The sequence below is a fragment of the Monodelphis domestica genome, chromosome 6, assembly GCF_027887165.1.
Source record: "Monodelphis domestica isolate mMonDom1 chromosome 6, mMonDom1.pri, whole genome shotgun sequence".
In the NCBI taxonomy this organism is placed as follows: Eukaryota; Metazoa; Chordata; class Mammalia; order Didelphimorphia; family Didelphidae; genus Monodelphis; species Monodelphis domestica.
In genome coordinates this window covers 20,588,656-20,732,834 of record NC_077232.1, presented here as the reverse complement: position 1 = coordinate 20,732,834, position 144,179 = coordinate 20,588,656, and the positions used below count along the sequence as shown (strand labels likewise).

Genomic DNA, 144,179 nt, shown 5'->3' with positions numbered 1-144,179 from the left:
AAGGCTGCTCGCCTCAGGAGTTGTAATTGACAACTGAAAGCTCATGGCAGTTGGTGACAGTAACTAAAGGTTATTATTTTTAAATAAATAGGGTCCTTATTAAATCTGGAGTGCCAACTGTTTTAAAATAAAAAATAAGAAGGGATGTACCCCCAAGGAAGGAGGCTTGGGACATAAGGTATGGAGAGAGAGAGAAAGAGAGGAGAACCCCCCTTTCCACAAAGTGGGGTTAAAGGGAGATAGCAGATGTAATGGGTTGGCTCAGAGAGAGGAGAAAGGGTTTGAAGATCTTCCCCCTTCTGCCTTCCCTCCTTAGCTAAAGCTGCTCTCCCCAATTTGCTCTTGTCCCTCTTGTCCCCCCTACACTACTTGAGACCAAAAAGGTCTCCCCTTGATCTGTTCACTCACACTCAGCTTGGGGAACAGATAAATGTTTAATGTTAACTCAATCAGATAATACAAAAGGAATAATGGGCAGGGAAGAATGGGAAAAGGAAAGTGGGAAAAGGGGGTCCCTGTCACTATCTAAACCACTTTCCTCCCTCCTCAAGTTTGGGGGGAACTCAGGCCTTGGCAGCCTGAGCCCCCCAAGAGAAAGTCAGGTGGACTCACCCCTGGGCAATAGGAGCTGAGGTAAAGTCTGCTCAGGTTTCTCTTCAGAAAGTCCCTTCAATTGGGAAGTGTTGGGGGAAAGATTTCCAGTCACCAGCAGGAAATATGGGTAACCCTCAGGAGAAAGTCTTTATCCACCTTTTCTCTTTGATGTCTCAAGACAGAGAGACCTTCACTGCTCTCCAACCAGAGTCTTCTCTCCTCAGGAAATTCCCCTCCTGGGGCCCCTCCCACATAGAGGTGATCAATTTCATATACTCTTCAATATGGCCCTTTTTCTCTAGTACCAGCCTCTGTCACAAGGGGGAACTGATGGGGGGGGGGGAATCTAGAAGATAGGAAAGCAAGATATCATTCAAATTTCCTTTTTATTTTTTTTCTCTAAATATGCAATTCCTAAAATTTTAGACTCATAAGCCTGAACTCAACTTTGTCAGTACTAATTCCATGGCCCAGAACAGAACTTTGATCTCCCTGAAGATAGAATTCCTGATTTGCCTTGTCTGAAGTGATGTAGAGAAATGATTCTCCATATGTTAAGTTGCTATCTTTCTATTTCCTGAATCATAGAATTTATTTAAATTTTTAGACCTAATTTAATCTTTACAACTGAATTCTCTCATGAAGACCTTAACTGAGCATGACCTTCTCTAGTTCATTTTACAGATGAGGAAACCCAGACTTAATTTACAATGTTAAATTACTTTCCCAGGGTCACACAGCAAATAAATGTCAGAAGTTAGATTTGAAAGCAAGAAAATGAGTCTACCTTACTCTGGGCCCCACACTTTATTGACTGTGCCAACTAGCTGTCCCATAGATTCAAATATATGCATATCTTTATGTATTATTAAACATTTATATATATATATATACATATATATATAATGTGCCTAACACACTTGAAACCTAAAATGTTTTGTAATAAAACTTTACTTCCATGTATGATAGTTTGGATGAGTGCCTTCAATTCTCTGAGCCTCAGATTCCTCATCTATAAAATGGAGATGGCATCTAGCATGTAGATGGAACTTCAAAGAAGCAATGAATTTTATAACCATAAGATCATTTCAGTCTTGCCACAAGTGATGAGGAGGTAGTTCCTGAAGGTGACATTATCCTCATTTCACAGATGGAGAAACCAAGGCTGAAATAGATGAGCTGTCCACCTGTTGGGATGGAAGGAGGTAGATAGTTTGATGGATTACCTTTTAATTGGCTGTTTACCAATTAGAAAAGTCTTGAGACATTCAATGGAGGGACTAAATAATGAGCTCCTCAAATTCTATTTATTGAGCTGTCTGACCAATGTCTCTGGTCATTCAAGGGGGCCATTGAAATATGTGTCACTTTATTGATTATGATTCTGGTCTAACCAATAACCTGATATAATCAATGAAATTATATTCATACCCCCAAATCAATCCTCCTAAGATAATTTTATTCATAATAACTGTTACAAAGAAAGTATCCCATAAAACCTGAAAGCACTAAAAATCTAGTAGTTTTCATTGTTATCATTTTGATCATCCAAAATAAGTCAACAAGGAGGATGAAAGAATGTAAAATATTCTACTCCCTTCATCAGTTTCCATCTCCCTAAAATGTCTATAATAAATATCAAGGGCAGCTAGGTGGTACAGTGGATGGGATACTGGACAGGAGTCAGGATCCTGAGTTTAAATCTAGCTTCAGACACTTACTACCTGTGTGACCCTGAGCAAGTCATTTTGTCCTCTTTGGCTCAGCTTCATCATCTTAAAAATGATCTGGACAATGAAATGGTAAACCATACTAGTATCTCTGCCAAGAAAACCCTAAAAGAGGTCACAAAGAGTCAGAAACAATTAAAAATGATGAAACAAAATCTTGAAAGCAGTTGCCTCATAATACTGTTGCAAGAATCAAATTAATAAACATTAACTACTTATGCTATTACTCAGCTGTGTCTGATTTTATGATCCCATTGTGATTTTCTTGGCAAACGTATAAGAATAATCAAAATATCCCATTTCCTTATCCATCTCATCTTACAGTTGAGGAAACTGAAGTAAACGAGGTTGGTTAAGTGACTTGCCCAGGGTCACACAGCTAGTAAGTGTCTGAAGCTATATTTAAACTCAAGAATTAAATATTCCTGAATCCAGACCCAGCATTCTATGCACTATTCCACCTAACAACTCCATTAAGTACTTCACAAAATTTTTAAAAGTATGAAGTCTTTTGTTATTTTATTATCATATATTATATTCATTTCATTTTTTTCCATCTTTCCATCTGTTGGGGTTAATTTAGAAATAGTCTAAGAGTGAACTGTTATCTGCCATTATCCTTTAACATTTAATTTTCACAGACGGATAAAAACAACTGTTGTTTTATAATTGATCAACTGCTAGGATATAAGTTCAACTTCTCTAGAACTCCTGAAAATCTCTTTGGATAAACATAATGGCAAGCAAATCACTATCATGATGCATTTCACCCTCTTCCACCTGCTTTTAATTTTTTTATGAAATATTTGAAAGCTTTCTAAGAGTTCCAATAAAAATGGAGTCTCGATGTCCAATATGGTGCTATTCAAGATACTGTTATTCAACTTTTATGGATTAAGAAATTCTAAGGGTCATAAACAATAGTGCTGAGGGCAGTTAGGTGGCTCAGTGAATTGAGAGCCAGGTCCAGAGACAGGAAGTGCTGAGTTCAGATCTGGCCTCAGATACTTCCTAGTTCTATGACCTTGGGCAAGTCACTTAACCCCCATTGCCTAGCCCTTACCACTCTTCTGTCTTGGAACCAATACACAGTATTGATTCTAAGACAGACAGTAGAAGGTTTTTTTTTTTAACTTCAATAAATAAATAAATATTTGTAATGATCAATCAATTAATTGCTTAGTACTTATTAAAAACCTATCATGATCCAGGCAGTGTACTAGCTTCAAAGATACAAATATGAAGAATGAAATCTATTCTGGTTCCAGTACAGCTTCTTTGCTAAATTCTCAAGAAAATGTGTAGTACACAGTTTTGCCACCTGTTTGTTTATAAAGGAGAGTGATTTTTCTGGTCTCTAATGCTAAGAGATTTAATTATGTGTAGCGAGGTATCCAGCTTAGCCTATTTTTTTATAACCTGCAGGGATGTGCTTCTTCCTCTTTCTTAGGTAATCAGCACTGATCAGTGTCAGGAGTCCTTCTGGACAATTTTCCCGTCATGTCTAACTTAATCCTGCATTGTCATGGGCTCTTCTATTTTTGTAGTCAAATATGCATGACTAGACTCTGTTTCTAAGGCTTCTTTGCAACAGACTATTTGTTAGGTTCCTGGGGAGACTGGATGTCATTCAGGGATGTCCTTTAGTTTGCACTTTGGGATCTTAACTCTTTCATGTGTTTCATGCAACAACAAAAGATATCAAATTGCATTAGGCCAATCCAGTGGCATATGGCCATTATCAGCCCTACTATTGCATCATGAAGGAGTCTGTTCATTCCAAAGCTATTTCTTTCAATCCGACAGTTTTATATTGCGTGTGCTGATAACATCTACCAAGTTTACAGGGGCCAGATATCTTGTAGATAGGTGAAAATTATAGCTGCAACCAAATCTTCAGCAAGTAGACTCTTGTCAGTTGGAACCACAATCCCCTTGGAATGCTGATCCAGGCTCTCATGTGATTCTGCATCACGTGTCTCTGTCAAACAAAATTCAGTCTTTCTTTGCTTACTACACTTTCATGTTTTCAACAAGGACATCTTCATCTTTCTAAGACACTTATAGAATGCGAGCCTCGTATTTCATTATGTCTTTTGGCTTGGAGACTTTCCAAATTCATTTTTAATGCATTTTCTCATGCCAAAGGTATACACTGAATCAGCAAGCACTTTTAAGGAGCCATTCTATGCTATACAGTGCGTAAATGACTTTATTATTGTTGCACAGTGCACAGGAGTTGATTGTTCTCATTGTGTTCTTCCCGTAAGTACTGGGTTCACCATATCAGTTGGTCTCTTATCATATACAGCCTCAACTTTCTCCTTAATGATCTCGTATTCTACATGCCTTGTCTGGAGAACACTAAGATATTTATAAATACTGGTTTCTTTCTTTTTCTTTTTTTTTTTGGCTCAATGTGTGTTCTGGATTCAAGTTGAAAGCCTTTAGTTCCTATTCTACTTTGTTAAATGTTGAGAATTATACATGTTTCAAGTTCAAATGGTGGGCTTTGTTCATTATAAAGTTGCAGAAATTTCTAGAAGATAAAGTCAATTAATCAATCAATAGATAAATCTAAAGAAGAGCCATAATGGAGTTGATCATTAGATCTGTGTTGGCTGATGAGATTACCAAGTGAAGTAACATAGATGAAGAAGATCAGAGGGTCTAGAATAGAATCATAAGGAACACCAGTTATTATTTTTTGGTATTTTTTATTATTTTTTAAAATTTAATTATTTTTTTATTGATTAAGAAAATTTTTTCCATGGTTACATGATTCGTGTCCTTTTCCTCTCCTCCTCCCACTCCATCCCATAGACAATGCACAATTCCACTGGGTCTTACATGTGTCATTGATCAAGATCTATTTCCATATTATTGATAATTGCACTACAGCGATTGTTTAGAGTCTATATCCCCAATCATATCCCCATTGAACCATGTGATCAAGCAGTTGTTTTTCTTCTGTGTTTCTGCTCCCACAGTTCTTCCTCTGGATGTGGAGAGCAAGGAACACCACTTATTAAAGGGTCTGATCTGGAGGAGGACCCAGTAAAAAGGAGACAGAAGCAGATGTTAAATGTACTTTTCTGTGAAACTGCCTATCTTAATGTCATCTACATTTATTAAAGGATTAATAGCATATTGTAACACAATTCTCTTTGACCTGAAAGTCATTTTATTACTCAATCATTTTTTCAGTCATGCCAAACTCTTCATGACCCCATTTGAGGTTTTCTTGGCAAAAATACTGGAGTGATTTGCTACTTCCTTCTTCAGCTTACTTTACAGATGAGGAAACTGAGGCAAACAGGTTTAAGTAACTTGCCCAAGTCACACAATTACGAAGTAGCTGAAGCCATATTTCAACATAAAATTAGTTTTCCTTACTGCATCTGGCACTCTATTCACTGTGCCATCTAGCTGCCCCCTCAAAATAAAGATATAGTTAGTAGTTTTGTTTAATTCAGTTCAACTCAACAAGTATTTATTAAGCATCTTATTATTGTTGTAGTTCACTCCTTTCCAACTTTTCTTGGACGTGTGTACCATATTGTCCATTAGATTTTCTTGGCAAAGATACTGGAGTGGTTTGCCAGTTCCCTCTCTAGTGGATTAAGGTAAATAGAGGTTGAGTGATTTGACCAGTCACACAAGTAGAAAGTATTTGAGGCTGGATTTGAACTCATATCTTTCTGTGTCCAGGTTTAGCACTCTGTTCACTGAACTACCTAACTACCTTTCAAGCCATACTCAGTTCTGTTTATAAGTGGTGATAACTGATTTGATTCTAAGAATGTAGGAGTGCATAGAGTATAGGCCAAGGATATCAGAATACCCACGGTTTGATTACTATTGGCCTCTCCCTTGTGTGTCATTATTTAGCTCTCTTCAGCATTTCTCTCTTCAGTTCAGTATTTGAGCACTTATGTTTTACTTGTTGGAATGATGGGCACAATCTGCACCAAAGCATTTCAGGCAGGTAAGGCACTAGTATTTCTGATTTGTTGTGATTTATCTTCTGGTTTGGTGACATCAGACCATAAAGAAGTGCCATCATCTCTGTTTTCTCCTAGCTGATAATTACGATGGTTCTCAGTAAGTCTACCCAGGACTCCTCCACTGTAAATCTTAGATTCATATAAGCAGTTATATCACAGTGATCAGGATACTAACCCAATCAATGGCATTGTTATTATTCATCCTTCGTACTCAAAGAGGACCAAAATGGCATTACTGAGTGATGTCTTTTGACTCATGCATAAATTGGATTTAAGTCATCAGCCTCACTCTCTTTTCCAGAGTCAACAAAGTCTAGTGGCAAGACAAGAGTAAAGATGACTATCGATGACTCAGGATGTAGTGGATGACATTGATTCTTTAATGTCTAACCAAGCTCTAAGATCTCCACAGCACCTGCTACAACAGCCTTCATGGCCCTTAAAATGAATTATTCTCATCCACCCATTCTTTGGGGGGGATGGGGGGGGGAGTCTCCACATCCCTTGGAGTAGATGTCCCTCTAAAATGTCCATGGTTCTGAGGTCTGTTGGTTACCCTCAATCTTGATAAGTCCATGTGCAGATAGTTTTACTGGGTTGTGGCTGCTGACCATGCTACAGCTTCTTGGAGCCACAGGTGAGAGTTGGGTGAGAGGTGGACACCAAAGGTGGATGAGCAGTTCTGAAAAGAAACTGCAGTATAATCAGTGGTATAACCAGAGCCTAGTTGGTCAAAATTTATTGCTGAGCTTTCATAGATACTGCACTGACCTCAAGGAACATAGAATTCCCACTTAATATCTACCCTGGCATTCCCTTACTATTGTGTTGCATGCTCTTCTCATGGCATGGATGATAGGTTTGTCTTTAAGGGGGCTCTAGGACACTGCTAAGAAACCAAGAAAAAGTTCAAAATCTTTAGACCTTTCAAAGATTATCAAGTTCTATTATGGTGATGGTTATTATCGGAAAACAAAATGTGTTCTTTCTCCTCTCCATCCTGAAGCGACTCTTTCTCAAGGTTTTGTGTGAAGCTGCTTTCACACCTGGACTGGATGGATGATGGAATTTAAGACTTTGAAATTAATTGCAATTTTATGCAAGAAATACTGGGGATGCTTAGGTCTCCTTAATAAATCTGAAAATCTTTTCTATGCAATACTATTACTTATAATGATGAGGAAAACATCCATATAGCACTTTCACTTTTACACAAACCAAGCCTTCAAGGTAAATGCTATTATTATCCACATTATCCTCGTAAAAGGAAATTGAATCACTGAGATATTGTGTCCTCACAAGGATTTGGAGCTCTTAAATGTGTAAGACAGGAGTCACGTTCAAGTTTTCCTTGCTACAATTCTAACATTTTTCCCAAGGTGATTAACTAGGCCACCCACCCTTAATTTAATGTCTTTGATTTTTTTGACAGAAATAGTTTCACTTGATAGAAGTATGAGAATAAAGCACACATTTCTCATGAGCTCCCATCCTTGTGCTGCCTTGTTAACTAGTGTAAGTGGTCAGAGATCCATTTATTGATTGATTTGATCAACTCCCACCTTATATTCTGTCCCCATTTTAATACTTGCTACTTTTGTCAAATCTAATGGAGAATATTTGGCAAACGCCAATCCCAAATCCTAAATAGTTCTCCAGTAACTTCTGGTATTTCAACATTGTCCTTTTATTAGTGCTTTTTCCAGTGTCTTGTACTTGGGGGAAAGTCTATGTTATATAGTTCAGAATCAAAGCTGGTAATTAACTTTTTTCTATATTTCCAAATAAATGTTGTCATAACTTCAACAAATGTCATTTTAATAATTATAATAGGCTCCTGTTTGTCTTAGTTTTTGCAAAAGGTTATCCCCAACCCAAAAAGGGAAAGCAGAGAAAACAAAAGAGAAGAAAAGAGAACAGAAGAGAAGCAAAAGAAGGTAAAAGAAGGGAAAGGAGAGGAGAGGAGAGGACAGGACAGGACAGGACAGGACAGGACAGGAGAGGACAGGACAGGACAGGACAGGACAGGACAGGACAGGACAGGAGACGACAGGAGAGGACAGGACAGGAGAGGACAGGACAGGACAGGACAGGAGAGGACAGGACAGGACAGGACAGGAGAGGAGAGGACAGGACAGGACAGGAGAGGACAGGACAGGACAGGACAGGACAGGAGAGGACAGAAGAGGACAGGAGAGGAGAGGACAGGACAGGACAGGAGAGGACAGGACAGGACAGGACAGGACAGGAGAGGACAGGACAGGACAGGAGAGGACAGGACAGGACAGGACAGGACAGGACAGGACAGGACAGGACAGGAGAGGACAGGACAGGACAGGAGAGGAGAGGACAGAAGAGGACAGGAGAGGACAGGAGAGGACAGGAGAGGCTAGAACTCCTTTGGGGTTCCCTAATGGGATTTTGGGACAGTTTGGTGGACCAATGAATAGAATGCCAATCCTGGAGTCAGGAAGAACTCATCCACCAAATTTCCATGTATCTACCCCAGCAAAAACCCGAAGTTCACACCAGATTTAATAATGTTGAAGAAATCTATTGTAAAACTACCTTAAGTGAATTCTTTCATCCCATAACTGTGAATGACAGATGAATAAGAAAAAATCCTAAAGGCAATAAGAAAGAGGCCCTTCCAACAAAGCCAATGGAAGTGCCGGGAGGCTATGCCACCAGAGAAAGAACACCATGAAGCCTGTAAGACTCTGGATCTGCAGGCAGTAAGAGCAAAGGGTTCCCCTGATAAAATCCAAGGTAGTCAAAATGCCCCAAGAGTGGGGTCCTAGGAAACTCAAGGGAACAGTAAAAGAAACCAGCATGGAAAGGCCAAGCAGGACTATGGATTCTTTCCCTAACACTCTGTCTGAGATAGCAAAGAGGGCCTTGAAGATTCAGTCTTCTGAATCTCAAAGGTCTTGATCAAAGGTCTTGAATCTAACTTTTAAAGGTAGAGATTAGTACAGCAATTCAGGGACCAAGGATAAAACCTAGAAAGGCAAACTGCCCCATCCAAAAGTGAAACAGGGCAGATCCCCAGGTCACACTTCAGAGATTATAAGCTGGAGACATAAATAAAACAAAGAAAATATTGGTGGATATATAAAATTACTACAAATCTCAAGAATTTCCAAATAAAGGAAAATTGTAACATTTTAAGTAGTGACTTAAAAGAGAGAAATGGGACTATATGAATGTCATAAAAAATAAAACTAAAGATTAAGATTTTTTTAAGTTTTAGAAAAAAGAAAAGCAATTAAAATGAGAAGCCTAAAAGAGAAAGTTATAAAACTTACCCAAGGAATAGGGTACATGAAAATTAGAATAGATCAAATAGAAATCAATGACCATTGAGATAGCTAGAATCATTTAAGTTAAAGTCAAAGAACTTAAAAAGTGAAAGAGAACATAAGACCTGATATTAAAAATAATAATAATAACAAACCCAACTAATAAACAGTTCAAAGAGAATTAAAATAAGGAATACTAGACTCTTTGAAAAACATAATTAAAAAACCTGGACATTATATTTTATGGGATCATAAATATAAGGATGATATTGGAAATTAAGTCTTATATTGGTTTAGAGATAAGAAGTAAAGAAGCTGGTTTGAGAAAGAATTGGAATTTGAAACCAATTTAAGACAGAGTGTCAGTTTCAAATGTTGATAGTGTATAGAGGTTAGGTAGCATTTTTTCTGTGACAGTTGATCTCAGAGTGACAGTTACACTCTTTCTCGGAGTGCTGGGAGGAAGTGATATTTTCTCTGTCTCCTCACTGTCTGAGGTAGAAGGAAAAGAGGGAAAACCTGAAGGAGCTAAGTGATTTTCGTTTTCTAACTTGGGAAACACTAGTGACTGTCTATTGCTGTTACATAAATTGTTTTTATATCTGATAAGACCAAAAAAGACCTGAAAGTTTCTCAATAAATTGTTTATTTTTTGCCTATTATTTTTATACAAATGAAAAGTGCCCAGAAATAGTAGAAGCAAAGAACAAAATAGAGATAGAATCCACTGATTATCTCCCTTTTATGTGAAAGGAATCTCCAAAGGAAAAGACCCAGGAGTGTCAAAACCAAAATCCAGAATTCACCTACCATGAAAAAAAATGGATAGGTAGAAAAATAAAAAGATGGAAAGACAGACAAACAGACAGATGGATAGATAGATAGATAGATAGATAGATAGATAGATAGATAGATAGATAGATAGATAGATAGATAGACAGATAGATAGATGGATAGATGGATAGAAAGATAGATAGATAGATAGATAGATAGATAGATAGATAGATAGATAGATAGATAGATAGATAGATAGATAGATAGATAGTGCACAGACAGAAATTGTTTATGTACTAAAAAAAATACATTCAATATCACAAGACCTGTCAGGAAAATTCTACTACAAAACAGAGGTTTTGAATACAATATTTCAAAGTGTAAAAAGGACTGTCCTTCAACCAAGAATAATTTATCCTGTGAAAATGAGAATAATCCTGCAGATAGAAAAAAAATGAACCTTTAAAAAAACAGAGAACTTTCAAGCATTTCTGATACGTGAGTTGAGTAGGAATTTTGAAATATAAATGTAAAGTTCTAGAGGGATGTGGGATAAGGCTGGACACTTCTCTTCAGCCTGACTGCCCAGAGTAACACTCAGGACTGTGGTTCTAGTGACCCTCCCACTAAGTCAGAAGAATTGGCAGAAGCAGCCCTGAGACACAGAATCCTTTGACTGCCAAAGGAAGTTCAAGATTTAAATGGAAGATACCAAAAAGCTTTGGTTGATTCTGAACATAGTTGGAGTCACGTACAGAAATTTGGAGTTAGGAAACCAAAAGCCAGCCCTTCCAATGACTCTTCCTCCTCCAGGCTAAGCTGCAGAACATGTTTGCTAAGCATGACTTGTAGAAAAGGACTCTCTACCTCCTTAGTGACAAATGATTCATATGACTGTGAAATCATTTGTTAAATTCCAGCTGAAGGAGTGCAGACAGATAAAATTACAGTTATTACCCAAGAGGACTCCAAACATCATGGTTGAAAAAAAAAAAAACCTGCCCAAATGGGTATGGCTTTTGAGACACAGGAATGATTGGGCCCTGGGACCCAGATAAACTAACATTCTTTCTTCTTGTAGAACTCATGGATTTTCTTTATTATACTAGATTTGTATTATAATTGGAATGTTTTACCTGATATATCTTGAGTTTAATCTATGTAGCTGAAAGAACATATTCTTAATTTAGATTCAGTCAAAAGGTATGCATTGTTTCATTTCAGTTCTGACATTTAGAGCTCTGTGACAATAGCAAATTATATTACTTCGGAGCTATAAAATGAGGGGTTTGCACAAAACAATTTCTAAGGTACTTTGCAGCTCTAGTTCTATAATTGTATGAATAAAAATTCAAGATTATTACAATTAGTTACCTTAATAAAACTTTTCAACAAATTGTGCTATCTGATGTGATGGAATACTATTGTGCTGAAAGGAATGATGAACTGGAGGAATTCCATGGGAACTGGAAAGACCTCCGTGAACTGATATTGAGTGAAGTGAGCAGAACCAGGAGAACATTATACACAGAGACTGATACACTGTGGTACAATCAAATGTAATGGACTTTTCTACTAGCAGCAATGCAATGATCCAGGACAATTCTGAGGGACTTGGGAGGAAGAACTCTATCCACATCCAGAGGAAGAACAGTGGGAGTAGAAACACAGAAGAAAAACATTTCCTTGATCACATAGTTCAATGGGGATATGATTGAGGAAGTAGACTCTAAATGATCACTTTATTGCAAATATTAATAATGTGGAAATAGGTTTTGAACAATAATACATTTAAAACCCAGTGGAATTGCTTGTTGACTCTGGGACAGGGGAGGGAGGAGAGGAGGGAAAGAACATGAATCTTGTAACCATGGGAAAATATTCTAAATTAATTAATTAAATACATTTTTTATAAATAAAGCTTTGCCTTTGACTTAATCAGAAAGTCTGTCACTGGCCTTTAAAATAGATATTGGATGGAGTTATTTATTGATAACAGTACTCTGATGTCTTTTAGGTGGATTAGCAGCAAAAAAAAAATTATTTACTTCCATTGCATTAGAAAAAAAAATTGTTACTTCCATTGCATCCAAACAGAGATTTATATCAAGATTCCAGAGGAAATTTCTAAACCACAAAGAGGGAAAGTGACTGTTTCTTCATTCTTTAAGATCCTCCCCTTGTCTTATTGAACTTAATGAACTCCACCAATACTGGATTTGTTAGAAAGTAGCCTGCAAACTTCTGATTATGATAGAGGTAATAAAGGTAGCAGTGCACTCCAGCTCTCCCACATACACTGGAGCAATGATTTTCTAAAGGCATAACATTTAGGGAAACTGAGTCACAAATATCACCTGAAGTATTTTTTAGAGAATTCCTTGACTATAGCTCAGGAGGGTAATGAACCAAAGAGAAAATGTGGCCATTTGGAGGCAGCCCTCAGGATTAAAAATTGCAACCATTCTTGACTATCATATCCCATCCCCCATCTGAATATATTTGAATGCTTTGTCTCTCAAAGTCAAAATATTTTCCCTCCTTCTATCTGTCTCTCAGCACTTATCTTCCTTCAGTACTAAGCACCATATCCTCCAATATATCTTACCTAATCCCCTTCTTCCACAATTTTAATTAATGTTCTCTCCATCCTCAGATTCCATGAAGCCTGGGGGTACCTTCATCATTTCACTCCTGGACTGTTTCAGTAGCCTGCTGGTAAGTCTCCATCACCTTCTCCTCAATCCAGTCCATTGTCCTTAAAGCTTCCTCAGAGGGGAGAGAAGCTTTAAGGTAGGAAGATAGAGACAGGATAGAAGTTTTGGATCAAGGGGGATGATGGAGTCAAATTAGAGATATGAGGTGGCAGGAATGAGTTTTTATTAATTTTCCATGAGCCACAGCTAAGCTCTGATCAAAGGACCCTTCCATAGGCTGTTACCAGTCCAGAGATCCACATTTAATACCACACAGGTCGGAGAGATGAAAGAGAGATAGAGAAGATTTAAAGATGGAGCTTGGCCTCTGCCAGGACAGCCATCAGCTCCTGAAAGAGAGAGAGAGAGAGAGAGAGAGCTAGAGGTGGAGCTTGCTGGGCTACATATACCCTTTGATATGCAAATATACACAGTACATAGGGATGATCTTCATTGGTTAATGACAAGGCATAGGTGTGGTTTCTCTTAACCAGGCGAGCACAAAGAAACCTGTGTTCCCGCCTAACCTGGGGGAAGCTGGGGTCAAGGGTCAGAGGCCTTCCCAGCCATGTGCAATACTGAGCATGCTCAAGACTGAGCATGCTCTCTTTTAAGGCAATCTGCACATACCAACTGTTCCCCTTGCCCATAGCTAGGGGTGGACTGCTACATCTCCCTCTTTTTGTTTGATATAACAATAAATAGTGCAATATCAAAATGTAGCAGCATTACAGCATTAACAAATACAAACACTCTGGTGCATAATCATATTCTGATACAGAGATGAAAAACCCACCCTGATTGTATAACTTAGATATAACAATCAAGAGTGAACCTCAGCATAAACTGATTCAGTGATCAATCTTAAACATCCCAAACTGATCTTTCTATCTGCCTGTCTGCATTTCAGGATCAATGCAACAGTCTTAGTAGATATAAAAATGTTAAGAAAATAATTTCCACGCTACTGATCCTGGTCTAATGAGGTAGAAATCTATGGCTCACATGACAGGTGCAATAATCAAACACGCCACCTTTCACAGTCTGGACTATCAGAAGTTGTCAGCCTTTTCAACAGTTAGCAAAATACTATCTCTGGAGATGAAGGATAAGTCCTTCCTTTCTCTCGTACTGATACTGCATCTTGGGGATCTCTCCGTGCTCACTGCCAGATGCCTGCCACATAGGAAACTGGTTGGTAGCTTGATGCCAGGACATCCAGCGACTGAGGGTGTCAGCACGCCATGTCTCTGCATTTCCCAACCTCAAACATCCATTTCATATGGAAAGTGTATAATCGTGGCTGAGGCTGTCTGGTCCATAATGAAAGATTCATTATGATTCCCCTTACATGCAATCAGACATCACTCTCCAGAATGGTCATCTGAAAATTAACAATTGCTGTCATGTTCTCATGTTTACCGACTGTTAGGTGACTGTAATTATAGAAATCTTTGCACCTTCATAATTCTGGATCAGAGCATTAACAGTCCTTTCTTTGTACTCAAAGTTCTGGCAATAATTGTGCAACAGAAAAATCAAAGTTGAATACTTGAAAATGAATCAAAAGTGTCCTCTAAAATGAACATACTGATATCTGTAAGATTCCTCTCCCTTTTCTTTTTGTTTGTGTGTTGGGAGAGATCCCTTCAAAGAAAGACATCCTCTCTGAACAATTCTGGAGGACCATGGTATCACATGTCAAATGATCTTAGAAAATTGATCCTGGGAACCTGATCCCAAAATTAATACAAAATTCTTTTGGCTCACTGTCTATGTGGTATCTTTGAAACTGAGCCAATATGAAATATCAGAACTTATATTCCAAATGATTCCTAATTCCTGATCTAAATAGATCAAAATTCGCCTTGTATATGAACATAATTTTGCACCATTACAGGCTTTGCAAAAACATTAATACAACAATCACAGTGCAATTTTTAACAAATACCAATATTCCCATACACTTTACATTCTGATTGGTAGCTTAAATAACCATGATGGTGATAACGAAGTAATATTTCAAGTTCTGACTGCATATTCCTTATGTCATCCTTATTTAAATCTCTGCTTGCATAAATAAACCCATCAATATGATAACCAAGCCTATAACATTACCAATATTAGCAAAATTCATTCCACCAAACCAATGTTTGGGTAAATAGAAGCTTAAGTTGTTTTCCATGTAGAAACAATTTCTACTGTGTCTTGTACCAATAGAATTTGACATAGCCTTTTCATTCCTAGTTGTCAATGCATAATGTTCAATGTGCTTTTTCTACAAGTTTATCTGTGCCTATTGTGTCATGTTTTCAATCCATACTCCAAAAAGTGAAACTTAGATTATACTTTGCCCTTGCTCCATGCATTTGTGTAATAATCTGTTCCACCTAGGAGAGACAATGACTGCGCGTCCACAGAAATTGTCAAACCTAGAGTCCTCGGTTTGCTCCTGAGGTCTTACTTCCATATACCAGAACGTCTCCCAGTATATGAAAGGGAAGCCAATAGATCCCGAAACCAGTGGCCATCTGAATTCTGGAACTGTTGGGAGAGAGCAAGACATTTTTCCTATCAAGATATTACCCACAAAGACAGAGTATCAGGAGTAATGGTTAACAATGGTATTAACACTTAACTACACCTATGGTAGGCAGTATGTAATGTCCATCCTGGTATTGTCAGGAACATAACCTTTGTCTGGATGTCAATGATCTCTTACAATAACTCAGGTTCCTGATTAAAGATTTCCTAGTGTCTTTTCCCTGATCTCTCATCCTTTCTTGAGAGTAACATCAGTGTCATCTGTCCATTAAACTGTCTGTGCATCATTTTCTGCTTAGCACCTCATTTTTGTTGTCAGAGGCATCAGATCTATGCTATGAGTGAAAGTTTTCTATCTCCTACTCTTTGGAGAGTCATACCAAGGTCTATACCCTTGTTGATAACAGCATTTCTTACAATATAAGTGGTAGATTTACAATGCATACAATATACATTCCTTTTGACAGTATCATATACAAAATACAGGGTATACATTAGTAGCTAAACAATTGTAGCTATTTCATCTCAATCCCATAGCAAAGCCTTTGGAGTGTGGGACATATCTGGTGTCTTGTACAGACACAAGTGTGATTTAGTCCTTCTGAGTTAACATACTTGATGTTGCTCTGGGTACCCCATCTCAATGGATGTCAGCATGACAAGTGTCCATCAGTGGCCTAATAGCCAATGTCTCTAATAGTGTAATGTCATTGTTCTGGAGTGATATCAGTCACCAAAGAAGTGTCCTTCCAGTGTGCCTGGATTGTGGCTGGCATGTAGTTAGCTGATGTCATCAACGTCCATCTGCTTCTCTTCCTGGTCTGTGTCAGCTGGCATGAAGCATGACGTGGGTGACCAGATGTTTTCATTATCTGTGAACATACAAACAAGACCTCGACCCAACGTTATCATCCCCTTGGGTACCTCACAGTCTTAATATCTCGATGATATTCAACCCAATTCAGGTATCTCACGCAATGTGATCTTTATCATTACATTCAATACTGATTATTGCATAGCTTTAACTTATATTCCTTCTGGGGTGTAGAAGAGATAGATGATTAGTGATACCATATCCACCCCTTTCCTTATGAAAGTGGAAATGTCATAGCTTAACAGAATTGACTTCTAGATAAGTCTGATTCTAATAAAGACATGTTGTTTGCAAATATGATGTACCCTTTAAGACAATAATCATAATTACATTTTGGATAGTAATACCCTTTTGTGCTGCAAGTGGACAGCATTCCTTATACTGTCATAACATTCTCAATTGTACCCTTTAATATTTGATCAAATTCGGCTGACATGGAACAATTCCAATAAAATGATTGTCAGGTACACATTGTATCAATATCATTCAAAATTTTCAGGCATGTAATAAAGTTAGATCTTTTACCAAATACCCATATATTCATAGAACAGAATATCTGTCCGTGACTCAATGATACTCTTCTGCATGTACATTGTTTTTCATTTAAGTACATTTGTGGGGATAGTGTGTTAAACCTGCCTATAGGGCAGTGTCAGTGCCTTTACAGTTCATGTGCTGCATTTCAGGTCTCCTGTGCCAGACACCTCTGCCATCTGTCCTTCTTCTGGGCAGATTTTCTTGCCATCCGAAGCTCTTAGTCATCTTCCATGGACTTCATGTATCTGAGAAAGTAAACAGAAAACCTCGACCCCAAATGAAAGCCTCATTGGGTCTCAGAGAGTTAGAAAGTGACAGAACAGATATACCTTCAGTTTTTGAACCTTGGGGCTCATGAATTCCTTTGAGCTCCTTTTACCATAGCTTGCATGTAAGCCATGAGCTATGCAATTCAGCCCTTGCATTGCTGTTAAAAGCCCTGCTATTCCAAGCCGTTTGGAATAGACAGTAGTGCACAATTATTTATGAAATCTGTAATCACTTTGCTCACTTCTTCATTTGAGCTTGAACCCATAAACCAGGAGAATAACTATCTCCCATCACTTTTCACAGTTCAACCTTTGTACCAGGAGCATGTTGAAATGCATCCTTTGCTCCAAAATATACAGTGGATATCTATCAGGGGTGAAATTAATCCACAACAGTTAGCATTGATAAGCAATATCACATGCTTGTTCAGGATATAGATGTACAATAGATCTCTGCTAGAGTGGAGAATGCTAGCAGCTGTTTGCTCAAAACAGCAGTTTCACCTTTGACTTTGCAAAGCAGCATGTATAGATGCTGAAATATTTCCTTTTTCAAACTGATAATCATAAAAACATCATTCCATAAATCACTTATGATTTGACCCATGTGTCCTGGGATCTTAGACCTTTGTCTGCCTGCACACAATTTTTGCTCTTTGAAAAATTTCACATTGTGCAGTTATTAAAATTACGGCATTGTCTTAGGCTGTAAAAGTATGCCTGAATTATCAAACAGTTGCACAGTAGTTGTTATTTCTGAACTACTGCAATTAACTTCATAACCGAAAAGATCTTGATACTGTGACTAAAATCATTACTTTCATCTGCTAATTCTGCAAATCTTCACTGCAGAAATAAATCAAATTGTGCCAGTAATCTTTGAATTTGCATTATTATCATAGGTCTCTTTTCAATATCATGATTAGCTTCAATATCTGTAATTTGAATAAATGATAGTATTGCCTCTTTCAAATCATTAATAAATCACTGTACTGAGTAACAGATTCCTTGATAACTTTAATAATTAACCACTAGTAAACAAATTGAATCCTTCTAACCATGCTTTACTCTGCTGAGCATGTGTCTTATTTTTCCATAGTAAAAGCTATTCTAGTTATAAATCATTTGCTTTCTGGATAGAGGTATATTAATATGCCCACTAAAAAGTTTCTGAACTGTATATAGGCTGTTTGAATAAGCTCTGCTCAATATTCCTCTTGTTGCTTTATGTCCTGCTTAGAAAAGTGTTAATAATTCCCCCATAGTTAAAATTAGAAAGCCTTGTAAATTCCTTTAAATCATATTCCAATTCATGCTTATTATATCTTAGTATTAAACTTTCCTTCTAGCCAATTACAGCGTTAGTGATAAAAACTTGGAACCTCAGTTGCTCTGATGCTATCTTCCACTTGGCTCAAGCCACGTGGCCGGTAGAGAAAAAATATTTCAAGCTGCTTCAGATTTAAGCCCAAACCTTAAAAATTTTCTGTTTGCACTTTAATTCCCTCGTGATATATACCAAAATTTCTCTACAGATAAAACATTTCTAGTCCTGATATTCTGTGGCATATAACAAAAGTCAGAGAAAGATTTCTAATTCTCTTTTTTAACTTCCTTTATCAAAAAATATAAGCAGACATTCCTTTATAATTTTGTCTGTATCCAACCCAAATTAAAATGATTCAAATTCCCAGATCTCATCTCACTGTGCTTCTTATCATTTGCAATCACCCAAGTAAAGCCTGCCTTTACCTGGCCGGACCTCAAACAAAAGAGTTCCCAGGACCTTTTTCAAATGCTAAATGAGTGTAGAGGCTTGCTTTAAAAAAAAAATCTTCTGCCCTTGGTTACAGAATGGCAATATCTTTTTACAACCTAGGCTGTTCCGAATGTAACCTAATTCAGGATTATTACCTTGATTCATTAATTTTGCTGAGACCTACGGTTTTATTAGAAAAAGTTTTTTTGTTTTTTATCCCTTTAGCCAAGTGATCCTTATCCTTTAAATGCCCTGCTTTAAGTCAAAGCAACCACTTTCTGATAAGCCTTTCAAATGCATCAGAGTCAGACCTCTCCTGAAAAGACTCAGGAATCTCCCTGTGAAGATTAGCTTGCTCCTTGCTTCTTTTCTGCTAGCCTTTCCCACTTTTGCTAAACTGACTGTTTTGCCTATGAATAGCAGCCTGGCTCTCCCAGCTTTTGTCTTAGGAGCCCGTAAATTTGACTTTGCACTTTCCTGATGAAATCTTAACTCCTGCTTTTTCTTTTCCCAGTTGCTCCTTTCGAAATTCACTATGCTCTAGCAACTGTCTGTTTCAGACTGAGATTTCTCAAGTTCTCAATCGCCCCTAGTGAGGGTTTTGCTAGGTCAAATTTTCTTTTTTCTTCCCCTCCCCCTCAGACCACTCCTCAGGTGTTTCTTAACCTCCAGAGATCCAGGTCGGGGAGAGGCGGCCACGGCAAAGCATTGTACTAGCAGGCCCAGGTGGGGGAGGGAAACGGCACCCCCCCACAGAGATAGTTTGAGAATCGTGCTCTGACAGACCATGTGCTTTCCTCATCCTGATCCAATCTTAGTCTCAGGCAGTTAAGCTCTTGAGACTTCCATTTCTCCCCTGTCAAGCAACGACATTAAGAGTCGAGCAGGGTTCAGAGGAGTGACCCACCTCGAGCAGAGGAAGACTTACCGTTCTTGGCCAAGAGAACCGGCAAACTCCCTCAGACTGTCGTCATCACCAGCCCACTCACCCTTGCGTGAAGGGACTCATCCTCCCACCAGCTGTGCGAAATAAAAAGGGTTGAATGCCACTAGAAAGTGCCAGGTGCAGGTCCTGACATGTTGGGCGCCATATAAAGCTTCCTCAGAGGGGAGAGAAGCTTTAAGGTAGGAAGATAGAGACAGGATAGAAGTTTTGGATGCCACGAGGGGGATGATGGAGTCAAATTAGAGATATGAGGTGGCAGGAATGAGTCTTTATTAATTTTCCATGAGCCACAGCTAAGCTCTGATCAAAGGACCCTTCCGTAGGCTTTTACCAGTCCAGAGATCCACATTTAATACCACACAGGTCGGAGAGATGAAAGAGAGATAGAGAAGGTTTAAATGGCTGCCAGGACAGCCATCAGCTCCTGAAAGAGAGAGAGAGAGAGAGAGAGAGAGAGAGAGAGAGAGAGGCGGAGCTTGCTGGGCTACATATACCCTTTGATATGCAAATATACACAGTACATAGGGATGATCCTCATTGGTTAATGACAAGGCATAAGTGTGGTTTCTCTTAACCAGGCAAGCACAAAGAAACCTGTGTTCCCGCCTAACCTGGGGGAAGCTGGGGTCAAGGGTCAGAGGCCTTCCCAGCCATGTGCAATACTGAGCATGCTCAAGACTGAGCATGCTCTCTTTTAAGGCAATCTGCACATACCAACTGTTCCCCTTGCCCATAGCTAGGGGTGGACTGCTACAGTCCTTTCAACCATCAAAGTTATTTTCTAAATTTCAGGTTTGATCACATCTTTACATCAAATAAACTATATCAAATCCCTATCACCTCTGGAATGAGCAAATGAGGTGCCAGGATCAACAGAAAGGTCAGTAGAATGACAATCCTCTCCAGGGCTATTCTGGGCAACTAGTCTTAAAGAAAGTGTCTATCCTTTCCCCATTTTATGTTTAGCATTTGGTGTTGTTATGATAGAAATAAAGGTAAACTGAGAAAAAAGGTTCTGAGGGCAATTGGTTAACAAATAGGGTCTCGACATCCTCAGAAAAGCCAGTGTCCAGAATACTAGGCAACGTCATAGATGGGGAACACAGCATGACTGATTACAATGGAGAAAACAATACAATTGATTAGAAATTGGGAATGGAAATGGGGCAGACAACCCCTCCTTCCATTCTGTCATTAAGAAATGAACTACAAGGACACTTTCCAACATTGGGTGGACCTACTTACTTTGGATCACTGGCATCCACTTGCCATGGGTACCAGATTTCCTTTAAGCAAGAAATGAACAGTGATTAAAAGAAGAGTGGAATTTCTAAACTTAACTCAGAGACAATAAGTAATTTACAGGAAACTAGAGTGTCTAAAGTTGAATCTGAGATCAATGAAACATGACTTATGTAGATATAAAAATGTCTGCAGTGATACAAAATTAAATCAGTAATAAAATACAATCAATTTCGTTTTTCCCAATATTTTCACCATTCAAAGCCTTTCATAACCTAAAATCCACAATCCACAATCTTCTTATATCTTACATACCCCCTCTCCCATCCCAGAAAAACATGGCCTCACTGATGGTCCTCCAACAAGACACTACGTCTTCCAACTACTGACATTAGAATTATTTATCCCCAATGCCTGGAATTCTCTCCTTCCTCATATGAAACAAAATGGCTTCCCCAGCTTCTTTCAAGACCCAAATATAATGACACCTTCTACAGGAAGCCTTTCCCATTCCCTCTTAATTCTAGTGCCTTCTATTTTATTTCTTATTTGTTCTATAGCTTATTTGCATCAATCTAGTGTGTGGATTATCTTTTGCCTTTCTTTCATCCTTGATATTTAGCAGATGCCTAAAAATGTTTGATTGAATAAGTAAAATATAACCTCTTTGATTGTGGGGACTTCATTTCTGATTTGTATACACAGATGGTCTTAACACAGAGGTGTTAAGTGGTTTCTGAATTTGTTGAACTTGAAGATAGCTTATAATTTTACTTTGGTTATCACATGTAGAGAAGAAAATGACAATAAAAGCAATAAAGACAAAGAAATATCTATAACTACATAGAGAATATTATCTGGAAATACAAAAAGACTGAAAACAAATTTTCAAGATACGGTAAATGGCTGAATCCACTAAAGTAAAGTATATTGAAACTATTAAAAATAAGAAATATCCAGAATATAAAGCCAAGGAAGTATACAGAAGTAGGGAGGGCTTCATAGGCATAGAGGACAACCAGTCAAAATGCATAGAAATGAAAATATTGGTACAATAACCCCAATATTATAAAGAAAAATAATGAAAGATATCAGAACTTTGATTCATTTCAATGACAAATCCTGACTTCAGAAAACAGAGAAACATGCCTCTTTTTTTTTGAAGTGGAGAAATGGAAGGTAGGAATGAAAGAAACATTAAGTACCTACTATGTGACACCTGGGCAGATAGGTGGCACAGTGAATGAAGCAATAGTCAGAATTAGGAAGACTCAGCTACTGAGTTCAAATCTGTCTTCAGGCACTTACTAGATGTGTGGCCCTTGGCAAATCACTTCACTCTGCCTCAGTTCCTCATCTGAAAAATGAGTTAGAAAAGGAAATGGCAAACTACTCCACTATTACCAGGAAAATCCCAAATAGGGTCCTGAAGAGATAGACACAATTGAGGCAACTCAGCAACAACAAATGTGGTAAGCCCTTATCTAAACACTTTGCAAATATTATGTCTTTTGATCCTGTCAACATCACATCTAAAAATCCCAAACTTGTAGATCTGATGAACCATAAATTTCAGGACTAGGTTTTAAGTTGGAGACCCCAAAGTTTATACTGGTTCCCTGTTCCCATAAGAATCCACCCTGAAGGGGATCTCAGGCTACCAGTTTCAGACTGAATAATGGACCCTAAGGTGAATGACAATTCTAGTTGGATGGGACTAAGCATATGCTAAGGACCCTCTTTGTTTTTGGTAGTCTCCCCTATTGTATCAGAGACTTTTTTCCCAAGAAGACCCACATCTGGGAAATGACCACCCATTTCGTATTCATTGTAAGTAGCCCCTTCCCTTACACTCTAGAATCTGGCTATGTTCCCTTTCCTAAGCTTGATTGTAGGACTTCCTGGTAAGCATAACAGTAGTCTAGACACGGGACACTTCCTCTCCCCAGCACATACCAACAAAGACTATCTCAAAAGATCTTAAAAATCATTTTCAGAGGAACAGAGGAATTGTACAGTAGGTCGAAGCATTGAAGGTACATGGGATTTGGGCATTTTCACACTATAAGAGGATGAAAAAACTCACACCCAAATGTGAGCCGATCCACCCTCACCCACCCCACCTAGGAAACCAGAGCCAGCGTGCACCAGAAACAGCAAGTGAGAAAGGGCCACCTATAGGTCCTTAGAAGCTGAGTAGGACTGCTGGGGACCTACCCCTGAAAGCAGCTAGACCGGAAACCCAGGCACATGAGTGAGCGCAGACCTTAGGTGCTCAGAACCAGTGAATACGCCAGAACCAGGAAGCAAGTGAGGGGCATCCCTAAAGTGAGCAAGGGGCACTAATAGGTCCTTGGGAGCTGACTAGGACTGTCGGGGACCTACCCCTGAAAGCATCTAAACCAGAAACTGAGGTGGGCAGTAGAGTGCAGACCTTGGGCGCCCCTCGGAAGGTAGCGCAGAGAAGAGCTGCAAAGGACTGCGGAGGTTCGAGAGCTTGCCTCAGGAAAAATCCTTGCTCCTTAACTCCATACACAGAAAACCTGCCCAGCTCACTTAGATATCTAACTACAAAGGAAAGGAAAAATATCCATAGTGATGGATAATTGCACACAAGAGACTTCCAAAAGAAACAAACAAAAAAAAGTAACCCTTGAAACATTTTAGGGAGGGAAAACCCAGGCTACAGAGGAAATGCAGGATGAAATTCAAACAAAGGCAAAATTTTCTAAAAAATGGACATTTTCTGCAAGCTCTGGAAGAATTTAAATTGGAGCTTATCAAAAAAAATGGAAGCCTTCTGTCAAGATAAGTGGGGAATGGTGCAAAAAAAGAACCAAGAAATCATAGCTGAATACCAAAAGATTAAAGCAGAAAACCAAATGATTATAACAGAAAACCAGGCCTTAAGGACTAGAATTGAGCAACTGGAAATGAATGAGCTTACAAAACAGCAAGAATTAATAAAGCTGACAAAATAGAAGAAAACATAAAATATCTCACTGACATGGTGACAGATCAGGAAAACAGAGGAAGGAGAGACAATTTGAGAATCATTGGTCTACCTGAAAATCCAGAAATAAACAGAAATCTTTACACCATACTACAAGAAATCAGCCAAGAAAAACGCCCTGATGTTCTTGACCAACAGGGTAAAATAGACATTGAAGGCATTCCCAGAACACCCTCTACACTAAATCCCCCCCAAAAAAAACAACCCCTAGGAATGTAATTGCCAAATTCCAGAGCTTTCAAACTAAGGAGAAATTTCTACAAGAAGCAAAAAAGAGGAATTTCAGATACCAAGGAACATCAATCAGGATCACACAAGACCTGGCAGCTTCCACACTAAAGGACCGCAAAGCCTGGAATACAATATTCAGAAAGGCAAGAGAACTGGGTCTTCAACCAAGAATCACCTACCTATCAAAACTGACTATATACTTCCACGGGAAAGTATGGGCATTCAACAAAATAGAAGATTTCCAAGTATTTGTAAAGAAAGGACCAGAACTAAGTGGAAAGTTTGATATCCAAATACAAAGATCAAGAGAAACATGAAAAGGTAAATATGAAAGAGAGGGAAAAGGAGAAATATGTTTTTTTTTATCAAACTCTCTTCTTTAAGGGCTACAATTAGATCAAATTATGTATATATATATATATATATATATCTTATATATGGGGAAAATGTTATTTGTAACCCTCAAAAATTGTATTCATTATTATAGTAATTAGAAGAATCACTCATCCAAAAGGATTGGGGCATTAAGAGCTATAAAATGATATGCAAAAAAAATTAAAAAGGTGGGGGGGAATAGATGATGGTAACAAGAGATACTTGAAGAAATAAAATAAATAGAATAATCTTTGACACGCAAAGATACACATGGGAAGGGGAGGGGAAGAATACTCTTATAAGAGGGAGAGGAAGAGAGTGCTAATAGGTAATACTAGAACATTGTTCTCAGTGAAATGAATTCTGAGAGGGAAGAGCATCTAGATTTATTGGAATCTTGAAGTCTATCTTATCCTACAGGGTAAGGAAGAAGGGAAAAGTAAGGGGGTAGGGGGAAAGGAGTACAAAAGGGGAGGCAAGTAGAGGGGAGAGGGAACTTAACAGACCCTAAAAAGCAAGAAAGGAACAAAAATGGAGGGACAAGAAAGGGAAGCATATCAAGGGAGGGGATCAGGGGGATTGATTAAAAGTAAACCACTTCAAAGGGCAATAAAAGACTGTCTGTCCTTTGATCCAGCCATAGCACTGCTGGGTTTGTACCCCAAAGAGATAATAAGGGAAAAAGACATGTACAAGAATATTCATAGCTGCACTCTTTGTGGTGGCAAAATTTTGGAAAATGAGGGGATGCCCTTCAGTTGGGGAATGGCTGAACAAATTGTGGTATATGTTGGTGATGAAATACTATTGTGCTAAAAAGAATAATAAAGTATAGGAATTCCATGGAGCCTGGAACAACCTCCAGGAAGTGATGCAGAGTGAAAGGAGCAGAACCAGGAAAACATTGTACACAGAGACTGATACACTGTGGTACAATCAAATGTAATGGACTTCTCCACTAGTGTCAATGAAATGATCCTGAACAATCTGCAGGTATGTATGAGAAAAAAACACTATCCACAAGCAGAGGACAAACTGTGGGAGTAAAAACACCAAGGAAAGGCAACTGCTTGACTACAGGGGTTGAGGGAATATGATTGAGGAGAGACTCTAAATGAACACCTTAATGTAAATACTAAAAACGTGGAAATGGGTATGGATCAAGGACACATGTGATACCCAGTGGAACTGTGCATTGGTTATGGGAGTGGTGACAGGAGGGGGGGAGGAAAAGAAAATGATCTTTGTTTCCAATGAAAATTGTTTGAAAATGACCAAATAAAATAATGTTTAAATATGAAAGAAAAGTAAACCAATGGTTTAAAAGAATATAGCAAAAGAAGAAAGGACAGAACCAAGAAAGGATATCAAAATGCTAGGGAATTCACAAGTGACAATCATAACTTTGAACGTGAATGGAATGAACTCACCCATAAAACATAGATGAATAGGAGAGTGGATTAGAATCCAGAATCCTACCATATGTTGTCTACAAGAAACACACCTGAGGCAGATAGATATTCACAAGGTCAGAATTAAAGATTGGAGTAAGACCTATTGGGCCTCAACTGACAGAAAGAAGGCAGGAGTTGTAATCATGATATCAGACAAAGCCAAAGTAAAAATAGACCTGATTAAAAGGGAAGGTAAATACATCCTGATAAAAGGGAGTATAGACAATGAGGTAAAATCAGTAATCAACATGTATGCACCAAATGGTTTAGCACCCAAATTTCTAATGGAGAAACTAGTAGAACTGTAGGATAAAATAGATAGTAAAACTATACTAGTGGGAGATCCGAACCTACCACTATCAAATTTAGATAAATCAAATAAAAAAATAAATAATAAAGAGGTAAAAGAGGTGAATGAAATCTTAGAAAAATTAGAGTTAATAGATATATGGAGAAAAAATAAATAAGAACAAAAAGGAATACACCTTTTCAGCAGCACATGGTACATTAACAAAGATTGATCATATACTAGGTCACAAAAGCATGACATACAAATGCAAAAAAGCAGAAATAATTAATGCAACCTTTTCAGATCATAAGGCAATAAAAATAATGATTAGTAAGGGTACATGGAGAGCTAAATCAAAAATTAATTGGAAATTAAATAACATGATTCTTCAAAATTGGTTAATCAGAGAACAAATCATAGAAACAGTTAATAATTTCATTGAAGAAAATGACAATAATGAGACATCCTTTCAGACTCTCTGGGATGCAGCCAAAACAGTGCTTAGGAGAAATTTTATATGCTTGAGTTCATATATTAATAAATTAGGGAGGGCAGAGATCAATGAATTGGACATGTAAATCAAAAAACTTGAAAGCGAACAAATCAAAAACCCCCAGAAGAAAACTGAATTAGAGATCCTAAAAATTAAGGGCGACATTAATAAAATCAAAAGTGATAGAAGTATTGAACTAATAAATAAGACTAGCAGGTGGTATTTTGAAAGAACAAACAAAATAGACAAAGTACTGGTCAACCTAATAAAAAAGAGGAAAGAAGAAAACCCAATTAACAGTATCAGGGATGGAAAGGGAGAATTCACCTCAATAAAGAGGAAATTAAGACAATTATTAAAAACTATTTTGCCCAATTATATGGCAATAAATATGCCAATCTAGGTGATATGTATGAATAACTACAAAAATATAAATTGCATAGATTAACAGAAGAAGAAATGGAATTCTTAAATAATCCCATATCCGAAAAAGAAATCGAACAGTTCATCAAAGAACTCCCTAAGAAAAAATCCCCAGGGCCAGATGGATTCACAAGTGAATTCTATCAAACATTTAAAGAACAGTTGATCCCAATATTATACAAACTATTTGACATAATAAGCAAAGAGAGAGTTCTACCAAATTCCTTTTATGACACAAATAGGGTACTGATTCCAAAGCCAGGCAGGTCAAAAACAGAGAAAGAAAATTACAGACCAAGCTCCTTAATGAACATAGATGCAAAAATCTTAAATAGGATACTAGCAAAAAGACTCCAGCAAGTCATCACAAGGGTTATTCACTATGATCAAGTGGGATTTACCCAAGGAATGCAAGGATGATTCAATATCAGGAAAACCATCCACATAATTGACCACATCAACAAACAAACCAACAAAAATCACATGATTATCTCAATAGACGCAGAAAAAAAGCTTTTGACAAAATACAACACCCATTCCTATTGAAAACACTAGGAAGTATAGAAATAGAAGGGTCTTTCCTAAAAATAATAAACAGTATCTATTTAAAACCACCAGCCAACATCATCTGCAATGGGGATAAACTAGATGCATTCCCAATAAGATCAGGAGTGAAACAAGGATTCCCATTATCACCTCTATTATTTAACATTGTACTAGAAACACTAGCAGTATAAATTAGAGAAGAAAAAGAAATAGAAGGTATCAAAATTGGCAATGAAGAGGCCAAATTATCACTCTTTGCAAATCATATGATGTTCTACTTAAAGAATCCTAGAGAATCAGCTAAAAAGCTAGTGGAAATAATCAACAAGTTTAGCAAAGTTGCAGGATACAAAATAAACCCACATAAGTCATCAGCATTTCTATATATATATCCAACACATCTCAACAGTAGGAATTAGAAACAGAAATTCCATTCAAAATCACCTTAGACAATATAAAATACTTAGGAGTCTATCTGCTAAGACAAACACAGGAACTATATGAACACAACTACAAAACACTCTCCACACAACTAAAACTAGGTCTGAGCAATTGGAAAAACATTAACTGCTCATGGGTAGGATGAGCTAACATAATAAAAATGACCATCCTATGCAAACTTATTTATTTATTTAGTGCCATACCCATCGAACTTCCAAAAAACTTTTTACTGAATTAGAAAAAAAAACAATAACAAAGTTCATTTGGAAGAACAAAGGATCAAGGATATCCAGGGACATAATGAAACAAATGCAAAGGAAGGTGGCCTTGTAGTCCCAGATCTCAAACTATACTATAAAGCAGTGGTCATCAAAACAATTTGGTACAGGCTAAGAGACAGAAAGGAGGATCAGTGGAATAGACTGGGGGTAAATGACCTCAGTAAGACAGTCTATGACAAGCCCAAAGATCCCAGCTTTTGGGACAAAAACCCACTATTTGATAAAAACTGCTGGGAAAATTGGAAGATGGTGTGGGAGAGATTAGGTTTGGATCAATACCTCATACCCTACACCAAGATAAACTCAGAATGGGTGAATGACTTGAATGTAAAGAAGGAAACAATAAGTAAATTATGTGAACACAGAATAGTATAGAGGTCAGACCTTTGGGAAGGGAAAGATTTTAAAACCAAGCAAGACTTAGAGCCACAAAATCTAAAATAAATAATTTTGACTACATCAAATTAAAAAGGTTTTGTACAAACAAAACTTATAAAACCAAAATCAGAAGGGAAATAACAAACTGAGAAACAATCTTCATAACAAAAACCTCAGACAAAGGTTTAATTACTCAAATTTACAAAGAACTAAATCAATTGTACATAAAATCAAGCCATTCTCCAATTGATAAATGGGCAATCGACATGAACAGGCAGTTTTCAGATAAAGAAATCAAAACCATTAATAAGCACATGAAAAAGTGCTCTACATCTCTTATAATCTGAGAGATGCAAATCAAAACAACTCTGAGGTATCACCTCACACCTAGCAGATTGGCTAACATGACAGCAAAGGAAAGTAATGCATGCTGGAGGGGATGTGGCAAAGTAGGGACATTAATTCATTGCTGGTGGAGTTGTGAATTGATCCAACAATTCTGGAGGGCAATTTGGAACTACGCCCAAAGGGCGCTAAAAAGACTGTCTACCCTTTGACCCAGCCATAGCACTGCTGGGTTTGTACCCCAAAGAGATAATAAGGAAAATGACATGTACAAGAATATTCATAGCTGCACTCTTTGTGGTGGCCAAAAATTGGAAAATGCGGGATGCCCTTCAATTGGGGAATGGTTGAACAAATTGTGGTATATGTTGGTGATGGAATACTATTGTGCTCAAAGGAATAATAAAATGGAGGAATTCCATGTGAATTCTGGAAAATTCTGGAAAAACTGGAATGACCTCCAGGAACTGATGCAGAGCAAAAGGAGCAGAACCAGGAGAACATTATACACAGAGACTGATACACTGTTGTATAATCTAATGTAATGGACTTCTCCATTAGTGGCAGTGCAATGACCCTGAACAATCTGGAGGTATCTATGAGAAAAAACACTATCCACAAGCAGAGGAAAAACTGTGGGAGTAAAAACACTGAGGAAAGGCAACAGCTTGACTACAGAGGCCAAGGGGATATGATTGGGGATGTAGACTCTAAATGAACATCGTAGTGCAAATACAAACAACACGGAAATGGATTTGGATCAAGGACACATGCAATACCCAGTGGAATTGTGCATCAGATAGGGGAGGGGTGATGGGAGGGGAGGGGGGAATAGAAAATGATTTTTGAATCCAAGGAATAATGTTTGAAATCGACCAAATAAAAATTTTATTCATTTAACAAAAAAAAAAAAAGCTTGATTGTATGTTGTCAGTGTAGTTTGAACACTCCATTTTCTTTGTAGCTATGGTAATGTCAGTCATCTTTCCCTGCCCCTGGATTTCCCCCAAATGGTATCTAGGTCCCCCAAATTTTTTTGTTCCTTGGAGTAGCTATCTAGCATGCTAGCACTCCCAGGGATAATATCCCCAGAGTTCAGGGTATAAACCCTGTAAAAGTTGTGGCACCTTGTGGCACCAGACTCTGAGTAAAGGACCAAATATTGGACTTATCCCTTTCCTGATTAAAGACTTGGTTTTTCTGACTATTTAATAGTTGTTATTTTCAAGTTAACAATCCTGACAATAACCTTAGTGTTAGGTGCTATAATGATCCCCATTTCCTAGAAGAAGAAACTGAGGCAGACAGAGGTTAAGTGACTTGCCCAGGATCACCAGCTAGTAAGTTTCTAAGACTGAATTTGATCTCAGCTCTTCCTGAATCCAGGCCCAGAACTTAATTCATTTCAATCATGCTACATATATTCAAAACTGGCCAAAATGCTGATTTGTCTTCCTTTCCCATTCCTTTTTATTGTGAGGGAGGAATTTATTGGAAGGAGTGGGGCTCAGATAGTCATTGGGGAGTGAATCAAAAGTATCTGTGATCTCATTGATTTATAATTCCATTCCATTAAGCAGATAAAAATGAACCTCTTGATGCTTCCAGGATCTGCAACTTGATTAACATGAGCACATCCTCCACCAAAACAGATGGCAGTCCCTCTGTGCCTTAGTGAGTCTTCAAGAAATGCTGACACCAAAATAAATTTATTCCCCTATGAATTGTACCTTACTGCATCCTTAAGGAAGCTGGTCCTCATAAGGCAGACATTTCATTCATCATCCTGTGGTCACTGAAAACTATTCTAAGTGTTAGGACATACCAGAGTTTATGCCCCAATGATTTAGTCTTCAAGGATTCACACTTAGCCCCACAGCTTGGTGATGTATTCAAATTTATCAAATTGATCATAGCAGTAGCCCTTTACCATATTCTTTTGCTTGCTAAGGAACAAAGAATATTAATTCCACTGGGTTTTGCCATATAAATCATTTAAGCAAAGTCTTTGGAGTGATGGTGGAACTCAGGAGACTGCAGATTTCTCTAAGTTGATCATCATTACATTATGCAACACCAAGATCTCTTGAGGAGTGTTATAATTGACAGGAATTGCTCTTCAGCTCATATTCTTTACTGATTTTCTGCCATGACAGTGGGAAACACTTTTAGTAGGCACATCGTCCTCTGTTTTGTGCCTCAGTTTATAGTAATAATCTGAGGTTCAGAGGCAGTTAGGTGACACAGGGGAACCTGGAGTGAGAAAAATCTGAGTTCAAATTCATCCTCAGAGACTTAATAGCTATGTGACCCTAGGCAAAACACTTAACCTCTGTCATTCTCTTATTTCCAAAATCAGAATAACAATATTTATCCCCTTAGGGTTATTGTGAAGATCAAATGAGATAGCATTTGTGAAACATTGTTCAAAACTTGAAGCACTAATAGAAATGCTAATATCTCCAAACACACACTGATCTCTGTTCCATATTCCAAACAATCTTATACAGTTTTGATACATATATATGTACACACATATATATATACATATATATGGGATTATTTTTGACGAACATCTACAAAAACATCATCATGAAAATAATGGCAAAATATGGAAATAGGTCTTGATCAATGACATGTAAAACCCAGTGGAAATGCTCAATGGCTATGGGAGGGGGGTGAGAGGAGGGGAAGGAAAGAACATGAATCATGTGACCATGGAAAATATTCTAAATTAATTAATTAATTAAAGTTTTTCAATTAAAAAAAAAGAAAAGAATGGTAATATCTGTTGCAGAAGATAGAGCTGGAACAATTCTGCAAACTCAATAAGACCCTCCAAGGTGAATCACTATCATAGTGATACTCAATTAGATAACGAAAAGATGGACATAGAAGCAAAGGGCAAGTATGTCAGAAAATATGGGTCAGGGGTAAAGAAAGAAGTTAGAGACTTGTTGAATATACAGAAACCTCGTGTACAAATCCCATGAATACTTTGAGAAAAGATAAGGAAATGTTGTACATGGTAAAAGAGAAAGGGGAAAAAACACAAGTATGAAATTGATTTTATTATGACAAAAAAAATACTCATTCCTAATGTGGGAGACATTCCTGAATCAGCTATCTGTGTACATACAGTCAGGCCATTGACTTTTTAGAACACAGATCAAATTAAAACCAAACTGCCTTTGTTTTTCTTGTTCATCCTTTGTTTTTTAAGAGGATCAATAATATCATGACATGATGAGTCAATTTGCAGGTGAAATAGGCAAAGGCATCAGCCTGATTCTCTCTGCCAAAATCATTGAAGTCCAGTGGCAAGAAATAAATCAAGATGATTGGCAATGGCCCAGGATACAGTGGATGACCTTGGCATCTCCAATGTCTGACCAAGCTCTAAGTGGTCCACAGCTCCTGCTTCAGTTGTCTTCATGGCCATTGGAAAAATTGTTCTCATCTAACCATTCTTCCAGAAGAAGACTTCACATTCTTGGAAAAGATAACCCCCTGACTCAATGGTGATTTTGAGACAAGTTGGCTACCCTCTAGCCCTTCTGCAAAGGTGGTTTTACCAGCATGTGGCCACTGTTCATTCTCCAGTTTCTTGGAGCCACAAGTGAAATTTGAATGAATAGTTGACACCAAAAGTGGATAAGCAGCCCTGACAAAGACTCAGTAAGCCCTCACATCCAAGGTGCTAGTCTTCACTGAACACCCCAAATATTCCAACAGAATCTTAAAAGACTAACACTGAGTAAAAGACTGTGGAATTGTGAGAATATATACTTTATGGTTTTTATATCTCAATTCTAGTATATTAAGGAGAATTCCAGAGCCAGATATCAGACCCAGCTTCATATAGTCTATAGATTTTTAAATTCTCTTTGTCCTGATGAAAGTGATCCTTTCACAGACTGTAATAGGAAAAAGTTCTATAATAATGCTTTTTTGGATTGTATGTAACCTCTCCACCTGTGGGGATGAAGAGGGGTGGATAGGTTGATGGAAAATCTCCTAATTATATGATTGAAAACTAGAAATGTCTTGGGATGTTCCAGGGAGAATCTGAATAATGAGCTCCCAAAAATGTATATAGGTAGCTGGGCTAGGAGTGTACATTTTTCTTATGATGTTCAAGAGTCATTTGACTACAATTGGAATGTCTTGACCAGTCAAATTACAAAATATTTTTAAATTAAGAAAAATCAATCTCTTGATATAATTTTAATCATTACAAGAATTAAATTAAAATACTTTCAAATTATCTTAGTTAAGTAAACAATTGATGCTAATAAGAGGTGGTATGATGTATTTATAAGAAAGCTGACCTAAGAGACAGGAAAACCCAAATTCAGGTCCCATTCCTGACATATTGGCTATGTGACTTGGGATAAGTCATTACTAGCCTCTTAGTATCTGCAAGAAACTCCCTCAGATTATAAATTGCAGAAATGATACCAATCTGCACTGGTAGAAGGAATCTCCTCATTTGGGAGTTCTTTGAACCACTTAAAGCTCAAGTTCATCCCTTTTTAATATTAATGCTACCTAAATGGGAAATGGATATAGATACCAACCATAACAATATGAGACCAGCCAATTGCCATAGTAAGGAGACCAGAAGTGAATGAAAACTGCCTTAGTTAGCAAATACTTGACCTACTTTTCTACAAGTAGAGAAGCCTAGCAGCCAAGGATAACATTGATTTGGAACATAAAACTCATCTGTAAAATCTTACAGAGATATTTGGTAGAAGATTATAAGCAGTATTGCTTCATTAAAAATGGATTATCAGTAAAGGGAAAAACAAGTTTAGAATGTTTGGCCAGAAAACCAACTACATAGAGTTATTTGGATAGTAATTAAGGATGAAAAATGAGAAGGAGAATTATAACTAAATGAAAGTTTGATTGACCAGTCAACAATAATACCTAATTCAAGGAAGCATGCTAAAAACATATTCTATATTCTTAGAACAATCATTTTTTCACAACTAAGGATAATGGAACTATGATATTTAGAATCTAAAATCATAGTCCCACAGGTACATCTGGATGACAAAAAATACAATGAAATGAAAGTCTGATTAATTATTTTTCAATTTTTTTCTTTTGATATGGTATGTCATGTTAATGACTTATGGCCTGATAGATATACAAGTATTTATTTGAATTTCTATTACATGAAAATTGCTGGTCAGGTGCTATGGGAATCCTAAAATTTCTAAGGTATCTTCAGCAGATTTACAACCTGGATCCACCCATTCAGCTGGGAGAAATCTTCATACACTTGGAGTAGACATTCCCCCACTGCAAAACGCTGAGCAATGTATAGGCAGGAGGCCTCAGAATGGGTAGATGGAAAACAATTTGTTCCAATGGCAAAAAGAAGTTGGAACAGGTGCTGTGGAATGCTTAAAGTACGGTCAGACATCAAAGATGCCAAGGTCATCCATCACATCCCAGACCATCACCAATGATATTGACTTTTCTCTTGCCACTAGACTTCCAACACTCTAGAAAATAAAAAAAGCTAATGATTTTTCCCAATTCTGTTTCACTTATATCCAAATGATGGGCCAGTTTGGATATTGCCCTGGGACATTATTGGTCTTCTTTGAAAGCAAGGAATGAAGGGGCAGCTACATGGCTCAGTAAATTGAGAATCAGGCCTAAAGATGGGAGGTGGTAAGTTTAAATAGGGCCTCAGACACTTCCTAGTTGTATGACCCTGGGCCAGTCACTTAACTCCTATTGCCTAGCTCTTACCACTCTTCTGTCATCAATACGAATCTAAGATTGAAGGCAAGAGTTTAAAAACAGTGAGGACAAAGAAAACAAAGAAGGAATAAAAAAAACTTAGATTCAGAATGTATAAGAAGAAATCTATTAACCTAAAAACTACATTTCCCAGGAGCCCACTGACTTCCTATCATTACATACTTCCTGTAATCAGGGGATATTAAGCAGTGGGATTGCTGATCCAGGGCCTCTTTCTTTCCTGTTGGCAATTGTGGTGGTAAGCAGGGATTTTGAATAGTCCCTTTGTGGTCACTATCATTGTAAAAATTTAAATTAATCTCGATAATTACAATATTATATTTTGAGAGATTTATTAATGATCATCAGAAGTAAAGGAATAAAAAGGTAACAAAATTTAAAAAAAATGTGCCCATAGCTAATCAGCCTGTTCAAAAGCCCCGCCTACCACCACATTCACCAACAGAAAGGAAAGAGGCCCTGGACCAGCAATCCCACTGCCTAATATCCTCTATCTACAGGAAGTACATAACAACAGGAAGTCAGTGGGCTCCCAGGAATGTAGTTTTTAAAGTAACAGATTTCCAATTATACAAGATTCAGAGATGGTACTAGTTGTTTGGGTTTTGACTCAAATGAGTTATTAAGTCTGACTTCTGACCCTGCTTCTTATTGGCTTTAAAGTATTGGATCTGGTACCTAACCTCTCTAGGCATCGGTGTCTCTGTAAAATTAATGGGTTAGACTAACTGAATTCTATTGGTTGTTCCTTTTATTCATTGAGGCAGTGAATATTTAATTATGTTCCATAGACAAGAAAGGACTACAACTGTGGTCTGATTGGTCTGGGGAGCTCCTATATGAGGAAATTCTCTCTCTCCATGCAGGCTGGCACATCCTCAGCACCATGTGTTCTTAAAGAGTTGCCTAGAGCAGTGAGAGATTAAGAAGGCTGACCAATATCATGCAAATTACTATGTGTCAGAGGTAGGACTTGATATAGGTTACATTGGGTATAAAGAAACAAAAATAATAATTTGCCCTCAATAATAGAAATAACATTTGCTTTTTACTTTGAGATTTGCAAATGCTTTTTATAGATCATATCTCATTTCATTCACAGAACAACCTGTGAGGGAGATGCTATTATTATACTCATTTTACTAGTGAGGAAACTGAGGCTAGAGCTACTAAGTAACTTTCCTAGTGTCATACAGATTTCAAATGAGTAAGGCACAATTCAAATGTAGCTCTTCCTGACTATAGGTCCATTATTCTATCCATTATGCCACTTTATGGTCAGCTAGATGGTTCAACATGGAATGCTGGGCCTGGAGTCAAGAAGTCTCTTCTTCCTGAGTTCAAACCCAGTCTTTAGTACTTACTAACTGGATGGCCCTGAGCAAGTCACTTAACTCTGTTTGCCTCCATTTCCTCTTCTTTAAAATAAGCTAAAGAGAGAAATGGCAAGCCATGCCAGTATGTTTGCCAAGAAAATCTCAAAAGGGGTCACAAAGAGTTGGATGTGACCAAACAACAATATGCCACCTTAATTGCCAACAGGACCAAAGTTCTACTAAGATAAGATGGAGGTGGGGTGGTAATAATGTGTGTGCCTCTATAGGTAAATGGAAAATATTATTTTTATTAGTTAATGAAAAGCCTTGGGGACTTGGTGGAGAGTTTGGAGAAGACTACCAGCACCTGGCAGAATGGGATGGATGTTAGTCTAAGGCCTCCTCTCAGTGCTCAAGTTAAAAAATAAGCCCCAGCCCAAGGCAGTAGAGGAATGCTCAGCCTCTATGAGGTTGCATTCTTTCAGACCTGATCTTGTCCTGACAGGTCCTTGGTGAGTGGAGCTTGGGCGTTGTCCTAGGAAAACCCTATTGAGCTGTCAGAACAATGCACAACAATGATATTTCTTACAAAATTAAGTCCTGAGTACTGAGGGAAGGGAAGAGGAGAAGGGGCAGAAGAAGAAGGAAATAAGGAAAAGAAGAGAGAAAAAATTCAGTTTCCCCTCCTTTTCTAGATTCAGAGTGGCCATTAAGCGATTTTAGCAACAGAAAAGTTAATGGTTGTTTGTGCATCCTGCTATCTCCTGTTTGAGTTTCCCACCTACCTCCTCTTCACCTCTTCCTGTAGCAAAGCCCTTATACCTCTTTCCTTTGTTCTCATGCTGGTCCAAAACCCATTCTGAGTTCCGCTGGGTTCTCTGTTATTATTTTCTTGGACTCAGAATTCTCATTGAATGCCCCCATTTTTCCTCTACTGCCCTTCCAAATTCCCCAACAACATTAGCTTGCTGGGATACCAGGGATCCCGTGTCTACCAATCATCCTTTTGTCATTAGCATACTTACTAATGAAAAAAAATCATCAAAAACTTCTATATTCCAGGCATCACACTAAGTGTTTGGAACACAAAAGAATGTAAAAACCATCCCTCCTCTCAAGGAGCTTTCACTCTAATGAAAGAGGCAACATATAAGTATTTAAATACCTGTATAAAACATGCAGAGCAGAAGGAGAAGGGAATCTCAGAAGGGAAAAAGATGTAAAGAAATGGAGCCAACACTTAAAAAGAGTCTCCAAGGAAGCTAGAATTTCTAAGAAATGGAGATGAGGAGGAAGAGCATTCCCGAACTATTACTGGCACCTTATTTAATCCTTATAACATCTGAGTGATGCAAACTATGCAAATGGTTATGCTTATTTTACAGAGGTACAAATTATGCTTCAAGCTGGTTATTCTCTCTTCCTCCTCCAAAGTCATCTCTCCTCCATCCAATTCCCCTAGAGCACTTTGTCTCTACCACATAGTTGCCTAAAGTGACTTCCCTGATCTTCTTTGGTCCCTGATGCACATCCCGGAAGTCTAATTAAGTGAAAACCCTTAATAGAAGTATATGGAATTGTTGATTTAAGTGAGTTACCCAAGGCCAAATAGTGAGTCCCACTATGATATCTCCTTTAATTTTTTAATTTTTGTAATTTTATTTAATTGATTAATTTAGAGTATTTTTCCAGGATTACAAAAATCATGTTCTTTTCCTCGCCTCTCCCAAACCCCCTCCCATAGTTGATGCACAATTCCACTGGGTTTTCAATGTATCATTGGTCAAGCCCTATTTCCATATTATTGATAATATTTCATTTTATAATGGGAATTGATAATCAGTCTGGACCTGGGATTTTATTACCAGGAGAACTTCCAGATGAAAGAACCCTGTGCACTATAAGAGTTGAATTAATATCTAATAACTCCAAGTATTGCATTTTATAAGATTTATTAATAATCACTTTGTGTAATTGGAAATCTTGTGCCTTTGCACTATATTTCCCAGGAATCCACAAATATACAAATAAGTATATTATACATATATGTCTACACAGACATACATATATAATATTTATATATTTCTTTCATTGAAATCCTACTGAGAGGCCTAATCATGGTCTAAAAGAGGCCTAAAGCTCTGGTAGGTCCTAGAAAAGCCCCAACTATAATCCAAGGGACAAATTATGCTTGAGGTCTAGAAATGATCCAGTGAAATCTGAGTCCAATTTCTTTAGAAGGTAGGTCAAGGGGTAAAGCACTCTTCATTCATATCCGCTCACAAATTGTATACTAAAGTGTGGAGGTGACTGAACACAGATGCCTGTGAAATCAAAGCTCATGGAATTATTGACTTCTGAACTTGGGATGCTTTAGGAAAAGAACCTGGTATTACATCAAAAGCAGAGGATGAAGGGTAGGATTGGATTTGAATTTCATCTCCAATATTTCCTAACTGGCTACCCATATTTATTAGCCAATCAAGATCCTGGGAGCTATTATCTACCAACTTTCAAGTCACATACCATTCCTTCTTTCTTGAATTCAGTGCCTGAATCATATAGTTTCTCTCCAACCTAACTTCTGCCTTCATATTAGGAGATGTCAACATTCTTATTGATACTCTCCCACACACCCTAATTTCCCAATTCCTCTGCTGTCTCATATCTCATGATCAACTCTTCCACATCACCTCAGCTACACAGAGGTGGTCACAACTTTGATTTTGATACCACCCACCAAGTGTTCTATTGCTGTGTCCATGAATTCTGAAATTCCTTGATTTCATTATCATCTGTTGCCATTCTGTCTTTCATTGCTCTTTGTAGTCCCTATATCCTAGTCTTCATCCTCAACTCCACACCCTCTACCTCTCAGGATTTTTCCATAGACCTGCACTGGCTACACTCTCCTTCCTTCCCTTATTTTGAGTCCTTAGTAAACAGTTAAGTTCTACACGGGCCTCTTCTCTTGAGTTACTTGACCCCTTTCCTTGCCCTGCAAAATCTCAACAGTAAGTGACTCCCACTATCTACTGTTCTCTCTCCTCAACATGTTTTGATGAATGGAGCTAAAGAAAATCATAAAATTGTTGACTGGGTCCATTGCGACTTTATGTTATATAATCTCAACTGAGGCCTCAGTCTAGCAAGACAACTCTTTTATAACTCACCAATCAACTCACTATCCTATAAATCAAAAAATATTTTTCAAATCTTTTTTCATTCCTCCTCAAACCCCCATAACTCTCTCACCTTCTACCCTCTCAGCTAAGAACCCTGATTTATATTTCATTGAAAAAATTGAGGCCGTTTACCAAGATGTACCTCTTCTCTTTTCTTCATCTCATATCACTCATATGCCTTCCCTCAATATCTCCTCCTTCACCCTTGTCTTGCACAAAGATAGAATTCTTCTTGTCAAGGCAAATCCCTCTACAATCACAAGAGGGGACTTCCAAGCTCTGTAGTTCACCAGTCAGCCATACCTTTTAATCCCATCTGATTCTGGTCCATATCTTTCCATAAATCCTACAGAAAAAAACCTACCAAATAACCCATAGAACAAGAAGGTTATATTGTTTCCAGGTTAACAATGCAATATTTTTAAACCCTTACCTTCTGTCTTATAATCAATACTAGGTATTGATTCCAAGGCAGAAGAGTGGTTAGCACTAAGCAATAGGGGTCAAGTGACTTGCCCAGGGTCACACATCAAGGAAATGTCCCGGGTCAGACTTGAACCTAGGACCTCCCATCTCTAGGCCTGACTCTCATTCCACTAAGCCACCCAGCTGCCCCCAACAATGCAATATCAAATCTTTCAGTCTATTACCTATCCTCCATTCTGCCTACATAACCAGCTTTCTGCAGTTCTATATTTCTTTTAGAATGGATTCTTATGAGCAAATTATTTTTGGTAACATATACCAGCCTATTTAGTAATCCACCATAAGAGGTTTTGTGGTACCTTTCTTATTCAAATCAATATAAGAAATATTCACATAATATAATACACATATCCTTTGGCAATATTGAGAAAGAAGTATAGTACAGTAGAAAGAGCTCTAGATTTTAAATCTGGTGGTCCTGATTTTGAGAGTTCTACTCTCTGGAATGTATGTATGTATGTAACCTGAAAAATGAAAACTAAACTGTGTAAGAGAAAGAGAGAGAGAGACAGAGAGAGACACCGAGAGAGAGAGACACCGAGAGAGAGAGAGAGAGAGACACCGAGAGAGAGAGAGAGAGACAGAGACAGAGAGACAGAGAGACAGAGAGACAGAGACAGAGAGACAGAGAGACAAAGAGACAGAGAGCATATGAAGGGGAACTGAAAAATAGAGAGAGAAATGGGGAGAGGGGAATAGACTATGAAGAGGATATGATGGTGGGTCAAGGTTTCTGAGAATGAGATGAAGACCAGATAGTGAATTAAGCAGGGCTGGGGCTTTACAGTCCTCATACATAGCACTCCATGGCATTGCCAACTCTGACCTTTTACACCAGCTGTCTTCCATGCCTGCTCACCCATGTGTCTTAGAATAATTCATTTTCTTCTAATTTTATTTTGATTCACTAGTCTACATTAGAAAATTTTAAGCTTTATTCATGTCGTGGACCTCTTGGGGTGTTTGGTGAATTTTACAGAGGTCTCAGAATAATGTTTTTAAATGCATAAAATAAAATATGCAGAATTAAAAAGGAAAATTAAAATTATATTGGGAAAGGATTTATTTTTATCATTGAAGTTTTGAATCCCTTGAAAGAACTCCAATTTAAAAACCCATGGTCTAGGGGACATCTAGGTCTAGAAAAACGAGGACCTGGGTTCAAAACTGACCTCAGACAATTCCTTGCTGTATGACCCTGGACCAGTCACTTAACTCACATTGCCTAGCCCTTATCACTCTTCCAGCAATACACAGTAGTGGCTCTAAAATAGAATGTAAGGGGTTTAACTAAAAAAAAAAGAAAGAAAACATGAATCCTTTCCTGATCCCCATTATTGCCAATACCTTCTTGCACAGAAAAATTGTCTCATTTTTTAAAATAGATATTATATATATATATATATATATATATATATATATATATATGTTGTGTTCTCTGATGAAAGGTTAGCTCCTTGACTACAGGAATAAATTTGTGTTTGACTTTGTATCTCTAATACTAGCACAGACACTAATAAATGCTTGTTGATTGGTTGATTTACTTACTTACATCCCCCATTTATACTTTATCTACTCTTCTAATTTCTCCTATTCCTCCATAGTATGAAATTCTTCCTCAATTCCATTTGACTTTGGGAGATGATATCTTTACCAGACTAAGCCCTCTTATTGTATCATCCTCAGTTTATATAGGCTCCTTCCTTCTTTCTCATGATTGTATACGTGGTTATTACAACTCCTCCCTTCTTCCCATCCATCACCATCAATAGGCAATCAAATAGTAGCAGTTAAGGGAAGAAAAGGTAGCTCACTAACAAGAAAAGCTGGGCTGATGCTCCAAGGATAAGTCACAGCTTCTGTGGTTCCTGAAATCAGCGACTCATCAATTGACAAGTAGTAAAAAAAGGGTTGGTGAAGTAGTCCCATTCTCCTGAGTGTCAGTGTTTAGATAAATGAGTCTTGTAATTCAAGACATTGCCAAATAATGTTGGACATTCTTCAAGCTTCTCTGTTCAAACAAGTGTCACGCCTTATAATTATTCCACCAGGAACTTGGAAAAATGTGCCAGCAGATTGCAGTCGCTTAATGCATAGTGAGTGAGTCTTAGGTGTGTCCCAACACTTTATGAGTCCCAATAAATTAATCTTTCTGGGAAAAGAATCTCTGGGTGATAACTGATGATGTTGATGAGACTGTGACTATATAGTATTATATAATGTCAAGTTTAAAGGAGCTCAAAGTATTTGGAAAGGAAGGAAGGAAGGAATAGAACAAACGAATCAACAAAGGAATGAAGAAATGAAGGAAGGATCTTTCATTATGACCCATATATGGGATTTGGGAGCTATGCATTATATTTCTGGAGAACACTGAGCTCCTAAGAATCACAGACTTGAAGATTTGGGGATGTAGAGAGGATCTCAGTATCTTTCATACTATACAAAAAAAAGTCAAACCACTTCTGTGTGAACACCCCCAAGCAGTGAGAACTCACCAACTCTCAAGACATCCCATTTTGGATCACTCTGATTGTTAGGAAATGTTCCCTGATAGAAAATCTAAATTTGCATCTTTAAAATTTACTGTCATTTTCATGTCTTTTTCTGTTTGGAGCCAATAACAAATCTAATCCTTCCAGTGTGATAACTGACATGATGGTATATTCTTGAAGTTCCTGATAATACTTTTCCTAAGCCTATTCTTCTCCATGCTAACATTCCAAATTCTTCTAACTAATCTCAAAAGAGTGTGAACTTGAAGTCCTTCCTTCACCATCCTGGTTATTCTTTTCTAGAAAGGCTCCAACTTATCAATGCCCTTCTTAAACTGTGGAGCAAGAACTGAACGTGATTTTTTCATAAGGTTTGACGAGAGCAAAATACAATTGAAGTGTCACCTCTTTATTCTCAGAAGTTTAATGTAGCATGAGAATGTATTCATTTGGAGGGGGGCTCCTATATCATCACAGTGCTGATTCACATTGGGCTTACAATCCCCTTAAGCCATCAGTTCCTTTCCAGACCAATTGCTTTCCTTCCTTTCTTTCTCCATCCAAACCTTACATTTGTAAGGTTTATTTTTTCATCCAAATGGAAGAACTTATATTTTTATTCATTGAATTTTACTTAATTAAATTCATCCTAATTCTCTAGCAAGTCAAGACAATTTTGGATCTGAGGCCTCCATTTTCCAGTACCCATTGCTTTTGTCATTTGTGAATTTGTGAATTTGATTAGCATACTGTCTATTCTCTTATTTAAGTATTGGGTGAAACTGCTCTGCAGTAAGGAGCCAAGCACAAATTCCTGAAATACTCCACTGGAGCCCTCCTGCCATGTTAGCAAGCAATTCTAGTTGTTCCTTGATTTCACCTATCCAAGCAATTCTGAATTCATCTACTGTATCTCTCTCCACATTCTTCAAAGGAATAGTATAATAATAATTATAATCATTAACATAATAAGACCTAACATATATCTGTCACTTACTCTGTGCCAGGCAATGTGCCAAGCACTTTATAATTATTCTCTCTTTTGGTCCTCACAACAACTCTGAAACATGGTTACTACTATTTCCATTTTGTATATGAGGAAACTAAGTAAACAGAAGGTAGGTAACATGTCCAAGGTCACGTAGCTAATAAATGCCTGAAACCATATTTTAAATTACATCTCCCTGATTCCAGATCCAGCATTCAATAGAGCACTGCACTGTCTAGCTGCCCAAAAAATAGTATGACAGAAATATATATCTATACACATAAATTTCACATACTTGTATGTATTGATATAAATGTGTATATATGTAGATGTGTAAATATATATAAAATATATATAAATCATAAGACACTTTATGGAAAGTTTTATTAAAATCTCAGGAAGCTCTTCACATCATTATCTTCATCTATACTCTTTATTGTCTATATCACTTTGTTTTCATTTTTCAATCTTTTTTGATATTTTATTTCCTGCCTACTAAATATTAGAAATAATTTTAACATTCATTTTTTTAAAGTTTTGAGTTCCAGAATCCATCCTGTCTTCTGACCTTCCTTTCCTCATTCTTTCCCTATCCTCCCCCTCCCTGAAATGGTAAGCATTCTGATATAAATTTTATATGTGTAATCATTTAAAACATTTTTCCATTTTAAGATCTCAAATGGAAAAAAGGAGGAAAGAAAATGAAATATACTGTGTTTAGGTCTGCATCCAGATTCCATCAGGTCTTTCTCAGAGGGCTGATATCATTTTTCATCATGGGTCTCAGGGACTATCTTGGGTCACTTTATTGCTGAGAATAACTAGGTCATTTACAGTTGTTGATCATTGCTGTCATGGTGTACTATATTCTAGTTCTGTTCATTTCACTTTGAATAAGTTCATGTAAGTCTTTCCAGATTTTTATAAAATTATCCTGCTTGTAATTTCTTATAGTAGAGTCCTATAAGTGTGACGTGATACCTCAGAGTTGTTTTAACTTTACTTTCTCTAATTGAGAGTGATTTAGAGCATTTTTTCATATGACAGTAGAAGGCTTTGATTTCATCTGAAAATTGCTTGTTCATGTTCTTTGACCATTTCTCACCTGGAGAATGACTTTAATTTTTACAAATTTGACTTAGTTCTCTATATTTTTTGAGAACTTGATCTTTTATCAAAGATACTTGCAGCAAAAAACAATCCCAACTCTCTTCTTTCCTTCTAAGTTGCATTTGTTTTTGTTTGTACAAAATGATTTAAATTTAATATAATCATTTTTTCTATTTTCTATTTTATAATGTTCTGTCTCTTTTTTGGTCCTAAATTCTTCCCTTACCCAGAGATCTGACAGGTAGATTGTTCTATGCTCCTCTAAATTATTTATAGTATCACCATTTATATTTAGATCATGTACCCATGATGATCTAATCTTGGTATATAATGTGATATGTTGGTCTGTTTCCAATCTCTGCTATACCATTTTCCAATTTTCCCAATAGCTTTTGTCAAAGAGTGAATTTTATCCCATCCTCATCTATTCTCAATCCATCAAGTTTGTCTTCTTAAATCTAGTCAATTGATATTTCCATTGCTGTAACTAATGTAATTGTGTCCTTTTGTCTTTTTTAGGTTGAACTAAAAGAAGTTTAATGCCAAGAAGAAGTGGTTATCTGCCTCAATTAGATCATATCTGCATCATTCTATTCAGATCTAGGCATATCTTAGAGAGGGCACAAATAAACTGGACCACATCTGGAAGAGGGTCAATCAGATAAATAAATGCTTGGCTAATGACAGTGCCTGCTTTAGGAGTTGAGCACCAACTCCTACATACCAAAGGAAAAAAGTGGGGAAAGGCATTTCCAAGCCTATAAGGAAAACAACCCTCTGAGCTCAAGAGATAGGGGACAGGAGCTTAAGGAAACTGTGTGAGAATATAATGAAGAAGAAAAGGACACCAGTAACTAGAAACTGTGGGTTTACAAGGGCTTCATGCATGCACCTTGTAAGTTTGATCCTTCTCTCCCCAGGGACCTTGTTAAGCATGAAGAATATGCTTCCATTTGCAAAGATGTTTCCATAACAACTATCCTTATTACTCAGACTTAGTAAAAACTCTTTCTAAAAGCTAATTAACTTGGGTAATCAAGGGTGAATATATCTTTGGGGCCTGATGTGTTACAATACTAGAAACTTATATTTCCTTAGGGTATTTTTCTAAAACCCTGAGGAAGAAGTAATTATTTGCCCTCTAAAGACCCAAGGATTTAGCCCTGGAGGGATTGTTATGTGAAAATCCTATGAAATTAGATATTATCCATTAAATGTCTGCCATCCCCTGAGAAAAAAGTCATTGGTGATAGAAATTTGCTGAACTCTAGTTGCATTTCAAAGAATTTCCTATTTGGAAGAAATTCTAGTGTGGACAACTTCTACTTTAACGCCTCCATTGATAAAAAAAAAAAGAAAAGAAAAGAAGAGAAGAGAAGAGAAGAGAAGAGAAGAGAAGAGAAGAGAAGAGAAAAGAAAAGGAGAGAAAAGAAAAGAAAAGAAAAGAAAAGAAAAGAAAAGAAAAGAAAAGAAAAGAAAAGAAAAGAAAAGAAAAGAAAAGAAAAGAAAAGAAAAGAAAAGAAAAGAAAAGAAAAGAAAAGAAAAGGAGAGAAAAGAAAAGAAAAGGAGAGAAAAGAAGAGAAGAGAAAAGAAAAGAAAAGAAACTAGTAGCTATCAGAAAAGCAAATCCAATATTTTGACAGAAACAAAGAAAAGATTAAAAGGTTTTGTTTTTCTTTTTCTTACATCAAAAGAAAATCTACCCCTTTGTGACTTAGACCCCTTGTTCCTAGTTGTGCCTTTGGGGTCCAAGCCAGGTGAGATGAGTAAGCATTTGTTTTCCTATGTGCCAAGCCCTGAGTTTGTTCCTGGGGGTACAAAGAAAAAAAGGTTCTTGTTCCCAAGCTACTCAGAACCTAATGGGGGAGATAACATGCAAAAAATGGACAAACTATATTTATGAGATTTCTTAAATGAAAGACACTAGGATTAAGGGAGATTGGAGAAGGCTAGAATTTTAACTGAGACCTGAAAATAAAAGATGAGGAATCCAGGAGGGAGAGATGAGGCAGAAGATCTTTTCAGGTACAATTGATAGCCAATAAAGATCTTGACTCAAGTAATGGAATGTCTTGTGTAAGGGACTGTAGGAGGCTAGTGTCACTTGATCACAGAGAATATGGAGGGAGTGGTGTGCCAAGGTGGAAGAAAACTAAGGGGCTAGATGCTGAAAGGCTTTTAAAAACCAGAAGGAAAATTTATATATGATCCTAGAGGTAATAGGGAGCCATTGCTGTTCAACAAGTGAGTGGGGAGGGAGACATTCACACTTACACTTTAGAAAGATCACTTTGATAAATGAGTGGAAGATGGGATGGAATGGGATGAAATTTGAATAAGAAAAATCAACCAGGATGGTGATAGTGTTAGATAGGTAGGGAGTGTGTTGGAGAGGTGTTACAAATGTAAATGTAGAAACAGCAAGAATTAGCAATTAATGGATATAAGGAGATGAGGGGTGAGACAGGATGAAAAAGTCAGGGATGATTCTTAGTTTATGGATCTGGGTAACTGGGAAGATAGTGGTACAGTAATAGGGAAGTCAGGAAGAGGGAAATTTGGGGAGGACAGATAATGAGTTAAGTTTTTTGACATATTGAGTTCAAGATATGCATGAGATGTCCAGTTTTAGATATCCAGTAGGAAGCTAGAGATAGGAGACAAGTAATTAAGAGAGAGGTCAGGGTTGGACAAATACATCTGAGCATCTTCTGTATAAAGATCATAATTGAAACTAGGAGAGCTGATAAGACCCCCCAAGAGAAATAGTATATAGAGAAAAGAGAGCCCAGCAGAACAATCTTTCCATAATGCCTTCTCTGGTGAGGGGTATATAGTGGGTGGGGGAAGGAAGGACAGGGATTTGAGGAGACTCAGGGAAACATGACTGCTGTATTCAAGAATATGAAGGGATGTTAGTGTGAAAGAGGAATTGGGATAGCATGCAAAAGGAAGCAGTGCTAAGTGGTGTTCCATTTGGAATGTTACCAGGAAACAGTTTGGAGCCAAACGAACTGGTAGCTGGACTTTGATTATCTGTCTGTCTACTGATGGTTGTTATATACCAGGGAAGGAGGAGCTGATTTATCACTTGGACTTGGGTAATCTTTTTGGCTTGCTCTGTTTATGATTAGTGACTGAACTTCCAGACCTATCAATCATTCCTCTCAAGTTGAACTTTATCCCAATATCCTCCAACTGGAGGCCAACGTGTAGTCTAGGGAAATCCTTGACCCTTGTACCTCCATTCGCCATCTTTTCTTGTCTTCCCCAAATAAACCCTTACCTAAGAGAAAAGAAGAGAAAAAGTATTTTCATTTGAGACACCACACACTTGCCCTGAGTGATTTGGTAGGAAGAAGAAGACAAGGCAGAGGGAAGCTGAAGAGGCTGAAGAGGGAGACTGGGAGAAAGGGAGGAGGGGAAAGACAGAAGAAATAAGATAACTGTCTGATCAGTAGCTATCAATTAACCATCAAATATATTATTTTCTATTAGTCATGTGGACAAGATATAACTCTCTAAAGGGAGGAAGAATATCTTGGACTTGGCACAGATTTCTTGCATAGATTCCCATTCTAATGGTGGAGGGGGTTTCACTCAGATTTTCGAAAAGGACAGTCTCCTCTTCCCTATTCTCAATACTCCTAGTTCTTTAACTAATAATTATATGACATCATCTCTGGTCCCTTCACCACCTCTAATCACTCATCTCTAAATATGTTAACTCAAATGTGGATTCGCTCTATGTGGTTTATTCTCATACTTGGCTAATTTTGTATCTTTAGCTCAAGAATGCTATTGGACATACCGCAAATGACTTATCTCCAAAATAAACACTTTAATTTTATGGTAGAACATTAAACACTAGCCCACACTTGTCTCTTTACCCATTCTTAACTGCCAAACAATTATTGTGCCACCCCTTGCACCAACACTTATATTCCCTGACTCTATTTTTCTTCCAATCCTGTACTGATGAAGGACAGGTGGGGCATGGAGAGGGGACCTTTAGAAAGGGATAGAATATTTGTTTATTTTTCAACTAACCTCTCCCCCACCAAAAAAAGCAGTGTAGTCTAATGAAAAGAACACTGAGTTTATTACCAAAAGATGAGGGTTTGAGCTGTGGTTCTAACATTGTATGACTGTGTGAAACCAAGTTTATTTCTCCAAGTCTCAGTTTTCTCTTCTGTAATATTGGAACATTTGTGGTAACCATTCATATGAGCTTAATTTACTGAGTTGTTTAGAGGAAAGGTCTTATACGCTTTACCATGCTACAGGAATATGATTATGTGATATTACTGGGGAAGAGGAGAAAAAAGAAATTCCTTAACACTGGAAAATCTTAATTTGAAGTAAGACACTTTTAAGTTTAACAAATTATAATATCCTTTATTTTCCCTACATAGTAATGTTGAAGAATAAGTGATTATACTACTGCTCAGAAGCTATAGAACAGGAGAGTAGTAGAGATAAAGGTCAAGAATGCAAAGTGTAAGTACTTAATGAATGTTTACCGACTGAGATAAGGTAAAGCAATGGGAGAAAAGGCAAAGGAATTGGAGAGACAGAGAGAGAGAGAGAGAGAGAGAGAGAAATAGAGAGAGAGAGAGAGAAATAGAGAGAGAGAGAGACAAAGAGAGAGAGAGAGAGAGAGAGAGAGAGAGAGAGAGAGAGAGAGATGAGAAGAATAAAAAAGACAATGGCACCAAAATAAAAGGAAAGGAAAAAAAAGAAGCTAGAGAAAGAAATAAAGATGAAATTTCTCTATCTCATTTTTATCTATTGAATTTCTGCTCCTCCTTTAAAATTCAACTCAGAGAGTATGGCAAAATTGGAATACTAATGCATTGCTGGTGGATGTGTGAATTGATTCAACCATTCCAGAGGGCAATTTGAAATTATGCCCAAAGGGCTATAAAAGAATGCATACCTTTTGATCCAGCAAGATGACTACTAGGTCTGATCCCAAAGGGAATAGAACTGTTTGTACAAAAATATTTATAGCAACACTTTATGATGGCAAAGAATTGGAAAATGAGGAGATGTCCCTCAATTGGGGAATGGCTGAACAAATTGTGGTATATGTTGGTGATGGAATACTAATGTGCTGTAAGGAATGATAAAAAGGATGATTACAGGAAGAGCTGGAAAGACCCACATGAACTGATGCAGAGGGAAAGAAGCAAAACTAGTAGAACATTGAACATATTAGATGAAATATTGTGGGACGATCAAATGTGATTGACTTTGCTACTAACAGCAATATGATGATCCTGGACAATTCTGAGGGATTTATGAAAAAAATGCTATCCACCTCTAGAGAAAGAACTTGTGAGGTTTAAATGCAAATGAAAACATATTATTTATCACTTTTGGGGGGGGTATATGATTTAGCATTTTGGTTTAATAAAATCATTTATTTAAAAATGAATAATATGGAAATGTTTTCTGTAATACCACATGTATAACCCAGATTTAATTGCTTGTCAATTATGGGAGGAGGAAAGGGAAGAAGGGGGAGATAACATGAATCATATAACTTTGGGAAATGTATATAGAAAATTGTTATTAAAATTAAATAAAGAGAAAACATTTAAAAATAAATAAAAATTTTAAAAATTAAATCTAACAAATGCCACTTCCTCATAGAATCACAACATTCAACCACACACACACACACACACACACACACACACACACACACACACACACAGAGCTACTAGTACAAGGAAATGCATTAAACCAAAATTGCACTAAGGTAATAAAGATCTTGTCTAAACTAATTGAAAGTTAATAAAAGCTATCCCCAATTAAAGACATCTCCAAGCTCTAAAATATATATTCTTGTGGCCAAGGCTCTCTACTTCATGTTTCATTTGTAGATATTTCAGTTCTTTGTGGGAAAGCAAGACTTTATTTCAAATTTTTCCTTGCATTTGTTTGAATACAAGAGTTATCTAGGAGCCAAGGTTGAATCTGGGCTTTAGGACTACAGGCATTGAAAAGAAATGCCTGGAGAATTCATCAAAATTGTCAAGGACTTTAAGAATAGATTACCATGCAGTTTTTATCCTCAGAATTATTTCCCTTTCTCTTTTTTATTTTTTTAAAGAGGAAAGAAAACTTTTCCCAGTTGGAAAGAAGTTATAATACAAGACGCTTGCTCTTTCTATTCCATCTTAAACTTTTTACAGTGTTCAGAAAGAATTTGGAAATAGATGATCCCTTTTAAAAACAAGCACTGGGCTTGCTTAGGAAGTGGGGAAAATTGCAAGGTCTTAGAATTGATAGTAATAACCCAGTGATTGGCAGGGATTGACCCAAATAAAAAAGGGAAATCAGGGAAGTAACTTTCCTCAATGAGTAACCAACTTTATGGAAAGGTAGAGTCCAGTGGAACACTGTTTAAAGGAAACTTTTGTTCTTTTTATGGTCTGACCAAGGATCAGAAAACAAACTAAAATCCAAACATTCCTAGCAGGAGATTGGATGTCTTCTAAAAAAAATACAGGTTATCCTGTAACTTTTGTTCAGTTATACTGGCTTCCTTGTCCTGAACACGTTTTCACTGTCTATTCCCCATGCTAGGAATTCTCTAGAATCCTCTCCTTCCTTATTTCCAGCTCCTGACTTCCTTCAAATCTCAAGTAAAATCTATTATTGTTGGTATCTATTATTATTGGTTGATTGCTTGATTGATTTTGACTCTCTGTACCTTCCAACCATTGTTCTCTCAATTCTCCTCCTTACCAGTAGTCTTTCCCCAACTTGGGTATCCCTCCCTTTAGCCCTCTGCTTTACAGACAGAGTAAGTCCTTAATAAATAATTTGTGTGTCCGTGTATCTGTGTGTGAATCTATCATCTATTATTAAGTTCTAGTCTTCAAGTTCAATTAGGACAGGCTTAATCCCTCTACCACATGACAACCATTCAAATATTATCATAGGATTATAGATGTACATCATAGATATACATGAATATCACAACTGTGCCTCATCTCCACCCTAGAATTCTATTCTCTAGGCTAAATGTTCTCAGTTACTTCAACCCATCTTTACTGTATTAATTCCTGTTTATTAGGGACAAATTGCTATGTATTCCTGTGCCTGGGATCTGGGTCAGAGATACCATCTTAATCTGCTGACTTTTACTTTCTTTGTCCTTAGGAATTCCAAGGAATATCTTTCTTTTTCAACAGAATTTGGTTAATAGATGAAGGGGAGAAGGATCTTTTTCCAGTCTACATAACCTATCTACCTGTGGGGATGGGGTTGTATGTAGTTGAAAAGACCATTTCTTATTTAGCTATCATTAAAAATGTCTTGGGATGGTCAAAGGAAGGGCTGAGTAATGAGCTTCTAAAAATCTATTTGATTGTCTGACATAGCTCAGGTCATCTCTGGTAGCAAAAGAGCCATGGAGACCTATATTATGATACTTGCCCAAGTGATATTTTCAATAAACTCATATTCTTACCCCAAAATAAGTTTTGAGATCATTTTAATCATAGCAAGACCCTTTGCCTTCCTGGTTGCTCTTACCACAGCACTCCAATATATCAATCCCCTTCATTATTAGAGGATTTTCTTTATAAGTGAGTGTGATTTCTCATGGGGCCTTGGTGGTCACAATTCTGCACTTGGTGGGCAAGTTTGTGACTTCACCAAAACTTTTGGTTGGTGGTTACTCCTGGTACTCTAAACATGGCTGCCAAATCAGGGTGGCACGGGAATCTCTGATGCCATTATTTATATAAGAGAACCCAGAGATTCAGAAATCTACTGCATGTAGGAACATACTCTGGGCAAGCCTCCACCTACATCTGGGCATCTGGGGCAGCAGCCATAGAATAATCCCAAACATACTTAAAGGCAGAACTAAGAAACTCGAGAGCTCAATTTATGTTTCTTCTTCTAATGTAGAACTAGGAAAATTATTTCTTAAATTTGGTAAATTTTAAATAATCCTATCAGAACAAATATTCCCCAAAATGATAACAGTCTGAAAAAAATCATAAACTGGGAGCTGTGCAAGCTCAACAATGCTTTCCATGAGCAGGAGTTTTGTTGTTTTTAATAGGCTGGAACCTCCTCCTTCACTATGTGTGCCATAATTTCTAGCACCATATTGAATTGTCTATAAAAATTTCAGAAGAGAAGACTAACAGGTTAATCAAACTCCTACCTGGCTCACCAAGAATTGTAAGTGTTAAAGAGTTCAACAAAGTGAGGAGAGCGGTTTAACAAATTTTTTTTTTAATTTAAGAAAGAAGTACAGATAGAAAGATAGAAAAGAAGAGAGATTATTAATCTTATACTTTTTAAATATACCTAGAATTCCTAATACTACATAAAATTTCCTAAAACTACCTCTGTCTTCTGAGGACAGTTTCTTCTGTCTGGCACACTAGGCCCATCTAACCTACTCTATCTATAAATTATTCACTAACTACCTAACTCCCTAAAATAATAGACAGCCACCACTCACTCATTCCTTCAATCAGTTTTCTATATCAGCCCAACTGTCAGTAGCCAACTAACAGCAGATGCTTGCCTCAGAAACAGACCTTCTGCTCTCTAGAGATCCCAGAGACAAAAGACCCTCACCTATCAGCAGCTGCTTCCTTTCTCCCCTCACTCACCAACTCTCCCTCCTAACTTCCAGTCAGAAGGTTGGCCACTTCTTTTCCACAGTCTTGATCTCCTTGGTAATGGAATCTTCAGCTCCTGCTTACTAACTCACTGAAACTGTCAGTTCTGATCTACTTAGAAATCCTGCTCTCTCTAGCCTCTTAACGAGAGAGAGAGAGAGAGAGAGAGAGAGAGAGAGAGAGAGAGAGAGAGAGAGAGAGAGAGAGAGAGAGAGAGAAAGGAGAGAGAGAGAGAGAGAGAGAGAGAGAGAGAGAGAGAGAGAGAGAGGGAGAGAGAGAGAGAGAGAGAGAGAGAGAGAGAGAGAGAGATTAAGAAAATTCCTGAAAGCAGAAAGATGAATGTAATGATAATTTAATTTGAGTAGATGAGTAACCCAAGGTCTTCTAATATGTGAAGGAGAGATGATAGACCAGCAAACACAAACCCACAAACCCATATTGGTTTTTCAGGGCTTCTTCAAGTAAGCAAAAGTCAGTCAGCCAAAAACTATTGATTAAGTATCTATTATGGATCATTTCTGTGGATAAAAAGTAAAGGTAAAAAACAGTTCCTGCCCTCAAGAAACCTATATTTTAGTGCAGTAACCAACATAAAAATAACTAGGTACATACAAGACATAAACAGAGTAGATGAAGGCAATATGAAGGAGAAAGACATTAGCAGCTGAGGAACCAACAAAGGTCTCCTGGAGAAAGTGGGACTGGCATTGGGTCTGAAAGGAAACCAGGAAAACTAAATTGGAGGGGATGGGAGTAAAGGAATATCCCAGCATGGCACAGAGATGAGAGATGGAGTATTGTTCTTAAGGAACTACAATTAGTCCAATGTCCCTAGTTCACAGAGTACATGGAGGAAAAGGCCAAAAGGGAACAAGGGACCAGGTTAGCAAGAGCTTTAAATGCCCAAAAGAGGCCTTTTACTAATAGATTCAAATGGTGATGATAGGAAGGCATGGAAACCCAGGCACAGGCATGGTCAAACCAAAGATTTAAATGGAAAAATCAGAATATGAATAACTCTAAGTACCCATAGTTCTTAGGATTATTTTTTTTTTCAATTTTAGGCCTTATCAAATTTTAATGAGAAGGTTTTAATATATATATATATATATATCTTATATACTTATATACTCAATTACTTTGTATAGAAAATAATTAACCCATGTAAGACTTTTCTAAGAAGTGTCCATAGATGACAAAGGATAAGATAAGGATAAAGAAGGTTGGGGATGGGGGAAAGTTGTGTATGGCTGGATTGAGCATTAAACTCTTCTTGCATAGTACATTCCTCATAAGCCTGTGTGGTGGTTGCCCAATGGGGCAAATGTCCATCCACCTATAATGGTTTCTTGTGGAGGAGGTGGCTATTGTCATGTAGATTCATTTCTTTATTTGTTTTTATAGGCAGGAGATAGAAGAGTCATTACTTAGTAGAGCTGAGAAGACAAAAATTGAGGGTGGAGATGAAAACAGGCAGATCTTATCCACTTACTGTGATGAACTAGAGGCATTAATAGAGAACAGAAGAAGCATCTATGAGCATTTTCTGGGTATAGAATAAGCCCCCAAAATTCTATAATCTGTGGAGGGACTCTCTACAAACTCTCAAGCATGATTGAAGAAGTGTTTTCTATCCCATAGTGCTAGGGAGAGAGAAGGGTTGACTGGGGCCACCTTGGAGAGCTCTTGTAAAAATCAAAATAGATAACATAGGGAAAACACTCTGCAAATCCTAAATAGGAATATGTGTGAATTAGCACTATAATTGTCATTAAATCATTATTTAGCTGAGCCTTGTTCAAATTTCACTGCATCCAAGGTTCAAGTCAACCAAAATTTGAATTTTTTTTTATTTGGAGATTTTTCTAAAAAATATAACAGTAGTGAGCATTTACATAGTGCTTCTAATGGTTCAAGGTTTGCAATGCACTTTATGAATACCTCATTTTATCCTCACAACAACCCCGTGGGGTAGATGCTATTATTGTCCCCGTTTTATAGATGAGGAAAAAGAAGGTAAGTGACTTGCCCAGGATCACACAGCTAGTGGCTAAGGCTAGATATGAACTCAGATCTGCCTAAGTCTAGGACCAACACTCTTGCCACTACCCCAACCCTTTGCAGTTTTATTTCTGACATCCTTATTTCTATGAATTGAAGCCTTCCATAAGGAGTTCAGACTTTTCCTCCCAAAGCCTACGTTTTTGATGGTTTATGCATGTGCATGCATATTGTAATATTTATAGGGAAAGAAGATGGGAGGATTGGAAAAACAGGGGATACTGAAAGGTTTGTGGCATGGTATGGAGGAATTGAAGGGAGAGAGGGAATATGGCTGTTGGTGAGGCAAAGGAGAGAGATGCCCCCTGCCGAGAGGCTGTTTTTGACCAAATGGTTTTTTTTAAGATTAAGAAAGAGATTAAGAAAACTAGCAGTATGTTTTTGTGTGTTCATGTTTGTGTTTTATCAGGGGCCAACAACTAAGCTGGAGATTTTTCTCCCCTGTGGTATTTCTGGAACTGTCACATAATTCAATCAAGGAGAAGAAAAACAGGACTATCCTAACAAAACCAGGAGGTTTAAGTGCCCTAATTAAAGATGAGTTTAGAGTTCCTCCTTCCCACATCACTAGGGGCCAATCTTGAAGCAATCTGGCTGGGCCAGTCTGGAAGAAAACAACCCAGCACTATAACAATATCCCCCAGCAAGGTAGCCCTTCATAGAGAAAGCAGCCGTACCTGTGAGTCAGCTCCATCCAGAGCCTTCCTTCTTGCCTAGGTGATGCTTTGCCAAGATGAGAAATCAAGAAGTGTTGATGTTCTTTGCTTTCCTCTCTCCTCTCCTGCCTTCCCCTTCTCATTTCAAACCTTCTTCCTATGTTTTTTAGCTACCTCTCTCTTTTTTAAAATCATGACATTGGGTAAGAGCCTCTTCTCATCTCACCAAATGAGAGAATAGAACCTGAAGGTCCCTTCCAACTCTGAAATTCTATCTTCTGAATACTCTTCTAACTCTGACATTCTGTATTCCAGTTCTGGGTTCTTCCAATTCTGTTCCATTTTGAGTTCTAAGGTCCCTCCCAGCTCTGACATTCTTATTCTAAGTTCCTTCTAGAGAATCTTTGAATTCCACACACCACTGATCATTTTCTCTCCCTCTCTTCTCCTGCCTCTGAAGGAGCCATGATATTCTGGCCCTAATGAAAGCTGGATCCTCCAGGAACAACGGACATGCCAATGAACTAGAGGAACTCTATGGCCCCTTCCAGCTCTAAATTTCTGATGCTAAGAAGGTTGCCTGGGGCATTGAGGAGCTAAATGAGTTGTCCATGGTCCCTCAGCTCATCTTTAAAGTGTTAGGGTGCCTGTCCTCTGTCAGGGTCAAGACTTGAGTCCAAGGCTTTCCTGACACTAAAGTCATTCCTCTATTCACAATACTGGAGTCCTAGGCTGCCCATCAGGCATGGATATGAGAGTAAAACAAGTAAACAAAATAGAAAGGGATTTTACAGCACACCAGAGAGATACAACATAAGCACACAGAAGTAAATAAAAGGTAAGTTGATGAGGTTGAGAGCCAGACTGAAGGGAAGACTTCAAAGAGTAGGGAGGACCTTAGTAGAACCCCAGAGGAACATAAGGATCATATTAAGAGGCAGATGTGAGGGAGGATTATTTTCTTTTATTTTCAATTGAATAGCTTTGTCATTATCCAAGCAACTGGTATCATATATCCAGTATTCACATTAACTCCCAAAAAGTGACTACACAAAAAACAAGGAGTCAAAATGGAAAAATAACTTCTACCTTGTTTCTAAACAAAAAGAAACATGGTGTCCCTATTCAAATTCAAGTTCTAAGAATAGTTAGAGGACCAGAAGACCTTCTAGGAAGCTGAGGAGTACAAGCATTCAAGTAGTTAAAATTTACTAGAAGTAGATAGTTGAAAGAATATTTCACTTAAAGCCCTGAGGAATCTCATTTCCAACAGAGTAGATACAACAGCAGAGCCTTTCCCAACTTCATGACATGTCATCAGTTTCACTTACTTGTTTGTTAGTTCATTCATTCATTCATTTACTTGTTTATTTGATTATTTATTCAATTACTTGTTTGATTATTTATTTGTTTGTTTGCTTGCTTACTTATTATTTGTTTGTTTGTTTGTTTGTTTTTTAAAACCCTTACCTTCTGTCTTGGAATGGATACTATGTATTGGTTCCAAGGCAGAAGAGGGGTAAGGGCTAGGCAATGGGGGTCAAGTGACTTGCCCAAAGTCACACAGCTAGGAAGTGTCTGAAGCCATATTTGAACCCAGGACCTCCCACCTCTGGACCTGATTCTCAATCCACTGAAACACCCAGCTGCCTCCATCTCATCATTTTCAAGATTTGGAAAGTCTAGATGCAGGATGTTGAATCAGATCTTGGGATGCTCCTTTCCCTAGCCCTTAGAAACCAAAGGAAAACGCCCAGCTGGGACCAGGGCCAGAAAACAAAGCCTCCTCCCCTCTCCTGGCCAAAGTTCAACTCCACCTCCTCACCCTCCCCAGGCTAACAGAGAAGGGCTGTGATTGGTTCCTAAGGTTTTGGTCTGTGTCAGATACTGTTAAAGATGATCCGGGTAGAGGATGCTGAGAGGGAAACACTCAGCCAGAGAGAAAGGAGGCATGTCTTTCCATGGACTGAAATCCATCCATTGAGGAAAGAGAAGTGTAGTTTCCTTAGAGAAACACTGCAATGCTGGAGGTTGGGGAACTAGAGGTACAGAGAGGGTGAAGGGAACTTTCCCAACAATAGAAAAGGACTTTTCTAGATAAGAGAGAGGGGGGAATTGGCTGCTTGTCAGATGACAGCAAGACTGAGAAAGGTTTAAGGGGTGAATCCAGAAAGGCAGCATGGGGCTGAGGATGAAGGATTGTGAAGACAAACGGAAGGCCAATGGGGTGCATGAGATTAAGAGCTATGGGCAGGCAAATGGGAAATGGGAAAGCAATGGGAAAGCAGTGACCAATGGTCAGCCTCAAGGGAAACAAGAGGCAAATGGGAAGCCTGTGGCAGGCAGCAGTGAACTGCCAATGTATACCTGGGAGGAAATCAAGAAGCACAACCTTCAGACAGACCAGTGGCTGGTGATCCGTCGGAAGGTCTACAATGTTACCAAGTGGGCAGACAAGCATCCAGGAGGTAGCCGGGTCCTCAACCACTATGCTGGAGAAGATGCCACGGTAAGGAAAATGGAAGCCAGGGCTTCTGGGAACTCCTCAGCAATTCTGGGTAGTACGGCATGGGTGAGTGGGAGTACGTCTGAGTGTGTGTGTGTGTGTGTGTGCCTATGATTGTGTGTGTGTATGAGTGTGTCTGAATATCTATATAATTGTGTGTGTATGAATTTGTATCTGAGTTTGGATGTGTAAGTGTGCAAACGTATGTCTGAGTTTGAGTGTGTGTCTAAGTGTAAGTGTGTATATATTGTTCATATGTGCATTTTGAGGGGAGGGGAGCAGGCAGAAATAGCTCAACCCTTGGCCCAAAGGCACAGCAAAGACATGTTCAGGCTTGGAACAGTCTCGCCCATTCCTAAATCAATCTTGTAGGATTTGGCTTAACCAGAAATTGGAATGTAATAAGCCTCCAAGCCCAAGGGTGCTCTGCAATGTTTGAGTTAATCCGAAAATCTAAGCTAAAACACTGGAGATCAGCTAGACCAAACCAGTCACTTTACAGAGGAGAAAACAGAGGTGCCAGAGGTGAGTCTTGAACCCTTTGTCTCCAGTCAGTGCCCTTTTACAATACCACTTCCACATTCCAGTGCCATCCCACACACTGACTCTGGACCCACAATCAACTTAATTTCTCTGAGTCTTTGTTTCTCCATCTATAAAATGGAATATAATAACAACTGAGCTCAAAAGGGTGTTAGAAGGGCATTATTAAAAAAAATAATAATAATAATCATTGAAATTGTGCTCTAAGAAGTGCAACATCAACCCAAAGGTATCTTGGTGACACAATGGATAAAGATCTGGGAGCCAATGAGATTCTCCAAGGGATGATGGAGAGATACTTAGCCTTGAGACCCTTGTGGTTATAGGGTAGGTGAACTGGATAATGACCCATCAGTGATGACTGAGAAGGTCAATTAGGCAGGCAGGAGAAGCAGGAGAGACCAGTGTCATGTAAGGCTAGGGAAGAGAGAATGACCAGAAAGAGGAGGTGACCAGTAGTCTCCAAAGGCTAGGTTTCCCAGTGGATAGAGCCCTGGATTTGAAGTCAGAATGACCTGAGTTTTGAGCTTAGACATTTACTAGCTGTTGAAATAGTAGGGTATACTGAGGTATGTGGATGATACCTCAGTTGCCTTTTAGTACAGTAAAGCAGTTGGGCCTTACTACTCTGGACCAGAGTGCAACTAAGTCTTCCAAACTGGTGTTGTAAAAACTAACAAGTTTACTGTTAAATAACAGGGAGGGAGGGAGGATTTAGGAGGGAGGATGCCCTAATCTCTAAATCTCTCACTTCCCCGCTAAATGCATAGCAAGATGGAGGTTTCTGTTTCTTGATGGTATCTGACACCTCTCCCTGCTTCTGGCTAATACCTCAGAGCCCTTTCTATTCTTCCTGACACTATAAATCCTCCCTGGTTGGTTTATCCAGATGGGCCACATTTCAGGATGAAAAAGATGGACTCTTGATATTTGATTTCAACCCAGCTGGGCTGGGCCTGAGGTTGACCCTCAGCCTTCACACCAACAACTACCTCTGGACCACCATGTTCTTTGTCAGGGTTGAAAGTCTGTAGTATCTTCTTCAGGATGGTTTCTTCTGCTGAGGAAAGGTACTCCCAAACAAAGTCAAAAGGTTTCCCTTCTCTCACCCACAGGCTTAGTGAAACAGGATCAGCCCAGATCAGCTCCTTCCTCTCTCAGCTCCAAGACAGGAAAGGCACAACTGGTCATTGCTCCTTCCAAATCTCTCCTCCCACATTCCAGAATTCCAGAGGTCCTAGAATGCAGTCATGCTAGCTTCTGCAAACCAACTTTTTAACTACTTAAATTAACTACTTAATTCATTTCTATCTCTATAATTTCTACCATAACACTGTGTGACCCTGTACAAGTCACTTATTCCTATTTGCCTCCATTTTCTCAAATTTAAAATGGGAATAATAACTCATCCACCTCCTAGGGTTGTTGCGCATTTCAAATAATACTTTCAGAGTACTAAGCCAGTGCCTGGCACACAGTAGGTCTATAGAAATGCTTATTCCCTCACTTCACCAAAGCATTTTCTATAAATTATCTCATTTGATTTTACAGATGAGGGAACTGAGTCATAAAGAAGGTAAGTGACTTACCCAGAGTCACACAGCTAAGTCTTTTCTGGAAGCAGAACTTGAACTCAGCGCTTCCTAGCCCTAAATTGAGCATCCCACCCATTGTGCCATCTAGCTCTGTAACAGCAACCTAGGGAAAACACTATGCAAACATTTAAAGCATTCTGCATTGTATTTGTGTATTATTGAATTTTCCTTTTTGTGTCACCCCGTGATGACTGGTCATGACAGCAAATTGAATGGCTTCAACCCTCATTGAGAAAAACAAGGCTGAAAGAGGTCAGGATGTTCAAAGGATTAGAAGAGACCTTATATAGTATTATGTTGGTAACTATTCAACAACTGGCTCTCCAGAAAAAAAGAGTGGACATAGGATATAGCATTAAGCTTAGTCTGTATTAACCTCTTCTGAGTCACTCTCTTAAGGAGAGACAATCCAAAAATCTGTACATCGGGCCCTGATTCGGAGTGTAAATACTGACACTGAAAATCAAAGGATCTGTTAGAGTTGGCTCTAGCACACTCCTGTTATCCATGACCAAGAAGAACCTCCATGCTCAACTCTAATGACTAAAATCCCAAAAGCTGGACATCAATGAGGATTTCATTTCAAATACTCTAGAGCTAAAAGATCCACCTAGTTAGAATCATAAAATGTTGAATCTGGAAGAACTTCAGAGATTCTCATGAGCAATATAAGAACATTACATAGGGAGTTAGGAGATCTGGGCTTTCTGATTCAGGTTGGGTTACTTAATGAGTGTGTGACTTTGGATGAGTCATTCTCTCTCTCTAAGGCCTTCCTTTCTGCCTGTATAAAATGAAGGAAAGGAACAAGTTAATCTTTCCTGTCCCTTCCATCTCTGAAAATAAGGATGGCTTCTAATCCAGCTTTTTCCTTTTATAATCAAGGAAACTGAGGCCTTCTAGCTCTGGAATCTATGGTTTCCTCTATCCAGTCCTTCCCTTTTACATTCAGGGAAATTGAGGTCTTACTTCTCTGAAATTGATGATTCCCTCTAGTTCAGGCCTTTCCCTTTACATTAGAAAGTTCTTCTAGCTCTGAAGTCTATGATTTCCTCTATCCAGTCCTTCCCTTTTTACATTCAGGGAAACTGAGGTCTTACTTCTCTGAAATCTATGATTCCCTCTAGTCCAGGCCTTTCCCTTTACATTAGAGAAAACTGAGGTCTCCTAGCTCTGAAATCTATAATTTCCTCTATCCAGTCCTTCCCTTTTACATTAAGGGAAACTGAGGTCTTACTTCTCTGAAATCTATGATTCCCTCTAGTCCAGGCCCTTCCCTTTACATTAGAAAGTTCTTCTGAAATCTATGATTTCCTCTATGCAGTCCTTCCCTTTTATATTCAGGGAAACTGAGGTCTTACTTCTCTGAAATCTATGATTCCCATCTATGATTCCCTCTAGTCCAGGCCCTTCCCTTTACATTAGAAAGTTCTTCTGAAATCTATGATTTCCTCTATGCAGCCCTTCCCTTTTACATTCAGGGAAACTGAGGTCTTACTTCTCTGAAATCTATGATTCCCTCTAGTCCAGGCCCTTCCCTTTACATTAGAAAGTTCTTCTGAAATCTATGATTTCCTCTATCCAGTCCTTCCCTTTTACATTCAGGGAAACTGAGGTCTTACTTCTCTGAAATCTATGATTCCCTCTAGTCCAGGCCCTTCCCTTTACATTAGAAAGTTCTTCTGAAATCTATGATTTCCTCTATGCAGTCCTTCCCTTTTATATTCAGGGAAACTGAGGTCTTACTTCTCTGAAATCTATGATTCCCTCTAGTCCAGGCCCTTCCCTTTACATTAGAAAGTTCTTCTGAAATCTATGATTTCCTCTATCCAGTCCTTCCCTTTTACATTCAGGGAAACTGAGGTCTTACTTCTCTGAAATCTATGATTCCCTCTAGTCCAGGCCCTTCCCTTTACATTAGAAAGTTCTTCTGAAATCTATGATTTCCTCTATGCAGCCCTTCCCTTTTACATTCAGGGAAACTGAGGTCTTACTTCTCTGAAATCTATGATTCCCTCTAGATCAGGACCTTCCCTTTACATTAGAAAGTTCTTCTGAAATCTATGATTTCCTCTATGCAGTCCTTCCCTTTTATATTCAGGGAAACTGAGGTCTTACTTCTCTGAAATCTATGATTCCCTCTAGTCCAGGCCCTTCCCTTTACATTAGAAAGTTCTTCTGAAATCTATGATTTCCTCTATGCAGCCCTTCTCTTTTACATTCAGGGAAACTGAGGTCTTACTTCTCTGAAATCTATGATTCCCTCTAGTCCAGGCCTTTACCTTTACATTAGAAAGTTCTTCTAGCTCTGAAATCTATGATTTCCTCTATCCAGTCCTTCCCTTTTACATTCAAGGAAAGAGACCAATAGAAATGAGGTAATTTAGGACTTGCATTAATGAAACTTGGATACTGCCACAACATTAACTCTATGACCTAAAAAAAATCTGTTTCTCCGTTGTGGCCTCAGATTCCTTCTCTTTAAAATGAGAAACTTGTACTCTAAGGCCCCTTTCATAATATTGTAGAATGGGGGTGGGGGGGGGAAATCACTGGAATTAAAATCAAAGGATTTGGATTCAAATACCAGTTCTGCGACCTGCTGCTAACTGTGTGACTTTGGGTAAATCCATTCCCTTTTCTAAACTTAAGTTTCCTCCTCTTAAAAGAAAGGAGCCAAATGTGTTTATTTTTTCAGTTGCATCCAATTCTTCATGACCCCATTTGGGGTTTTCTTGACCAAGATACTGAAGTAGTTAGTCATTTCCTTTTCCAGTTTATTTTACAGATGAGGAAACTGAGGCAAACAGAGGTAAGTGTCCAAGGCCAGATTTGAACTCAGGAACATAAGTCTTCTTGACTTTAGGCACAGTGGGTCACCCAGCTGCTGATTTGGGGCTTAACTAGGGGGGTCTCCAAGATCTACTCAGACTCTGAGACTATAATCTTTTCCCATTTGAGCATTCTATCATCCCAAGTCAATCATAGCTGATTTAGCAGCACAATCTGACCAGAAAATCATGTTTCCTGCCATCCAAAGAGAATCCCTTTCTTTCACCTGCCATTAGTTTCACTCACCTCCTCCTCCCTGAACATATTTTCTTTAGCCTTTGTGTGCCCTGCTGATAGTAGGATTAATTCTCTTTTCTTTTAAATTTTTGCAATTTTAAAGTTATTTTCTTTGCATTTGGTTTTGTATTCTTTTGCCCAATTTTCTGCATTTTTCACAGGTGGGAAAGCTTGGAAGGAATCCATGCTTAGTAAGATCCTTTTTCTCCTTTCCTAAGCTACGCCTCTTACATGCATCACCCGAAGAGTGACATCTCCCCTCCGCCTCTCCCTGTAATTACACCAATTATGACCCGCATTATGAGACTTCCTTCCTAAATGTTTGCCTCTTGAAGAGTGAGAAACAATGTCATTTCCCTATTTGACAAGGAGCTTTCCCCCTTATATGTCTTAATGTGCTCTACCTAGAACACCATCCATATATCTCCACATGGTGCACCATAGTGAATGGAATGCAGGACTTAGAGACAGGAGGAACTGAATTTGAATCCTACTTTAGGCATTTAAATACATTCTGGAAGTCTCTTAAAATGCTCCGTCCATGCTAACTCTTATTTTTAGTTGGCTGTTATTGTTTATGTGACCTTGAGCAAGTCACTTCCTAATGCTGCTGCTACATCGACTACTCCCAACTGATGGCCCATCTTAACCTCAGTTTCTTCAGCTTTTACTTTTTACTTATTTTTTATTTTATTTTATTTTTAATTTGGAAAATTTTATTTAATTAATTTAGAATATTTTTCCATGGTTACAAGATTCATGTTCTTTCCTTCTCCTCCCCTCCCATCCTTCTCCCCTAGCTGACATGCAATTCCACTGGGTTTTACATATGTCATTGATCAAGGCCTATTTCCATATTATTGATATTTGCACTGAGGTGATCATTTAGAGTCTACATCCCCAATCATATCCCTACCTTGATGACTTATTTTTTAAACCCTTATATTCCATCTTAGCATCAATACTGTGTATTGGCTCCAAGGCAGAAGAGCGGTAAGGGCTAGGGAATGGGGGTTAAGTGACTTGCCCAGGATCACACAGCTGGGAAGTGTCTGAGGCCAGATTTGAACCTAGATCTCTCGTCTCTAGGCCTGACTCTCAATCCACTGAGCCACCCAGCTGAGCCCCCACCTTAATGATTTTTAAAAGTCCTTTCTGGCTCAACACCTATTCTATGATTTTTTACAACCCTTATCTTCTGTTTTAGAATCTAAGTATCTATTCCAAGGTAGAAGAGCAGTAAAGAATAGACAATTGGGGTTAATTGACTTGCCCAGGGTCACATAGTTAGGAAGGGTCTGAGGCCAGATTTGAACCTAGGTCCTCCCTACTCTAGACCTTGTGTTCTATGTACTCTTCTACCTAGAGCTCACCCCATACTATAATATTAAGGTAATTTCCCAAAGTGGATGTAATATGGCTCTATGGAAGTGGTCAAGTCAAATCAAGTCAACATGACAAGCATTTATTAAGTACCTACTGAATGCCAAGCACTGAGCTAAGTGTTGGTGATATATAGAACCATCTCTCCAAAACAAATCTCTGCCCTTAAAACATTTATAGTCTAATGGCATAAATAATACACAAAGAATTACATACAATCAAGATACAGATAGGGTAAACCAAGGTATTCTCAGAGGGAAGGCACCAACATTAGGGAAAAGATGCTAAGTATGGTATCACAAGACCCAGGTCTGAAGCCAAGAACTGACTACCTTTATGACCAAGGTTTTAAAATGGGGCCACAGAATAGAATTAGATGACTTCTGAAGCCTCTTCCAGATCTAAACCTAAGATCTTGTGAACCAGTCTTCTACCCACATCAACCTATACCAGTTAGGAATCTACTATGTACACGGTCCCATACAAAATTAAGTGCCTTTCCCAAATAGAGGATGTTAGATGAGATTTGAATTCAAATCTTTCTGCCTCCAAATCCATCACTCTATCCAATGTGCCACCTAACTGCCTAACATTAATGTGTGCTGACATTAAAATACTTGGTGGTCTCCAAGTTTTCATGCAGTTTTAAGCTCTATACTCAATAGTGAAAACACTAGTATTTTCAGGTTTGCAAAATCATTTGCATTCATTGTCTCTTTTAAGTACCCCTAACTATTATGGAAGATAGCGGTTACAGAGATGTTCTTCCCATTTTACAGATGATAGATGAGACTAGGAGATGTGTATGTGCTTAATTCAGATCAAGAACCTCTCCTTTTACCAGATCCAGGGTTCTTTCCACTATATCCCAATTTCTCCTACATTTCTACAGTTTTCCAGGAGAGACACAACAGGAATGTAAGGCCAGTCATTTTATGAGAAGGGTAAATTACAGATCACTAGTTCTCAATTACAAGTTTGGATATTTGGGGCCCTTGAGATCATCTGCTCTAATCTTCCCTGATAAAGAAAGTAAAGTCCAGAGAAGACAGGGAACTTGCTCAAAGTCACAGGGCTAATTAGTATCCAAACCATAATGAGAACCAGGTCTCCTAACTCCCAGGCAGATGGTGTTCTTGACTCTACATGCCATGAATTGAAATATTCTAAATTCCTAAATTGGTCCTGGATTTTCCATTTGTGATTATATCTCAGGCAGGTGACCTTCTTCTTTCCAAGCCCTTCAGTTCCCATAATATACCTCTATAATGTCACCCCTCTACTGCCACCATGATCACCAAAAACCAGTTTTTCAGGATACTTGGGCTGACTCTTCAAAGAAAGAAATCTTCTGTTGTTTTTGAGTACTTTAGACATTCCTAAAATATTCCAGAAATCACATCATCACTGGCTCCCAGAATTGGAAAACATACCAAAACCCCACAGAATCCTACCTAAATCTGACCAAGAAGCCTTTTTCGAATATGCCCAACAAGTTATCATCTAGTTTTTTTCTTGGTGATGGGCAATTTGTGGACTCCTTTGGTAGCCCCAATTCTGGGTTTTTTTTATTCCTTTTCTAGTTGACAATCCTTAAAATACTTGAACTTTGTGTGTATGTGTATAGCATGTGCCTCTCCCCCTCCCTCAAAACCCCTCTTCTGAAGGCAAAATATCCCCAGCTCCTTCATTCAACTATCATCTAACAGATCTCTGGAATAGTAATCATCTGATAAAATGGGAATGTTTTTAGTTCAGGGCTATTTCATGTCTTTGTGTCCCCAGAATCTAGGAAATAGCCTAGCATACAGTAAGCACTCAGTAAATGCTTGTTGATTCAACTGAATTTCCTTCCTCTGGAAAATGACCAAGTTCTGTTCTTGGGATGGACCTATATGCTTCAGGACATAAAAACATCTTTCCTAGATGTCATAAATTGAGGATAAACTGGATAAATTGTGATCTTGTTCCTGTCCCCAATGGTTGACAAAGACTTGGTATATGTGCCAGATGATCTGTGTCATACCCCTTTCTACCCTGCCTGAAGACATTTTTTGCATGCCCCACATCTCTGTCCAGCAACCTAATGAAAGCACTTTCTCCCTTAGCTCTTTGGGGGTAATGCAGAGAAGCTTGAAGGTGCTATTTGGGCATAAGATCTCTAAAAGGTTCACCAAAGCTGCAGATGACTTCTTAGCTTCTTTCTAACAGAGATTCAGTGACTAATTTGTTCTGATGATTATACTTGAGCAATCATCCTTAATCATACCTATGTTCTAAACCTCTGGGGTAGTCATTCTGATGAAGTCTTTGATTCAGAATAATGTTTTAAAATTCATAAAATAAAATGTCCAGGATTACAAAAGAAACCAATTATATTGAAACCCAGCTATGAAAATGTTTTTTTAAAAGATCCAAGTTTATAGATTTTTAAGACTAAGAAGTCCTGGTTAACTAAATAATAGATGGAATTTTTATAGTGTTTATTTAAGGTTTACAACACACTTCTTTATATTGGTCCTTATAACAACCGTGTGAGGGAGGTAATATTATGACCATTTAACAAATGAGGAAACAGAGATTAAGTGACTTGCTTGTCTGAAGCAAGCAAAATTTGAACTCAAATCTTCCTGAATACATCTAGGACTCTATTATATCATCTGGCTCTGTAGAAGCAAGAGAAGAGGAGGGATTGGTTAGAAGGCAATGGTGGAGACCGTGGATTAAGAGGGTAGGCCTTTGTAGAATAGAAAGGAAGGCAGTGAGTATTCTTGAAAACTTTCTGGAAGGAGGACCTATGGATATTCAGAACTATTCTCTAAACCCCACCCTTATATTAAAAAGCACCTCTACCTGATATCCTGGGAAACTCCCCAGTAAATCCAACCTCTAAGTGGAAAAAGATGACTTGATGGCTCATAAAAAAAAAATATGTACAAAAAAGACATATAGAAAATGAATACAATACAGAGGTTTGCATAGCCAATGAATTTTCTCTCAGTAGCTAGTCCTTCAGTGATGAGTTTCTCCCTTGAAAAATCACATAGTTGATAGTATGAATAATACTCAAAGTTTCTCAATGTGATTGTTAGTGCTCCATTGTCTTCTTCTTGGAAAAAAAAATACGGTTTTTCCATGCAATAAAAAGAAATTAAAATATAAACCATCAATTCAGGTTTTACAAGTTTGTTTCAAAAAGGGAAAGAGGATTTTATAGGCTTCCCAATAACTCACCCAGATATAAAAATATCTCTATGACAAGATTTTCCTGAATAGTCTGAACATTATTTTCATCTCTTTAATTTTAGAAAACTTTATTGTATGAAGAACTAATAAACTGAATGTAATTGAGGTGATTCCAGTTTTGCTGGTAATGTCCACAGTTGAAATCACCCCTTCTTTCTGTTAGGAGAGACCAATATGTTAATCTTTGTCACAATGCTAATACATAGCTTTTCTAGAGCATGCTTGATTTGGAGTTTGTTGGTCTTATTCTTCACAATTAATGCCAGGATCAGGTTTTCCTCAATCTTCAGAGTAGACTAATTTGAGAAAATTATTGATGGCACAATGAAATTTTTTTTCCTCCTGGAGATTCTTTTCTAAGGGTACAATGGATATAGTCTGATTCTAAAGAGTCTCCTTTTAATGATAGAAAACATTTCCTCTAGTTTCTCTAACAATATGTTTTATTTTATACTTTTCCTTTTGCTTCTGTTAGACTTATCAAAAGCTGAGAGAGGGATATTGAAACTTCCCTCATTTTTTTTATTCTGCTTAATTTTTTGTTTTTAAAATGTTTTGTTTCTTAGGAGCAATAGATTGTAAGGTTTTAATTTCTTATCTAATCTTTTTTTCTTTTTAGTGTAATATTTAATCCATTCACATTTAAAGTCATGAGTTAAATTTTTATTTTCCTCTAATTATCTCTAACATTGCCCCTCCTTCCATTAGAAATTTTTCCTTCCTCTTCTTTTTTAAACCCTTACCTTCTGTCTTGGAGTCAATACTATATATTGGCTCCAAGGCAGAAGAGTGCCTTGGGGGTCAAGCGACTTGCCCAGGGTCACACAACTGGGAAGTATCTAAGGCCAGATTTGAACCTAGGACCTCCCCATCTCTAGACCTGGCTCTCAATCCACTGAGCTACCCAGCTGCCCCCTTTTTCCTTCCTCTTCTGTAAACACAGTAGCTTGCTTTTTCAGTTATTTTAGACTAATCTACCTTGATCTTATTCCTTTCAACTTATTCCTACCAGCTATCTTTCCCTCATCCTCAACAACTACCCTTACTATATATCCCTTTCCCTAATTTGAAAGTTTCGCTTAATTTATTCATTCTTTTTATCTCATTCTTTAATCTTTCCCCTTCATTTTTTCCTCCTATTTAAGTAGTCAAGTAAAATCCTCCTGTTTTCTTCCTTTTCAACTTGTTTGATAAATAACTTTGTTTATTAAATGTTTAAATTTCATTTTATATCATTTCTAAATATTTCTTCTCTACACTTCCTTAATTATTTATTCTTTGATTCATACCTCTCACAATTATTTAGTCCTTCTCTGGACTCTGTATTTCTCATAGTACTTTGAGGAAATTTGCTCACCAAACACTTTCTAAGTTATTGTCTTATAGCCTTCGCCTATTGGCTAAAAATAGGTCCCTTTTTATTTTTTATTTTCCTCTTTTATTTTTTTATTTTCCTCTAATTATCTCTAACATTGTGCTTCACACTTAGAAATATCAGTTCCTTCTGGTGATGGAGAGGATATTGCCCAATGCTAGGAATCCTATGTCCCTGACTGCATGATTTATTATTAACCGTTTCCATCCCCATGACTTTAATTTTCCCATTTGTTTTTCAACCGAGGACCATACCCTCCTCCTCTTCTGGGTGTTATATTTGAACTTAGATCTTCATAATGCAGGGTCTGGAGCTTTATAACTGAATCTATTCATCTTCCTGGGCCAGTGGCAAAGGCAGCATGTTATATCTGCTGATGTGGATTTGGTCATGAACTCAGGACATTTTCTTTACCTACAGACCACTCCAACTCTATGCAGAGCATATGGACAGAGATCAAAAGGAAGTCTGAACTCACTTGGCATCACCATTTCATTCTATAGACAGAGAAACTAAGACCCTGGGAGGTTGATACTTGCAGATATAAGAAGATCTAACCTCCCATAATCCTAACTGGCTGTTTAGGAAGGTGTGCCACTTTTTACACAACAGATAAAGTCTTTTAAAGTAATATGAATGATAATATATGTATAACCCAGATCAAATTGCTTACCAGCTCCAGAAAGGGGAAGAGAAGGGAAGAAGGGAGACCATTTGGATGATATAACTTCAGAAAAATTATGTGGAAATTGTTATTACATGTAACTGGTCAAATAAAATGTCTTTATAATAAGCAAAAAAATAAATGCAAGTGATATGAAAATCAGATTTTCTCGGATAATAATGAATACAGTTGCCATATCTACTGTATTTTAAGGTTTGCAAAATACTTTACATTATTTTTGGATCCTTCCAATAGTCTTAATTTTTTGGATTACATTTGGATTACATTATTATTTTGGATCATTCCAACAGTTTTATGAAACAGGTCCTATCTTGATCTTTAGGTACTATCATTATCTCAATTTTATGGAAAAGGACACTAAGGTTCACATAGTTTGCACCTTAATCATAATCAATTAGGAAATGTTTGAGTCATAATTCAATACCAGGACTTCTTGATTCTGAATCTTGTCCTCTATCCATATCACTACATTGTCTATTAAAAAACCATTGGAGAATCTTGCTAGTTAAAGGAAATTGATGAGATCCTAATTTTTTTTTAAAAATGCTTTTGTCACAAGAGCTTCCTATTCAATGAAGAATTATTTTCACAATAAGTGATTTAAATTACTTTTTAAATTTTAATTTTGCAAAAGGAAGATATTCTCTGTTTTTGGCGGATTTTCATCTATTAAATTCTTTGAAAGTGGTCACACCTACAATTTGCAAAAAAGGACTTTATCTTGATGATATTTAGTAAAGTGATTGTTACCAGGTATACTTTTACATTTTTAGAAATTTAGTTTACATTATTATCTTTTCAATCCCTCCTAAAGAAGAATTATTGGGCATTTGGACAACAGAAGACTGGAGGAATTCCTAATGGGCTGTGATGGCACTGATTTCAGCACCCAGGAGGGGGAAAGCCTATTAGGATGAGGGTAGAAATTGAACTGATGAATAAAATGAATGTCTTTCTTTGTTCTTCTATTCTTTCCATTCCAGGATGTATTCATGGCCATGCATCTGGACCAGGCTGTGGTGCAGAAGTACCTAAAGACCCTGCTGATTGGAGAACTGGCCCCTGGGGAACCTAGTCAAGAACAAAATAAGAATGTAAGTGGGATCTCTTCTCCAATGGGCAACAATTACTAGGGAAATTCTACAGATGCCCTTTGTGTGCTAGGGAGCTTTTTGGGTCCCTCTGACTGGAATTTTTGTGGCGCATTAATGAAAAATACAGAATGACCAATGAACAGGGCAGAATAATCAGAATCTGACCTCAAATATTCACCGTAGAAGGAAATGCAATATGGAACCTGAAACTCTTTGAAGGTAAAAGCCACATTGACTCAGCTACATAACACCCCAAGAGGAAAATACATATTACCTTCATGGATCTAGTCATATTCCTGAGGGGTTGGAAAAACAGCTTCTTGATACTTTTGGCTCAGCCCTGATTCTGATACATTTTAACCCATTTCTAGCTCAACTCAATTTGATTTAGCGAATCAATTAGATTAGAGAAATGGTATATTGGCTTTCCAAAAAAGAAAGTAAGAAAGGAAAAATAAAGAAGGAAGAGAGGGAGGTTATATTTGTATCCTTTAATGTAATTTCACACATATCATCTCCCAACCCTACAATTCTTGTAGATCATAATAGTTGCTCTGAGATTAACTCTTAAAGACACTACATCATACTATCTATATGCGTAGCTCTTTTACAGAGTACATGTACTTGTATTATGTCATCTTCTCACAAAAGTATTGAGGGGGCAAATTATATATGTATTATTGTCCTCTTTTTATAGATAGAAAAATTTTATCTCAGGAGGATGGATAATTCATTCAAGTTAAGGTCACAAATAGGGACAGGATTCAGACCAACCAGATCCTCCTTCCAATAGTCAAAACATTGGTAAACCTCATATTCAAGAGAATCTATCTTATTTCTGGAGATGGATGTCTTGAAATGAATCAATCAAAAGTATGTGTTTATTAAGCAGTTATAGCATGCCAGGTACTGTGCTAAGCCCTGTGAATACAAAGGTGGGGAAATAGTCCCTCTTTCTCAAGGTTTGGACTAAAAAGGCTACTTTTTTCAAAAATTAAACAAATATTTAATTAATCTTCTCCATTCCCTACTTCATTCCAAATTAAAGAAATTAAAAGGGGAAAAAGGAAAGAAAAGAAAAACAAATATCTTCATATATTATTTAATACGCCAAAAAACAAATTCCTACATTAGCCATGTCCAAATTGTAGGCCTCTCTGTGTGTATGAATTTTAAGTCTATCATCCCCACCTCCCAAAGGAAGTAAATTGAATGTCGTATTGCCATTCTTTTGAACTCATGGTTTATCATTACAATGATCACTTTTAAAGGATTTAAAAGTTATTTTTCTCTATGATGTTTTTATAATTGTATAAATTGTATTCCTGGTTCTGTTCACTTCCTTTTGAATCAGTTCATAAAAATCTGAATTGTCTATGAAATTTCCCATTTCATCATTTATTATGACAATAGAATATCCCATTTTATCCATGTACCACAATTTTTGCTACCTTGAAGAAAAGAGCTGCTATAAATATTTTGAATAGAGATCTTTTCCCTCTTTTTTTTATTACTTTAAGGAAATAGACCTAATAGGTCTACATCTAGGGATGTAGCAAGGTCAAAGAGTATGCACAGCTTGGTGTCTTTTTGGACAAATTTCCAAAATGGCCAGTAGTCTTCATGAAAAACAGTCAGAAACAGCAACCACAATAGTCACTTACTACTTAAGACTTAAGAGTCTCACCACTTTATCATCACCAACACTGTCCTCTGTTTACCTAAAGGCAAGAATATGCCATGGATATATAGGGAGAGTGACAAAGGTAATATGTGGTGCAAAGTGCTAAACTGATCATAGACTTATCCTCTGCAAGGTAACCATTAGCATTCAATAAAAGCCATTACTCCAAGGCAAAAATTAAATAAATGAATGAATGAATGAATGAATGAATGAATAAATAAATAAATAAAACTGGTCAAGATACTCAAAGTGGACAGATTAGAGCACTTTTCCATGCATAAATCATGTGTTGGTGACCTGGAAGGAAAGCTAAGTCAGAGAACATAGCAACAGTAAAGCAGAAATGCGTCAGTGAATAAGGAGGAAAAAAACTGGAAAGGTAGGAGGGGACTAGATTATGAAGGGTTTTGAATGCAATACAAGGATATTGTATCTGACCCTGAAACCTATATAGTTTATCAATTAAGGAGGTGGTGGGAAGTGAGGCATTTTCAGAAAATTACTTTAACAGTTAAATCAAAGATGGATTATAGTAGAAAGAGATTTAAGACAGTTAGACTCCCACAAAGGCAATTACAATAATTTAGGCATAAAATGATGAGAGCCTTCTTTAGAGTGACGGGAGTGTTAGAGGAGATAAGAAAGATATTAAAATGATTTGTTGCATATCCACAAGCCTTGGCAACAAATTGGATACAGAGTGTGAAAGATAAGGAGGAGTCCAAGACTACTACTAAGTTGCAAGGTTGAGGAACTGGGAGGGTTCTGTTACTCTCTTCAGTAACAGGGAAAGTGAGAAGGTGGAGAAGGTTTGGGGAAAAGATAATTTCCACTTTGGACATATTGATTTTAAGACGTCTACTAGATATTCAGTATAAAATGTTTGAAAGGCAATTGCCAATGACAGACCGAAGGTCAGCAGAATTTGAGTCTGCATTGGTAGATATAAGAACCATCAGTAGAAAACTGATAATTCAATTGATAATGGCAGATGAGGTCACCAAGTGAAGTGGTATAGAGGGAGAATAGAACAGGGACCAGGATAGATGTCTGAGTGATACCAGTGGTTAGAGGGTATGACCTGAAGGGTTATTCTATCCCTACCAGAAACCATAGGGAGGTATGGATTAATGCATTCTGAAGAGCAACCATGTTCAAGATGCATTACAAAGTGGAATACCCTATAGATCTAAATTTCATTATTTGTGAAAAATATGGATGTTCAATAAAAAGAAGTATTTGAAGTACTCCTACAAAGAAAAACAAACTTTCATGTATTACTTATTTTAAAAAACTGCCAACAAAAGAAATAAAAGAAACGTAAATGAATGCAGCAACCAAGAAAAAAACAGAGTAACAAATGCATTACTCCAGGAAAAAAAACAAAACAATGAAACCAACAGTAGGCCTAAAAATGCAAAGATTCTTAGGTATTAGCAACAAAAAAAAAAAAAAAACAGAACAAAACACCACCAGAAAGACCTTGAGGGGCTTCCTTTCTAAAGTCCACAAGGAAACAAAGTGGAAAGTAAAATTCAAATTGAAGTGATAGAGGAGGAAAAAACCTGAAACTTCATGGACTAAATGAACCTTACACTCACCTACATTAGAATTAATGGATTTTTTGTTTGTTTGTTTTCTTATGGTACCAAACTGCAGAACTGAAGGTACATAAAAGAAGAAAGGGAAAGAAAGAGGGAGAAGGGAGAATATGATGTACCCTAATTAGGTCAATAGTTAATAATGAAGGGAAAAAATTGCTGTAGCCCTTCAAAAAGAAGAGCTACAAGACAGAGAGGAAACAAAAGAAGTGTTTAAAATATGAAGGAAAAAAGGGGAAAAATATTGTTTCCATGGTGGAAGGATCTTACAAAGACTATAATTATCAAATATTTAGTATTTAGAAAGATGAATCATCTTGACAGCATAAAGTCAATCAGAATTCCTAGAGAAACTGGCTCCAAGAAGAGCAGGAAGACATGGATCCAGGTAGGAGATATCATGGAAAATGAGGGGGAAATGATCACAGGGAGAACACATTTTAATAATTAACTGTATCATAAGAGACATAAAAGAATTGTCCCCATATTTTTATCCTCTTTATCATCTGCCGGAATAAATATTTCTAGGAATGAAGAAGAGAAAGAAGAGAGGGCCAAGGGACTAGATTCATAAGACAAGAACATAGAAATTGTTTAAAAGAGAAAACCTAAAAAATAAACTTAAATTACATGAGGAATACAGATATCAAAGAAGAACTAAGTATAAGCACATGAATCAAAGAACTGAAGTCTTGAAGAGGCATAAAGAGAATCAAAATGACTGAGAGGATGAGTGAAAGAAATAATTTTTTTAGAAAAACACACAAAGATTGAAATTACAAAACTCATGAACCAATACAATTTGAAGAGGATGATAGAGGGGCAGCTTAAGTTCACTACCTAACTGAAAAAAAAAAAGGGAATTAGAAAAACTAGATAAAAGGAAGAAAAAATGAATCAACAAATAAAAGAAACTCAAGAACTGGGGAAAGAGGTGACAAATGGAAGGAATGAAGCTTGAAAATGAAAGAAAGAGAGTTAACAGGAATGATATTGTCTTAAAGCAGTTTAAGATAAAATCACTAATGAGACAAATACAGATATATGTTCCACATCACAAAGTTCCCTTTTGGGGTTTTGATATATAAGAAATAAAATGAGAATTTGGGAGGGGGTAGTTTTTCAGAAGTTGCAGATGCCACTTGAATGCATGCAGATGACATAGAAAACACTTTGAAATTTAGTAGTCTACTGCCAAATAGTTTACACAGATTTTACAACAGGGTATTGTAAACACCCTATAAAAGAATCAGACCTTCTCTGGTACAAAGAGAAAGCAAAAAAAGATATATGAATTTTCCATATCACAGGGAATTGCACCCTTAAGCTGAATGATGTGGAAATAATATCTGTACTATTTTTACAGAAAAATAGGGGGAAAATCCTGGTTTGGAGAAAAACAGTATTAGAGACAAATACAGAAAAGTATAAAACTAAGTCATAACTTTAAATGTAAATGGATTAGACAATTCAATCAAAATTAAAAAGGAGAGACTGGATAACAAAACCAAATTAATTTCTATTGCTTACAAAAAACATAACTTAAAAAACAAAGATATATACAGAATAAAAATCTATCATTCTTTAATTGATTTCTTTTAAAAGATTTACAACTATGCCTGGCAGAAAAAATAAAAACAATCACAACCCAAAAAGAGACAAATAAGGAAACTATATTATGCAAAAAAAACTATAGACAATAAAACTAATGTCAATGTTAATCTCATCTGTTTCAAATGCTTTATTGCCTAGATTAATAAAGGAAAAATTAATTGAAATACAAAAAGAAATAGAACATAATGCAATAATGACTTCTCTTATTGGGCCTTCTCTGGTTCTATGACTTCCCATTCTTCTGATGCCAGTTTTTCTAAGAGTGCTGATTCTTCTTTTCCTGAGGCATGATAAATAGGCTCCATAAGCACCAGATCTCTACATGAAAATATAATGTCTCTTCTCTGTTGTGAATAAATCTAACAAAGATAAGGAATTTGAAAAATAGAGTATTAAACAAATTTCTGGAGAAACTGTCATTTTCTACATGTGTATACTAGAGAATATACATATTTCTCAGCATGACATGGAACTTTCACAAAAAGTGGCTATGGTTTAGGGCAAAATGCATTGCAAATTAAAGATAGAAATAGTAAATATATCTTTTATGAACCAAAACTCAAGAAAAGAAGTAGTCAAGTTTAGGGAGCACAAACAAAAGATACAGAACCAAGAGAAAACTAACAATGAAATTCCAAATAAAAGAATGAATCAAAGTTGTAATTAATAATTATTTGAAAGAAAGTTAAGATGAAGAGACAATAAGAAAAACATTGTACACAGAGACCGATACACGGTGGTACAATCGAATGTAATGGACTTCTCCATTAGTGGCAATGCAGTGATCCTGAACAATTCTGAGGGATCTACAAGATGGAACACTATCCACATTCAGAGGAAGAACTGTGGGAGTAGAAACACCAAAGAAAAACAATTGCTTGAATACCTGGGTCAAAGGGATATGGCTGGGGATGTAGATCCTGAATAAGCATCCTGGTGCACACATCCACAACATGGAAATAGGTTCTAATCAAAGACACATGTAATAACCAATGGAATTGCGGGTCAGCTGTGGGAAGGGTGGGTGAAGGGGAGGGAGGGAAATAATGTGATTATTGTAACCAAGTAATAATGTTCTAAATTGACTAAATAAACTAATTCAAATGAGAAAAAAGAAAGATGAAGAGACAAGATATCAAGGTACCAAAATTCTAGGATGCAGCTAAAGTTTAAGAGGAAACACTTTATCCCTCAAAACAAACATTAACAAAATAGAAAAGGAAGTGAACTAAATATTCATTTTAAATTTTTAGAAAGCCAACAAACAAATCTAAAATAAATACAAAATAGAAGATATTAAATATCACAGGAAAAACAAATAGCAAAAATTTCTGTAGAAATGATAAAAATTAAAAGTATCCTTTGAAAATATTAATGAAATTAATAAACCTTTAACCATCTGATATTTTTAGGGAGCAAGAAATCAAAACAAAATACCAAAAAAACAAATGAATAAAATTACTACAAAATCAGAAGAAAGAAAAAGAATTATCAGAATATATTCTACATAATTATATTCCAACAAACCTAAGAAAACAAAATAAATAAAGGAATGCCTTCAAAAATATTAAATATCCAAATACACAGAAAACCAAATGGAGATGTTAATCCCATCTCAGAAAAAAAAAAAGAAATAGGACTAAAACTATAAGGATTTTACCCAAAGTAGAAGTGGAGGAGTGGGAGAATTTCTGGTGTAGAGAGACCTAAAAGAGAATTCTATCAAGTTTTTAAAGAACAATGAGTCCAATATCATTTAAATTATTCTCAAAATTGTGAAAGAAAATTCTCTGCCAGACTCCTTTTATGAGCAAATATTTTCCAAATACTGAAAGCAGGGAAGTATAAAATATAAGTCAACTATAGAATGATATCATTAATGAATATCCATTCAAAAATTTTAAACAAAATAACATACTATAGTGATTCATAGAAGAAAGCATTAATTTTTATTCAGTTGATTTTTACCAGAGATCCAAGGTCAGGTAAGATTAGGAAAACAATCAACAAAATAAAGCATATTTAAAACAGAAACATCCCAAACTACATTATTTTCTCAATAAATAGAGCAAAAACTTTAACAAATAAAACACTCTTTTCTGCTTAAAAAATCCTTAAAGCATAGGCATGAGGGGATTTTTTTTATTATAAAAATTAGTTCTCTAAAATAGAATGTAAATATTTTATGCCATAAGAATATACTACAAGTTTCCCCAGAAAATTCAAGTTTAAAGCAAGGATGCACACAATTACTTCACAAAATTCTAGACATTCTAGCAATAAGAGAAGAGAAACATATTAAAGATATAAACAAAGGCAAATATGAAATAAAACTATTCCTGTTTGCTAATAATATGAAAATATACTCTAAAAATCCTAGGGAATCATCAAGTTTATTAATTAAGACAATAGCTTTAGCAAAGTTATAGACTACAAAGTAAATCCTCAAAAATGACAATTTTTTTGTAGTATGACAACCAACTCAAGAACCAATAATAAAAAAAATGGAAATCCCAGTCTAAACATGAAGTCCACAAGTAGAAAATGAGTTGTAAAGATTCAACTACAAAATATATCTTCAAGAATAAAAAAAAATTTAATAGTTAAAACAATGAGTTCAGTGCTCATGTCTGGGTCATTTCAACATAATAATATGATAGTACTATCAGAATTAAATTTAATGTTTTGATGTTATTCCAATCAAATTGTCAGGGAGATTCTACAGGACCAGATAAAATAATAACATAATTATTTTGGAAAAACAAAATCTATAATACCAAGGAAAAGAGGAATAGAATTTCCATATCTCAAACTACATTATATAGCCTCATTTATTAAAACCTCCTGCTGTTAATTAAAAAGTAGATAAGTAAATCATAGGAACAGGTTTAACCAGGGGAAATTAGGGAAAAAATCAATTTGATAACTATGTAAAATAAAAAATAAAATACTTCAGAAAGAACTCTAAATATCTGGGAAACTCAGGAAGCAGCTGGTAGAAACTAAACTTAGATGAACACCTTGCACCATATTCCACAATACTTTTTAACAAGATTTTTTTTATCTCAATGTGATCTCTTACTGTTAAAAAATTAAAAGAGAAATAGATACCATATCTCTTATCTATGATCATAGGTGTATTCTTTATCAAAGAATTACAAAATCACAAAAGATAAAAGCTATTGCTTTGATTTCACAAAACTGAAGAGTTTATGTATAAACAAAATAAATATACGTAAGATTAGAAAAAGTTAAATGGGGAAAACAACCTTGTAATTAATTCTCTGATGAGAGTTTGTTATTTAACACATATGAATAATTAACATATGTATTTATACATAGAGACAGTTTATACATATATGTATGTTATAATATATGTATATATACATTAAATGTTAGTCAGTAGATAAGTGGTGAAAGAATATGTATAAACAGTTTTCAATAGAATTGCAAAGTATTCACAACTACATGAAAGAATGTTCAAAATCACTGATAATAAGAAAAAAGCAAATAAAAATAAAATTGACATTTCCCCTCACACCCTGAAACTGGCAAAGATGAAAGAAGGGCATTTTGAATGTTAGAGGGATTGTAAGAAGAGTGGTACACTGCTACATTGTTGGTGGAGCTCTCAATCATTACAATTATTTTAGAAAGTTATTTGGAAATATGTGAATAAAGTGACTAAAATGTCCACAGCCTTTAAACCACAAACTCCATTATTGGTCTTCTTCACCAGGGAGGCCATTAACAGGAAGGAAATCCCTATATTCACCAAAATCGTAAAGTAGGACATTTTTGTGAAAGCAAAGAATTGGAAACAGCATAGATACCTATTAACTTGGTAATAGCTAAATAAATTATAGTACATGAATGTAATGAAATATTACTGTTATAAAAAATGGCAAATATGATGAATATAGAGAAGCAAGAAAATATCTGTATGAATTGATACAGAGCAAAATTAATAGAACCAAAAATCACAAATTATAACTGCAAAAAATATAAATATAAAAAGTAACCATTTATTAACTTTGTAAGTGAATATTGTGAAATTGCCAAATTTTGGTGGTTCCATAAAATAGATATTAGAAGACACTCTGACTCCACCCTTTTGAATGAGTAAAATGAGCTGCTGTCAGGAGACAGTAATTTACCATTCACTGGAAGTCTTCAAGTAAATCCTGTATGATTCCTTGTTGTCTGTTTAAGATGTCCTTTTTTTTTTCAGATATAGATTAGGGCAGCTCTACACGAATAGCCGTTCAACTCTAGAATTCTTTGATTTTTGTATATTCCAAAGCAAGTGGTTCTATGCTTTTTACTCTAGAGATACGCAATAAGTGGCACCTAATAGGTGCTTCTGGAGTGTTAATTAATGAGAAAAGCTCAGAAAAGTTTTTCGTTTTTTTAATTAAAGTAAATTTGATGAAGGAAATCAATGGAGTAAAAGTAGTCACTATTCCCATTGATGATCTGTTTTCTGTTTTCAGGTCCAGCTGGTTGAGGATTTCAGAGTACTGAGGAAGACAGTGGAAGACTTGAACCTGTTGGAGCCCAATCTCCTCTTTTTCTTCACTCACCTCATCCAGATTCTGCTTTTGGAGGCTTTGGTTTGGTTCCTACTGAGAAGCTTCGGCAATGGCTGGCTTATGACAATCTTTATTTCTTTTCTACTTACAGTTTCCCAGGTAAGAAGTTCCTTGAAATATCTGATGCTTGAGCAGAAGGTACAGTACCCCTTTTCCTTGCATAGCATAGGTCCGTGCCTTCTGCTTTCAATTAGCCACCAGAAATAGGCAAATGCCCCCCAATCATGCTATTAAATCCTCTATAGCCTCAAACTCCCTCCCCTATGTAAAAATGGAGATTTGAACCCCAGATTTCAATCCCCAAAAGTCCTTGGTACTTCCCAGAATTCCCTATAATCTCACCTGAGTCTCCACCTGGTTGAGATCACAATTGATTATTTAAAGCGCTCTCTTCCTCTACTCAGAGGTTGCAACATGTTGCAAATAGGCTGTGAAAGGGCTAATCATGCCCTAGGCATGTGGCTTATTATTTTGTATCCTTGATTTCTAATAATCATTAATAAACCTCATAAAATATAATACTTTTATTACAAGAGACTAATTTAACTGTTACACCTATAGCCTCGTCTCTCCATCACACCAATGTATCTTCGCTCTGTTCTTTGCCTTTATTACACTCTGCCTTTTGTCATATACTCTTTGTACATCCCATGTCTCTCCATGCCCATTAGTATATCAGATGGGCTATTCAAAGGCAGAAACTCCACTGTCTCCTTTTTCTTTTCCAAGCACTCCGAGTATAGCCTCACGAAGATTAGGTGGGCAATGGGTGTTTATGAAATTGAGTTGAATCTCTTTTATAGCCATGTTGAAGTTCAGAATTATTCTCCAGATCACTAGGTTAGTTATTCAGTTCAAATAATTGATAATGATCACCTAATTCTCATCAGTGGCTCCAAGAGGCTGTAGCATGGGCAGAGGCCACAGTCTCCAGAGTCAGGCTAAACTGGGCTGAGGGCAACTTAGTGATCCTGGGTCCTTCAACAATGCATAACAAGACAAAACAAGGCCTGCCACTGGACTCAGACTCAAAGCTTTACCAGCCATCCTCTCAGCCTCACAATTTGAATTCACTCTCGTCCCTTAGGCCCAGGCTTCATTTTTGCAGCATGACACTGGACATCTCTCCATCTTTAAGAAATCCAAGTGGAATCATCTCATGCATAAGTTCGTGATGGGGCATATAAAGGTACTGATAATTCAAGGAGACTCATGTGCATTCTTTTAACCCTTCTGAAATGGGGAGGAAAAACAAGGTCTCAAACACTTGAGACAACTATTGAGAAAGCCTAAAGTCATACGTGGTTAAGAAATGATTACTCAGCTCCTGTCATTCCTACTTGGTACTTAGAACTTGGTTCTTGTTCCAAGTAATTACAAATAGATGGAGAAACAAAGTCTTTAAATGCCTAGTGCTAACTAACAGCTTACATTTAGAGAGATCTTTATAGACAATAGCCCTATGAGGGGGATAGTATGTGTTACCTCCATTTAAGAGCTAATAAAACTGAGAACCAGAGGGATGAAGTGATATTTCACACATTTATGATTTATATTTATTTATTATTTTATATATTATATTATAAATAATAATTTAATTGATTCCCATTTGGTTGACGGTAACCTTTTTGGATAAAACATCAGGCCTGCAGTCAAGAAGATGCATCTTAAATCTGGCTTCAGAAACACACTAGCTGTGTGATCCTAAAGCAAATAATTTCATCCTGTTTGCCTCAATTTCCTCATCTGTAAAATGAGCTAGAGAAGAAAATGGAAAAGCACACTAATATCTTTATCAAGAAAATCCAAAAATGGGTTCATGACAAGTCAGATATCCTTTAAACAGCTGAACAATAAAGAATCGCAATATAAACTCCTCAGAGGCAGAAATTATCTTTGATCCTTATTACAGCTGCTTTGAAAAATCCCCATAGTCCACCAAGATCACCAGGCCGAATATTCTCTTCCAAGGAATATGTGCTCCTTCAGTAGGTCCAGCTCTTTGTCAGCTAGTAAGGGTCTGAGGGCAGATTTGAACTCACAAAGATGAGTCTTCGTGTTTTCAGAAGTGGCACTCCATTGGCTGCACCACCTACCGGTCCTCCTAATGAATACAGTGTGAGGTGAAAGAAAGAGCATTAGGTTTTTATTTTCCCACGAGTGCTCTGTGAGAGAGTAATTCAGCTGAATGAGTTCTGGATATAGAATCTGATTTTTCTCATGACCACAATCAAGTCATCTCACTCTTGAAGTTCGTTTCTTCATCTATAAATGGCACCAAACTAAATGCATTTCCTATTTCAGGAGATCGATGTGGGGGAAATCTCTTTATTCTCCTTAAAACTCAAAATAAATGTGAATTACTATCCTTAAGTCTCATTATCTCCATTTGACAAATGAGGAAACAGGATCAGTGAACTTAAGCATCTAGAAACTGTGAAGGGCCCTGTGAATTCAAACTCATGAAACCTGGGTTCTAGCTCACTCTATGATCACTCACTAATCATTAAACTCTGAAAGCCTTAGTTTCCTCATCTGTAAAATGGGAATATTGGTATACTTATTCTTTCTAGCTCAGGGAACTTCTTGGTAAAAATGAACCCATGACAGAGTGGAGATAGTATGGGATATGGTTCATCATTTGTCTTTCCTTACTCCCAGCATGACCACAGCAAGCTAGGTGATACTGTTGATAAAGTGTTGAATTTGAAATCAGGAAGATCTGAGTTCAAGTACTGCCTTGTATACTTACTGGCTGCATGAACTCTGGATAAGTGTTCTCAACCTCAGTTTCCTCATCTGTAAAATGGGGTAATAATCCTATCTCTCAGGGTTACTGTGAAAATTAAATATAACTGTAAATCACTTCATGAACTTAAAAGGGCTACATAAACAATATAGTCATTATTATTATTAATCATCATCTTTCTAGTCCTCAGACTAGAATAAATATGCATACTGATCACTTTGGTCAGGGAAGAGCTAGGCCTGTGGGTGGGCAGAGCTCTAGAGGAATGGGAACTGGAACTCGAGCAGGATATGTTAGAGGGAGAGAAAAATACGAAGGCCCAAACAAAAGTCCCAATTTTAGATGTGATGGCTAAGCTTTCATTCAAGTTTGGGTTTTGTCTTTTCTTATTTAGACACCAATCTTTTTTAGTAAGAAAGCTACATTTTTATGGATGTTGGAAATTGATTGATCTAATATTTGTAAATGGTCTGTCTGGACGAGTAAAATTATATATTGTGGGAGTGTTTCAAAAAAAGGGAGAAAATCCAGCTTTTTTTCCAAATTCAATTTCAAATTGAAGCTATTAGATTTCATGACATCTGTGTTCCCTGCTAGCTCAAAAATAAAACATCTAAATCTAATCTGAGATTTGCCCTCATGGACAGTAACTGTCAAAAATGGAATTGAAATCTACATTTTCTGACTAAAGTCATGATACCATACCCATTTTACAGATGAGAAGTGAGAGGTTATGACTTTTTCAGGTTCACTCAGTGACTAATATTGTAAACCTTAAAATTTCTTAGACTTATGAATGTTGGAAATTTCCCCATGATTTCCTTGTCACAATTAGCAGATGCAAGAGTCCAGCCCAGGTCTTTTGTCTTAGGGATATTTCAAGGACTCTCAATAACTATCTCTCATATTCTATATTGGCCAGAGATTTTATTCACTTTATCTCTTACTATACTCACAATAACTGTGTGATGCAAACAGAGAAGGGAACATGATTCCCATTTTACAGATGGAGAAATTAAAAATCCCTTAGGCAAATAAGCTGCCAGAATTTTTTTGATTTATGTTACATCTCTACCTCGCTCCTCTTTAAGGTGGCATCCCAAGTAGCATAGGTGTGCTAAGGAGTGAACCTGGCTCAGTATCAACTTGTTTTGGAATTATCTGATAGTTCCCACACATGGTTGGTTCCCACACTGCTTTCAAAATAACCAGTTGGAAAGTCTCTTGTTCCTATGGTGTTTGTCAGTCATCTATAGCAGCTGCTTAAGATAAATAAGGTCGTAAAGCTAGAGCTATGTGATTCCCTCCTTGTTCACCCAAAACCCAAGTGGCTTTGGACCTTTGTGAGAAGCAATAAAGTCCAGAGCTCTGTCTCACCTCCATCATTTGCCAGAGGTGGACATTGGCCATAAGCAAATAGCTTGCTGGATGTGGGCCAAGGAAATGCTGGATCCCAGATCACAAGATCAGAGTTTGGGAGTTGAAAGGGATTTGAGAGTCACCAATTCCCATCTTCCCAGTTTGCGAATGGGGAGAATGAGACAGAGAAATAAGGTGACTTGCCTAAAGTCACATAAGCAGTAAATAGTTGACACAAAATTTGAACCCAGTGCATCTGACTCCAAAACTGATAGTCTGTCCACTACACGGTGCTAGGAAGTGGTATTAAAGGATTCAAAAGAACCAAGACAAGGTATTGTAACAGAAATAGTACTCAACCAAGAATTGGGAGAGCCAGATCTGCTAGCTATGGAGCTGTGCATCTTTGGGCGTCTCAAAGAAGAGGTTTGAACCATACATGGTCTCAGATCTCTTCCAGTTCTGAAATTTTTGCCTAAGGTCATTCATAGTCCTTTCAATTTAAATTAATTTAATTAGGGTAATTAAATCAATTAAAATGTTATAATCAGCTACTCATATAGTTCAACCTTCATCCAAGCCATTATTAGGAAAGTCTTCTAGCAAGACAGAAAGCTATAAATTTAGTAGTTTCTTCCAAGGAATATATAAGATGAGGGAAATGAAAAACATCAGTAAGACAAGGAAAATGGACATGTGAAAGCCTGCCCAGAAAGTGGGCTTTCTACTCTACAGTGGGCATCTCCTAGAGATGCTTCCAAATAGCGTGCTGATTCATCGATGAATGATTGAGCTATTGGTTTTCCAAAATCCTGGAACTAGACCAAGAGAACTTTTGAGGCCTCTAAAGAAGGAAGGTGCATAGTGAAAAGACCATTGGAATGGACTCCATAGTCAAAAGAGCTGGGCAAGAGTCCCAAAGCTACCATTAATTAGCCGCATGACCCTATGCAAATTGATTGTCTTGTCTAGATCTCATTTTCCATCATATTAAAATGAGGAGAGTTAAGTTAGGTCAGGAATTCCTAATATTTTTGTTACATAAAGTTCTTTAGTAGTCTAAAGACCCATCTCAGAAAGGGATATCTAAAGGTTTGAAATTACAAAGGACTACAAAGGAAGCCATTTATAATGAAATACAATCATTTATGTATATATATATAAATATATTTTAAATATAATAAATATATTTATTATTTTATTTATATTTTATATCACTTTTATATATATTTATATATTTACTTATATATTACTTATATGTATTTACTTATATATTACTTTTTATATATTTATATATTTTATATTTATTCTTTATAGTTATGTATTTTATATTTATTCATTTTTCATTATATTTAAATATGTTGTTTATCTTTATATTTAGATAAATGTAAATATATAAAAATATAAATTTTAAAATAATAAATAAATATAAATAGTATATAATAAAAATACATATGTGTATATAAATATATTTAACATATTATAATATATTAAAATTAAAATTGTAATTAAAAATGAAAATTATATATATAAAGTTCATGGACCACATGTTAAGAATCCCTGGGGTAAATAATCTCTATGAATCCCTTCCTGCTTTCAGGAGGCTATACATTTCTAATACTTTCCTGATGGAAAATAATACCTGGGAACTTCTCTGTCAGTGCCACTAATTAACTTTAACCTTATTTTCTCCATATATCCATTGACACATACTAATATCTGCCCTATTTTACTGCCAGTGTTGTAGGAGTTAAATCAATCAAATCTAGAGAGGTTGTTCAAAAATGTGAGGGAGTGTTATGTTTGCCTGAAGTTATATACCCAGATAACTATCATTTATTATCAAGCCATTAAGATGTCCCTCCCAATTTATTTTTTATTTTTAAACCCTCACCTTCCATCTTAGAATCAATACTGTGTATTGGTTCCAAGGCAGAAGAGTGGTAAGGGCTAGGCAATGGAAGGGAAGGGAGGGGAAAGAATGAGACTGTATCATATCTTGAATTAAATCAAGTTTCCTGTTTCTGAATCTTCTTTCCTCCTCAGGGCATGTCACCAAAGTGGTGGAATTATCGTCACTTCCAGCATCATGCAAAGCCCAATATCTATCCCAAAGACCCAGATATTGACATGGGGCCACTTTTTGTGCTCGGGGAGTCACAACCAGTCAAGGTATGTTGAGTATGAGTATATTGGCACATAAAATTCAAAGATAAGCTTGAAAGAACTGGAGACACCCTAAAAAATGCCATAGACTATTGAGCTTCAAGAGAATTCAAAGAAAATGAGCCCTCCCTTATGCCATACACATACAGGCTAATAAAATCATGTCACTTATATTTAAGTCAACTCAACAGCTCAAGATACTTCCATAACTCCTGGACAAAATACCAGCTTGTCTGAAATTTAGAGCCTTTTATAATCTGACTTCAAACAAATCTTTAGACTGGTTTCTCATTGTTCCCCTTCACATACTCTATGTTCTAGAAAAACTGGACTACTTGCTCTTACATGTACATGATGTTCTGGCACACCTAGTGTCACACCTTTTACACAGGCTGTCTGTCTCCTTTTCCTAAAATTGGAATCCCAACCCCCCTTCAAGACCCAGTACAGGTGAATTCTTCCATTAGGCTTTTCTTGATTCCCTCAGTTGTTGTGGTATTCCCACACCAGTCATAAATGATTTACTTTCTCTATTTGCATGCTATTTTCCACTTGTAGAATTTAGGATTGTCCAGATCAGAGAAAATTTCATCTCCCCCTTCTTATACCTAGATTAGGGCTTTACATAGAGCTGACACTGAGTAAATGTTTATCAATCAATTTATGTATCTATTTACTAAAAAAAAATTCATTAAGTACTTACTGTTTTATAGTTGGAAATTCTTGAACCCCTAAAAGCTACATTACCTAAAATCCCTTTATTACCTAGAATCCTTTTCTCTATTTTCTGCATCCTCACATTTGCATGATTGGTTATAAATTGGCTGTAACTCCTCCCTCTTCCTCTCTTCTCTTGTGACGAGGTTGGGTTGTTTAGGTAGCTTTTACACTAGTTGTTATGAGTAAAACTTTTAAAATATAATAGTTATTGAATATTAATTTTAAAACTCACACTGTATTCTAAGGTCTGAATATGGCACTGGGGATGGGGCACTGGAAAAGGCAGGGTACTTGGATTCAAGCAGTTCACAGAACAATAGTAATATTGTAGAAAGATGGGGACATAGCAAAGTGGAAAGAGTTGGATTTGGTTTCAAAAGATCCCGAGTTTAAATATGGGCTCCAAGATGTACTATATGATCTTGCATCTTCATCTGTCTGGACCTGAACTTCCTCATCTAAAATGAAAGGGTTCTAGCATTCTAAGTTCTATGATCTTCCTCAATCTAAATACTTTCTAGCTCAGATATTTTCTCTTCTAAATTCCTTCCAGCTCTCATATTTTGTGTTCCAATGTCCTTCTGGATGTACCATTCTATGTTCTATGTTTTATGTTCCAAGGTCATTCCCAGACCTAGATGATGCTGTAGTTTCCTCACAGCTCTAACTCTTTTGTGTTATAACTCAACTGGAGAGGGCATTAAAGGTTACCCAATACAACATTCCTCTTGGATTCAAGAATCTCTTCTATAACTCTTGAAAGATGAGAAAAGACACTCAAAAAGTCTTTGGTAGAGTAAATTGATTAAGGGAGAAATGAGTGTCACCTAAAATAAACATTAGAGGACCAAAAAAGAGAATAAGAAGACTGGAGTGATTAAAAAAGATTAAAATATTTAAAAAGAATAAAGAAAATGTCCCAGTCTGTTAGCTGACTCCTGAAAGATGGGGAGATTTTTTATAACTCTTACCTTCCATCTTGGAATCCATACTGTATATTGGTTCCAAGGCAGAAGAGTGGTAAGGGCTAGGCAACGGAGGTTAAGTGACTTGCCCAGGGTCACATAGCTGGAAAGTGTCTGAGGCCAGATTTGAACCTAGGACCTCCCAACTCTAGGCCTGTCTCTCAATACTCTGAGCTACCCAGCTTCCTCCATGAATCTCACATTTTTGACATAAATATGAGAATTAAAGGCTTGATCATATCCTAGATTCAAAGGTTACTTCTAATTTGGAATTTCTCTGTCCTTATGTCCCTTCCATATCTTTAATTTTATGTTCTAATGTTCTCTGACATCCAACATTTTACTTTATTTTCCATGGACTCTTAGAAGTGTGTCTCCTGTTCTAAGTCCCTTCTCTTTCCAATATGTTGTGTTCTAATACCTGGTCAGCTCTAGAATTCTCTGATTTAAGGTTTATTTTCCAAGGTCTGTCCCAAGTCTCACTGTGTATTTTCTATGGTCCTCTCCAGCTCTGACATTCTATGTTCTAAGGTTTCTCTTAGTTCTAACAGTCAAAGTTCTAGTATTCCTCCAGCTCTGATATTCAGTTCTCTAGATTTCGAGATGTTTTGCTCTGATATCCCATCATAGGAATTCCATCTTTAGGTCAGTCTTTTGGTGGACCATAGCAAATATTTTTTTAAAAAGTCATCTCAGAAGAATCTGGACAGATTTTGTCATCTTGACTTAAGCTCTTCAAATGAAAGGTTTTCCTTGTCTTACAAACTGTCTGACCTCTTGCCTTCAATGAAGCCGAAACACAGGGGATCTCTAAGGACAGAGAGACGACTAGGGACAGAAGAACAGCTACTAAGTTGTAATTATTCTCTTTTCCAGAAGGCAAACAAGAAAAGTCTTCATCAATTTTTTTTAAAAGGAAGGTGTTGAGTCAGAGGATGGCTGCTTATTGAAATTCAAAAGCAAAAGTTGGTCTCATATAAAAACAGGTTTTTCTGGCTGTAGAAGACAGTTTTCTTGGCCTCCCACCAAATTAATGAGGGCTGGGTCTTGACTAGATCACCTGCTGAGTACACCTGTTGATATTATAATTGAGAACTTTGGCTCATAGTTTAGTGGGCATGGCTGTATTCTGAGTCAAGTAGTGGGCTCATCTTCCAGTCACTGGTTATTTACAATGACAGATATTGGAAAAGACCATGATCCCTCTCAGCGCTGAAATCCCAAATTCAATAATCTAAGGTCTCTTCTAGCTATTGCAGATATTCTGTGTTGTAAGTTCTTTTCCAACTGACATCCTTTGTTCCATGTTTCAACATTCCATTTCCATGATTGCTGCCATCGTGTATTTAAAGGCCTATTATGTGAATGGAAAATTTGACTAGTTCTGCCTAGCCCCAAAAGGGAGAACTAAGGACAAAGTATTGAATGTGAGGATGGGGCAAGAGTGATGGATTTTGAATCAGGAAACTAGAGGTTAAATTTAGCTCATCCACTTACATCTTGTGAGAGCTTGGACGATGCGTAGCTTCTCTGGAACTGAGTGTCCTTGACCATAAAACGAGAAGATCAAACTAGGCAATTTCAAGACCCCTTATGATTCGAAACAGTATGTTACAGAGAAATGAATTTAGGGTGATTGTAAGGAATGCTTTTCTGACAACTAGAATCATCCAAAATCAGAATGGGTTCTCTTGGGGGATAATGGATTGTCCTCCACAAAGAAGTCTTGGGAAAAAACCAAATGGCCACTTCTCAGGTATTACAAGGAAATATAAATCAGACTAAATGGCCTCTGCAGTACTCTATAATGTTAAGATTTTGTGATTCGGTCTGTCCTGTGTTCCCTTCTACTTCTAATGTCACCTTTTCTTACATTCTAGGGATACTTTTATTTCTTTTTTTTTTTAATATTCATTTAATCAGCTGAGATGTATCTTCTCATTCTCCCATCCAAATTCTACTCTCCAACTGAGAATGCAAGAAAAGAAAAACCTATTACAAACACGTTTAGCAAAATGACACACATTTCCATACTGACCATGACAAATAATTGGAAATATATGTACATCTATAAATGCACATGTGTGTATAGACTTATGTATACATGTAGAATGTAGAGGTATTTGTGTGTGCAAACACACATTCTCTCACATACACATACATACATACACACATATACACATAGAGGTTACAATACAAAGAGATTGAAGTGGTTTTCCATTTCCATTTCCATTTCTTTCTCCAGCTCATTTTAGAGATGACTAAACTGAGAGAAGTAGAATTAAGTGACTTGCCCAGGACAACTTAGCTAATAAGTATCAAAGAACAAGTTGGAACTCAGGAAGATGACTCCAGTTCCAGCACACAACACTGTACCACCTACCACTCTAACCACTGTACCACCCTTCTTGTTTAGAGCACTAGCTACTAAATTGAATTATCTTGACTTTGCCTTGATGGTATTTGATTTTTGGCTTCTGAACATCCTCCTTTCTTAGTATGTTGCCCAGGACCTCCCTATCTAGGAACTCGGCTACCATGCACAGGTCCCCTTCTTCTTCTGTCCTAGATTTATGACCCAGGTCTGGGTAGTTGGAAGCAGAGCTGACAATCTGCACCTGTTCCCAAAGCAGTGCCCTAGTATGGGTCCTGTGCATTCCCTTTCTAGGTATGGAACTTCCTTTTGTCATAGTACGCAACCTCTATCTGGGCACTGGAATGCTCAGAGGGTTTTCTCTTGGCCTAACCTATCCCCTGTGTCCACAGACCTCCCTCCTCTGTCTTCCTCTGTTGACCTGGATGGTACAAATGAGTCACTGATATTTTCAGGATCTTTCCATCCGTTTTCAGTCAGATGGATTTTCTAGATTGGTTTGGAAGAATTGGCAGAATGAAGTTTACCCCACGGTTTCCTTTCACTCCATAATCTTGGATCTACCTCTAAGCTTTTTATTTCTCTGGTCTTAGGATATTTATCCTACTAGCACTATGATTTTTAGTCCCTTATAATGCTAACATTCTGCAGCCTTTGCCCCTTCCAGCACCAACACTCTAAAATTCTATACCTCTATGTCATACTAGAAAATCCTAAATTTGACATGGATTTGTTGAAAATAAAATTTTAATTTCTCATTTTCCCTTCCATCCCCAAAAGCTAATTGGCTCTCCCAGTTCCTCAGTCTTTATGTCTCACCAAAATTGTCCAGTCACTTCTTTTCCACTGAGATAATAAGAAGATATAATAAAGAAGAGATATGGGAATCATAGGGAAGAGAAGACTATAAGATAATGACATCAGACAAAATTGAAGTCAAGAAACCCAGTTTAGAATCTCACCTCACACAATTACTAGCTCTATGATGCTAGGTAATCACTTTCAGAAGCTGGAGCTACATTTTCTCCTCAGTAAAAAAGGATTATAAGACTTTTTATGATATTTCACATGGATGAAATGAAAGTTCTGTAAACACTAGCATGCTTATAAATGTAACCTATTGTTGGAAGGAAGGAGGCACAGTAGAAAAAGTGCTGGATCTGGTTGGGAAGATGGGGCTTCAGACATTTACTCACTCTATGATTCTGGGCATAGAGCATAACCTGTCTTCCTCAATCGCCTCATCTGCAAAACAGGGATAATAATATCTAATAAGGTTGGTGTAAGGACCAAATGAGGTTTCATTTGTAAAGTGCTTGGAAGACTTCAAATGCCAGTTGTTATCATCATCATCATCATTTGTTCTAGTACTTTGTTTTACATTTAGCATTCATTGAAAAAATTGCAATGCAGAGAAGGTAAGTCATTTGCCCAATGGCAAATAGGGAGTACGTGCCTGATCTGAGATTTGAACTCCAGAAGCCAACATGAATCTTCACCACACTACATTCTCTTCTCATTATAGAACACATGTCATAATAGGAGTAATTTACATTTTGTTTTTTTCTTTCTCTATTCAGTATGGCAAGAAAAAAATCAAGTATATTGATTATGAAAAACAGCATCTATACTTCTATGCAGGTAAGTTTATCTAACATCCTATGATCTGAGTTTGAAAAGTACTTCCTACTTCTATCATTTGTTCTGCATTCTACAGTTCTGAATTTCTATGTTTTAAGAACCCTTCCACTTCTAATAGTCTATGTTCTAAGAGTTCTCTCAGTTTGAACATTTTTAGTTCTAGATTTTCCCCCCATTAACATTCTTTATTTTATATTCTAAGGTTCTTCCTCTGATATTCAATGTTGTGTTCCAAGGTCCCACTCTTCCCTACTGTGGACCCTTCCAACTTTAACACAATATGAGCCCATGACTGTTTTTGTTGCTTAGAGTAGTCATTTTCTAGAAACAGCTGCCACTCTCTGAATATTACCAGATCCGTCAGTAACTGAGGAACAACATGCCCAATGAAAAAGTTTGATGCCTACTCTTCTATGTCTTCATTGTACTCATATCTCTTCATCATACTCAACGCTCTCTTTTTCCTTCTAGTTGGGCTTCCCCTTCTCATGCCAGTCTATTTCAACATGCAATCCATTCAAGTGTCATTCCAACGGAAGGAATGGGGGGTGAGTGATAGACAAAGTTCCTTTGATAGACTCTGCTGTTGGAGTCAATGCTAACAGAGGATAGACCACTCCTCAAGTTTCCTTGGGGACAGAAGCAAAACAAAGGGGTGACGCCAAACCAATATGGAGGCCTATAGCTCAGTTGGTAGAACATCAGAGTTTTCATCCAAAGGTCTAGAGTTCCCTATTCTGGAGGAGATCTTACTTTTTGAGGAAGTTGGTGGCATAATGTGTAAAGTGCTAGACTTGGAATCAGGAATAAGACTCAGGTTTAAATAGTACCTCAAATATCTATTAACTATGTGACCTGGAACAAGTTCCCTAACTTCTCTTAACAAGACTTTTATTGTCTGTCAAAATGGTAGGTTGAATGTAATGACTTCCAAGACCCTTCTAGGTCTAAATATTTGAGCCTATGATTGTACATAACTTTGAGCATTCAACCTGATTTTTTTTCCTTTAGGAACTTGCCTTGATCAGTAGCTTTTATATTCGATATTTCATCACCTACAGATCTTACTATGGAATTATTGGGACTGTACTTCTCATATATCTGGTCAAGTAAGTTAAATCAAAGGATTTTGTTATTCCTCCCTCCCAGGGGTTCTTAACTTGGTGTCTATGAACTTGATTTTGTTTTTCATTTGTTTCAAAATAGAATCAATTAAGCAGTACCTGGAGTGGAGTCAGGAAGACTATTCTAAATCTGGTCCCATATCCTTACTAGCTATGTGACCTTAGGCAAGTCATCCAACTTCTCAGCTTCAATTTCCTCTTCTGTAAAATGGGAATAATAATAGCTCCTACTCCCAAGGTTATTGTGAAGATCAAAGGAATTAAGCTATGTAAAATGTTTTGCAACTTTTAAAGTGTTATATCAATGCTATTTATTATTAATAATAATATTTTGATATATATTTCAATATAATTGGTTTCCTATGTGATCTTCTATATTTACATCTACGCATTCAAACACATTATTCTAAGAAAGGGCCAAAAGCTTTCTAAGATTGATAAATGAACCTATAACAAAAAAAAAGGTCATGAAACCTTGTTCTAGCCCAGACTACTATATCCTTTATCTTCTAGTTAAGGTTACAGGGGCTCCCAATAAAGCACAAGCACATGATGACTCTCTCTTATTCTCTCTCTCTTATTATGTCTCTCTCTCTCCTTCTCTCTCTCTCTCTCTCTCTCTCTCTCTCTCTCTCTCTCTCACACACACACACACACACACACTCACACACACTCCAAAGGTTGCCTAGGGATTGTGTATTAAGGTCTTAAAATGGACACTGAAATAACTGAGATGAGGTACTGTTTCTTCTGTTGTAGTTATGGGATGTACTTCATTCCAACCCACCTACAGAGCTAACTTCTTTTTGTTCCCACTCTTCATTTTATTTGGAATTAATCAAATACCAGTTTGTGAAGTGACTTAAAGAGACTTGAGTGTGTCTATTGCCTTTCCATTGCCTATCAATGCTCTCCTTTCTCTCCTTGACTTCTGGCTTCCTTTAAGAATTAGTTCAGTTTCTACCTTCTACGAGAAGCCTTTCCCAATATCCCTTCCACTGGTGCCTTCTCATCTGTTACTTCCCATTTGCCTTGTCTGTCTCCTGCATATAAATAGTTATTCAAATGTTTACCCTATAAAGGGAATAAATCAGATTCAATGTTCTCCAGGGAGCTTTCTAGCTCTAAAAGGCCATGTTCTATGTATCAATATCATTTACAATCCTAATATGTTGTTTTTGATGTCATAAATTCCCTTCCAACTTAATATCTCATCTTCTGTGTTCTAAAGTCCCTTCCAGATCAACTTTCTATGTTCTATTGTCTAACTATCTTTGTACCAAATTTCTTGGTGAAATGACTTCATATATTAACATTTCCTATATTTGTAATGTTATTGATTGCTCTGCTCCAAACATCAGAGGGAAATAAAACCAAGGCTTTAGAATGGACATGCTGTGACACAGATAAGACATAAGAAGGCCCAGGTTCTATTCTGGCATTAGTCATTTTCTGTGTCTTGGAGTATCAGGGCTTTTTCCCTGTTTTGTTTCTGAAATGGAGACAATATTTCCCAACTACTTTATGTGGGTGTTAAGATAAGAATGTTTTAGAAACTCTTTGAAATGTTTGGAGGAAGATGGATAACCATAAGTCTAAATGGATGGGACACTATCCTACTTGTCTTGAGATAAGGGCCATGGGATCATAAAATGTAAAGGTAAAAGGGACTTTAGAGATTATTTTTGCCCTTTTATCTTAGAAAAAAGATAAACTGAGGCCCAGAAAAGGGGAAACCACTTGTCCCAGGTCCTAGAGATGTAATAGGGTCTGAGTAAAGGCAGACTGGGTATGGTTGTTGTCCTTCATACTCAAAGAGAGAAGACCAAATGATATCATTATGTTGGGGTCATCGAATAATTTCTTCAACTGTGGCTGATCAGATCAACATAAGTAGGGAAGGCACAAATAACTCATTTGACCTTTTAAAATGGAGATGCCTCTAAATTTTCAGATCTCACCTTCCTTTTGAGGTGCTGCAATTCTGTTTTGCTCATAGAATACAGCATGTTCTTTGATGCAGGCATGTCATGGAGGATTACCCTGTGCCAGTATCTTCCATGTCTCACAATTAATACCAAACTTTTTCAGAGGAATCTTTCAAATATTTTTGTACTGCTTCTCCTGATCTCCATGTGAGCACTCGCCTTGTGTGAGTTCTCTGTAAAACAGTCTTTCAGCAAATAAGGGTCTGGCATTTGAACAACTTGACTAGCTCAGGGGCAAAACTTATACGTCACATTGCCGTCTCTGAAAGGGAAAAGCAACATAATATTAGTCTTAGAAAGATAGTCAAGTCTAGCAGAAATCATGATCCAGTAACTAATTCCTGTTTCTTTTCCCTTCGCATTCCATCTTGTCAAATTGCCTACTGCATCTGGTGCCTTTCACATTGTTGTCATTTACTAAGTTGAGGAATATAAGGTATTTAAACTTATGTTTTGCATAGAAATAGGCAAATATCTCATTGTGTTTCCTGATGCTTTCTCCAAAGGTTGCTGGAAAGCCCCTGGATTGCATTAGTTACCCAGATGAGCCACATTCCAATGAGGATGAGTAAGGAGGAGAACCAGGACTGGTTTAGCACACAGGTAATGGTAGTCACCTGCTCCTAGACCAACAGTGTAGGTGATGAATATGGGGCATGGGGGCCTTTGAAATGAATGACAGTTATACTGAGAATGATAGTATGTCATATTTGGAAGGGATCTGAGAGAAGAGCATATTAAAACTAGAATGACAGTTTGGAAAAGACTGTGGAGACTAGAATGTCAGAACCAAAAGGGAACAGTAAGCACAAAATATTTAATGCATGTTGGAAAGGACTTGAGAACAAACTCAGCTGTTAGTGGAGAGAGAAATCTTAAAGAACATAGACTATAGAACATCAGGGTCGGGAGAAACCACAGAACATAGATTATTAGAGCTGGAAGGGACTTGAGAGTTTAGAACATAAGATGTGAGTTTGAAAAATATTGAAAGCATAGACTATTAGAGAGGTGAAATTTTAGAATATAGAGCACAGGGTGGAGATTTTAAAACACAGAAGCAAGGGTGGGAGGGAAGGGAGGATGGAAAAAAAGAAGGCAGTCAAGAAAGGAAGGAAGGAAGAAAAGAAGGAAGGAAGGAAGGAAGGAAGGAAGGAAGGAAGAAAGAAAGAAAGAAAGAAAGAAAGAAAGAAAGAAAGAAAGAAAGAAAGAAAGAAAGAAAGAAAGAAAGAAAGAAAGAAAGAAAGAAAGAAAGAAAGAAAGAAAGAAAGAAAGAAAGAAAGAAAGAAAGAAAGAAAGAAAAAGAAAGAAAGAAAGAAAGAAGAAAGAAAGAAAGAAGGAAAGAAGGAAAGAAGGAAAGAAAGGAAGAAATAAGGAAGGAAGGAAGGAAGGAAGGAAGAAAGAAGAAAGAAAGAAAGAAAGAAAGAAAGAAAGAAAGAAAGAAAGAAAGAAAGAAAGAAAGAAAGAAAGAAAGAAAGAAAGAAAGAAAGAAAGAAAGAAAGAAAGAAAGAAAGAAAGAAAGAAAGAAAGAAAGAAAGAAAGAAAGAAAGAAAGAAAGAAAGGAAGGAAGGAAGGAAGGAAGGAAGGAAGGAAGGAAGGAAGGAAGGAAGGAAGGAAGGAAGGAAGGAAGGAAGGAAGGAAGGAAGGAAGGAAGGAAGGAAGGAAGGAAGGAAGGAAGGAAGGAAGGAAGGAAGGAAGGAAGGAAAAGAGAAAAGCAAAGAAAGAAGAAAATATTTATTGTGATTCTTTTTTTGCCAAGCATTCAACTAAGCACTGAAGATACAGAAAAAAATACAAACCCTACTCTCAGAAAGTTTACATTCTAATGAAGGAAGACAGAACAGAAAAGGGAAGGCTAGTGGGAAGCAGGGGAAGATGTCTGTACATCACTAATGTCTCTAATGTCAAGAACAGAGCCAGAAAATTCAAGTCCAGAAAATTAAGACAGCGTCTGGAAGGGGAACTGAATTTCAGAATTCTGAATTTTAAAGTATAGCATAGAACCAAGAATAATGTGTGGAATCTCAGACAATAGGATGTGAAAACTGAGAAAGACTTTGGAATATGGGGTGAAATATGGATTTGAAGAAAGAGTACCAGCTTTAGAATCAGAGGATATAGTTTTAAGTTCTGTCTCTTATTCTGACTCACCATGACACCAATAAGTTTTCCAATTTTTGTGATCTTCAGTTTCCTCATCTGAAAAATGAATAATTTGAAGTAAATGGTCTCTAAGGACCCTTTGAGCTTGAGATTTGTGATCTTGTCTCTTGACCTTCAAACATAAAACCTTAAAACATAGGATGTAAGATCTAAAAAGGATTTTGTAAACTATGTAGTCTAAACCTCTTACTATAGACACAAGGAAACTGAGAGACCAAGACTTAGCTAGGCAAAAGACTTGCTGCAGGTAATACATCTTGTTTGTAATTAAGCTAAAACAAGCCCCTGACTCTTGAGCATTTTTAATGTAAAATTTAAAAAGAATACTATTATCTTCCTGATACCTCTTCCATATTTAAGTCATCTTTCTTTTTCTTTCTTTCTTTCTTTTTCCTTTTTCTTTCTTTTTTCTTTCTTCCTTCTTTCTTTTTTTCAATATTCTTTGATTATGTGATACAAGGAGTTCTTCATGGTACATATTGAGTTTGGGAAATAGTAAGACTCTGTGACTCATACTCACTAAAGTCAAATATATTGATTTTTTTCTTTGTAGGTTTTGGCCACCTGTAATGTTAAGCAATCCTTCTTCAATGACTGGTTCTCTGGGCATCTCAACTTCCAAATTGAACATCAGTGAGTAAGAAAGAAATATTTGCTGATTATTTAACTCCTCTCCCTACTACCTCATCTGAATGACCCTACATAATCTGGGAAAGAAGATGGAGCACTGATTTTAAGAAAGAGGAATCCATCTATTAGCAAGTATCATTAATCACCTATGTGTCAGACAATGTTAGAATATGTACAAAGTGGAGGCAGCTTGGTAGCTCAATGGATTGAGATCCAGGTCTAGAGATGGGAGGTCCTAGGTTCAAATCTGACCTCAGACATTTCCTAGCTAGGTGACCCTGGACAAGTCATTTGACCCCCATTGCCTAGCCCTTGCCACTCTTCTGACTTAGAACCAATGCATAGTATTGATTCTAAAATGGAAGGTAAGGATTTAAAAAAAATAAAAGAATATGTTCTAAGTGAGTGCCACTTCCATTCCCCATTCCTAGTTTTGTCTCTAAAGCTAAGCAATCTAAGTCTAAATCCTCTCCCAAGTGATGGTCTTCCAAATAAATACTTGAAGAAAGCAATCATGCCCCTAATTCTTCTCTCCTCTGGAATACACATTCTTGTTCCTTCATCTAATCTGCAATAGACTAGGCTCTACTACAAAGAAAGAAATGATCCACACTCATTATAATACCCATCACACAATTCCAACTATGACATTTGTGGTGCTAACTTAGTCACTTTAACCTCTGTACCTCAGTTTCTTCAGCTGTAAAATGAAAAAAAATAATACTTGTAAAATCTACTTCATGCGGTTCTTGTGAGCCTCTAACAACATAATGAATGCAAAGCAAGAACCTTAAGTTGCTATGGCAATATAAGTTAATATTAATCATTTTAGTAGTAGTAGTAGTATTGTGTCTATCATGTGCCAGGCACCATCTCATCACTATCAGCTTCAGGCCAGACCTTTGATTTTATCGGCAAAGGGAACTCCCTTCTAATGAGACAATTTCCTCTACCAATGCATATTAGTAACTCTGCTGTAATTAAGAGTCTCATAGAGTTGCCTGGGGCACTGGAAGGTGATAGGATTAGATCTCAGGTCTTTCTGACTCCTAGACCTGCCCCACATCTAATACTACATGTATTATCTCATCATTATTAAGATGGGTAAATTTCTTTGGCATGACACCACTAGGGGGAGCCCAAATTGGCTCAATAGGAGCGAGATAGAAAAAGTCACCAAGGTATCATCATAGTGGTCACAGTCTATGGGCCATGGAGTATGATGTATTGGAAGAGGGAAGAGAAGTATATATTTCAGCAACAATCAATATTCATTAAACATCTATTGCATACAGGAGGACCCTATGCTAATCCTTGGATCATAAATTTGGAGCTAGAAGAGATCAAAGAAAACATCAAAGCCAATACTCTCATTTCATAGATAAGGAATCTGAAACCCTGAAAGATTAAGTAAATTGTCTAAGATCAAAGAGCTAGGAAGTGCCTGGGATGGTATTTAAACCATTACCTTCCTGACTTTAACTACAACATCCTCTGGACTACATTACCTCTCCATGGAGTAAAATAAAGAATTCACACAACTCCCCTTGTCTTAATAGAGCTTACAACTGTAAAGATTAAAATTAATATCTGATACTACAAGTATTATTTTAATACTATTTGTTAAAATCAACTTAGAGCAAAGGGAAAGTAACTCCAGAGAAAGAAAAGTTGCTCCCTTCCTCCATGGGGGTCTAAGCCAGAGCGAGTGTGGGCATAAACAAAACTAAAATCCAATCAGTGTAAGGAGCGGCACAAACAGGAAAGGGAAAAGGGAATTATGGGAGTTGTAGTTCCAAGGGTTCAAGATTCCAATCAATACACAATCTAGCAGAGGAATAAGGCATCAAACATAAGCAGCTCTCATGCGTTATATTGCAGAATGTATCCATTAGAATGTTCTAGAACAGAGTTAATGAGGTTCATTCAAGGGTTCATGAGGTGGGTCTTTATGGATAAGGAGAATCAGGAGCATTCTAGTAGATAAATCTAGATTCTTGAGGGTGTAGAAAATGGGATTAACTAGTAGAATTGCCCATTGGCTATGGAAGGGGGGTGGAAGGAGGGGAGGGAAAGAACATGAATCATGGAACCATGGGAAAATGTTCTTAATCAATAAAATTAAATTACTTAAATTTAATTTTAAAATAAGCAATTAAAAAAAAGAAAATGGAGTTAATTTGAACTGATAAGACATAGGACTAGTTTGTTGGCTGAACCCCAAGGAAAGCTGATTTCTTGAATAACATGTTACTCCCTGACACTTTGATACTTTCTTTAGATAATCTAAATCTTACTTTGGACAACCTAAGTATCTCTGAGATACTTTAAATTTAGATATTATTTTTCTTATGATTGAGATTAAGATACAGTTTCCCAATCCCAGACCAAATTACCTATTCCAGACAGTTACTAGATTTCTACTTAAGGGTCTAGAAGAAATTGAAAAAAAAATGGTACCCCATTAGGAAGACAATCTCCCTGACTGCTCTCTACTTCCTTTTCTCTTTCTTTGTGTCTTCCATGGTGAATGGAGGTGAGATGGAGATCCCTTCACAGCTTTGGTATTTTCACATTAGAACTACCACTGGCAGATAAATTTTCCATCCTTGTGGCTTTCTCTTTTCATATCCTTTAGGCTGTCCTTCCCACTGAGACAAAACTATATTTCTCATCAGTTTCTCTTGTCAACAAGTAGCTACATATGTAAAGTCTATGTATCTTTTCCTCATTGCAACTTTTCCCATCACAATTTTGATATATCACAGATGGACATATGAAATTAAATGGGAATTTGGGGAGAGTTTTGTGGATGGCACAGATGACAGCTAAACCAATATTGACTATACTTCATAGTTGAAGCAATAAAATATAGGAAGCTTATATAACTTGCCCAAGATCACACAATTAATTAGTGAAAGAATTAAAATGCAAATCTCCTGACTATTGTTTCAATCAACTATGCTACCTATGCCCATCTATCCATAAAATGATATATTCTTTATGAGATAATCCAAAAGAACAGATAAATCAAAAAGTCCTTTATATCTGATATATTTTTTAAATTTTCTTTCCAAGAGTATTGCTTTAATAATTATATTTGACTTGGACTAATATTCAAATTAATTGGCATTAATGCCCCAAATACTTCTCTCAGAGAGATGTTAAGTGAATGGATGTGAAAGTGGTACAGGTTCTTTAAACTTTTCTGAACAGAGATGCATGCATGTTCACAGTTGTATTCTCATTGACACTTTGATGGATCTGAGATCTTTCTAATGAAATTGCAGTTTGTACTCTTCCACTTCTTCATTACATGTTCCACATCCATATTTTCCTATAGCAGACATGTAAAAATTAGCAAAAATGTTGTGTGTCTCTAGATTTAATATTATTTTCCTTCTCTTTGTTTCTCCAGCTTATTTCCCACCATGCCTCGCCATAATTATTACAAAATTGCACCACTGGTGAGGTCATTATGTGCTAAGTATGGAATGGACTAGAACAAACCAATGCTGAAAGCATTTGGGGGACATTGTCAGGTAAGAGATTGTTTCAGTTGACAGGTTCTCTTCTCCCTGAGTAGTGGTCTGTCTAGGTCTGTGATAGTGAACCTATGGGAACTTATGCCAAATATTGCATGCAGAGATCTCTCTGTGGGCATGTGCCCTGTCCCCAGCAGGATTAATTACTAGAAAGGCAGAGGGACTCCAGTGGACCTGCTTCCTTCCCACTCTTGACCACACCTTCCTGTACTTCTACATTTACTTCCTCCACTGAGTAGAATGCTCAGACCCACTTCCCTCCCTTTTCCCCTCCCCTGTCAGGCCTGGGGCTCCCATGATCCTGCTCCCCTTCCGAGTGGAGACCAAAACTAAAACAGAGATTCTGTGCCCAGAACTTTGAGGAGGAGCAGGCTGAACCCTGCCACAGATCATGTGCAACAACCCTGGGTGGTGGGAAAGAAGAAAAGAGTGACAGAGGCTCACACCAAATGCTTCATCCCCATCTGAATTCTGAGACTGCTGAGCCTCCCCTGTTCCCTCCCTGGGACTCCTCCTTTGCTTTCAACATCCAAACCTCCCTGGAGGAGCCTCACTCTAAATCTCAGGGAAGGTCTCCCCTACTGTAACAACTCCCCCTTCCAGCAGCCATCAAGACATACCTGCAGTGACCTCCACCCCCATCAGAGAATTTCAGCTAGTACATACCTCCTAGGCTCACTGAAAGGAAAGAAACTCCATGACTCCATCCCCTCCAAGCCTGGGGAGAGTATGAGGCCCTTTGCCACTGTAGGTTTTAAAATTAATATTCAATAACTAAGTATTATATTTTTAAATTTTTATTAATAATAGCTAAAGAAAAAAATAACTAGCTAAAAAGGTGCTAACCTAGCCCACTTGTGAAAAAAGAGAGCGGGGTGTGGCTTACACCAAACTATATACAAACATGAACATGCAAACGTGGTGGAGAGAGGAGAGGGATTCTGGAAAATAATAAAGGACTTCTAGGGGATGAAGTCCATGGGTTCAAGATTCTAACTAAAACCCCCCCATGATCCTATTGGGAGACCAGTCTCCCCAACAGGATCATGGAAACGTAACTAACTTATAAATTGTAATAATGTGTGGATAAAAGGAAAAGAGAATAAAACCAATGATTACTAGGTTGACAAAAAGCCAATTTGGGGGCATAAGAGTATACATTAAAGAAAAATACATTCAAACCCCCAAAGTTCAATTTAGCACATCCCAAAGTTCACTCTAGATCTTCTGGTGAAATGTGTGGTCTCATTGCACCTTCTTCAAACAGGTTCACCTTCTGGATTCTGGGAGGTAGTCTCTTGTTCTAAATTAGGCTAAATTCAAATCAAAGTTCATAACAATAACATAGACCCCTCTCCCAAAAAGGATAATAACAAACACAGGGATCACTCAGGGATATAAGGCTGAGTTGTGAGGTATATGAATCAATTGGCAAAAGAAAACCAAAAACATCAAAAAATCCAAATGAAAGAGAAAAAAATAATTTGTGGATGAAATACAAAATTTCAAAGTCTTATGTCTAATATATTCTAAGTAAAGGAAAAAATAAATTGATAACAGGTCATTGAATCAGGGCCCAATTAAAGTGATTTATGTAATTATTCACTTACCCAGTTAGTAGCCAGGACTACAGAAAGTTTGCCACTTTATGAAAGACAGAAAAGGGAATAGATTATAGGAGCCAGGTAGAAGCCAAAGTGAAATACTTGGATGGGACTCAGGGAAGTCCTGCCTCTGACATATGTCAAAACAGCCACAACCTCGAACCCTAAACAAGTTCAAGTCCTCTTGTCTTGGCTCAAAATCTCATCAATCCTACTAGTATTTGGTTTCTTTGATCTTTCTTTCCTGTAAACAGAGCTACATACATGTCATATACATCCAGGGATGGCAGGGCTGAGTTTTTTATTTCCTTCATTAGGATAAATAATGGAAATTGAACTTAATGAGACTTAATTTGAGTTCTCCCTCTAGATCAGCAAGGATATTGGAATCCTTGATCAAGCATGTGATTTCCTCCCACCATCATGAGGGGATAAGAGAGGGACTAGAAAATATTAGCTCACCACCTTCTTAGGTATTCACTAATTAGAGATGTCTTGGACTATCTAAAGGAGGAATGAATAAAGAACTTTCAGAATTACATTAAATGATTAAAGACTCTGAATGAATTATCTCTGATCTCTGAGAGAGATCATGGACCACTAACATATTAGTCTTTGGTAGCCTAATCAATGAATTGATTTTTCTTACTTAGAAACCAGTCTTTCAGAATTTTTTCATCATATACATACAAATAAGTTATAGATAAGATAAAAAAGAAATCAGTAAACAGAAGAAAAACACCAGCATTATCATCCCATGCAAATTAGGCCTTGAGCTGATAAATGAAGGTTGGTTGTTTCAGGACAGTGGAGAGAATAAGATATGGGATGGATACAAAAAAGAGTAGGAGATTTCTTGGATGTTCTCATGTCATACAAAAAAAAAAAGGAAAAGGAGTTAGCTAACTAAACTTGGATTTCCACCAAGGACTAAAGATTTCTAGAGACTTGGGGAAAGGCAATTACTAGGAACAGGGCTATTGTATAATTAATCAATCATTCTAGCCTATAGACAATGGGTAGAGCAGTAGGGTTGGAATTAGAAAGACTCATCTTTCTTTGTAACTTCAAATCCAGTCTCAGATTTTGATTCATTGGGTGACCTTGGGCAAGTCACTTAACCCTGTTTACCTCAGTTCCTTGTTTGTAAAAAGAGGTGGAAATGGACATAGCAAACTCCACCAGTACCTGCTAAGAACACACATGATATAAAGAGTCAGATAGAAATGAAACAAATGAATGAAACAAGAAGAATAAAGGCCTGTGGATTGGCTGAGAAGTCTAAAGGTGGAGGGGATAGATTAAGACAAGAAGAGCAGTTAGTGGCAGCACTCAGTGCTAGGCCTATGCATTTCCACCCCTTATGTCTTCATTGATGTAAGCAGGGGCTTTTCAAGGATTGCTATGGGAATCATGAGTTGTGTCATTTTATTGCCCAAATACAATTTACTGTAGAAGTAGTAAAGAGAGAGTAAGAGGGAAGATCATGATCCATACCAACAAGAAACAGCCTATCTAATTTGACTGCTCAAGCTAAACAGATTTCTCATTTTTGTTCTGGCTTCTTATAGGTCACTGAAGAAATATGGTGATCTCTGGGTGAATGCTTACTACAACACTTGAGATGGAAAAAATGCATCAGATCTTCAGCACAGACTGGGAAAAGGGAAAGAGATTTTTCATCGCTTTATTATCTTTGAATGTTGGAGAACTTTGACTATGCCAATGTGCTTTCCAGACCAAAGATACGGAAGCACCAGTCCTTGCTCTGTAGGACTATTATTCAAAATAAGAAACAGGGGAAAGAAAGGTGTGATTGTGTTAAAAGAGAGTAGAAATGTGGGATTCTTTTTTGCACATCAAAACTAGTCATTTCAACAGGGCCAATCTAGTCCACCTTCTTTGATAGGGAGTGCAAAGGAACAGTCAATCATTTCATAAAAATAGTTCTCTGAGAAGGATTGTCCAAGAGTCATTTAGGCAAATAATAAAAAGTCACATTTCTCTAGTGTTTTAAAGATTTCAAAGGGCTTTCTTTCCCCTACAACAATCTTGGGATGAATTTTCTTTAAGTACCATCATGAACATTTTTACAAAGAAAGAAATTGAGGCCCAGAGAGATTAATCACAGAAAATAGTATTGTATCCCTTGCACTCTTAGTAGATAGGAAAACAGGGACAATTATTGCTTGGATGAAGGAGGACCTGTTTGTTGAATGACTTTTTCGAATGAAAAATCTAATTCTTCTGATTCTACAGTCAATAAGAGCTAATATTTCCATCCAATTGGAAAAGCACTTAGCCACCTTCTCTGTTACTAGCTTCATTTCACTGTTGAGAAACCTCAGGCTCAAGGAATAGAATTAATTCAGTCATATTTACACAAAGGTGGGAAGCAAAATGTGAATCCGGAGTTCTCTTGATTCCATGTCCATTCAGAACACTAAGCATCATGACACAATCTCTTGGGACCACAAGGCTAACATGCCTCCTGGCTCAATAGCTTGAGGAAGGCTTTTTAAAAAGATCATCTGAGGTCAGAATGGTTTTCTCTCTCTTCCATACAAAATCCTTTTGTTCACCACTTCCAAGGAATGCAATTCTCTCTTGAGTTGTCTAGACTACATGCCTGTGTTCATGCTTCATCCAACAGCCCATAGAATCAGAAGGGACTAGAACCAATGGAGAGGCCAGACCCAGCTAAGGCATAGCTCAGCTGGAGGTTCATATGACAAAGGATCTATACAATCTCATCACCTTAGACTCTTAATATCATTTGGGAAAACTCTTCTAATTCTCCCTAATGTTTAGTGTTCTTTCTCTCCACAAAATGACTTGAATTTATTATTCTATTCATAAACCATATTCTTCCAAGAGAATGGAAGCTCCCTGAGGGCAGGAACCATCATTTTTTTTCTCATTTTGTCATTGTCATTGTCATTCTTCTATCTAGGAAATTCCTAATAAATACTTTTAGTGGATCTGTTTTTTGTTACTTTTTTGTGTCATTGATTTTCATTCGTCAAACTTCAACTCACATCTCACCTCCCTTAAGAGCCCTTTTCTGGCACCTTGGGTTATTCATATTTTCTTTCCTTCCAATTATCTTATATTTCTGCCTAGATTTATATTCCATGTCCTCCACTAGGATATAGGGTCTTTAAGGTAAGGAATTGTTTTCATTTCTACGTCCCCAGCTCTTGGCACAATGCCTTAGCAAACAGAAGAAAGTTCTTAAAAGTTTGTGAAATTCAGACCAAAAAATCCCTTATAGATAAGATTGAAAGGCATTCTCAGAACCGCTGTGCTCTTCAAAGGGTATTTTTTTCTGTGCCTATTTAAGTGGTGTTAGTCAATGTGGGATATAAACTGGATTAGCCTATTGGTGGGATCTGAGACTGAAATGGAAGATTCCTCCCCCTACACCTTTAACTCCAGAACCCACACTCCCTTAAATAACTTCCCCAGTCAGTGACTAATCCCTCTGTGTGAAATTCTATCAATGTTGCTAATTTTGCAGGTGACAGTCCCACACTTACAACACACTCTCTAACAAAATTTAAGCTTCTTGAGATTGGATACTGTTTCATTATTGTTTGCATTGATTTCTATCAGTGGGGTTACCAACAACATCGGTTGAATTTAACTGAATTGAATACTTTACAAATGAATTACTCATGTGTCAGTAGAGAGAGTTTCCACACCCTGGAGTTCTTTCTGCTGATAAAATCACAAGTCCAGACTTTAACAACAAAAGCAAAAAAAATTGCTCCCACAGTTGATCTCTATTTGCTAACAAAGAAAAGAACCCCTCCTGTATGTCACTCTTGCTGCCACCAACTGGCAATACTCCTGTTCTAATATTCCCTACTTTTCCCCCCCTCACCTCAGCCCCTCAGTAGGGGGACTTTTCCCAAGAGGACATTACTAACCATGTAACAAGAAAAATTATTTACATTTTTCTATTGCAAGCAAAGCATTTTTCTCATGACAGCCTATGAGGTAGAAAGTCCAAAGATCAATTGTGTCCATTTTCCATACGAGGAGCCTGAAGACTTTAACTTGCCCAAGATTACCAGCTAAGAAGCAGAACTAGGATATATGATGGAATGAATAAAACAAACTTCCTGAGGGCGAAATTGAAGCATTTAATAGCATGGGATCCACATAACTTCTCCCCACTTATTCTGTCCTCTAATTTTCCTAGTATCTTAGATTTGTCTCTGTCATATCCTACCTTGGATCCTACTTATTTATCTCCCCAGTATAACCTTGATATTGAACTGTTATTAGCTATTGGAGGGCATAGACTTTGTTTTTCATCTTTGAATCTTTGATGCCTAACAGCGTTTGATGCACAGAAGGTAGTCCAAGAGAGTGACAGTAAATGTTTAATAATCAGTTCAATTAAATATATTAAAAATAAATGTACAAATCACAGATTTTTAAATTTAGTTTGCATTATTAATATTTTCTTAACCATATCCTTAGACCTAAATAATCAACAAAACAATCAACTAATCCCTGACATGTAGAATTTGCCAATTTCTGAAAATTTAACATTTGTTTCTTAAGAGTCATTTGGAGCTGGCTCTAGCATACTCCTACCAAATACTCAATGAACACTGCTTGAATTAAATCTTAAAATGCCTTCCATCTCAGGAATAATAGATAGACTTTTCTGTGAGACAGAGGATGGAGCACTGGAATTAGATTCAGGAAGACATGAATTCAAATCTGATCTCACATGCTTCTTAAGTGTGTAATATGGGGCAAGTTAATGCATTTATGCCTCAGTTTCCTTATGTGTAAAATGGGAATAATAAGAGCAGCTACTTCCAAAGATTGTTGTGAGAATAAAGAGATATTTGTAAAGCACTTTTAAACCTTAAAGGACTATATAAATGCTACATAGCCATAGCACAGAATGCCTACCTAAATGGACCTTTTTTCCCAAATTATCAGCATCTGGACTAGTTGCCAACAGACCTTTATGTTTTGCCTTTGAAGAAAGAAAAGGAAAAAAAAACAGAAAACAATTTCTCCTTCCTCTGGATTCACTAACATCTCACCGTTGGGATGCTTCTGAATTATTGTGATTATGATGGTAACAATGACAGTGAGTATAATTTAACTGCATATAATCTTTCTCACCAATTTCCCAAACCAGTTCTCTCATTCATCATAATCAGTCCATCAGATCTTCAAGGTGCCATCCATTCAACTGAGTTCATGATTACCTGCTTCTGACCAGAGAAACTTTTACAGGTTGACAGTATTAACAATAAGTGATTTGTAATTCATTGGGATAATCATCTGTGATTCCTTCTAAGTTCTTTTCTTCACAGTCATGGATTGCTCTTTATATTGGGGTTAAATAATTGATCCCAAATATTGTGAATTCTTTTTCCATGGTAGTTCTTGGATCCATTCTTTTCTCTTTATTCACACAATAATCACTTACTTTCAGACCCTGAATGACTACAGCAACTTTTTAATTGACTATCGGCTGGCTTCTATCTGCATTTCTAGTCAATCTGTCCTCCACATAGTTCCCCCAAAATCTTCCTAAAGCAGAAAATCTGGCTATGTCATTGCCCTGCTCAAGAATTTTCAAAGGCTCCCTATTACCTGCCCAAAAAATATACATTTCTTAGCCTGGCATTTAAAAGTCTACACAAATCAGATACATCCTAATTTTTCAGGATTATTAAAAATTTCTTCCCTGTACAATTTTTAGTCAATCTGGTCTACTTGTTATATCCAGAATAGAGCATTCCATTTCTTTCTTCCAGCACATTGCAAAGGCTGCTCCCCATGCCAACTTCCAATAACTTAGCTGACCCAGGGTGACAACAAGATCTGTCATGCGAGTTTTGTCCCTTTCTGGTTTATGTCCACAAATTAGGTAGTCTGTTGCTGTCCCTCATAGTTAAATCAATTGATACTTGTCCCTTTTCTTTCTGTTCCTTGAAATTCTGGATCTGATGGTCATGATAGCCCTTTTACCTCACTAATGAGAAAGTGAATCTCAAGGGGGAAATGACTCACCCAAGGTACTATGCTGGTAGACATAGAATTTGAGCCTAACCCTTATTAAGTGTTCTTTTTACTAGATTGTGGACCTCCTGGGGCATTGATAAACATTTCCATTACAACTCCATCAATTGTATTGTTGCCAGTGCTGTGTGATTAATGAAAGAAAGTATGGTGCCAGGTAAAGAAGGATGGTCTTGGAGTCAGAAAACCAAGGCTCAACTCACATGCATGACCAAAGACAAATCACATCTGTGAGTCTCAAGTTTCTCTTCTATCAAATGGAGATAATATCAGTGTCACTTCCTTCACAATCTTAGGTGATGAGCAATAATTAGGTAGAATTGTTATTAATTATCATAATTGTCCCATTAAGAATTGGGCTGATGGTTTCACTGGTTTAGCAAACTCCCAGGTAAGGATGCTCCCTTTATAACTATATCAGCATGTTTTCTTGAACTTAAAGTCCTAGAGAACTGTCTAGAGCATCATGAAGTTAAGTGGCATGCCCAGAATCATCAAGTGGTGGGCCTCAAACCCATGTCTTCGTGGCTCACTGTTTGGCTTTTTGCTACGCTCCCCTGCCTCTCATTATAATTATTATTTAAACTAAATCCCTGAGTAGAGCATTAAAAAGGCAAGACAAACATTCCCCTGGGAATCACCGGAGAGCAACCAATGAAGAATATTTCCTCTGAGACCTCCCCGGAGCTAGAGAGGCCCAGGAGAATGGACCCCCATTTTATAGGCTTGGTTTATGTAGAGCTACATTCAGTGCCCCTTCAAGGATCCTGTGTCAGGGTTCAGCCTAGAACTAGTGGAAGCAGGAGAATCCCAAATGAGAGCTCCCTATAGCCAAGGAAGCATTCAATCTGCATTATCCTGAGTATAATGTATTCCAAAAGTCAAGGGCCTGGTTCTGCATCTAACCAGCCTCTCATTAAAACCAAGATGAAAAGAGAGTAGGGGTCCTGATCATGGGGTGAGTCACTAACCCTTCTGAAATTGCTAAGAAACTCAATCTAAAAGGAAAGGAGGGGGCAGCTGGGTGGCTCAGTGGATTGACAGTCAGGCCTAGAGACAGGAGGTCCTAGGTTCAAATCTGACCTCAGACACTTCCCAGCTGTGTGACCCTGGGCAAGTCACTTAACCCTCATTACCTAGCCCATACCACTCTTCTGCCTTGGAGCCAATACACGGTATTGATTCTAAGACGGAAGGTAAGGGGTTGTTTAAAAAATAATAATAATAAATTTAAAAAAAAATTTTTAAAGAAAAGGAGTAAGCCATTTGCAGAAGGCAGAAGCATCTCAGAAAAGGGTGTTTGAAAATCACTGTTTAGAGAAGCTTCTGCTAAATGTCTTTCTCTTTTCATGCTTGGTGTATGCAGACAGGTAGCAGGGTCTAGGGGAAAGAGGACTGGCTAGAAGACTGCAGTATCTGACTTCTCCTGCCACCTCTATTTCTAACTCATCAAGCAAGTGAGGGTAAGGTAACCTGTGGCAGGTCTAGATCCCAGCATCTTTGGTAAGATGAGGCAGTTGTGTTGGATGCTGTCTCCAGTGCCATCCATCTTGAACATTCCATATTCTCTTTCTTCCAGAATAAGCATCCTGCGGTTCCCTGACTCCAACTATGTCTTTGATTGGCCCATCTTTATACTAAACATTTCTCTGGAGTCGACAGGACTGTTTAATGTCTCTGCAGATGTTTTTGGTATATTAGGTAAGTCTAATTAATCCATTCAATAAACAACCATTAGCATTGAAAAGACCTAGGGTCACAGAGCTAATATATCTCAAAGGCGAGACTTGAATCAAGGTCTTCCAGATTAGGGGGATGACTAGCTCTCTTCTTATTTTTTTAAGTACTTCTTACTATCTCTTCTGCTGCCTCTGAGGATCCTGAGACTACAAACTGTACAAAATGATCAATATTTGGGCGGGGGGGGGGGGGGAGAGTTAAGTGTCCTCTATACAGATTAAATCACAAGTCTAGACCTCTGCCTGTAAGAAAAAAAATTAAATAATTGTCACCCACTGAGTTTATGAAAGTACATCACATGTTTTTTATAGATCGTTCTTAAATACTTCTTGTCTGATCTGATGTTTAGTATTTTGTGGCTTATGGACCCTGGTATCCTTATCTGTAAAATGATCGCTTTGGCCAAGGTGGCATTTGAAGACCTATCTAGCTCCAGGTTAGTGACTCGGTGATTCTGGGCTCTCTCCTTTGTTCCCTTCTCCCCCAGTTTATACTTACTTATTTGTAGTCATGTTACATGTCACTAGCAGAATGTAGCCTCCTTTAGGGAAGGAAATCTTTCCCTTTTGTCTTTTGGATCAGGCTATCCCTATTGACATAGGGAACTTTTGGGGAGGAAAATCCCTCAATTGGCACAGATAGCACCAGCTCTGCACCTTGGAGTCCTACGGAGTGGCCTGTAGAGTCAAAAATCATGCTTAAACCAAGGGCTTTTGGACTGAGGTGAACTCTGGATCCTCCATCACTGCCTTTTCTCTGCGGTATAGTAGCAGGCAGTGAATGAATCAATGCTACTGTAATTAAATTGAATGGAGGCTTCATCTGTCCTTCTGATCAGTCCTCTGGCAGGCTGCAGTCTCACCCTCCCAGGGCCTCAGCCCATGACACCATTGCTCAGACTATGCGTGTCTGAACTGCTTGCTGGGTATGGTTTCAGAGCCAAGTTTCCGACCACAGTCAATCTGCCTCACTCTTTTCTTTTGCATTCGCATCTTTTTTTTGATCCACAAAAGTTTACAACCCCTCAAGGGTCTCCACTCCCACTTTGTTGTCCAGACTTGGCTCCAAACAAGTTTTGTCTGGCTCTAAAATTTTGCCTAGCTACAAAGGAAAGCAAGTTAACTCCATTGAGAGGAGATAGTCCAACAAATACGCCCAACGTTCTCTAGCCACTGTGGCTTAGGATCTGATCTCTCCACCTGAGATGCAACTATGCATCCATAGTTGAAGTAAGTATCCTAGCAGGCAGTTGGGTGGCTCAGTGGACTGAAAGCCAGGCCTAGAGATGGGAGGTCCTAGGTTTGAATCTGACCTCAGCTTCTTCCTAGTTGTGTGACCCTGGGCAAGTCACTTGAACCCCATTGCCTAGCCCTTACCACTCTTCTGCCTAGGAACCAATACATAGTACCTATTCTTAAAAAGGAAGGTAAGGGTTAAAAAAAAAGATGTATACTAATTCCAAAGGGAACTACTGTGAAGAGATCCAGACCTCCCTAAGATATGTAGGCTCTAGGACATTGTTAAAAACTCCATCGGGGGCAACTGGGGAGCTCAGTGAATTGAGAGCCAGGCCCAGAGATGGGAGACCCTGGGTTCAAATCTGGTCTCAGATACTTCCTAGCTGTGTGGCCCTGGGCAAGTCACTTAACCCCCATTGCATAGCCCTTACCTTACCACTCTTCTGTCTTAGAACAAATATACCATATTGATTCTAAAATGGAAGGTAAGGGTTTAATTTTTTTTAAAGCAAATAAAAAAAAATAACTCCATCACCTAACTTCAGGGTGACCAGCTGATGAAATCTGATTCATATATATATATATATCCATTCCTTTAGTTCCCCAGGTCAAAAATAGGCAGAGAACTCATCTATGGAGAAAAAGAGACCTAAGTATGATTGTCTGACCATAAAATGAGCTTCATGCTCAAGTACCCTCACCCCTCTAAGGTTTTCACAGAAAATGTTCCTCCATAGAAAGCTGAACAGGACCTTAGAGATCCTCCAATACAGATGTATGGTTTTTCAGCCAAATAATACTTATAATAAATAATATATTAATATAATATAATAATATTATAAAATAATAGCATATAACAATAATATAAAATAATAATAAAATATAATGAATGTGTAATAATATAAAATATATGATATGCTATAATATAATGTAATATAACACAACAATATAATAAACATAATATAGCATAACATAATATCATAAATATACTATAACATAATATGGCATGATATGATATGACATAAATAATAAATTATTATTAAAATATTTAAATGATAATAATAAGTAATACTATAATATAAAATAGCATTGTATTAAGTAAAACAATAAAGCTCTGAACTAGAAATTGGGAAGATCTGAGTTCAAATTTGACATCAGATATCAGCAATATGAATAATAAGTCACTTAACTTCTCCTTGCCTCATTTTCTGCCGGTGTAAAATTGGGATAGCAATAGCATCTACCACGTAGAGATTTTGTGAGGATCAAATGAGATAATATTTGTGAAGTGCTCAGGAAACCTTAAAGTGCCCTATAAATGCAAGTTATCATTATTACTACTCTCTAAACTAGTAAGAACATTTCATTCTTTTCACTTCATGACAAGTATTATTTTCTACTTAGCAGGACTTGGAAGTTCAGGTCAATAACAATATCATCATCCTGGAATCAGAGCTCTAGAGTTGGAAGGAACCTTAGAGTGCAGCCCATCCAAAAGCCACATTTTGTGGATAAAGATGCTGAAATTCAGGGAGGTTGTCTTGTCTAAGATCAACCCACCAATGAAAGGATCTGAGCTCTGGTTCTCTGACTCCTAAGCCATTGCTCTTTTCACATGCATAGTTCCATGAAGATATGTAAACACTATTCAGTTTGTATGAACACAAAAGTTTGGCTAGAAACAGCCGGGTAGGTAGTACATTGAGCATAGTTCTGGGCCTGGAGTCAAGATGACCAGAGTTCAGATCTAGCTTCAGATACTTATTAGCTGTATGACTCTGGACAAGTCACTCAACCCCTGTCTGCTTCAATTGCCTCAACTGTAATATAGGGATACTATAGCACCACCTTCCTAGTATTGTTGTGGAGATCAAATGAGATAATATTTGAAGAATGCTTAGCACAGTGTCTGGGAAGCTATGGGTTTCCCTTCCCACCACTTTAGGAGACACTACCACCCATTCTATCATGGTGTTTGCTGTCTCACTTTGCTGTCACCAGAAATTTATTGTCTAATGGCTTCTTAGTGGAGAATAAAGCTGCCCAACCTTATGTATTCAGAGATAGACATTCCTAGTTTTACTCTACGTGTTGTATAAAGTGATCATTTAAATACAAATATAGGGGTGCATAATTGTAAGAAGGGAAATGGCCAGAAGGCCAGAAGGACAAAGAACAAGGCTTTATCAATCAATTATATCTCTAGAGCTGGAAATAATCTCCTGGACCCTCTAATCTAACCTCATTTTGCAGATGGAGAATTAGATGCCAAATGTTAAGGGATTTGCCCAGTATCACACAGGAAATAAATAAGACACAGGTTCAGATTCAGGTATTCAAACTCCAGAACCAATGAGTTTCCATCGTATCATCTGGCCTCATAACTCACAAGCACTTTCAAACACCCTCCTATTTGCCAGGCACTTTCTAAGGTGCTGAGGATACATGGACCAAAAATCAGACAGTCTCTGATCTGAATAAGCTATTTCTCTATAAACACTTATCAACAAATAAATTATGGGATGGTGTGCAGTATACAGTAAGCCGGACCATCAACTCCTGTAGGAACATTGTCACTAGGATGCTAGCTGGCCACCTTCCAGTGAATGAACTAACAATTTATTCCTTCTTCCTCTCATACAAATCGATCTCTAAGAAGGGCCATATTAGCCTAAGTATGGTTTTAGTTTTCTTTGGTGAAGGAGCATCCCTGTGGTCCTATAAATTTCTTCAAACCATAGACATCAGCAATTCATCTGTAAAGTGTTGCCTGATGCTCAAGATGGCTATCAGTATGCATTTACGGAATGAATACCAGAATCAGGAAATTAGAGTTTGACTGATCTTCAGACAATAAAGTCTCAAAGACCCTTGTGGCTCCCCTGGCCCCTCCCCACCAAAAATATAATATAACAAAATAACATAACATACATTTACTATATTTGTCTAAATGACAGATGATTACATTAAGTGTCTATTTTATATTTGGAAAAAAGTGTCTATTTACTTTGGGAAATGCTGGGATCAACCTTCAATTTCCTTCAATTCTGGTCTTGTTCCTAACTCAGAAGTGTTTCCGTGACTAACTCCAAAGTTGGGACAGTTCAGATCAAAGACACTTAAAGCCAAAAAGAAACAGGAAAGTATTTGACTCGCCTTAGGGAGACGGCTGTGTGCATTCTTGGTAAAGCCAGATTAAAACGTAATTGAGAAATAGTTAACGAAATAAAATATAATTGGTTATAGAAATATTAGAATGTGGTTTTCTAGGTCAATATGCACCCCAGAGGGATCTTTATGTAATATTTTGACTCCCATATTTGGGAGTCTACTGCTTTTTTGACACTATTGCTTTCAGGGAAAATGGAAGATATCACAGGACAAACTGTTGAAATGTTGTAAAATTAATTTTCAATAGAACAGTCAAACTTACTCTTTATTTATAAGAAAGTGAGAATAAAATGTTTGTTAGATAAAGGATCTTTGACCTCAGTGATGATCAAGTCCACCTCTCATTTCACAGATGAGGAAACTGAATCATGACAATGTTAAATGAGTTATTTAAGGTTACAGCTACTAAGAGTAAGAAGGATCTGAATCTATGTCGTTGGGATGAGTGATCCATTGCCCAATGCCCAATGCATTACAACCTACTACCTCTCAATATAATAATTTAGAAGTGGGCAAACTAGAAAGTTAAAAATTTGGGATTTGTTTGTTTTGTTTTGTTTTTTAAAACCCTGACCTTCTGTCTTGGAGCCAATACAAGGCAGAAGAGTGGTCAGGGCTAGGCAATGGGGGTTAAGTGACTTGCCCAGGGTCACACATCTGGGATGTGTCTGAGGGCAGATTTGAACCCAGGACCTCGTATCTCTAGGCCTGGTTCTCAATCCACTGAGCTTCCCAGCAGCCCTGAAAAATTTAAAATTTTAAAAATAGGTAATCATATATATATATATATATATGTATATATACATATACATATATATATACATACACACACACACACATATATATATATATGTATATATATGAATTCCTACTTATCACATTACATGGGGAAATTGAGCAAAGAAGAAAAGAAATGGGGAAATTGAAAAATCATATGGGCTCTTGCTCATGAGAAATTACTTAAGTTGAAAGTGACTAGAATATGATCCAAGATTGGAAAGAAATCACTTAAAAAGGCATTTGATATATAAAGTTGTCATGAAATCTTAAACAATAGCAGAGTCTGGAATCAGTCCCCAAAATGACTCTGCCTCCAAGTAAGGGTCTTCTTTTTAAGTTGTTCTACTCATCCCCAAGTTAGAAATGGGTTTACATTAAGTAGTAAATTAAATGAGTTAAATAGTAAAAGGAAAGACATCTTAGAATATACATTCAAATGTGTTTATTTCCTTAAATCCTTCTTTAATTGTTTAGTCCCATTTTCTGATATACTTATTTATATTTCATTGATCACTTTAATAAAAAGGTAAATAACAAAAAATAATTAAAATAAGGGGAAAAAAGGTTGTGATTCAATATTGAACAATTAATCCTATGTATAGGAACTTGTTGATCAGTTCAGATCAACGGAGCATGGCTTAAATACCCTTGCCATTTATCCAAACCATAGAAACCACTTTATGTACACTAACCATATGAAATAAAGTTTAGAAGGTAAACCAGAAAATTATGACAGAAATTCAGCATTCATTCATTCATTCATTCATTCATTCATTCTCAGTGCTGGGTCATGATGAATTCACCTCTTTGGGTGCTTTTCTCTGTATCTCTCTTCCATAGACAATATCTGCTGAAGTCATGACTCAAGCAAACAGCACCATGATAACTGAATTCATCCTGCTGGGATTTACTATCAGACAAGACCTGCAGTATGTCCTATTCCTTGTTTTTTTCTTTGTCTACATCACATCTCTAGTGGGCAATGTGGGTATGATTCTGCTCATCAAGTTTGACTCCCACCTTCACACCCCCATGTACTTTTTCCTCCAACACTTGGCTTTTGTTGACCTCTGTTACACCTCTGCCATCACTCCAAAGATGTTACAAAACTTCCTGGTGTCCCACAAGTCTATCTCATTCTCAGGTTGTCTTGTCCAATGGCTTGTTTATGCTACATTTGCTACTGCAGATTGTTACCTTCTCGCTGCCATGGCCCTAGACCGCTATGTGGCCATTTGTAACCCCCTGCACTACCCAATGGTCATGTGTCAGAGGGCCTGCATCCAGCTGGTTGTTGGGTCTTATGTTATGGGAACTCTGAATGCTTCCATCCATGCAGTTTTTACTTTTTCTCTCTTTTTCTGTAATTCCAACATCATCAATCACTTTTTCTGTGATGTGCCCCCACTCCTGGCCCTTTCATGTTCCAGAATTAATATCAATGTCTTGTTATTAATTGGCTGTGTGGGCTTCAACCTAATAATCACATTGCTGGTTGTGTTCTTCTCTTATGTTTACATACTGTCCGCCATATTGAGGATGCGTTCTGCTACTGGGAAACGCAAGGCCTTCTCCACTTGTGCCTCCCATCTGACAGCTGTCACGATTTTCTATGGGACTCTTGCTTACATGTATTTACAGCCTTCTTCCAGTGAGTCTGAGGAGAATGATAAAATAGCCTCTCTGTTTTATGGCATCATCATCCCCATGCTAAACCCTATGATCTATAGCCTGAGGAACAAGGAGGTCAAAGAGGCCCTGAAAATGATGGGCAAAGGCACTTAACTGCAAGCTCTGAACTTCAAAGTTCTGCCTTACAGAAAGGAAAGAGTGTCCTTTCCTAGCAAAAAAAAAAAAAAAGTCCTATCTTGTTGTTTCCATAAGTCGATAGTATCTCAGCTAGAAAGACAAGAGAAACCAATAGCAACATTTTGAAAAGCACGTAGGAATGCTTAGAATAATCCTTCTTTCCAAAAGTCTCTAACAGAGATTTAAGAATAGCTCCATTCTTTAACATGATATTAAGCATTGTGATGAAGATGATGACAGTAATCATATAAGTAATCTAAAGCCCCACCTCTATAAGATAGGTAGTATTCATCCTCTGTAAATGAAGAAAATATGACTCAGCAAACTGTAGTCATGTGATTTTACAATTAAAAGAGATTTTTTTCATTAAAAAAGAGTTAAAAATTATCTAGTTTTTCCCCTTTTCTGGTTAAAAATGAGAAAACTGAGGCCTAGAAAATGTAAGTCACTTCTCTAATGTAACACAGGTAAGGGTCAGAGACAAGATTTGAACTCAGACCTTTTGATTCTAGCACCACTGATCTTTCCTTTCTCTGTTGGTAAAATTGACCTAAGCTTTTTCCCACTGGCAAAGATTTTATGAACCAATTTATATGTGAAACATATAGGTCTATATGAGGTATTAGAAGATGGCTTAGAGGGGGCAGCTGAATAACTCAGTGGATTGAAAGCCAGGCCTAGAGACAGGAGGTCTTACATTCAAATCTGGCCTCTGACACTTCCCAGCTGAGTGGCCCTGGGAAAGTCCCTTAACCCCCATTGCCTAGCCCTTACAGCTCTTCTGCCTTGGAAACAATACACAGTATTTATTCTAAGGTGGAAGGTAAGGGTTTAAAAAAATATGGCTTAGGTAGAGACTATTATTCAAAACATCCATGGTTTTGCTCATGTTACCCACTTGGGAGCTTGTAATTTATCCCTATTCTCCTTGGGTATTTTAACAACACTTCGTGTCTGACTAGCCCTAATATTTTTGTTTGGACCACCTGTGACATTCCCATGCTAAAGCCCAACTCACTGGTCCCTTTTTAACTTAGCACAATGGCAAATGCATTATCTGAATATGATAAGTGTGAAATGGATGTTTGCAGACTTTTGAACAGCCACTCTTTTTTTTTAACCTCACCTTCCATCTTGGAATCAATACTGTGTATTGGTTCCAAAGCAGAAGAGTGATCAGATCTAGGCAATGGGGATCAAGTGACTTGCCCAGGGTCACACAGCTAGGAAGTGTATTAGGCCAAATTTGAACCCAGGACCTCCCATCTCTAGACTTGGCTCTCAATCCACTGAGCCACCCAGTTGCCCCCTTAACAATTCTTTAGATTTCAGAGAGGCTTGATAATGTCACTGCCACTCAAAACATCACAAGCCTAGCATGCCCTATGATTTGGCCTTCATAACACGAGCGCTATAGTCAAATTCCTATGATTGCTCCTTTCCAGGTTTATCCCAGATAGTCCTCAAGCAAGAAAAATTTCATAATCAGGCCAACATTTCATCGTGGTATCCTCTTTCACAGCTTAAGCAATAGTGGAAAAGCTTTCCAATCTCTGCGTCACCTTCATTCCACAGTAGAGCAGGACCTTAAGAAAAGATTGAAGAACTCTGCACTCAACAAGCTAAGAACTAGGCTATAGACAAGCCTACTTCCCTACTCAGACAACGTCCAATCCAATTCTCTCTTACTCAGTCCAACAAGGATTTTTAAAGCATCCATTCAATCCAGCATAGCACAATATGTTGACCACAGAAGGAAGCTAATCAATGTTTGTGAGAAACTGAATGAAACCATACTATCTCTTAGGAACCCAAAGATAAATCCAAAGATTGTCTTTGTCTTCAAGAGCTTGTATTCAATGGATGGGATACAATATTTAAGCAGATGCATATTTATTTCCAAAATTTAAGGAGTGTTATCTTCCATTCTATTTCCATAGCTGACAATTAAGGAGTGCTCTAACGTTTTCAAAGAGTATTATGTGTGTTATTTCATTTGATTAATAGCCCTGGGTAGTACATACTATTATTATCCCCATTTTAAAGAAGAGAAATTGAGCCTATGAAAAGGTGAATGATTTGCCCAGACTTTACCAGCTAGAAAACATCAGAGGTACTTTTCAAACCCAATTCTAAGTTCAGAACAACATCCATTCTATTATATTATTAGTACTTAGTGTAACATTTTAGGCAGGACAGATCATCTGAAGAATCTAGAGGAAGCTAGTCAGGATGATGAATGGCATCAAGGTCATGGCATGAGAAATAGTTGAGTGAACTTGGAATGTTGAGGCTTGAGAGGAGAAGATCGAGGATGTGACAGGTTAGCTATTTTCTAGTATTTAAATGGGTATCAGGTGGAAGAGATTTAGTCAATTGATTAACTCTAACTTTGTGCCTACCTTGTGCCAAGCACCGTGCTAAGCATAGGGATGGAGAGAAATGTAACAGGCAGTCCTTGCTCACAAGGAGCTCATATTCTAAGAGTCTAACTTTAACATACAGTTCAAAAATCAAGAAAGGGTGAGAAAAATGAACAAAAAAAACTTGACTATTAAAATGAAATGTTAAATAAATATTTATATTAAATTATATATATATATATATATATATATATATATATATATGTGCAACATACCAAGGATATTTTCCTTAGACTTTGTCTGAATTTCTTCTCCTTTACTTCCATTTTGGATCTAGAAAAAAAGTTATTCCTTCCTTTAATCCAACATGAAAATGAAAATTTAAGAAATCTGAATTTATGGTTTCTACTTGAGGAATAAATGCTAATGACCCATTCCTAAAATTAGAATTTAAAAGTATATGTTATTTAAACCTTAGGCACATCCACAATGGCTCCTGATGAGTCTTAGGTTATAGAAGTCATACAGTGCATTGCAGGGCAAGCATTGCAGTTCATATAAAGAAAATTAGAGAAGAATCTGTGTCAAGATAAAAGGGAGTTTCTCTAAGGATAATGTGGAATCTCCTCTTCCATTTTTTACTTTTAAGGAAAAGTATAGTTTTATTCTGACAATAGCCAGCATCTATTTATGACCCACCTGACATCCATGTGGGTTTAGACCAAGTTTTCTGATGGCACAATTAGCCTGTAAATTTTGCTTCTTTTGTTAAAAAAAAAGATTAAGGGCAGAGCAACGCAGCCATGGTGAACCCTAACCCAACTGAAAAATTAAAAGTTGCTTGAGCAGTTATGTTGAACTGATTTAAAGTACAGTGGTCCAACCATATGCAAGAATGTGCTGGAATCTTCTAGGTCTTAGTAAAGACCCAGTTTTCCTGTGATTAAGTAATGAGAGGCAAGTTGAAGTCATTAGGTCCACTTTCTCTTTTAAGATATCCACCAACAGGAATGGCAGGGGAGACCAGAGTTTAGCTGTCAGGCCAATTAGAAAGAAAATGCAGTTCCCTTCATAAGCAAGAGAGAGGACTCATTTGGGCTCTCTTTTTGTGTATGAGGCCAATGAAGGAACAGATACATGCATCTGTTACTAGGCAATGTTATTCCCAAAGAAAGGGCATCATATTCTTTATCATATAAAAATCCAGACACTATAATACTTGGCACTTAGGTATTTGTTCTTGGCAACTGATCTTCAGAAACTTGCCCAATCCCAGATCTAGTTAAACATTATAGAGTTACCAGATTTCTAGGTGAGGGTCTAGGAGACATTGAAAAAAAATTGGACCAGATCAGAGATACAATTTCCCTAAGCACTCTTGATGACTTCCTTTGCTCTGTTTCTTTGAGTCATCCATAGTAGGTGGGGGTAAGATGGAACAGCCTTCATATTTGTGGTACTTTCATGCAAGTGATACAGCTGGAATATTAGTAGTAAATACAGAGTATTTATTCAGAAGACTAGAGTTCCAAATCTTTCTGTCCAACTTTAGGCAAGTCTATGACACTCATGGCTCTCATTTCAAAATAATAATTAAACACAACAACTTAAGATGTTCAGGATGAAGGAACATATGATGAGATAACAAATATGAAGCTTCTCTTTGTAGAGGGAGGAAAGACAGAGAGAGAGAAGAGACAGAAAGAGACAGAGAGAGAGATGGAGACAGAGAGACAGAGGGGAACAGAGACAGAGAGAAAAATTGAAGAGATTCCTTTTTCCCCTTCACCACTATGTGTTTTATTCTTTTACAAAAGACATTGAATCAGAACATATTTTTTTTAATTCAGCTTACCTTTATCTAGAGATAAAACTTTTTTTTCTAAAAATGCAGAAAATAAATATAATTTAAAGAGAGCAGCACTTAGGTTGTGGGGTGGCTATGGGGAAAGATGGAAATTCATCAGTTCTCAATATTGTTAAAGTTAGAGAAATTACAATATTCTATTCTGGCAGATCACTCTTTAATCAGATCAGTAAGCTAAGCAAGACTCCAGCTCTTCAGGATTGTATTGGTTTGGAATGGCAGACCCCTTTAGTTACGAGCATATGGCTACTTTCACTGGAGTCAATCCCTACCCCAATACTCCTCTCCTTCCTATGGAACTCAAAATTTCCTTCAATTCTCCATCCCGTGGCTTCCATCTTTCATATTCTTTAGTCCTTCTTTCCCATTGGGACAACACTATACTTCCCATTATCCTCCTTGTCATTAAGTAGCCACAGTAGTAGCCACAAATGTAAAATATTTTATGTAAATATAAAAGGCTATATTAAAACCCTAAGAGGACAATGATTAATATAGAAATATGTTTTATATGATAATACATGTATAACACAGATCAAATTGCTTACCATCTCTGAAATAAAAAGAGAAGGGAAGGGAAGGAAACAATTTGGATCTTATGTCAGAAAATAAATATTGAATATTGTTATTAAATATAAAATAAATTGAAATATCTTTAAATTTAAAAAAATCCTTGGAAATAAACCAATATTGACTATATATTATAGATGAAGATAGTAAGGCACAGAAAGTCTGAATAACTTGCCCAAGATCACACACTAGTTAGCAAAAGAGCTAGAATTAGAATGCAGATCTCCTGACTGTTGTCCCATCCACTAAAGTTTACTAAGTGCACCTATCCAGAGGCTAGTGATAGAAAATTTATGGATGATCCAAAAGTACAGATGAATTAAACTGTATTTTATATTTGATATGAAAATATAATGTGATTTCCTCCTCACAAGTACTGCTTTAGTTATTATATTTTGCATGGACTAATATTCAAATTCATTGGCATTATCCAAACATGCACCAGATACTTCTCTTGGTGAGGAGTTGAGTGAATGGATTGGAAAGTGGTCCAGGTTCTTAGAACTTCCCTGAACAGACGTACATGTATGTTCACAGTTGTATTCTCGCTTGTCGCTTTTTTTGGAGATCTTTCTGATGAGAGTTTTCCCTCCATCAGAGAAATGTGGTCTCATCTCCGTAGTCTTCATTCCATGTTGTGAACCCATAGTTTCTGATTGCAGACCAATAAGAGTCAACAAAAATGTTGTATGCTTCTTCTGATGTCTACATTTAATATTCTTTTTCTATTCTTTGTTTCTCCAGCTGAGAAACCATGGCCCACCATAACTATTATAAAATTGCACTATTAGCAAGGTCTTGGTATGCTAAATATGGAATTGACTATGTGAACAAGACAGTGTTGAAGACATTTGGGGATGTTGTCAAGTAAGAGATCATCTCAAAGTTCACAGGCTCTCCTCTCCCTGAATAGTTGATCTGTATAGGAACTCTTTAGCATTCAATTGCCTCAGAGGGAACAGAAAAGGACTAGCTACTTTGGAAAATCTATATACATATATAAAAAATGTAACATTGCTTACTCTAAAGAGCTCATAGTCACACAGTGGAGACAACAATAAGGCACTCAAATACATCAGGAAATAACTAAAAAGTTAAGTCAAATCAAGTGAACAGGCATGTATTGATTACCAAGAATTTTGTAAAGTGCTTGATTTATGAAGAAAGGCAAAAAACCCATCTACACTCTCAAGCAGCTTGCTTCTAATAGCGTAGACATCATACAGGCAACTATGGACAAAGAAGATATATATGAGATAACGGGAAGTAATCTCAGAGGAAAAGCCCTGGTTTTGAGGGAATTTGGGAGAAAATTCTTATAAAATGTAGGATTTTAGCTGGAATTCAAAGAAAGCCAAGAGGCATAGAAGAGGAGAGAAAGGATTCCAGGCATGAGCCATAGTGAAAATCCATGGAGTTGAAAGATGGAGTGTCTAGTTTAAGGAGCAGCAAGGAAGCCTGTATCATTGAGTCTCATAGTATGAAGAGGGTAGTAAGTATTAGAAGAACAGTAGGTAGAAAGGACCAGGTTATGAAAGGCTTTAAAAACAAAAGAGAGGATTTGACATTTGATCCTAGAGATAAAAGAGAACAAAGAGAGTTTATTGAGCAGAGGCTATGTGACAATGCTTGACCTACACTTTAGGAAGATCAATAACACCCGAATGGAGGACATATTGGAGTGAAGAAAGACTTGGGTTAGGGAGTCCAACCAACAGACTATTGCAACAAATGATGGGGGCCTGCGCCAGGGTTGGCAATGCCAGGAAATATACATGAGTGATGTCATAAAGGTAAAAACAACAGGGTACGTGAAATGATTTCATATTCAAGGGTAAAAAATCATGAGTAGGAGAGTATGGCATCTTGATTGAGAACTTAAGTAACTTGGATAATAGTGGTGCCCTCAACTAGGAAAATTAGGGGAAAGAAAGAAAGAGATAAAGGGTTTGAAAGAAAGATAATGAATTTAATTTAGAACATGTTGAATTTGTAAGAGCTATGGGACTTTCATTTTGAGATATGAAATAAGTATTTGGAAATACAAGACTGAAGATCAGGTTGAAGATTAGGGCTGAATGTAATGGATTTTGTTATGTAAACCTTAAAATTTCTTAGACTTATGAATGTTGGAAATTTCCCCATTTCCAACATTAGGTAGGAAGGGTCCTTCTCCTCCCTACCTAAGACTACTTTAGGACAGAAACCTTTTGCTAAACAATGGAAAGGTTTACAGTTACTAGTAGCAATCCAACAAGCCAGGGCACTCCTGAAGGACTTATGGGAAAGAATGCTAACCACATTGAGAGAAACAACTATGGGGTAGAAATGCAAAAGAAAAACATATGACATCACTTATCACATGTATTTATGGGTTTGTGATTTGGGGTTTATACTTTTAAAGATCACTTTGTGGCAAAAATGAATAATATGGATATAGGTATCCAGTAATAACATTTGTACAAACCACTTTAATTATTTGTTGGCTCTGGGAGAGGGGAAGGAAGAGGGGAAGAAAAGAAAATGAATCATATAAACATGAAAAAAAATATTTAAAAATAGAAATAAAGGAAAGAAGGAAAGAGAAAGAAAGAGAGAGAGAGAAAGAGAGAAAGAAAGAGTGGGAGGAAGGAAGGAAGAAAGAAAGATTGGACCTGGATAAATAAATCTGAGAATCAAATAGAAAGAGATGAAAATTGAAACCACTGGAGGTGATGGTGAAATCACCAAAAGAAATAGCATACAGGGAAAAAAGAGAACCCAGACACAGCATATATTTAAATGCTAAGAATGTAGGAATAAATGGGAAATCAGAGTAGGGATAGACAGTGTAATATGGCAAGCAGACAGCTATTGAGATCTCATTCTTCAATGAGAAATAAATAGCACCCAGGAATAATGCAAGTATCATCCTATTGTACTCAACACTTGTCAGAGAAATCTGATGTACCGTGTCTAATTCTATTTTTTTCTTCTCAATCTTACTTAATGAATCATCATAGGTACATTGCTCCCTAACTATAGGGATACTCTGAGATTCTGCCCTGGGTCCCCTTCTCTCTCTAAACTGTCCCACTTGAAGACCTCAGCAATTGTTGGACTTATCATCTGTATATAGATGAATGTCTGATATCTAATTCAAGCTGAATCTTTTATCTGAGCTTCCAGTCTCTCCTCAAGCGTCTCTCTTCACTCCAAGCCCGAGTAGCTGTCTCTTTCACTCCATGTCTGAGAATCTCTCTTTACTCCATGCAAGAGTCTGTCTTCCAGTCCAACTTTGAGTAACTGATCATCTTCACTCCAAGCCCAAGTGACTAATCAATGATGATCCTTTGTGTCTGTTTCCACTATTTAAAGACCTTTTTCTCTGGTGTCACCTCCCCTAAATTTTATGTCTACTAATCACAGCCTACAACTTTCTCCAGGACTGCTCACTCTTTCACATGTGGGTCACAGACCCCCCACTTAATGTATGAAATGGGTGTTCACACCTTTTGTGTTAGTTCACACCTTTTTGTAGTTGGATCATACCTTTTTGTAGTTAAAATGGGTAGATCTACTTTAAATACTGTGTTTACACTTTGGGGATTAAAATCTAAAAATAGACAGGGGATTACAATTTAATCTTTAATCTTCATAATCAAGGAAGAGCTAAGTACCTCCATTGTTACAATAAGGGGAGAGCTAAATCCAATCTTCACAATACAAAAAAAAAAAGGTATAGGGGATTTCTTAGAGGCACTCATCTTATGCAATGACAGATAAAAGGAGCTAGCTGAATAAACTTGGATTTCCATCAAGGACTGAAGATTTATGGGGAATTGAGAACAAGTAGATTCTAGGAGAAGGGCTGGTACATAATTAATGAATAATTCTACCAGATAGCTATAGGGCAGATAGGTTGTGCAATGGATAGTATACCAAGGCTGGAGACAAACACTCATCCTTCTTTATGACTTCAGATCTAGTCTCAGATACTAACTCATTGCATGACTCTGGGGAAGTCATTTAACCCTGGTTTGTCCTCAGTTCCTCATATGTAAAATGAGCTGGAAAAGAACATAGCAAACTATTCCAGTATCTTTGCCAAGAAAACACTAAATGAGGTCATGAAGACTCAGACACAACTGACATGACTAGATAACAAGAACAAAAGTCTATGATCAGTTGAGAAGTATAAAGGTAAAGTGGGTAAATCAGGGTGAGAGGAGCAGTTAGTGGAAGCACTCAGTGTTAAGTTTCTGAATTTTTCTCCTTTTATCTTAATTGATGTAAAAAGGGATTTGGACGACTATGAAGATCTTGGCTCGTCATTTTATTGTTCAAATACAATTTACCCTTAGACATGGGAGAAAGCAAGCAAAAGGGTAGGCCATGATTCATGCCCAAATGTAACACCCTATCCAATTTGAATCCTTGAGCTAAACAACCTTCTCATTTTTTGTTTTGGTTTTTTGTAGGTTGCTGAAAATATCTGGTAACCTCAGAGTGAATGCTTACTACACACCTGAGATGGAACTCATGCATTTGGATCTTGAACACAAATTAGGGAAAAGGGAACAGATTTTCATTATTTTTTCCATCTTTGATACATGTTGGAACACTTGATCAAGCCATCTTGCTTTCCAGACCAGAGACACAGAAGCATCAGACCTTGTTCTGCAGGGATAACATTTAAAACTAGAAACAGAGGAAAGAAAAGACTGGTTTGTGTTTGAGAGGATAAGGATATATGGGATTCTTTTTTTACACATCAATACTAATCTTTTCACCAGACCCAATCTCGGCCATCTTTTTTGAAAGAGAGTGCAAGAGACAGGAAAGAATTTCATAAAAACACTTCACTGAGGAAGAATTGTCCAAGGAGAATATTTTAGGCAAATAAGAAAAATTCACATTTCTCTAGACCTTTAAGGTTTGCAAGAAGCTTTCTTTTCCTCATAACAACCTTGGAAAGAAACTTCTTCAAGTATTACCATGTACATTTTTACAAAGAAAGTTAAGACTAAGTTAAAATGTGAAATGAACTACCTAGCTAGAATGGAAAGCTTGGAGTAGAAGGTAACATTTTAAAATAACAAGAGGCTCTCTTCTCCATTTCTAATTGTGGCCCAAAGTGGGAAGGCAGATGAGAAAAAGGTAAGTGAAATTAGAAATCAGTGCAGTAAATGATTATTTCTTTGAAGAGTCTGGTATGTGTTTGTTAAAGGAAGACTCAGATCAGGATAGGAAAGAAGAAATCAGGTTCTTCTTCATTAGGAGTAATTTTGTTCAATACTTTTCAATGTGAGATTCAAGGACTGTACCATTTCTCATTTCCAAATAACTAGTCACCCCCAAAGATAATTGTGTAAACATTCTGGGTGTCCTTTTCCATGTCCTAATTGTGATCAGCATTTTGAAAATGAAAGCCTAGTGGTTGAGCATATTGTCTGGTTGCCTAGAGCAATGCATATTTAAGAATATTGTTATAGAAAAGAAGAAAGGGATCAGAGAAAACACTTCTGCAATCTCTGTGCAAAGACATTTTATCAGCATTGTAACTTAAGGGAATACTATGAAGTCCAAATTGAGGAAAAACAATTCATCGGTCAGATATGGGGAAAGCAGTTTCAAAGGGGCCATCATTTGCAATTACACAGTGATATACACAAATACATGGTCAGCTAAGTCTGTTCTATTTGTGATCTAGGAATCTTCCAAAGACATGAACATGTATAGCATATGGGTTCTCACTTATCTTCTGAGTAGATCATATGTTAGGTATGCTTTCAGATATTTCCAAATAATGAATAATTGGAGCAACACATCTATACACACATGGAATATGTGGAGCAAAGCTTAATTTATGAAAAGATATGTTATCTCACTGTAATGACAAGCATTTGAAAGTGTGAATTTTAGTTTTACTCCACCCTGCTTAGTCTTTAGAATTCTAGCAACCAGGAATGTATACACCCCCACTTAAGGATTGTGTTGGGGAGGAAGGCCTATGACCAGCATGTGCTAGCAAGTGACAAATCAGAAACAACTGACAGACCCCCTGAACTGTCCTAAGTCAAGCTTAAGCTACCATTGGTACATGTGAGATGCAGGAAGTGATGTAAAGAACTACCTATATATTTCACATCACTTCCTCTCTCGTCTCTCTCTGTGTGGCTTTGGGAGCTTTGGCAGACTTGGCCCTAGAACTTGAGGCTGGAGGAGCTCCTCAGACTGCTTCCTTTAAGACGGTCACATTATTAGTTATAAGATTGACTCCCCTTTCCCTTGGCTTTCTGGAGAAGCCCCTTGGCCAAGGCCTCTGAACTCCTGCTTGGCTCAGACCAGGCTGGAGCAGTCCAATTCCCTTCTCTCTCTTATTATTATTAATTTCTTCCATCTATTGTGATTAAACCACCATAAAAATCCCAAACTGGTTTGAATATTTTATTGGGATTGAATTTAAATACCTGGAGAGCAATAAAATAATATATTCAATCAAGAACACTAATTTTACCTTAACAAAAGGAACATAAGTGATTCTTCTGTAAGAGTATTAACATGACATAAACAAAACACCAAAGCAAGGAATATGATATATGTTTTTAATGTTTCTTTGCAATTTATTTAATTAGAATTTGATTTTGTCAAATTAATTGCTAGAAAAAGGTATGCCTTATTTCCTTTTTTGCCTTTTAGTATATTTATTTAGGATCATTAAGCATATAAATTTTTATTATTTTTATGGTTATTTTTACTATTATTAATAGCATTTTTATATTTTTAGTTTTTTCTTAGCTATAATTAAATTACTTAAAAAAAAACCCTTACCTTCCATCTTGGAATCAATACTGTGTATTAGTTATAAGGCAGAAGAGTGGTAAGGGCTAGGCAATGGGGGTCAAGTGACTTGCCCAGGGTCACACAGCTAGGAAGCATCTGAGGCCAAATTTGAACCTAGGACCTCCCATCTCTAGGCCTGGTTCTCAATCCACTGAGCCACCCAGCTGCCCCTAAAATTACTTTTAAATATAGAGTAAAAGGATAATATTATCCTTTTGATGACTTCTTAAACTCATAGTTCCATATCAATAAGATGGTGTTTTCATTATTTTCCATATGTTTTTCCTTAAAAGTTATCTTGAGACATTAACTAGAACATGAGTAGATAGCCTTGAATTATTAAACATTTTTTAAAAAAGGAAATCAGTTCTGAGAAAATAGCCACTTTATTTTTAACTTATGTCAATACAACAATGACTTAACATTTGTTCTTATTCTTATCATTAATGAAGTCCAAATTCTGAAGTTGACAAGAATATTTAGTAGATTGGTTGAACTAAATCTAACCTTACATAGGCTAAGATCATACAAGGGAAATAAAAACAAAAGAGGTGAAAAAATAACACTGGAATGAATTTCATTTAAAAAGTACATTGAATAAAGAAATACATTACTTTATTCCACTTAAGAAATGAATGAGGATGAACCAACCAGTTCTATTATGTATATTTAAAAATTATACGTATCATATCTCTAATATTTGAATTTATTATATCAAAATATAAGTTATAAACTACTTTGTCTTGGTTACTTATTGCTTTTAAGTGGACTTTAATAACATTATCACCTAATTAGTTAAAGAGAAATGATATTTTTGTCATTAAAATCATATAGTTTTTAAACTGATTTTAAAATATTTTAGCTAAGCAAATGCATATTAATAAAACTAAGAATAAAGAAATCAGTTCTAAATATGATTATTCTATAAAAGCACAATAGCACAGTTGTTCTGTAAGTTTTTCTGTTACTGTACAATAGTCTCCTGGTTTTGCTTATTTCACTCTGCTTCTGTTTATGTAAATCTTTCCAAGTTTTCTGAGCTCCTCCTGCTTGTCATTACCTACAGTACAATAGTATTTAATTACATATACTATAACTTACTCAGTCATTCCTCAATCAGTGGATAACCCCTAGGTTTCCAAATCATTGCCCCTCTCAAAAGAGCAGGCTTTAATATTTTTGGATATCTAGGTCCTTTCCCTTTAAAAAAATCTCTTTAGGATACAAACCTATTAATAGTATTGCTAGGTCAAAGGATATGTACTATTTTATAACCCTTTGGGCTATGTCCAAATTGCTTCCTCAAATGATTGAATTAATTCACAATTTCCCCAACAATGCTTCTGTGTCCCAGCTTTCCAATATCCCCTCCAAGTTTGGTCATTTTCCTTTTCTGTCACAATAGTCAGTCTGATAGGTATGGAATGGTACCACAGGATTGTTTTAATTTGCATTTCTCTAATTAATAGTAAATGTAGAGCATTTTTGCATGACTATAGAAAGCTTTAATTATTTACTCTGAGAACTGCCTATTCATATCCTTTGACCATTTATCAATTGGGGAATGACTTGTATTCTTATATATTCAACTTATTTCTCTATGTAGTTGAGAAATGAGGCCTTTATTAGAGAAACTTATAAAAAAAATTTTGCACCACTATATTTACTTTTTTGTTACTCTCCATCCTATTACCCCTATTTAGTTTCTGACCTCTACCTCCCCCAACTTTCCCTCTTTTCTATCAACTCTACCCCTCTTCTTTTATCACCTTTCCCTCCAATTTTCTGGTAGAGTAAGATAGAATTCTATACCCAATTGATTGTGCATGTTCTTCCCTCACTGAGCCAATTCTCAAAAAAGTAAGGTTCACATACTCTTCTTCTCTGGTTCTAGAATATGGAGGCAGTATTCCTGAATAATTTCATGAAAGATGATGTCTAAGCTCTTTTTTGGATCATGACTTTCAGGTACTCCAATAATTGCTAAACTATCTCTCATGGATTTATTTCCCCGACCAGTCAGTTTTTCCATGAGATATTTCACATTTTCTCCTATTTTTTCATTCCTTTGACTTTGTTTGATTTTTTCTTGATGTCTCCTGGAGTCTTTAGCTTCCCTTTGTCTAATTTTTAAGACATGATTTTCATGAGGGAGTTTTTATCTCCTTTTCCCCTTTGGCCAATTCTACTTTTTAGAGATTCTTCTCTTCATTGGATTTTTGTGCCTCTTTTACCAATTGTCCTCTTCTTTTTTAAGATATTAATTCCTTCAGTATTTTTGTGCCTCTTTTACCAAGCTGTTGACTCTTTCCCCCATGGTTTTCTTGTATTATTCTCATTTCTTTACCCAACTTTCTTCTACCTCTCTTATTTGATTTTTGAAATTCTTTTTCAGCTCTTCCATTAAACCTTACTGGAATTAAGAACAATTAATATTTTTTCTTGGAAGCTTTGCATGCAGCACTACTGACTTTGTTATCTTCTCCTGAGTTTTAGTTTACTCTGTGACCAAAATAACTTTTACATTGAATTTCTTTTTTGTTCTTTTCTTGACTTTTTATTTTCCTTTAGTTTAAAAGAAATTGTCAAATTTGGGCTCCAAAATGATACTGAAGGGAGCACTGTTTCAAGCTTCAGGTTCTTTGTGAAACTGCCTTCAGAGCTGGCCCTATAGATCTATCTTCTTTAAATTCTTCCAAGGTAGTATGACTTAAGGAGAGGTATTGAATACTCTCCAGGCCTGTTCTTTAGCCTGTGCATAAACCGAAGAACTCTTTTACTCCTTGGACATGTATCCAGGGTCCCCTACTCCTTTGAGACAGCAAGTGCTGATCTACATTGGTGCTCCCCCTCACCCTGCAATTGTAAACAGGGCTGTGACTTGATTCTGTGTATGGGCAACTCAACAAGAGTTTTGCATCCAGCAAAGGACCCCCTGTAGTCTCCTTCTGAGCAGGTGTCCTTTACCATCTCTGACTGAGAGTTCTGGAAGCCTTGGCTGCTACTTTGGCTGTGTAAAATGTCTGTGGCCATAGTGGGGCCTGCTCTGGCTCATTGTGCTCCAAACTCTACCCCAGTGCACTAGATCCTTCATGATGGCATTCTAAGTTGTTTGGGGGCTAAAAAATTACTTCCACTTGCCTTTTTGTGAATAATGTTGCTCCAGAATTTATTTTGAGAAGTTTTAACATTTCTTTTTAGGAGTAATTTGGTAGGAATAAAGTGCCTTCTCTGCCAAATATTTAGATATTTCTTAACATGATATTAAAAGGTAATTAACTGATGCATTGGCAAGGTGCTCTCTTTCTGACATACCAGTCTTAGAAACAAATAAAATAACAACACTTAGAGAAGAAATTAAAGGAATGGGTAACCCAATGCCTACTGTTAAGTCCATTATATCCAAAGAGTCAGAGTCTCATAATTCAGTTGTCTGATTTCTGGGGACATCTTCTATTGCTATCATCTTCTCTCTCTTAGGTCTTCTGGAATTATGTTGGCTCTCAGAAGATTTTTGTTTTGTTTTGTTTTGTTTTTGTCTAGTAGATCTGCTTTCCTCAATCCAGGTCCTTGATAATATCTTTCTCTAAAATTTCTTAAACTGTAAGAAATGATAAACAGGATAATTTCAGGAAGATTGGAAAGACCTACATGAACTGATACAGAGTGAAATAAACAGAGCCAGGAGAACACTGTATACAGTAACAGCATTATTCTATGGTGATCAATGGGGAAAACTTAGCTACTCTCAGCAATGCAATGATCCAGGATAATTCTGAAGGAAGTATGACAAAGAATGCTATCCACCTCCAGAGAAAGAACTGTTGGAGTCAGAATTCACATGAAAGTCTACTAGTTTTCACTATAATTTATTTGTGTTTTTATTTGGGGATTTTGGTTTTATATTATTATCTTACAAAAAAAATTAATATTTTGGAAATGTCTTTCATGTTAACTCATATATAACTCAGATCAAATTGCTTACCATCTCTGGGAAAGAGGAGGGAAGGGAGAGAGGGAGAAAATTTGGATCATATAACTTCAGAAAAATTGTGTAGAAAATTGTTTTACATGTAATTGCTAAAATAAAATCTCTACAAAAAATAAATAGTACAAAATAAAATTCCTTGAAAAATAGATCTTGATAGAATTGTATAGTCAGAAAAAATTTGCTTTGCCAATAATTAGGTCATGTATCGAGAGCCAACTCAAACCTTTTGCTTCTGATCTTGTTAATATGTAAAACCTCAAATTTAGGAACCTCAGCACAAGAGAACTTGTATTTCCCAGACTCTTTACTACTTTTTATCTCTCGCTAAACCAGGTAATTGCTTGAGAAAATGGCAATAACAGAATGAAAGGAGAATAAGCTCTTCTACTTAAAAAAATGTTATATATTACAACTTAGTATTAGAACATGCTCCATACCTTAGAATCAATCATATTTAGCATTATATAATCTACTAATCGGGGTGTGTGGGGTGCTCAGGGAGGGGTAGTATCTCTGGTATGGAGGGCTTGTCATGCCCTCCTAGGGCAGCTCTCCAGCCTCTGACCCCCACCTGACACCCAGCTCTCACTTGTGGCTCCCAGTAGCTGCTAGCATGCAGCAGCAGCCACACCCTGGGCAACGGCTTCAACAGGCTGGCTAAACCTTGTGAGGGTAGCCATCAGGTTGTAGACCCCTGATGAACCAGTGCTTTGCTCACCCAGCATGTGAAGACTGCTTTGGCCGAAAAGATGGAAGAAACCAATAAGAAGGTTCAATGGCTGAGATGGCGACGCAGCAAAGCACTGTGGAGTGCTTAGGTCATGTTGGAGCACAAAAGACAACACAGCCATCCAATGCAGCTGAGAAAGTCTCCAGGTGTAACGATTTTTCATGCCACTGGACCCAGGCTTCCAACGCCGAGAGAGTGGGACTGTCTCTGTGCATCGACTTTTCCACTTAAATCTCCTTCACGCACAAGTGTCTTTGTGCACACTCATCTATCATAGATGAAAACGCACAAAGACAATCATCATCCTCGATTACCGAGAGACTACTACTAATCTACTAATCTCTCAAAAAAACTTTCAGTCAAATTGTTTACTCTATTCACATTTTTCTCAATTGCAGAATGTCTCTCACCTCACCCTAGATACCATCAAGGATTCTTGGTGGAGCAGAGGAAAGAGCCTGGAATTAGAGACAGGAAGATCTGAGTTCAAATCTGACCTCATACTTCTTAACTATATGACAAAGGGCAAGTCACTTAACTTCTGCTTCAGTTTCCTTATGTATAAAATAGGGATAATAAGACCACCTACTTCCAAGGGCTGTGGTGAAATAGGATGAGATATTTGTAAAGCATTTTTAAACCTTAAAGGAAAATATAAATGAGAGATAGCCATAGCACAAGTGCCCTGGCTAAATAACCTCTTTTCCCATATCAACAGCATTTGACCTGATTGCCAAAGAACTTTTGTGGAAAAAGAAAAGAAAAGAAAAAATAAAATAATCTTGCCTTCCTCTGGATTCACTGTCCTCTCTACTTTGAGATCTCTTTTGGAATCTCCCTGAATTATCATGATTATGATGATGACAGTGATAATGATTATAATTTACTTTTCACATTCTTTTATACCAATTTCCCAACACTCTCATTCTTCTTAATCAGTCCAAGAAAATCTTCAAGGTGCCACCCATTCAACTACATTCTTAATTACCTGCTCTGGACAAGAGGAAACTTTTCAGGATGACAATATTAAAAATTAATGATACATAATTCATAGGGATAATTGCTCATGATTCCTACCATTTGCAAAGGTAAGCTCTTTTCTCCAACTCATGGAATACTCTTCATATTGGGGTTAGGTAATTGATCTAAATACTTCAAATTCATCTTCTACTCTATATCTTGGATCCATTATTTTTTCTCTATTCACATGATCACCACTTTGCTTCAGGTCCTAAATGACTAGAGAAACTTCTTAAATTACCTGTGAATTCCACCTACTCTCCTAGTCTATCTGTCCTCAATTTAGTCCCCCAAAATCTTCCAAAAGCTCTGTATCTATGTTATTGTGCTACTCAAGAATCTTCAAAAGCTCCCTACTACCCATAAAATAAAATGCAAATTCTTTAGCATTTAAAGGCCTATCCAATCCAAATTTAGATTCATTTATCAGGATTATTGAATGGTTCTTCAATATACACCTTCAAGTCACACTGGAATTCCTGCCATTTCCTGAATTTAGTATTCTATCTCTTTTCTCCAAACCTCCACAAATTTTGTTTCCCATGCCTAGAATGTAATCTTTAACCTGGATAGAGTTGGTTGTGTAGGTTGTAGTGAGACACACAATTCTATTTACAAAAACTAAGCCAAACTGAGGACCCAAAATGGCGATGAGATCTGTCATGTGAATATTCTTTCCTTCTATAACTATAACTACATTCGCAGTTAAATAAATTGATAAGTGACATTTTTGTATCTGTTCCTTGAAATAAGACTGTTATAATAGCCCTTTTATCTCACTAATAAGAAACTGAGTCTCAAGGGGAAATGACTTGCCCAAAGTCACACAAGTAATAAATAGCAGATGAAGAATTTTAACCCATTTATTATTGCCTGAAATCAAGAGTACCTTTGATTCATTTTATTCCCTTGAGGCACCAATAGATATTTCCATTACCTTTGATCAATTATATTGTTGTCAGTGCTGTTTGGTTAAATAAAAGACAGTGTGGTGCCATGCAAAGAAAAATGGCCTTGGAATCAGGAACCCAAGGTTCAAATCATACTACTGATGGTTTCCAAGTGGCCAAAGGGAAATCAAAACTTCTTTGTTCTTCAGTTTCCTCATTTGTAAAATGGAGGTGACCATTGTGCACCTCCTGCATAGCCTTGGAGTTATGAGCAACAATTATTCTTAAATCATTATAGAATTTTTATTCATTATTATAAGGTTGCTTTTTCTTGAACTCAAGAGTCCTAGGGCATTGTCAAGAGCACTGATAGATTAAGTTAGTTACACAGAATCACACAGAAAATATATGGCAGTTGTAGATTGTAAACTCATGTCTTCTTGACTTATTGGTTGACATTTGCTCTGCTAATTTCTCTGCTCCAATTATTCAAACTAAATCCCTGCGAAGAGCAAAAGAAGCAATAGAAACACTCCTCTGGGAACAGAGAGCAACCAGTGAGGATTTTTCTTCTGAGCTCTTCCCATACCTAGAGATACCCCAAAGAATAGATTCCTATTCTACAGACCTGGTTTATATTTAGTGCCATTCAGTGGACCCACAAGGATGCTGTGTTAGGGTTCCAATCAATTTGGATCTGGTGGAAGCAGGAAAATCCCAACTGAGAGCCTCCTAAAAACAAGGAAGTATTCAATCCTCTTTGTTTTAAGTATAGTCTATTCCAGGAGCCAAGGCCCTGGTTCAGTGGCTGAACCAGGTATGAATCAGAGTAGGGACCCTGATCATGGGGTGAGAGTCACTAACCCTTTTGAAAATGCTGAACAACTTACTGCTCATCAGAGGAAGTACCAAATCAATTCTGAAAGGAAAAGAGTGAAGCATTTGCATGAAGCAGAGGCATCTCAGAAGAAGATACTTGAAAAACACTGTTAATAGAAGCTTCTATTCAGTGCAAAATGCCTTTATCCTTTCCCTTTTGTGTTTATCTTGGTCTAGGGAAAAGAGAATCAAATAAAAGACTGCAGTAACTAGCTTCTACTGTCATCTCTACCTCCAACTCATCAGGCGACTGGAGGCAAGGTACCTCTGGCAAGCCAGAATCTTTGGATCTTCAGTAAGATGATACATTTGTACTAGATGCTGTTTCCAGTTCCAGACATGTTGAAAATTCCATATTCTCTTCGAGTTTTATTCCATATTAAGCATTCTGTGGTTCCCCAATTACACCTACTTCTTTGATTGACCAACCTTTATCATTACCATTTATCATTATCATTATCATTACCATTTCCCAGTAATCAACAGCGTTTCTGCAAATATTTTGGTGCTTACGATGAGTCTAATCCATTTATTAGCATTTATTATATACCAAACTGAGGGTCACTCAGCCAGTATATCCCAAAGGCAAGACATGAATCAGGGTCTCCCAGGTTTATGCACGACTATCTCTCTTCTCACTATACTCTGCTGCCTTTCAGGATACTCAGGCAATTCTCTAAGAATACAAATTGTAGGGGGGCAGCTGGATAGCTCAGTGGATTGAGAGCCAGGCCTAGAGATGGGAGGTTCTGGGTTCCAATCTGACTTCAGACACTTTCTAGCTGTGTGCCCCTGGGCAAGTCACTTAACCCCCATTGCCTAGCCCTTGCCACTCTTCTGCCTTGGAACCAATACACAGTATTTATTCCAAGACAGAAGGTGAGAGTTTTTAAAAAAAGAATACAAATTGTAGGAAAGTGGTCAATCTGCATGGGGGAGAGGTGAAATATTCTCTATACAGATTAAATCAAAGTATAATCCTCATGCCAAAAGAAAAAATAAAATAATTGTCATGTACTCTGTCTATAACATTGTCACATTTTTTTCTTGATCACTTTTACTTACCTTTTGCCCAATCTGATGCTTGCTGCTTTGTGATTTGGGGTAAGATATTTCCCTTTTCTCAGGCTTATCGATAAGATGATGGCTTTGCATGAGTTGGCATGTGAAGCCCTTCCTTTCTAGCTCCAGAGTGATCTTCCTATGATCATAGGATCTTCCCTTTGAACCCTTAGCCACCATCTTGTCCTTACCTGTCTGTGGTCATGTTATACCTCACTAAAAGAGTACCATCCCCCTTAGGGAAGAAAGTCTTCCATTTTTGTCTTTTTGGCCAGACTATGCTTTATGTGTCTTTATTTAAGGAAAGAGAGAGGACCTCGGATTTTATTATTATTTAGGATTATGAGAAGAAAATGCTTCTATTGATACAGTAGCACTAGCTTTCCAACTTATAGCCATAGAGAATTGTCTAGAGCACTGAGAAGCCAGCATGAGTCATAGGTGATGCTCAAACTAAGTTCTTGACTCTGAGGTGGGCTGTCTGTATCCTCCATCACTACCTCTGCTCTCTGCTCTGCTTTATGTTAGTAGTCACTGAACTAATAAATGTTTTGGTAATCAGATTGAATGCATTGACACTTCCCCCTTCTGATCAGTCTCTTAGGAAGCTACAGTCTCTTCTGTAATACCTCATTCCCTGACATCAATGCTCATAACATTCTTGTCTAAACTCCTCTTGGGATGGGTTTCCAGAGACAAGTTTCCAACACAAGCTAACCGGCCTCATTGGCTTGATTTGCAATTGCATCTTGTTTTTAACCCACAAAGTTCTATAACCTCTGAGGAATCTTTGCTTCCACCCTACTGCTCAGACTTGGCACTAAACAATTTTGTCTGGTTCAAAAATATAACCTAGTAAGTAGCAAAGGGCATAGAGTTCCCTCTATTGAGATGGGATAATCCAACAAATGGATCAGAGGTTCTCTGGGCAGTCCTGATTTCAGATCTGATCACTTCACTTGATCAGCTATGGAGCCATGGGTGAAATAAGTATTCTAATTCCAAAGGGTACTGCTATAAAGGCATATAGACCTCATTAGGAGAGATAGATGAAGGAACATTCACTACATCCTCCATCACCTTACTTCAAGATGACCTCTCTGATGCTCCACCATCTGGTATCGATCATGGAATATGATTCATGTGCCCCTGATGCTTTGAAAAATAGCCCTTTGGATTCCCAGACCAGTACATTCCAGGTATAGGCAGGGAGTCTCCCTCTGAAGAGAAATAGTCCTAAGTTTGATTGTCTGGTCATAAATTAAGAAACCAGCTAAGGTTCTCCTAACCTTCCAAGGTTTTCACAGAAAAGTTCATCCACAGAAAGCAAGGCAGGTCCTTATAGATCCTCCAGTCTAGATCTTTCATTTTTCCATTTGGTGATACAGTGAAATAAAGCTCTAGGTTTGGAGTCAAGATGACCTGAGTTTGAATGTGACCTCTAACATCAGATGTGTATAGGGAAGTCACTTCACTTCTCTTTGCCTCACTTTCCTCATCTGTAAAAGAAGGATAACAATAGCACATGCCAACTAACACTTTTGTGACGACCAAATGAGATATTTGTAAAGTGTTTAGCAAACCTTAAAGTGTTATAAAAATGCTAGTTATTATTATTAAGTTAGTAAAACTCATTTAATTCTTTACACTATATAAGTATTATTTTCTACTTAACAAAAATTGGAAGGAGTTTAGGTTAATAACATTATTATTGCCATTAACATTATTATCATGGGATCACAAGTAGAATTGGGAGGACGTTAGGAGGACATCCCATCCAATAGCCTCATTTTATGGATGAAGACACTGAAACTAGGAGAGGTTGTCTTGTCTAAGATCAAATAAGCAGTGATTATCAATGAAGGGATTTTAACCTAGATCCTCTGACTCCTGGCCTATCATTTTTAAAATACATATACAACTCTATTAGGATACAGATACACTATTAAATCTGTATGAGCATGAAAGTTTTGCTAGAGGTTTCCAGAAATTACAGTGGATAGAATTCTGGGCCTGAAGTCAGGAAGTCCAGAGTTCAAATTTTGCTTTCAGGTTCTAGCTACCCAGTAAATACTATTGTGTCACAATCAAAACTGGCATGTTTACACACTTTTATTTTCTAGAATAGGCTAATGAATTTGGAGATGGAAGGAACCTTCTCAGTATAATTCCCTCATTTTATAAAGGAGGAAAGCAAGGGCCAAGGAGGGATTATATATGCTTAATTGATATCATCTGTAGTAAATTGCAAAGCTAACATTCGAACCCAGGTCTTATGAATTCATATTCATTATTTTTCCTATTACAAATTGTTCCCATGTATGGGAAAATAATGTTGTATCACTGTTCAATCCTGAGTTATTTGCCATATAATTTGAAGTTCCTTTAAAGTTGGGGTATGAAACAAAGGTAGCCCACAGCTTTTGACATTTCCAAGTATATTCCAAACCAAATTAAAATTTAATTGAGAAATGTTTTACAAAATAAAAATATAATTGGATATAGATAGTGTTAATACGTAGTTTTCTAAGACAATATGCAGCCCATAGGGATCCTTATATAATATTTGGTCTCCCAGTTTCTAGTGGAGTTTGGTACCACTGCTTCAAGAGAAAATGGAGAGTATCACAGGCAGGCTGTTCTAAATGTTACAAAAGGTAGTTTTCAACAAAACAATGCTTAAGTATTTTGTTGTTTGTTTGTTTGTTTTAATTCAGGAAACACATAGGAACTAAATGTCTAATGGATAAAGGATTTTAGACCTTAAAGTCCATCAAGTCCAACTCCATTTTATAGATAAGGAAACTGAGTAATGACAATGTTAAGTGACTAACTTAAGGTCACAGCTAGTAAGAGAAGAAGTATTTTTAAACATATGTTCTAAAAACTCTATCCATTAGCCAATATAGAGCCAAGACAGTGGCTTAATAGCTGTGAAATCTGGAAGCACTTTGAGAATCCTCTCAAACTAGCCTTAAAATAGTGCCTCCAAATGACAGGAGTCACAAAACCAATAATAAGACAGAGTGAGGGGGCTCTCTTGTGGAAAACAACTTGAAAGGAAACAGAGAGAGTTGATTTTTTCACAAGATAATGGGAACTGGAACTAAAGCTACACACAAAGGAGTACCATCTGACCACTCCCTGCCCAATGCACCAGGTTCTGAGCCTGGGAATAGCCCAACTTTGGGATCCCACAGCCCTGCCTAAACCAACAGCAAAGCATCCCACATACATCCCTTGAAGTCCCAAACCCTGGCACCAGCCTGCAGTAGGCCCTGAAGTCAGTAGCACTTGGCCCTTTTGAGCCTGTGGTAAAGCCCCTAGCTCCAAGGGAAAATAGCTCACAGTCCTGAGTTCTGCAAGCTATCAGCAGAGAAGACAGAATTGGAAGTTTTCAGAACTCCTAGTCCACAGAAAATAAAAGACTCCGAAAATGGACAAACAGCAAAAGAAACACTTAACCACAGAAAATTTCTATGAAGACAAAGAGCAAGGCACAGATTCGGTGGGGGCAGTGTGAACAAAGCAGCCACATGCAAAACTTCAAAGAAAAATGGTAATTGGTCTCAGGTCATAGAATAACTCAGGAAGGAATTAAAAATTCAAATAAGCAAGGTAGAAGAAAAATAGGGTAAAGAAATGAAAGTAATCCAAAAAGAAAACAGCTTAAAAAGAAAAACTGTACAAGTGGGAAAAAGAGATACAAAAAAGAATTCCTTTAAAAACAGAATTGACCTTCTAGAAAAACAGGTAAAAAAAATCCAATAAAAAAATAGTTACATAAAAAGTAGAGTGGACCAAATTGCAAAGGAGTACCAAAGATCATGAAAGAAAATCATTCTTTAAAAATTAGAATTGGATAATTTATGACCAAATGAGAGATAGAGAGTATGACAAGATGTTAAGTGAAAAATGTTGATTATATTAAATTAAAAAGGTTTTGTACAAACAAAACCAATACAATCAAGATTAGAAGGGAAACAATAAACTATAAAAAATTTTATAACAAATTTCTCTGATAAAGGTTTCATTTCTCTGAATAAAGAACTAATAAAAATTTCTAAGATTCCAAGTTGTTTCCCAATTGATAAACAATCAAAGGACTTGAATATTCAGATTTCAGAAGAGGAAATCAAAGCTATCAATAATCATATAAAAATGTTGATTAGAGAAATGCAAATGAAAATAACTCTGAGGTACCACCTCACACCTATCAGATTGGCCAATATGATAGTAAAGGAGACTGATAAATGTTGGAGGGAATATGGCAAAATTGGGACACTAATGCATTGCTGGTGGAGTTGTGTACTAATCTAACCATCCTAGAGGAAAGCTTGAAATTATGTCCAAAGGGTATAAAAGGATGTATAATTTTTGATCCAGTAATACCACTACTAGCTCTGTATCCCAAAGAGATTTAAAAAATGGGAAAGAACCTATTTGTACAAAAACATTTATAGCTATTCCTTCTTGTGGTGGCAAAGAATTGAAAATTAAAGAAATGTCCCTGCCTGAAAAAATTGTGGCACATGATAGTAATGGAATACTATTGTGCAATAAGGAATGCTAAACCGGATGATTTCAGAAAGAGCTAGAAAGACCTAAATTCACTGGTACAGAGTGAAATAAGTGAATTGAAGAAAACATTGCACACAGTAACAGCAATATTGTGAAATGATCAAATGTGATAGACTTTGCTAGTTATAGCAATACAATTATCCAGGACAATCCTGAGGAACTTATGAAATAGATTGTTATCCACCTCCAGAGAAACAACTGTTGTAGTAGATATGCTGATGAAAACATATTATTTTAATTTGTTTATTTGGGTATATGTTTTAGGGTTTGGGCATTATAAGATTATTCACTTACAAAAATGAAT

The 144,179-nt window shown here is 37.1% G+C and overlaps 2 protein-coding genes across 2 annotated transcripts; both read left to right on the top strand.

The window, feature by feature from the left end:
* The first annotated feature begins 58,169 nt into the window (after positions 1 to 58,169).
* Positions 58,170 to 107,283, top strand: LOC130454979 (fatty acid desaturase 2-like protein FADS2B). The gene is made up of 12 exons (XM_056801741.1): positions 58,170 to 58,793; positions 71,670 to 71,780; positions 81,173 to 81,370; positions 82,359 to 82,460; positions 87,426 to 87,551; positions 93,185 to 93,245; positions 93,717 to 93,793; positions 94,257 to 94,354; positions 96,864 to 96,960; positions 99,074 to 99,153; positions 102,569 to 102,692; positions 105,871 to 107,283. The coding sequence occupies exons 1-11, from the start codon at positions 58,464 to 58,466 to the stop codon at positions 102,651 to 102,653; spliced, it is 1,365 nt and encodes a 454-aa protein (XP_056657719.1). The 5' UTR covers positions 58,170 to 58,463; the 3' UTR covers positions 102,654 to 102,692; positions 105,871 to 107,283.
* A 10,653-nt stretch (positions 107,284 to 117,936) lies between these two features.
* LOC130455205 (putative olfactory receptor 5AK3) lies at positions 117,937 to 119,073 on the top strand. The gene has a single exon (XM_056803752.1). The coding sequence runs from the start codon at positions 118,147 to 118,149 to the stop codon at positions 119,071 to 119,073; it is 927 nt and encodes a 308-aa protein (XP_056659730.1). The 5' UTR covers positions 117,937 to 118,146.
* Positions 119,074 to 144,179: the final 25,106 nt, after the last annotated feature.

What these genes read in the sequence shown, in the direction of transcription:
- LOC130454979 (XM_056801741.1), top strand. Translation starts at nt 58,464, where the DNA reads ATGGGGCTGAGGATGAAGGATTGTGAAGACAAACGGAAGGCCAATGGG. An exon ending in ATGCTGGAGAAGATGCCACG is followed by an intron (nt 58,794 to 71,669) that starts GTAAGGAAAATG and finishes TTTCCATTCCAG; the next exon opens with GATGTATTCATGGCCATGCA. An exon ending in CTTCTCATATATCTGGTCAA is followed by an intron (nt 94,355 to 96,863) that starts GTAAGTTAAATC and finishes CTTTCTCCAAAG; the next exon opens with GTTGCTGGAAAGCCCCTGGA.
- LOC130455205 (XM_056803752.1), top strand. Translation starts at nt 118,147, where the DNA reads ATGACTCAAGCAAACAGCACCATGATAACTGAATTCATCCTGCTGGGA.